Here is a 144,179-nt window from a genome sequence, read left to right as displayed (position 1 = left end):
AAAAAGCGTCAAATCATCTATCGTAAAAAAAAGAAAAAAAAAGCTTAAACTTTTATTGAATGTTAGTGATTCCTCATTATTATATATTTACTTTACAGAAATCATTGAATATTTTTTTACTTTTTATATTAAAAAAATAAGAAGAAAGTTTGTTGAGTTGGGTTCTATGTCCCTTGGGCTAGATGTAAGTAAGAAGGAGGTTTGTTAAGTTTTGCTTTCATCTCATCTTTCATGTATCCTACTCTACAAGTGGGATATTATAATTGTTTATTTTCAAAAATTTATTAGATATTTTTAATTTCATAAATATGTAAATATATTTTTATCAACTTTCTTTTATCAAATTCTCTTCATAAGAGTACTGAAGATGGTATTTTCATTCTCTTATCATTTAACAGACTCTGGTCGCAATGGCAGAAATTGCCAAACAACTTATTCACAAAAATCCTACCTTTGCCGAACCACAATCCCTCGACTATCATAGATATTTGGTCATATCTATAGGAACCGGTGAATGCAAACGTAAAACAAAATATTCAGCAAACAAGGCTTCAAAGTGGGGCGTATTTGGATGGTGGTTCAATGCCTGTGGCTCTACTCCCTTAGTTGATATTTTCACTCAAGCTAGTACCGACATGGTTGATTTCCATCTTTCTGTTGTCTTCAAAGGCCTTGATATCCAATCGAATTACCTACGCATCCAGGTTTGTAGAGTCGCTACACATCCAGGTTGTATATCATATAATCATATATCATATGATTATATGAAATAGTCATGTGTACAAAACTTGTTAGGAGAAACATAGAGTAGAAAGGAAGTAGATAAAATAATTAATTTGTGATAAAAAAATCATATAATCTTATATAATATACAATTTTTATTACCTTCTAATAATAAATGCATGGTTTTGATTAGAGTAAATTGCCTTTTTAGTCCCTGAGGTTTGGTCCAAATTTCCATTTTAGTCCAAATAGTTTTTTTCTCCTCTAGGTCCCTGACTTTTCCATTTTCTTGCCATTTTGATCACATTGTCTAACTCAGTCTAAAAATCTGGTTATAACCAGGGGTATTTTTGGCATAACTGTTGTGTAGTGATAACCAAGGGTAGTTTAAAACATAACTTATAAACCTCATAATAATTTAATGCCAAAAATAGCCTTGATTATAACCTGGTTTTTAGACTAAGTTAGGCAATGTGATCAAAATGGCAAGAAAAAGGAAAAGTCAGGGACCCAGAGGAGAAAAAAAACTATTTGGACTAAAATGACAATTTGGACAAAAACTCGGGGACTAAAATGGCAATTTACTCTTTTGATTACTCATAGTTATCACATTAATTATTTGTGGTTCTGGATTGAAACATAGGAGAATGCCTTAGAAAGAACATTGTCTTCACTGGACATATCTACGAAGGAAAATCTGGATTACTTGAGTGATGTTGGTAAACAGTTACTAGAAAAGCAAGTTTCAACAGTCAACTTGGAAACTGGCGATTTTGTCCCCTACAAGGATGAAACTAATGGACAAATGCTCATAGAGTATGTATTTGAATAAACCAGTATTTGATGAACTTTAATTATACGTATATTTCTAGTTGGTACATTACGGTAACTCGAATATTTTTCTTTGTGTAGATTTGCCAAGAAACTTATTAACGAGAAGTGCCTTCGTGATGGGTTACAGCCACCCTTCTCCATGGAGACAACTTGAAAAATTAGGCATTACATAAAGGATTTACAGTTTTAAGCAATGTTTATCATCTAGTGATAAACTGGTTATATGTTGCCACTATCTTACAGTGGTTATATGTTGCCACAACTTGAAAAAAATAGGCTAAGATTGCTAAATGAGACTTGACTACTCTGTGCTTTCCTAGAAATTGTATTGCATATTGGTTATATGTTACCACTATCTTAAAGAACTGTAAGATATCTTATCCCAAAAGTTGTTAAATTGTAGTTTACTGTAGTGTATTCTTTTCAGATTGGTGATTGAACCCCCCGTCCTATTAGTTTGCTGGACCGATCAGATAGTGTCCAAAAAAATTAAGAATTAATGCGTGTGTGTGTATATATAGTAACGGGATTCAAAGAAAACGGTAAAAAGTTTGAAAACGGTAAGAACAGATCTCAGGACGACACGTGTTCATGGCGTTAAATAATATACAGGGTATGATTCTCATTCCACGCTAATTTTTTAACATTACCTTATTTGTCAGCCCTTTTTTATTCCTTTTTGAACCAAAACTCCAAAATTTTCGTGTTAGCTGTTACCTCATCTCCAAGTCGACTTCTTAGTGGGATTACTCTGTGGACAGAGGTCCTATGGATGGCGCCAATGTCGAGTTCCTGAACTCCAGAATGAGGTCAACGAGGCTCGTCAACGCTATGATGGATCTCTCTTGTCAACCTACAAAACAAAAAACCGTTAGCCTCGTCACGGAGGACACCCCCCCCCCCGGGGGGATCCATGACCAAGCTACGGCGTGAGAATAAAAAAACTTGCCGGAGAAAATGGACTTTATTCCGACGAGTTACAGTCGTCGGAATATCCTTGGTGTGAATTCTAGGCTGAGAGTCTTAAATGTGATCCGGAGAATGTCCAGAGTTAATGTGGTGCCAGTGTGTATTGATTGTAACTGGAATTGAATGCTTACATTGGATGATCTTGAGCTTGTCTTATATAGCAGGGATGGCTTATCACTCCGATGAAGACCCCGATGCCATCTAACGGTATCCTGATACCTTTGGAAGTCTTAGACACGTGCCAAGTCCCTACTGGCGTGATTTCTTGAGCACTAAATGAAGGTTGCACCTCATCGTACTGATTCCGGTGATTGTATCTTTCTGGTTGTAGGCAACTAATGTCTCTGCAGAGGACAAGACCCGTTCTTTCCCGCTCTTTCTCTTGTTCCCTTTTATGAGAAGTAATAACAAATTCTGGGCCTGTTTAGAAACCCAACAAAAGAAGCCTAAGACGAGAAGCCCCAATCCAAAGGGACTCGTCGACACTATTCATGCTGAAAATGTTTGTCTCTAAACGTTATTGACCAACGATTGATGTGTTATTTTCAAAAATTTTCGGGTAATTAAAAATGAGGGCTAACAAAGTCAAGTTCTGAGAGGATTACAACTCCCAAGGCATAGGAAAGACCTTATGGCTTGAAATTTTGTAAAACTATGAGAAGATAAAGAATGATGTTAAAAGATTACGTTTTGTAAAAGAAATGTTTTCTACGAACAAAGTGTTTAAATTCTCGTCATGAAATATATATCCAACTTACAAGTTCTTTATTCAAGATAAAAAAAAAGAAATATTTTCTGCTTCGTTTTACTTAAAATATGGTACCAACCAATTGGTCGCACGATATAAAAAACGAAGTGACACTTTGTCTTTCATCTTTTGCAATGAACGTTAAGCGGTTGATCGATGTCTTGCATGTGGTGGATAACCAAATAAAAGAAACAAGAAAACCATCACAATTTTGTAGTCAAAAGTTTTCAAGATACCATATTAAAAAAGGTATATGTATTATCTATATCCGTAAACTATTATTCCATTACATGTCTCTGTCTTATTATCAGGGATTCAGGGGCGGATCTACCTTGAAGAGACCGGGTTGCAGGGAACCCAGCCGATTTCGAATTATTAGTAAAAACCTATATAGAAAATATAATGTAAACTGATAAATAAATTATAAACGGAACCCTTAACACAAAATTTGAAGTGTTAAATTGGTTCTGTGCTCTTTTTCTAATCGTTAAACTAAATTGAAGTTCGATTTCCATCCTGTGCAATTTCTCCTTTAACCTTTTAATTAGAACTGTTTTTAAAATTCAAAATCCATATCTAATAATAATCCTATGTCTGCACTTAGCAGATCCATATAATAATCTAGCAAGCACTAGCACTCCAATGGTAGGTGTGTTGTGTTTTAGGTGTTTGGTCTTGGGTTCCAGGTTGCATGGTGACAAAATTTTAGAAATAATAGTTTTTCAACGGTTTAACATTACACAACGTGCGTGTTAGGTTTTACCTTTTCTTTCCACTGAGACATGCTTATTTCTTTCCATTTTTTTTTATTTTGTTAAAAATCGGTCTTTTCCTCGCCGCGGAGCGCCCTACTAGTTAGGGTTAAAGTAAAAACAACCCACCTCTAACCTCTTCCATCGTTTATTCCTTCGCATCGCTCCGTGTTCCAAAACAAAAAAAAGGCCGACCCGAACTGTCAAACCGACTTGAAATTGTGGTTTATGTTCGGTCCTATGACATAGGAGCATTTAAAAAAGTGAACCCATTGGAAAAAATTTTTTGCATCCGTCACTTCTTATTGTTATGTTAACAATCAGAAGCAGAAGCATTTGAAGTATCAAACATATCACAATGAAGCTAAACCGAATTAGACACGATATCTTTTATCATTAATATTATAGCTTTCCAACACAATAGGTACATGTTATTTTGCCAATTGCTAATCAAATTCTTGGAAGTTGAAAGAAATAAATCTCGCTATAATATATTTTTTAAAAGAATATTATTACTTGTAATATGGGATAATATACATATTTTCAACTAAACAAAATCATAGAAAAGAGTATTCTCAGTGGGTACGAAACATTATAAAAACAATCTTGGAAGCACTGGCGAGATAATGGCGAAGATTGAGATTTCTTATGAGTAGTCGAAAACGTATATACCTAAAAAAATTATAAAACCGGGGGTCGAAAACGTATATACCTAAAAAATTTTATCCGAAAACTACATACCGGATACTATTGAGTAAAAAGTCCGGGAGTTGCCCCCCCCCCCCCCCCCCACATCTCTCTATGTTGCGGCCCTGCTTGTGGATAGATCTTGATGGCTTATAGTTCATGATCAATCTATGGACTTCATCATGCATGCCTTTAGTTGTACGTTGGGGTCGACTTCAAAGATATTTTCATCCTACTAGACCGTTCGTAGTGGGTGGTATTTTTTCAAAAAAAAAAGCAGTCAAATACACCCCAACACGCTATGGCCCCACCCCCTTGGGTGTTTTTGGGCGTGATTTTCGAAAAAAAGTTCTCCAGCGTGATTTAAAACAATCCAAAATTGCACAATGTTTGAGAATTGACCGTTTTCAAACGGTAAAATTCATTTAATAATTTAATTTAATTTTTTTAAATTCCCATTTAAATCTATAAATACCTGAAGGGGTATGGTCACAGATCTTGCGTCAGCACGACCGCGAGTGACCATTACCCTTATCAAAAACCCCCACAAGCAAGAACTTATCTGTGTCCGTGCGGGCATGCGCGAACACAGAGGTCGAATCCAATCTGTCAAATGATGGGAAAATAAAGATAGGCATAAGCGATGCGGCCTGGCACCGCATCCTATGAATATCTCCTTACCTGGTGTATGAAAATGGGTGTGCACATAGTGATACCGCATCCTGTGAACGTTTTCATCAATACAAGGGATCTGGACAACAGCAACAGTCACCACAAGTGGCGATGCGGCCTGGCACCGCATCACGCAAACTTAGCCAGAGTAAGAACACGGAAACAACAGTAGTTACCGCTGAGACTGACACCACAGAGCAAGTGGCACCACTGGCAGTCGCTTGTCAGTCCATACGTAAGCAACACACTGACACCGCAGTAGGACGTGGCTTCATCTCCACAGCCGACAAGCCTGACACACCTGCATAAGGGCGGCGCGTCGTCAGTCTGTCAACTCAACCACCCTCCTTCACTCCTCGGCTATAAATACCAACCCCAAACCAGGTTTGAGGTATCTCTTCATAACTCTCTCACTACTACTACTATCACACTTTGCTTCCCAAGCAAATTACTGATTCTTACGCCGAAGAGTGGTAACAAGGAGCACCCCCACCCCATCCTCCTTGTTACGAGTCACGGCTTGTTTCCTTGTGCAGGAGATCAACCAGCGGACGATCTAGCCAGCGATCCTCGGAAAGAAGGGATTAACCCTACTTGACGAGACCAGTGAATTAACCTCCTTTGGTTAACCACTGTTTCATCAATACCCCACTTTTCATCCAACTTTGTATAAAAAATCCCACTTTCTATCAAACCTTCTCTCTACTTCTTCCAACTTTTATAAACTTATTTTCCATGCATCCATTCCGACCCCCGTTTGGTGTTCTGTCAAGACCCGGGAACCCAAATACCACCCAACCGCAACAAAAGTTTAACTTTCATGACATGGACCTGAATGTGTTTTCGTATGTGGCTTACTTGAGCAGCTCTACTCCTTTCATGCCACCCACTTACGGCTTTGCCCAACCGAGCGCTTCGCAACCATCCCAAGAACAAGCCAAACCCGAGGTGGATACCGTGCTGGAGACACAACCCGAACCCGATCGCGAGACGTCCAAACGCGGTAGAAGGTCACATAAAAAAGGACACGAACCAACCTCGTCGTAAGCATACTTACGTTGTTTGGATGAAGGATAAGGAATACACGTTGGTTCGGGCGTGGGTCAATGTTTTGGAGGACCCCGATGTGGGTAAGTGTTATTTTTTTACTTATTTTTTTTCTACACGTTGAATTTTTTTTTAACGTATCACTTATTTTTTTTTTACTTTTTGTAGCAAACTTTCAAACCGGTCCATAATTTTGAGACAGGATTCGTGAGCTTTTTTATAGTACGTGGAGAAAAGGTGAACATCGTGACAAAGATTCCATTTCTAGCAAATGGACCGATATCAACAACAAGTGTCACGCCTTCCAAGAAGTTTATCAACGAAACTACGATAACCTGCCGAGCGGAGGAGGTGACGTCGATGTTTTAACGAGGGCTATGGATGAGTACGAGAAAACAAGAGGCGTTTTCACGTACTATAGATGTTGGGAGCTTCTAACAAAAAGTCCAAAGTGGGCTAGCGTACCGACCATGACGTCTAGTAGTAGACGTAAAGCTAAACAGTCGAAAACGTCATCCTCGGTTGACCCGGGAACACCAACTTCCGATGCGCGCACCGTCGATTTAAATGTTGTTGTGGACGATGAAAAGGAAGTTGAAGAGTTGGCCCGAACGCCCGGTAGAAGAAAAGATAAGCGAACCGGGAAAAAACCGGTGGAGTCGTCTTCCGATAATCTCGAGTTGAAGGAAGATTTCAAGGAGATTAACCGTCATCTCCAAGACATACGAGACCTCGGCCACAAGCGTTGGGAGATTATGAAAGAACGAGTCGCCGAAAACAAAAAGTTTAACAAGATGCAAGCGGCAAGGCAATTGGAAAAGGACATAGAGTTTTTGTCAAAACCGATCGATCACCTCCAAGGCGACGCGTTGATCCTTGTGCAAATGCACCGCCATAAACTTCGGGAAAAATACGGCCTTTAGATTATCATCTTTTTTTTTTTTAAGTTTATTTGTTTTTTAAGTTTAGTCGGTTTCCATTTTGTTTTTATTTTTAGTATTGTATTTTTTTTATTTAATGAAGTATTTTAACTTTTTAATTTAAAAAAATTTAATAATTGTGTAGTGATTGGAGGGGTATTATTGGGCATTATTCAACTACGTCTCTTTTGTAAAAACGCCCAATAATGACCCTTTGTTGACTGGACTGCTACATGGAAAAAAACGCCTAAGAGTGGAGGCATTATTGATAAAACCACTATGCATGTTCTTATAGTTAGCGTGAAGGACCTAAGTACCTTCTAGTGAGCTACCAATGATTTTAGATTATGATTTTTATGTAACATTATTTCGGGCAGCATTATTAGTAATGCTGATAAGGATTCCATTAATTCCTATAATTTCACCATCTTCGAAAAAGCATTCAATAATGGCTTCTCTTTTTTTCTTGCTTTTGATGTGTGTTACATGCAACATGATGAAATAGTTTTTGAGATGGTGGGGGATATTCCATGGTTTTTCCAACCGCCGAGGTGATCTCACTTCGCAGACCGTCATCCAGCAAGTCTGAATCTGAGGGTAAATCCGCTACCGTAGGGACATTGCGAACGAGCAAAACTTGAACCCGTCATCTCCGGATTAGAATGCGGGCTGGTGGCCATTGGACTGACACCCAATGGTTTAGTTTTTGAGATGATGACGTGATAAGTAAATGATTTCACTCTAGGAGAGTATTGATCAACACTATATATATATATATATATATATATATATATATAGAGAGAGAGAGAGAGAGAGAGAGAGAGAGAGAGAGAGAGAGAGAGGAAGCACCTTTAAATCTAGAGCCATCTCCGAGAAATCTAAAAAAATTAGGCCTCGGGTGACAAAAGAAAGTTGGCCAAAGACTTGAATTTGAGATCTTTACATCATCTTGAGATGGTTTTTTCACTCTACCAACAACATTTTTGCATAATAAATGGATGCATAAATTAAATATATAATTTAGCATATACATAAAAGTTTATAAAAACCATTCGGACCTTTTGAAAATTTGAGCCTCGGGCGACGGCACGGGTCGGCCGGCCCTGTTTAGATGCGAGAACCATAGGAAACCAATATCCACTCTAGATCTCTTATGTATAAGTGGTTGAGAATGATTATTTAAGTTTGATTTGCCTTATAGTGATTTTATTGATTAAGAAATAAATAGTATAAGAAGCGTATTTTAGAAAATTTGACTTGTGTAATATTTATGTCAACTTGTCAAACTTACAATAAAAAATCATAGACTAGATCACTCTTCATGTCAGTATTAATTACGTTTATCTATTAAAAAAATTAGTTATAACACATGATTTTTTATACAAAAAAATTACACTACATATATCAAAAGAAAACGTCTTCAGTCTCTCTGATCTTGATCTTCATTTTTTGTTCGTTGTCCTCGTCATTTGAACGTAAAAGTCCCAACACCTACAAAAATGAAAGAAAAAAAAAGAGCGTTTACATTCCACAAATGTTTGGAGGAGCTCGGGTCGGCGATCAAGGGCGTAAATAACATTTTTATCATGTGTAATAAAAAAAAAAACATTTTTTACATTCAACACACCGTGCGCGAATTTTTTTTACATTCGACAACGTACGAGAAACAATTTTTTAAATGTATGTAAAAACTAAACATTTACGTGTGCCGTTTTTACATACATTTGAAAAATATATTTACGAGTGATGTTTAGATGAGCTCGGACCGACGATTAAGGGCGTAAAGAACATTCTTTTTTCATTCGACACCGTGCGCAAAAAAAAAAATATTTTACATTCGACAACTTACGTAAAAACATTTTTCAAACATACGTAAAAACTATTTTACACCTTCCGTTTTTACCTACATTTGAAAATTAGATTTACGCATGAAGTTTAGAGGACCTTGGGTCGGCGATCATTTTTTTACGCACTTTGTCAAAACATTTTTTATTTATTGTTTTACATAGTGGTATTCTCATACTCAGTTCGTATAAATGTTTACGCACGTTGTCAAAACTTTTTTACGCATGTTGTCAAAACTTTTGTTACGCACGTTGTCGAATGTTTTTTTTTTTTTTTAAATTTATAGTGGAAAGTCATCAAACGTTAACTAATGAAATAGAAATTCTCAATAAAGATATAAGACAAATATAGCTTACATTTTATAAAGAATAATATGTCGCAATTAGGGGAAAATAGAGTAAAAAGTAATACATATTATTTTCGATAATTTTGTATTTTCTAATAAACATATAAAACAAATACAGCATGCATTTTATAAAGAACATTATGTCATAATTATGGAAAATAGAGCAAAAAGAAAAAGATATCATTTTCGATATTTTTGCATTTTCTAAATTACGTAATACTTTTGGTGTTTGAATTTAGAGTAAAATGCACGGATAGTCCCTGTGGTTTGGTGAAATTTCACCTTTAGTCCCCAACTTTTCAAAATTACACTCTTAGTCCATGTGGTTTGACAAGTTGTTACTCGGATAGTCCCCAAAGCGGATGGAGGTTAGTTTTTCTGGTTAAGTGGTGTGAAATGACAAGGACTATCCGAGTAACAACTTGTCAAACCACAGGGACTATCCGAATAACAACTTGTCAAACCACAGGGACTATCCGAGTAACCTTCATCCGCTTTAGGGACTATCCGAGTAACAACTTGTCAAACCACAGGGACTAAGAGTGTAATTCTGAAAAGTTGGGGACTAAAGGTGAAATTTTACCAAACCACAAGGACTATCCGTGCATTTTACTCTTGAATTTAAAAACCAATATATTTTTTTCCCAATTTTAAATATAAAAAGAATAAAAGAGATGAAATGAGAGAGATAATGATGATGTGATGTGTTTTAAAGATAAGAGAGAGGAGATGTAACATTGAGAGAAAAAGACTAAAATACCATTTTGAATTAAATTGATTATATATGATGTGTTAAATTCAAATATCAAAAGTATTACGTAATTTAGAAAATACAAAATATCGAAAATGGTATCTATTTTTTTGCTCTAATTTTCCTAATTATGACATAATGTTCTTTATAAAATGCAAGCTATATTTGTCTTTTATAATTTTTATATTTAAAATTGGGAAGAAAATATCTTAGGTTTTAAATTCAAACACCAAAAGTATTACGTAATTTATAAAATACTAAAATTTTGAAAATGATATCTATTTCTTTTTTTCTCTATTTTCCCTAATTATGACATAATGTTCTTTATAAAATACAAGCTATATTTGTCTTATATGTTTATTAGAAACTACAAAACTATCGAAAATGATATCTATTTCTTTTTACTCTATTTTCCCCTAACTTCTACATAATGTTCTTTATAAAATGCAAGCTATATTTGTCTTATATGGTTATTAAGAATTTCTATTTTATTCGTTAACGTCTGATGACTTTGCACTACAACTTTAAAAAAAAAAACATTCGACAACGTGCGTAAAAGAAGTTTTGACAACGTCCGTAAAAAAAGTTTGACAACGTGCACAAACATTTACACGAACAGAGTATGAGAACACCACTATGAAAAAAAAAATAATTTTTTTTGACAACGTGCGTAAAAAAGTTTTTTTCGCTCCTGATCGTCGGTTCGAGCTCCTCTAAACATCACACGTAAATCTATTTTTCAAACGTATGTAATCACGGCACACGTAAATGTTTAGTTTTTACATACATTTGAAAATTTGTTTCTTGTACGTTGTCGAATGTAAAAAAATTTTGTGCACGGTGTCGAATGAAAAAAAAAATATTTTTTTTTACATATGATGATAAAAAAAATTCACGCACGTTGTCAAAACCTTTTTTACGCACGTTGTCGAATGTTTTTTTTTTTAAAGTTGTAGTCCAAAGTCATCAAACGTTAACGAATAAAATAGAAATTCTCAATAAACATATAAGACAAATATAGCTTGCATTTTATAAAGAACATTAAGTTAGAATTAGGGAAAATGGAGGAAAAAGAAATAGATATCATTTTCGATAATTTTTTATTTTCTAATAAACATATAAGACAAATATAGCTTGCATTTTATAAAGAACCTTATTTCATAATTAGGGAAAACATAGCAAAACGAAATATATATCATTTTCGAAATTTTTGTATTTTCTAAATTACGTAATACTTTTGATGTTTGAATTTAAAACCTAAGATGTTTTTAATTTTGAATAAAAAGTATAAAAAAGATTAAAGGAGAGAGATATTATTATGTCAGACATATAAATGATGATGTGATGTGTTTTAGAGATAAAGATAAAGGATGGGAGAGAAAAAGACTAAAATACCCTTTTGAATTAAATTGATTATAGGTGATGTTTTAAAATTCTATTGGATGGGAGAAGTTCTCATGGTTAGTAGAACTAGGAATACAAAACACAACATGCTAATCAACATAAAACACCATAATGTTTGTCATTCCATAATCAGAGTCTTATCATCCAAAAGATAACACAAAACCCACATATATGATGTTTTAATAATCTGTATTATGTTATTTGTGGGTTTTTGTTGTGTACTATGGTTGACATTATGGTGTTTTATGACTCTTTATGCTTTTTAGTAAATTTTGGACTTTGTAGCCAACTTCCAGCCTATACACACACACACACACGCTAGTGGTTAGTGATGTAAGGATGTCATGGGAGGTTGTTGTACAACCTTACACAAATATAAGATTAGGTGATTCAAAAGGTTTAACCGTTTAGTTTAATAGTGTAATGAAAAGTCGCATTCCTACTGTGACAACTGCGCTTACAGTTATCACTAACCAATCCTAAACAATTTCGTAAGAAATAAAACCTTGTGTTTTATTTATTGGATTGTGTAATTATCCATGATATTTGCACAATATCAATCCTTGTTCAAATTCGAACTCTTAAACATTCTCTGGAAAGTTATATGTAAACTGTTACGTAAACGTAATTAGTTTAACATAACGTACGCTCCGGAACAATGACATAAGCTAAACATACCTTAAATATCTTTTACATAGCTTAGAAATAAGTTTTGAAGGGTTTGGTATGGCAAAAACAAGTTTATTCGATCACAGGGACTATTTGCGACAAACTGCGAAAGTTTGCCAAATCTCGTAGAGACGTACACTCCGGAACAGTGACATAAGATAAACATACCCTAAATACCCTTTACATAACTTAGAAATAAGTTACGAAGGGTTCGGTATGTGAAAATATGCTTATTTGGTCACAAGGATTAAAAGCATCAAAACTGCGAAAGATGCAAATTCGAGTATATTCTGCATTCAGACCATATACGCACATCCAAAAATTCTTGAAATCATTAAAATATTATATTTTAGTGATGGGAATAAAAAAAAACCATTCGTTGCGTAATTTAGATCGTTTTCGCGTTCGTTCGAACGTTCATCATAATTAACCGAAAAACGCGACCGCACGACCGAACGAACTGATATCCATGATATTTCCAAGCATATTTCAAGTCCCCTATGTTTTAACATACTTGTAAAGCCTTGAAATTTGGTTAAAGGGGGTTAAACGCGTCGAAAAACAAGTTTGGAGCATGTAGGGGCCTGTTTTGCCAAAAACTAAAACTTCTGTCTGGACTGGCTGGCGGGGCGCGACCCATATGGCTTTCTGGCTCGCGGCCCGTGAGAGCCTTCAGTTCACAGAACTTTCTTGGTTGTTTCCCAGCTGTTTCCTGTTTGTTTCTAACGTGGTTTTTGGATCTTGTGGGCTATTTTGTGTATCCTCCAAGACTTTAAATGGTGTCCACACACTTGGCATGATCACATGCTTCCTTGGTGGCCACACAAACACATGGCATGATCCTAATAATCCAAGAATATTATAAATACTGATGTGCGTTAAGTGTGTTTTATTTTAGGTGTATATTTTAAGCCTTTTTACACTTTTTTTAGCCAAGTTTTAAATTTATAAAACACGATATTTACTAACACTAAACACACCTATGGGCAAGTGCACCCATCGCGGACGTAGTATAGTGTTGCTAAGATACCGAGGTCGTCCAAGGACACAAGAGCTTTTAATACCGGTTTATCCTCAACGTCTAATAAAATCAAAAGTTAGAAAAATGGTTTTTAAATTAGAAAAATAAAACTAACTAAAATGATGAAAATAAAAATAAAAGTAAAAATAGATAGACAAGATGAATCACTTGGATCCGACTTGTGTGTAGTGTAACCTTTGATTATTTTCGCACTTTTGCACTTGTTTAAGAGATTATCTTAGTTATTGTAGTAGGCCCCTCTTTTGAAGGTGACGTTACCCTCAACCCAGTAGTTTGAGTCAGCAAGGATACAATCCTAAAGGGTCGGATTATTGAAAGATAATTAATTAAGTTATTAATGCACAATGTGGTAGGCCCCTCTTTTGAAGGTACGTTACCCTCAGCTAAGTAGTCTGAGTCAGCAGGGATACAGTCCTAAGTAGTCGGGTTAAAGTTTTAATAGTAGTTTAACTTATGAGGGGATCAAAGAGCTTGGACCCCCGCCATCCAATACCAGTGGGTATTGAAGGAGGTCCTACTAAACTTGACCCAGGTCCTTTGCAGGATCTATACACTGAACAATGGCAAGACTCTTACCAAACCGTTCCCTTAACCCCCGACCAGGTAGCCAACATACCTCCATATAGACCGTGGAGATATGAATGGTGAAAATCTTTTATTTTATATAGACAGTAAAATAATGCCAAAATACCATGGACAAACGATAAGGAAGAATCACCTTCAACATAAGAAACTAGTTATTAAAGTCATTAATACATAACCAATTAAAAAGTGCAAATGATTAAAAATAAAAAGTATTACACTAAACACTTATCTTCACAAAGTGATGTAAGAGACTTAGGCAAACATGTCCTTTGATTGTCAAGAACTCGTACGATCAATCTTGGATCCCGAGACGACTCACACACTCTATGATGGACAACGGATGATGGTGGTGGATGATGGTGTTGTGATGGTGGTGGGTGGTGGGTGAAGTGTGAGAGAGGTGGTGTGCCAAGGGATGAGTTGCAAGAGCTCTAAGCACTCCTATTTATAGGCTGAACAGAAGCTCGGGCACGGCCCCGTGTCCATTGGGCACGGCCCCGTGTCCATCCTCCTCTCTTTCTTCATTAAATGCAGTTTGTCTGCATTAGTTGACCACGCCCCCGTGTCCGCTAAGCACGACCTCGTGTGCAGAAGCATATTTGTACTATCAAGATTTGCCTGGATTCTGCGAATCTTATAGTTGACCACGGCCCGGTGGTGGGTAATAGAAGCTTCTACAACTTTGTTTTTTCTGCTGACACTTGGGCACGCCCCCGTGCTCATTGAGCACGGGGCGTGTTCAGTCTTCTGTTTTCTTGTTTTGCTTGGGAAGATGCTGTCGGGAGGCCGGGCATGCCACGTTTGTTCCTTTTCTTGTATTTATGTTAGATTTGACTGCCTTTTTGCTTCTTTTGTTTATTTGAGCTCATTTAATCCTGAAAATACAAAAGGAAGACAAAAACACACTTTTTCCAACATTAGTACTAAAAAAGGGTTAGTTTTATACCACAATTGATGTAATTTATATGTTGCATTTTGTGCACATCAAATGCCCCCACACTTGAATCTTTGCTTGTCCTCAAGGAAAGCTCCTTATAATGTGGCTTTTTCACTCCCAAATGGAATGGGTAGAAGAGAAGGTTTTTGGGCTTGTCATAGAGTGTCGGGATTTCCAAGATTCTTTCTTAAGTTTTATTGTTATTTATTTACAATTCTATTCGTCATGATTTATTAAAAACATTACATAAGATAAATTACTTATTAGGGCATAACATGCCTTTTTAAAATTTCGTTTATATACAAGTTCACATACCTCACGGGGAATCACTCAACACTCGGCCGAAGATGTATTTTAGTGAATCACTCGAGAGCGGCATGGAACTCACTCCTACCATAAGCTTGCCAAGCAATCAATCCTCCTCCTTTTTAACTATATACATTTGTAAATATCAAGAGGACTTTTGGGTGAAGGGTTAGGCTTGGGCTAAAGGTGGGTGGTTGGGTTAGTGGTTAGTAAAAGGGCAAAAGGCGTAAAAAGCATCGGTTTTTGAAAGACTCTTATTTTTGATAAACTTGTTTGTTTATTTGGTTTCATCATTGTAGATTTTTTTTTCAATGTAAGTCATAAGAAAAATCGAACTTTGTTACTAAAAGAAAGGGTTAAAATGAAAAAGGGTTTAGGTGGGTAAAAAGGGTGTTTGTTTTGGGTGAAGAAATGAAAAGGTTTAGGCTCAAAGGGGTTACCTATGGGGATTTTGGGTAGGTGGTAAAAAATGAAAAATAATGGTGTACAAGAAAACGGGTTAGTCCTAATGCCTCCATCATTTACTTACTCGGGTTTAAGTTGGTAAGGACCGGGAATGCATTGTCGTGGCAAGTTCTAGAGTTGTAAGAACCAAGCGGCTATTCACACAAGAAACAAAAGATGAGCAATTAGTTTAAAGATATGTATTTGTATGCTCAATAAAGGCTCAAAACTCACTTTTGTGGGAATGGGTTTTTTATGTGATCAAGTATATATAATCAAATTTTAACTAAGCTTATCATGCCGTTTCATAATTTTCTTATGTTGGTTCTTTTTATCACGACGCTATCGGTTGTAAATTTGTAAAAATATAAACTTGTTAGAACTTGAATATAACCAGCTGGGGTAGCCCAGTTGGCCACCGACACCCACCTCTTACCAAGAGGTACCGGGTTCGAACCTTGGGGCGAACAAAGTACCCTCAAAGGGTCGGCTCGGCAAGGGTATTTACTGCCAGGCTCAGGCTTGTCGGGTGGCGGCCTGGGAGGGGTTATCCCCTCCGCGGTCAGGGGTACCGTGCATTACCCCCCCCCCCCCCAAATTAAACCTAGACAAGTAAAAAAATGAAAATGAAAATTTTTGAAAAAATTTGGGGTGATTAGCGGTTCCAATAGAGTTTTGTGTAAGGCTTGTTAATTAAGACTTGTAAGATTCAAGGTTTTAGCATCCCCCCCCCCACACTTAAATTACACATTGTCCTCAATATGTCCCAAAAATAAGTTTTTAGGTTGATTGAATGTGTAAAAGGGTGTTAAAAAGCAAAATTTTGTGTAACTGGGCTCCTGGACATGGCCCCGTGATGACCGGGCATGGCCCCGTGTTCAGGTGCCAGTAACAAGAATTAGTAAAAAGAAACAGAAGGCTGGACACGAGGGCGTGTTCAGTGAGCACGCCCCGTGTCCAGTTACCTGAACTGGGCATTTTCTGCAGGTTGTGCAGCACGGGGCCGTGTTGGGCGGACACGGCCCGTGCTGAACTTGCTGTAATGAAGAAATTTTGTTGGGGAGCTCTGTTTTCGTGCATGAGGTGCTGTTTCTCAATTCCCTGGTCATCCTTCACCATCCCGAGTGTGCTTTATCCATTACAACATCATCCAAACACCAATTTAACTAAAACCATCATTCATTAAACCATAGAGAGAATTACATAATATTCCTAATAAGTTAATACTCTAGATAGATAGGTCAAATAAGAACATAAGAAGTCTAAACCAAGAAGTTCTAGCCTAAAATTTATTCTAATAGCAAAATTTCCGAAAAGATAATTCTCTCGGTTGGAAACGGCTTGAAGAACTTCCTCCTCCGGATTATGGGTTCCTTAAACGTCGGCGAGCCATTCCTCTATCTCCCTTGGGAGAAGGAAGGCGGGCTCGTTGGCATCGGTTTTAGGGGGTGTAACTTCCACCAGGACTTCTTGCAATTTTTCAACAGAGGGTTCCACGGGGATGTCATCCCATCCGGTGGGGTTGTTGACTCCTAATGCTAGGTTCCAATCCTCTTGAGGGAGAATTGATTCCATAGGAGGTGTTACAAGAATGTTTAACCTCTGGTGCAAGAGGTTAATCTCTTGAAGGACCGTAAGATAGTTTATACGGTCTATAAGGACCTCCTCCACCGAAGTCATCTCGTCAAGAGCTTCACGCAATGCCATTACGTAGCGTACGAGAGTTGCTTCAATTGAAGACCTTCTTTCCCTTCGACTGTTTCAGGAATGTGCAGAAGAAGTTCCACTGTTTTAACTTGACATTCTAAAACAAACCAAAGAAATAGTTTATTTTGATGAAACAGTATATTGGACACAGCCCCGTGCTCAATGAGCACGGCCCCGTGTTCACCTTTCTGCAGATTTTTGGAGCAAGGAAACTTGTAGTTTTAAATTATTTTTCCAACTTATGAAGCATTTTTGAGCAGAAATAACTTAAAACAATGTTATACAACTTATTTTTAACAAGATTCCTTGAACAAAACTCAACAAACATCACAATAAAGCTTGAAATCTTAAGCTTTAATGGAGGTTTTGGAGCAAGAAAGATGAAGAAGAAGGTAATAGATAAAAGAGAAAAGGACAAGATGGTTGTTAGAACCTTCTTTTAGCAAATACCTAGGATGGTATGTGAGAAGATTCCTCCCAAATCTCTGTCCAAATGTGCAGGATTCTTGGCTGCATTAATAGAAAACGACAGCATGCTGGACATGGCCCCGTGTCGGCTGGACACGGCCCCGTGTGCAGGCAAGATCCTGCCACACTTTGTCCATATTCTGACTGAAGTCAGAAAGGAATCTATTGGTGGACACGGGGGCGTGTTGACTGGGCACGGCCCCGTGTCGAAAGGCTGTTTATGAAGTTTGTCTATTTTTAAGGAATTTATCCGTATCGGGTGGTTCTTTACTAGACGGAACAACCCCAAAGTGCCTAAGATACCTTAATTGCTCTTGGTTTAGACGAGAACGCAAGAAGTTGTTGTTGAGGGTGATTCCTATGCTAAATGTAGGTGGACAAGTCCAACCATTTCCCGGGCTCTCGTTAAAGAAGGTGTATGCCGAATCGCTCAGGTCTATGTATGCATCGAACGAAGTCGATGGAGAGTCCTTCACGACACAATCGGCACAGGGAAGATTATCGCCCAAGTCTTCGCTAGAGTTGAAGGTAACGTCGGGAACAACGAAGTTGTTTTTATTTGAATGCGATTCCAATAATTCTTCTTGGTTATCGTCTTGAGATGAATTAAGGAAATCCATCTTAAGTTCTTTTAACCAATTAAGAACTAGATCTTCTAGTTGAAATAGTTCATCAAGGAGCATTTCTCCTAGAAGGTCTGGTTGGGCGCATTCGAGGGAGAGATAAGGATTATTTTTACTTTCGCCCCTCTTAAGGCTACAGGAAAATAAAGGGTCTATATAATGGGGCTTATAATTTAGAAAATAGCATTCTAATTCTTTATGAGGGCTACCACATATTTGACACCACGTACCATAGGAGTTCCGAAAGTAAAAAATATCATTATCACTCATGTTTGTGTCAGAAATTACCAACCGTTGGGATCTTACGAGTCTGTTTTCAGTAACTGAATCTTGGGCACGGGGGCGTGTTGAGTGGGCACGGCCCCGTGTTCAGCTTACTCTCTGACTTAAAACAGGATTGCCAGTTCCAAAGATTGGGCACGGGGCGTGTTCAGCGACCATGACTGTCACACCCCCAAATTTCCACCTAGGGCATGTCCCTAATGGAGATGCAACGATCCAACAAAGAGCCACCAATCATATCAAACACAAGTTATAATGTATTGAAATACCCAATTGAAAGAAATGCATCGTTTGAAAAGTTAAACCAAAACCAAAGTATTGAGCAGAAGCATAAATGTATAAGCGTATGAATGTATAAAAACCAAATCAATATAATTGTTTATTATGACCACAACCACTCCAGCAGCATCAGGCGGCAAGCTTCCAAGTTCCTTCAATAATTACCTACAAGCATGTAAACAAGTGTGTCAGACTACGCTGGTGAGTTCAAGGTTTGTGTTTGTTTACCAAGTTGTGTTACCGATCATGTGAGTAAAACAATTTACAAGACGATATGTTGTTTGTTGTTATGATGTTTGATGTTTCGATGTTGTTATTACTCGATTACCGAATGGCCATATGATATGTGATTGCCAACCCCAATGCCTCTATCAAAGCATTGGTCATGTTTTAAGGTAATTAGTTCACGCCCGTTCTCCTCGAACGTCGTGAGGGTGCCAAACCTAATAGCGCTATCAACTAATAACCCCCGTTGCCCTACAAGCAACGTGCCGGTAGATATTGTGGTCTTACAATGATAGAAAACTGAGTACGATAACCAACATCCCATTACACATGCATTCCCCCTCGGAACGTTACCCATTATCCCTTCCCTGGGATCCATGCTTGAGAAAGAGCAATGAACTCACCTTCGGTTTGCTCGGTAATGAAATTTACTAATTCCAGTTGATCTACCAACCACGTCCTAATCATGGTTATTACTCTAATCAGTTTCGTTTACTATTGACCGTGCGGTTATCAAATATATCACATAGCACGAATGGCACATAGCAAGCGAGTCCAATACAATTTCCACTTCAATCCAAGTTATCAAAACACAGTCACATACAACCCAGTAAATACAACCCATTAAAGTTTTTGTGCAACCAATATAATTCCCTAATCCCCGGCCCAAACCGATTTGATAATTCTAGACTACTTATACCCTAGCCCACAGTATGCCAACCTAATGGCCCAGTTCAAATATATATGACATGCCTAAGTTAAAATATATAATCAACAAGATTAGACTATTCATAACGCATCAGTAAAGTGTGGGTGATCGGAGCCCATGTTTAATCGATCCCAGTCCAATCCACCCGGTTAGTCTTACTTAGTCCCAAGGTCCCAAAGCAAAGCCCAAAATAATAACTTATTATTTTCTCTACTTGTTTGTGTAACCTAGCTAGCATACATGACCCAGTTCTAAATTCATTAAAGTGCATAGCCCCATTTAATAATGTTAATCGGCTGAACTTGATTCAAACAAATTAACAACGATTTAATAAAGTAAGATATTCACATGTGAGTGGTAAGATTTGCTTGGTTATATTAATATTCAATTGAAAATTAATTGGTCCAATAACATTGAAAGAAAGTGAAGTTTTTGGTCCAATCAATACATGGCAACCTACTGCTTAGTAATCATGTGCATGATCCTCATAAATCAATTTCCTATATTTGGTGTAGCCATGGAGATATAACATAATTATTATCCTTAGTTCATGTGTAATAAAGAAAATCATAAAACACTGATTTGGTAAATCCGTAATATATTCGCATTGAGTAAAGTGTCATCATGCTACATCCCTAACCTATACATATTAACTATCGTGCATGCTTGACAAGTATGTCTCAAAAACTGTTTTCATGTTGTTCATATAATCAGGCAACACATTTAATCAATCAATCACACCTAACTAATCTACAAACATCACTTCAGACGTACCCGAATACAAGAGATGAGAAGAAGGGATCGATGATGAAGACCTAGAGGCAGACGTAGATCCGTTTAAGAGAGGGGTTTCCTTTGCTTGTGCGTGATCTTGAGAGAGAGAGATAGGGTTTGTTTTAACTTATAACTTATAATTGGGATCATCCTAATACAATATGTATACTAACAATTTATGGGGCGGTTACCATGTAACTGAAGTGGGCTTAAGCCCATAACATAAGATCAAAATTTATGTTATTTAAAAGTGGCTACATGTAACAGTAGGCTACAAGTAAATACCCGCCCTCATTCAACATATAACGTTCGGGCCTGATATTCTATGTGGGCCAAATGAGAGAGGTCCAAATGGCCATGAATGTGCTAAGACCAACGATACCCCTAAAGGGTTCAAGTATGAATGATTTCACGCACAAGAACATTTAACGAATCAAACGCAAAGTTACACGTTGAAGGGTTGTGAAATTTATGCAATACTAACCTGAATATTCGGGTTGTCACATCATCCCCAACTTGAAAAGAAATTTCGTCCCGAAATTTGGCAAGTAAGCACGAAAGAGTGAAATGAGAAATCAAGATTGTTGCGAATTTTCCTCAGGTGTCACATCATCCCCAACTTGAAGAGGAATCTCGCCCCGAGATTCACCAATTTTGCTTGACTCTGCTTTGTCTTTGGGGAAGAGGTGAGGGTACTTTAGTTTCATCTGATCCTCGCGCTCCCACGTGAACTCCGGTCCACGTCTTGAGTTCCAACGAACCCTAACGATGGGAATACGACTGTGTTTACGCACTTTGACCTCACGGTCCATGATCTCGATGGGTTCTTCAACAAACTGTAACTTGTCGTCGATTTTTAACTCTTGAAAAGGTACCGCTAATGGGTCGTCAGCATAACACTTCTTCAACTGTGATACATGAAATACGTCGTGAACATTACCCAGCTCAGTAGGTAACTCCAACCTATAAGCCACCTTACCGATACGCTCAAGAACTTTAAACGGCCCAACATAACGTGGGTTTAGCTTGCCACGCTTCCCAAAGCGTACAACCCGTTTCCACGGTGAGACTTTCAGCATGACGCGGTCACTTATTTCGAACACTACTTCTTTGGCACGCTTGTCCGCATAGGCCTTCTGGCGGTCATGAGCAGCTGCCATACGTTCTCTGATTTTCACGATCATATCTGAAGTTTCGAGTACCATCTCAGGACCTGTGATCTGACTATCACCCACTTCAGCCCAGCAGAGAGGTGAACGACACTTCCTCCCGTACAGTGCCTCAAATGGTGCCGCTTTGATACTGGTGTGGTAGCTATTATTGTAGGAAAATTCCACCAGTGGCAAGTGCTTCTCCCATCCTTTCCCAAAATCAATAACGCATGCCCGCAGCATATCCTCTAGTGTCTGAATAGTGCGCTCACTCTGACCATCCGTTTGTGGATGATAAGCCGTGCTCATATCGAGACGTGAGCCGAATGACTTATGCATGGCCTGCCATAACTCTGAAGTAAAACGAGGATCTCGATCAGAAATAATAGAAGTCGGCACCCCGTGCCTAGAGACCACCTCTTTAAGGTACACTGCTGCGAGCTGCGAATACTTATCTGTCTCCTTGATTGCTAGGAAATGTGCTGACTTTGTGAGACGGTCGACAATCACCCATATAGTATCGTTCCCTGCCTGTGTTCTAGGTAACCCCGTAACAAAATCCATAGCGATCTGTTCCCATTTCCACATAGGTATCTCCGGCTGCTGAAGTGGTCCCGAAGGCTTCTGGTACTCTGCCTTGACCCTAGCACAGGTCAAACACTTACTCACGTAGGTGGCAATAATAGCTTTCATGTTCGGCCACCAATACAAAACCTTGAGGTCCTGGTACATCTTATCAGACCCTGGATGAATAGAATATCGTGACTTGTGTGCTTCGTCCATCACAAGTTCCCGAAGATCACCAAATGAAGGAACCCATATCCGTTCCATGAAGTAGTAGATATTGTCAGACCGTTGCTCGAACTTCTTCTTGTGTAGCCCTCGTAATCCTTCGGCTTCGATATTTTCCTCCTTTAACGCTTCAATCTGAGCTGAACGAATCCGGGCAGGTAAATCAGAGTGAATAGTAAGCTGTAGGGCACGAACACGCTTCTGTTTCGGTTCCTTGCGACTAAGGGCATCAGCTACAACATTAGCTTTACCCGGATGATACTTGATAGCACACTCATAATCATTAAAAAGCTCGACCCAACGGCGTTGCCGCATATTCAATTCCTTCTGGTCGAAGATATGTTGAAGGCTCCTGTGATCGGTATAGATGGTACACTTGGTACCGTACAGGTAATGCCTCCAAATCTTCAACGCAAAGACTACGGCTCCTAACTCCAGGTCGTGTGTCGTATAGTTCTTCTCGTGTACCTTCAACTGTCGAGAAGCATAAGCTATCACTTTGTCTCGCTGCATCAACACACAGCCGAGACCCTGAATAGACGCATCGCAATAAACAACAAAATCTTCAGTACCCTCTGGTAGCGATAAAATCGGCGCGCTGCACAACTTCTGCTTTAAGAGCTGAAAAGCTTCTTCCTGGTTCGATCCCCAAGAATAAACAACTTTCTTTTGAGTCAGGGCGGTGAGGGGTTGAGCAATCTTAGAAAAATCCCGAATAAACCGACGGTAATATCCCGCAAGACCAAGAAATTGACGTACCTCCGAAGGATTCTTTGGTGCCGCCCAATTTCGAATAGCATCGATCTTGGCAGGATCCACATGAATACCCATTTCGTTAATGATGTGCCCGAGAAAGTGTACTTCCCGAATCCAGAAGTCACACTTTGAAAACTTCGCGTACAACTGCTCCTTCCTCAGGAGCTCCAAAATAAGACGAAGATGGCGCTCGTGGTCTTCCTTGTTCTTGGAGTAGATCAATATGTCGTCAATGAAAACGATAACGAAGTCGTCAAGGTAAGGTTTGCACACGCGGTTCATGAGATCCATGAAGACCGCTGGTGCGTTAGTCATCCCAAATGTCATAACCAGAAATTCATAGTGGCCATACCGCGTTCGAAAAGCTGTTCGAGGCACATCCTCCTCTCTAACCCGTACCTGATGATATCCGGACCTCAAATCAATCTTGGAATAGAAACTTGACCCTTGCAGCTGGTCAAACAAGTCGTCAATGCGTGGCAGAGGATAACGATTCTTGATCGTCACCTTGTTGAGCTCGCGATAGTCGATGCACATACGAAAAGACCCGTCCTTCTTCTTCACAAATAATACAGGGGCTCCCCAAGGAGAAGAGCTAGGACGAATGAAACCCCTGTCTAGTAACTCTTGAAGTTGATTCGATAATTCTTGCAACTCTCCTGGTGCAAGACGGTATGGAGCACGAGCAATCGGTGCTGCTCCTGGCTGGAGTTCAATCTGAAATTCTACCTGGCGATGTGGAGGTAAACCAGGGAGCTCTTCAGGAGAAACATCAGGAAACTCTCGAACAACAGGAAGGTCTTCGAGTTTCCTCTCGTCAGTCTGAGAGTCAGTAACAAGGGCCAAAAGGGAAGGATAGCCCTTACGTAGACAACTTAGAGCCTTCATGGCTGAGATAATACCTACTGTAGCACCGCTAAGATGACCCTGAACCGATAAAGATTCACCACTAGCAAGGGGAATACGAACAACTTTCTCCTTGCAGAGAATTTCCGCCTGATATTTGGATAACCAATCCATTCCGACAACTACATCGAAGCTTCCGAGAGTGACAGGGAGTAGGTCAATGTCAAATACTTGACCTAAGAGATCTAATTTGCATCCCATGAGGACATGAGACGCTTCAATAGTTTTACCATTTGCTATTTCCACTACATGCTTAACAACAAGAGGTGTAGGACTCAATCCTAGACGACTACTGAACCCCGTGGACACGTAACTCCAATCGGCACCCGAATCAAATAAAACAGAAGCATAAATACCATTCACTGAGAACGTACCAGTAACTACATTGCCGTCGTTCCGAGCTTCACCAGCTCCAATAGTAAATCCACGCCCACGCGCCACGTTGCCCCCATTGTTCCCACCATTGCTCCCTGCGTTGTTACCACCTGTATTCTGTTTCAATTGTGGGCAATCCCGCTTCATATGCCCCTCAGCCCCACACTGATAACATCCTTTTCTAGACCCCTGACTCTGCTGAGATTGCTGCCCTTGCTGTCTCTGATTTGGCTGAGTCTGCTGCTGCTGCTGTTTTGGCTGAGGAGCCCTACAATCCTTGGCCTCATGGCCTACCTTGTCGCACCTGCGACAAACTCGAGCACACTGCCCATAATGATGAAACCCACATTTGCTACACTGAGGCTTCTTTCCCACATAAGAACTCTGATTTTGATTCACTGAGGATGTTTGGCTAAAACTGCGAGTACTGCCAATGTCTGTCTTCTTTTGGGGTTGAACCGAGTTGGACGCCTTGTCCATATCACCCCACTTACGTTTACTATCAGTGACAGGAGTAGTGGCTGTGGTGGTGGCAGCAGTAGCTTTAGAAACACGCGGTGGTAGTGAGTTGCTTTCCACCTCCTGATCTATAATCTTGTGAGTCAACCGGACAATCTGGGTTAAGTTATTGAGGTTTGCAGCAGTAACCAAACCCTTCACTCGTGGAGGTAACCCCTTGATGAATAACTCGATCCTTCGAGACATAGGTCGAGACAAATTCGGACACAAGTCAGCCAACTCATACGACCGCTTCACGTACGCTTCAACCTCAGATCCCACCAGTTTCAGATCGTAATACTCGTTCTCTAGTTTCTGTATCTCATCACGAGGACAGTATTCCTCCCTCATTAATTCCTTGAAGTCGTCCCAAGTAGTAGCGTTTGCTGCATCAATACCCAGCAGCTGAACCTGGGCATTCCACCAGGTTAAGGAACCATCCTCAAGCGTGCCTGTCGCATACTTCACGCGGTCCCCCACGGGACAGTTGCACATAGCGAACACTGACTCAGCTTTCTCGAACCACCTCAATAGTCCCACAGCCCCTTCCATCCCGCTGAAGGTCTGTGGCTTACAATCCATAAACATCTTGAACGTACAGGTAGGCTGGTTGTTCGGGTGCGCTGGGTGAAAGAAGATACAACACAGGAGTAAGAGTTGTGTACACGATACAGGATTAAAAGTATTTGGTACAGTTCATACCAGCTTGGTAGGCTGCAAGAGCCTCAGCCACACGTGTGTTTATCAGATTTGTTAACTCAGCCTGAGTCATGTTGATGCTACCACATCCGTGTCCTCGTCCACTGATGGTTCTATAATAGAAGAAGGGAACGAATTTAGGAGTCGAGAACGAGAAAAGTGTTCAGGTTTATCACGTTAGGGACGATTAACTACCATGTTCACACCCAAACAGGGAAGAACCCCTTTCACACGCGTTAAGCCTCATTGGGATTTGCATGCACCACGCGTTATTATTATGTGTGCACCCATGATAATAAGGCGGTTTGCATGCTCCTCTCGATGCTTCTTAACTTATGTTTGAAGTTTCTCCCACCCCAATCAACACAAAATATGCACTACCAACAAGATTAGGATTTACTAGATGCAAGTGTTATGTTACACTATCAATGTGTCATGATGCCTACCATGCCGTATCGTGTATGCTATAAATATAGTTACGTTTACTAGGCATATAATGCGTAAACTAATGAGGAACGAACCTTGCAATCTGAAGCTGAGTGTCATGGTCATCGTTTGGATCAATTCGGTTATAGTCTGGTTTTATGAAAACATTTTGAAACCGAGTTCTCTATAACCAGTGGCTCTGATACCAAACTGTCACACCCCCAAATTTCCACCTAGGGCATGTCCCTAATGGAGATGCAACGATCCAACAAAGAGCCACCAATCATATCAAACACAAGTTATAATGTATTGAAATACCCAATTGAAAGAAATGCATCGTTTGAAAAGTTAAACCAAAACCAAAGTATTGAGCAGAAGCATAAATGTATAAGCGTATGAATGTATAAAAACCAAATCAATATAATTGTTTATTATGACCACAACCACTCCAGCAGCATCAGACGGCAAGCTTCCAAGTTCCTTCAATAATTACCTACAAGCATGTAAACAAGTGTGTCAGACTACGCTGGTGAGTTCAAGGTTTGTGTTTGTTTACCAAGTTGTGTTACCGATCATGTGAGTAAAACAATTTACAAGACGATATGTTGTTTGTTGTTATGATGTTTGATGTTGTTATTACTCGATTACCGAATGGCCATATGATATGTGATTGCCAACCCCAATGCCTCTATCAAAGCATTGGTCATGTTTTAAGGTAATTAGTTCACGCCCGTTCTCCTCGAACGTCGTGAGGGTGCCAAACCTAATAGCGCTATCAACTAATAACCCCCGTTGCCCTACAAGCAACGTGCCGGTAGATATTGTGGTCTTACAATGATAGAAAACTGAGTACGATAACCAACATCCCATTACACATGCATTCCCCCTCGGAACGTTACCCATTATCCCTTCCCTGGGATCCATGCTTGAGAAAGAGCAATGAACTCACCTTCGGTTTGCTCGGTAATGAAATTTACTAATTCCAGTTGATCTACCAACCACGTCCTAATCATGGTTATTACTCTAATCAGTTTCGTTTACTATTGACCGTGCGGTTATCAAATATATCACATAGCACGAATGGCACATAGCAAGCGAGTCCAATACAATTTCCACTTCAATCCAAGTTATCAAAACACAGTCACATACAACCCAGTAAATACAACCCATTAAAGTTTTTGTGCAACCAATATAATTCCCTAATCCCCGGCCCAAACCGATTTGATAATTCTAGACTACTTATACCCGAGCCCACAGTATGCCAACCTAATGGCCCAGTTCAAATATATATGACATGCCTAAGTTAAAATATATAATCAACAAGATTAGACTATTCATAACGCATCAGTAAAGTGTGGGTGATCGGAGCCCATGTTTAATCGATCCCAGTCCAATCCACCCGGTTAGTCTTATTTAGTCCCAAGGTCCCAAAGCAAAGCCCAAAATAATAACTTATTATTTTCTCTACTTGTTTGTGTAACCTAGCTAGCATACATGACCCAGTTCTAAATTCATTAAAGTGCATAGCCCCATTTAATAATGTTAATCGGCTGAACTTGATTCAAACAAATTAACAACGATTTAATAAAGTAAGATATTCACATGTGAGTGGTAAGATTTGCTTGGTTATATTAATATTCAATTGAAAATTAATTGGTCCAATAACATTGAAAGAAAGTGAAGTTTTTGGTCCAATCAATACATGGCAACCTACTGCTTAGTAATCATGTGCATGATCCTCATAAATCAATTTCCTATATTTGGTGTAGCCATGGAGATATAACATAATTATTATCCTTAGTTCATGTGTAATAAAGAAAATCATAAAACACTGATTTGGTAAATCCGTAATATATTCGCATTGAGTAAAGTGTCATCATGCTACATCCCTAACCTATACATATTAACTATCGTGCATGCTTGACAAGTATGTCTCAAAAACTGTTTTCATGTTGTTCATATAATCAGGCAACACATTTAATCAATCAATCACACCTAACTAATCTACAAACATCACTTCAGACGTACCCGAATACAAGAGATGAGAAGAAGGGATCGATGATGAAGACCTAGAGGCAGACGTAGATCCGTTTAAGAGAGGGGTTTCCTTTGCTTGTGCGTGATCTTGAGAGAGAGAGATAGGGTTTGTTTTAACTTATAACTTATAATTGGGATCATCCTAATACAATATGTATACTAACAATTTATGGGGCGGTTACCATGTAACTGAAGTGGGCTTAAGCCCATAACATAAGATCAAAATTTATGTTATTTAAAAGTGGCTACATGTAACAGTAGGCTACAAGTAAATACCCGCCCTCATTCAGCATATAACGTTCGGGCCTGATATTCTATGTGGGCCAAATGAGAGAGGTCCAAATGGCCATGAATGTGCTAAGACCAACGATACCCCTAAAGGGTTCAAGTATGAATTATTTCACGCACAAGAACATTTAACGAATCAAACGCAAAGTTACACGTTGAAGGGTTGTGAAATTTATGCAATACTAACCTGAATATTCGGGTTGTCACAACGACCCGTGCTGAGTTCTGCAGAAGCTGAAAAATTAAGAAAATCCTAAAAAAATAAAAACAAAATAAAATAAAAAATGATTAGGCCGCTGATTCCTAACTTTCTTAAAATCCTTGTGTCCCCGGCAGCGGCGCCAAAAACTTGATGTGCGTGAAGTGTGTTATATTTTAGGTGTATATTTTAAGCCCTTTTACACTTTTTTAAGCCAAGTTTTAAATTTATAAAACACGATATTTACTAACACTAAACACACATTTAGGCAAGTGCACCCATCGCGGACGTAGTATAGTGTTGGTAAGATACCGAGGTCGTCCAAGGACACAAGAGCTTTTAATACCGGTTTATCCTCAATGTCTAATAAAATCAAAAGTTAGAAAAATGGTTTTTAAATTAGAAAAATAAAACTAACTAAAATGCTGAAAATAAAAATAAAAGTAAAAACAGATAGACAAGATGAATCACTTGGATCCGACTTGTGTGTAGTGTAACCTTTGATTATTTTCGCACTTTTGCACTTGTTTAAGAGATTATCTTAGTTATTTTAGTAGGCCCTCTTTTGAAGGTGACGTTACCCTCAACCCAGTAGTTTGAGTCAGCAAGGATACAATCCTAAAGGGTCAGATTATTGAAAGATAATTAATTAAGTTATTACTGCATAATGTGGTAGTCCCCTCTTTTGAATATGACGTTACCCTTGGCTAAGTAGTCCGAGTCAGCAGGGATACAGTCCTAAGTAGCCGGGTTAAAGTTCTAATAGTAGTTTAACTTATGAGGGGATCAAAGAGTTTGGACCCCCGCCATCCAATACCGGTGGGTATTGAAGGAGGTCCTACTAAATTTGACACAGGTCCTTTGCAGGATCTATACACTGAACAATGGTAAGACTCTTACCAAACCGTTCCCTTAACTCCCGACCAGGTAGCCAACATACCTCCATATAGACTGTGGAGATATGAATGGTGAAAATCTTTTATTTTATATAGACAGTAAAATAATGCCAAGACACCACGAACAAACGATAAGGAAGAATCACCTTCAACATAAGAAACTAGTTATTAAAGTCATTAATACATAACCAATTAAAAAGTGCAAAAGATTAAAAATAAAAAGTATTATACTAAACACTTGTCTTCACCAAGTGATGTAAGAGACTTAGGCAAACATGGCCTTTGATTGTCAAGAACTCCTACGATCAATCTTGGATCCCGAGACGACTCACACACTCTATGATGGACAATGGATGATGGTTGTGGATGATGGTGTTGTGATGGTGGTGGGTGAAGTGTGAGAGAGGTGGTGTGCTAAGGGATGAGTTGCAAGAGCTCCAAGCACTCCTATTTATAGGCTGAACAGAAGCTCGGGCACGGCCCCGTTACCATCCTCCTCTCTTTCTTTATTAAATGTAGTTTGTCTGCATTAGTTGACCACGCCCCCGTGTCTGCTGAGCACGACCCCGTGTGTAGAAGCATATTTGTACTATCAAGATTTGCCTGGATTCTATGAATCTTATAGTTGACCACGGCCCCGTGTCCGCTGGGCACGACCCCGTGGTGGGAAATAGAAGCTTCTACAACTTTGTCTTTTCTGCTGACACTTGGGCACGCCCCCGTGCTCATTGAGCATGGGGCATGTTCAGTCTTCTGTTTTCTTGTTTTGCTTGGGAAGATGCTGTCGGGAGGCCGGGCATGCCACGTTTGTTCCTTTTCTTGTATTTATGTTAGATTTGGCTGCCTTTTTGCTTCTTTTGTTTATTTGAGCTCATTTAATCCTGAAAATACAAAAGGAGACAAAAACATACTTTTTCCAACATTAGTACTAAAAAAGGGTTAGTTTTATGCCACAATTGATGTAATTTATATGTTGCATTTTGTACACATCAAATACCCCTCACATTTCATTCTTCCAACTTGCTCATTCCTTCTTTTCTTCATCTCTTGCTCTACTTGGAGGCTACCACTTTTTTGGAGGCTTCCTAATTGAGTTTTCTTCATCCTAGAACACAAGTGAGTGTTCTAACTAGTCTAGTTTAGTTATTTTTAGCTATTTCAAGCTAAAAGTCAAACAATGTTTGACTTTCGGCTTTGACCATTAATTGGTCATGAAAAAGTTCAATTGAACTTTGCAACGTGATCGTAATCACGATGGTTATAATCCCTAGCGATTATACCTACTGATTACCATGTTTACTAGTCGTAGTGATGAGTGAAATTTTCGGTCAAAATGCACGTTTATGTGCATTTTACGACGGAAATATTTTCGGGTATCAAAACACTTTGTTTTGATACCAAATCTGTTTTCCAACTTTGTTAAACGTGTTTTAACATGTTTAACTCGTCACTTCTTGTTTAATGCTTATTTAGGGTTATAAGTCAAGCGGTCTTAACCACCGATTAGACTTTCGAACCCGACCCGTTTGGTGGATCAATAGGATCTGACCAAACACATATTATGACCATAGTTGTACAGGGAATAACCTCCAGAGGTTATACCTTATGGTCACTTCGTTTGGTTAATTGTATGATAGGTAGTTTATATGCCTTAGGAAAATGACCAAAATGCCCTTTTTGCGCATAAATTTAATTTAAGCATATGTAACCTAAATTTTGACATTTAAACTGATATTGCAACATTATTAAACATATTTAGGCATATAAGACTTATCATAGGACTAGTTTGACCATCCGAACATGCTTTTGCGCGAACGACACGTTAAAGTAGCGTAAACTATCTTAACGAGTCGTAACGGGTCACAAGCACTTAGGATTGTCTTCTAATCAGAATGTTAGGTTTTGTTGGTGCATGTTTTGTGACAACAGCTTAGATTTGGTCTTTGGATATCTTGTAATTAGTTAAATGATAAACAGTTAGCGGGTTTAGCTTTGTAATAGTGAATTAAGAGTGATTGGGCCAAACCAAACCCACATATGGGGAGTGGTTTGCGAATTGGGCCTTGCCCAAGACCTAGCCCATATGCAAAGCTTTGTCTTATATAAACAAAGCTAAGCATTAGGGTTTAGGTTAATCTTCTAATCACCTTAATCACTTGGAGAGAATTCGTGAAAGACAACGGCTTGGACGAATTAGGATCTTGATTGATTATAATCGTTACGAAGATAATCAATAAAGATCGGGTTTGAAGGAATTTCTGTTTTCTACACTTTTCTGTGAAATCTGATCTAGAGGATTCTGCACTCTAGGTTGGATCGACGATTCTGTTACGATCCGCACGGTTACGGGGACCTACAATTGGTATCAGAGCATTAGGCTCTTGATTGGCTTGGTTCAGAATCGTTTTCTGCAGAAAATCGGAAGTTTTGGGCGTTTTTGGAGGCTGTCTTCGTGTTCTGCTGGTGTTTTCGGATAAACTGCTTACATTTCGGACCATTACTGATAGAAATCTTGCATTTCTAATCAATTTCGGACCAGAAACAAGCATTTCGGACCAGAATACTTGCATTTCGGATAGAAAACAAGCAATTACGGACCATTTCGGATCTACTTATTGCATTTCGGATCATCTGACTTGCATTTCGGATTTTCAGACCTGTATTTCGGATCATCAGGCTTGCATTCCGGATCAAAAACTTGCATTTCGGATTATATAGTCAATTTCAGATCAGAAGGTGTTTGATTTCGGACCAGAGAGTATCATTTCGGATCAGACTAGTGCATTTCGGACTAGAAGGTGGTCATTTCGGATCAATACTGACCATTTCGGATAAGCATAACCATTTCGAACCATTTCGGACCATTTCTGTTCATTTCGGAAAGGGTGGAATTTTTCTTGGCTTGCGTAAGAAAAATTTCACTGTTTCATGTTTAGAAAATTATCCGTAGCTCATCTCAGGAAACCGTTTGCACCGTTAGAATCCTTTGATTTTTAGGACAAAAAAAAGGTTTCGGACAAAATCCCGAAAAAGGTTTTCGACATTATATATCATTGGAATCGTAATCTCGAGACGAATCTAACGGTATAATTTGGGAAAAACAGATTTCGGACAAAATTTGTACGGTTTTACCAGTCTGCTTACGTTAAAATGTCGAACATGACTAAATTAAACAAACTCTTAAGGATGGAACATGAGGTTGGCACTACGAACAAACTACCAAAGATGATGAAGGTGGAAAACTACTTGACATGGAAGGATAGGTTTCAATCCTTCATTGAATATCAGGCCACTCGTATGTGGATCTGTATTGTTGACAGGTACACAAACCCAACACATGACTTTGAAGGCAGACCTCGTGTGACAGCTTATGTGAATATGCAAGAGAATGATAAGAAGATTTATGAGGCTGAAAAGAGAGCCTTGGCTGCTATTAAGATGTCCCTACCTGATAGCATCAAACATACCTTTAAGAAGTACACTACTTCAAAGGAAATGTGGGATGCACTAGAGAAGAGATATGAGGGAAATCCTGATGTCAAGAAGAACTAAGTTGATCTACTGAAAAGCAGTTTGCTGTGTTCAAGTACATAAAGAATGAGTCACTTGAAGACATCATCACTCGATACTACCATCTGATGTCAGAACTGGACAATTATGATGTAGATTGCTATACTGACATAGAGAAAAATGATAAGCTGCTTGATGCTCTTCCTGCTAAGTGGGATATCTACACTCTAATGATCAAAGGAGAAGCAGATTATGACACAAAGGAACTAGAAGAAGTTGTTGGAAAGCTAAGAGCTTATGAGCTCAGTATGAAGAAGAAGGACACTGGATATGATCAGGTTCAAGATCCAAGGATCTACAATGGGCTTACATCTTCTTCATCTGATGATGCGTCTAGCGACTCTGCTACTGCGTTTCTTTTGTGTGATAATGAGTAGGTAACTGTGAATGAGGATGGTGATGTGTGTTTTGTAGCTGCTTCAGGAGGATCAACAGGAGTTAAGAGACCATCAGCTTCTAAGCAAACAAGCAGTGCAAAGTCGATGCCTATGAGTGTGAAGTCTGCTGAAGAACACCTTGCTCTACTTGCTTCGTTTGTTGCTTCATATGAGAACTACATTCAGGGGAAGATATCTGATCCTGCTACTTTAGATGAAGATTATGATCAGATTGACCCTGATGATCTAGAAGAGATGGATTTACAATGGCAGATGGCCATGATTTCGAGACGTGTGAAGAGGTTCATGAACAGAACAGGAAGGAAGTTTGTGGGGAAAAGTGTTGGTTTTGACAAAGCCAAAGTCAGGTGCTTTAACTGTCAGAGTTATGGTCACTTTGCTAGGGAATGTCAGAAACAAAAGCATGAGAATTCAAGTCAGAGTTCAAACAATAGAAATGCATCAAACAACTCTAACTCAAGGGCGTTATCTCGACAGCAAGAGAGGGTTCATATGACTGGAGCATTCACTTGGAAAATGATGAGAATGTCACTCAGGCATTCATGGCAGAGATTGTGCCAGTTGATGATGGTGAAGCTACAGTAGATGGTGCTAAAATTGAGAAAAAGAGTAAAGCTGAGGAAGATAAGGCTGATCAGACAACAGATGCTGACAAAGAAAAGCCAAAGTCTGAGCATGAAAGAGAAGATGAAGAGAAAGATGAAATCATCAAAAGACTGGGAGCTCAACTTGCTGCTCTTATGGCCAACTCAGAAAAATCGACAGGGGAGGTAAGTAACTCTACTACTTTTGTTTGTTTAAAGTGTCGTGAATTACAGGGTGAAGTTGACAGGTTGTCAACTCAAAACAAAAGTCTGGTGAGCGAGATGTCTAACGTAAAAGAATCAAATTTCTTTGCTAAAAGAAATGAGTCATCATATTTAAAAAAGATAAAAGGCTATGAAGCTGAAATTGAAGTTTTAACATGTAAATTAAACGAAAAACTTCAAGTCATAGACCTAGCTCATGACATGATGGCTGAGAAAACAAAAGAGATTTCTGAAAAATGCAAAGAGTTGTCAGATGCACAACTCAAAATTGTTGAACTTGAAAAGAAATTGGGTTAATTCAGGGATTCTACTTTTGTTATGAAACACATGATGGGTGGGTGAAAGAAGAGTAATGACAAGAAGACTGTGGGATTCCAGGGCTTTAATGAAGTCCCACCTCCTCTTAGTCATGACTATTCTTTCTTACCTGATGAAGATGAGTTCACAGACTTTCTGTCAACATCACCAAGTAGTTTCACATCCAGTCAAGGTGATGTATTTGAAGATAATGATGCTAAGAAGGAAAATAACAGCAAACCTGTTTTGAAAAAGAAAAATACACCTTCTAAAAACAAAAATCAAACTCTAAAATCAAACTCTTGTTAAAAAGGTTAATTTTGTTCAAGGAAGTGAGATGAAAAATGAAACAGCTGTTATAGAAAATGAATCTAATGTAGAGTTTGCTAAAAACAAAAACCAAGAAAAATCTGAAACTAAGCAAACTGAACCTTCTAAGGCATCATCATCAAAACCAGAATCTAGTTTAAAGGCTTCAACTGAGAAGTCTTCGAAAAAGAGATCGTGCTTCAAATGTCACACAAAGGGACATGTAGCTAGCTGCTGTCCTAACAAAAAGATTGAAGCACAAGTTAGTGAGAAACAAAGAGGAAAATCACCAGAGAAGAAAGGTGATAGTGAGGAGAAAGTATCAAATTCTCCAAAGAAATCTGCTCCAAAGCAACAACAGGGTGTTGCTAGTTGTGTAGATAAGGCTGAAAAAGGAACTCCTCAAGTTCCTCGTTTTCAAAGAAATCAACCAAGATTTCAGCCTGAATCGACATCAAGCAAATATGAGAGACCTAGAAGTAGTTCACCAAGAATGAACAATCAAAATTCAAATAATTTCAGAAGTCAAGGTCAATATCAAAATCGATACCAAAATAATGGTGGTCGAACTTTTTATAACAATGGCTTTAGAAATTACAACAATCAAGCTTCTTGGAATCAAAACTCAAGGTTTCAAAGGTCACATAGTCTAAACACATATAGGAACCCTCAGGACCAGAGACCTTACAGAAATCAAACCCCATTTCCATCAACAGGTCCAAGATCCAAGACTCCAGTTAGGAGTGATGGATATTGGATGGATGTTCCTGTAGTTGGTGAATCTGGACGACCCAAGACCATCAAGGCTTGGGTCCCCCACTCTAACTAATTTTTGGTTGGTGTGTGCAGGAGCTACTAAGGAGGATTATCAACTTATGGTATGTTGATAGTGGCTGCTCTAGGCACATGACGGGGGATGCGAGGTTGTTTTTTGAATTTGAAGAATATGATGGTGGACATGTAAATTTTGCTGGTGCTAAAGGTGGTAGGATTACTGGAAGAGGAAAAGTGACGAATGGGAAGATCACTTTGGACAAAGTGAGCTATGTTGAGCAGCTGAAACACAATCTGATGAGCGTGTCACAAGTTTGCGACAAGGGTCACTCGGTCCATTTTACAAATACTGAGGCATTGGTGTTAAAACCGGGTTTGGTCATTCCGTTCGATTGGATAGTGATGCGTGCACCAAGGAAAAATGACACTTATGTCATGGACATGAGTGCCAAGGATCCAACTGCTGCGGTGGCGTGTTTACTGTCAAAAGCATCTGAAGCTGAATCTATGTTGTGGCATAGACGCATGTCTCATATTCACTACCGCAAAATGAATTACATCATTAAAAATGAGCTAGTGAAAGGAGTTCCATTGCTGAGGTTTCAAGTGGAAGATAAATGTCTTCCATGTCAAAAGGGAAAACAACACAAGAAACCTCACAAGTCTAAAACAGTAAATTCCATAGATGCCCCTTATGAACTACTTCACATGGATCTATTCGGTCCAGTGAATGTAAGGAGCATCGAGGAAAGTACTACTGTCTTGTTGCCACTGATGATTACTCACGTTATTCATGGGTTTTCTGTTTAGGTACAAAAGATGAGACAGCAGAGATGCTTATTAATCTTTTTACAAAATTGGAAAACGTTTATGATGCAAGGATCAAGAGGATAAGGAGTGATAATGGCACGGAGTTCAAGAATCATATTATGGATCTCTATTGTCTTCGAAAGGGAATTGAACATCAATATTCTGCTCCTTATACGCCTCAACAGAATGGAGTCGCTGAGAGGAAAAAACAGGACGTTGATTGAAGCCACTAGGACTATGCTTTCAGATTCAAAGCTACCGGTTCTTTTCTGGGGAGAAGCTGTGAATATAGCTTGCTACGTCCTAAACAAAGTTTTGACTGTTAAACGTTTTAACAAAACTTGTCATGAGTTGATGTTTAACGAAAAACCAAACCTAACAGGCTTTGAACCATTTGGATTACCCTGCACCATTGTGCGAAACAAAGATAAACAAAAATTCGGTGAGGTGGCAGACGAAGGCCACTTTCTAGGTTACGTGCCTGGCACACCGAATAAAAGGGTTTTTAATCTAAAAACTGGTAAAATTGAGGTTGTTTTTAATGTGGAAATTACTTCCTACAAAGCTCAACAATCAACGAGTGGTCCTGCTATATTATATGATTATGAAAGTGTTTTTAAATCATTTAATATTCCTGAGGTTTCTGATGCAGATGATTCTCAGTTGATTCAAACAGTGATTGGTGAAGACGTTGAAGGCGAGTTCATGCCTAGATTGAATGTTCATATGCCAGACGCTCCGAAAACTTCGCAAGGTGCTGCTGATCCTGATTCAAGCGATAGTGAACCTGAACCCAATCAGGGGGAGGATTTCATTAATCCGTTTGCAAATTAGAATATTCAGGGGGAGGTTGGATCAAACTTGGGTGATAATCTAGAAGTCGATGCTGTTGCTACTACACGAGCAAATAGAGATCATCCAGTTGACATGAGACTTGGAGATCCTACTGCAGGTGTTCAGACAAGAAGAAGCATTACAGCGAATTCTGGGTTATTTGTTTCGATTGAGAAGACTGGGATAGTGAATGAATGCTTGTATAGTTGCTTTATTTCCCAAGAGGAGCCGAAGAACATTCATATGGCTCTTGAAGACAATTCATGGGTTGAAGCTATGCAAGAGGAATTGGCCCAGTTTGCAAAGCTGAAGGTTTGGGAGTTAGTGGACCTTCCTAAAGGTGAAAGAGAGATTGGCACTAAATGGGTATTTAGGTGCAAGAAGGATGAAAGAGGTATTGTCACGTGCAACAAGGCTCGGTTAGTCGTCAAAGGTTTCCATCAGCAATAAGGGATTGATTACAATGAAGTGTTTGCACCAGTGGCAAGGTTGGAGGCAATTCGTTTGTTTCTGGCTTTTGCTTCATTCAAGGGCTTTAAAGTTTACCAACTAGACGTGAAGAGTGCATTTCTTTACGGGAAAGTCCAAGAAGTGGTGTATGTCTCACAACCAGATGGGTTCGTGGATCCAGACTATCCAGATCGAGTGTACAAACTTGATAAGGCTTTGTATGGGTTACATCAAGCTACCAGGGCATGGTACGAGACACTGTCTACACATCTGCTCAAGAATGGTTTTGAAAGAGGTCAGATTGACAGTACACTATTCATTAAGAGGAAGAAGGAAGATTTTCTGCTGGTACAGGTATACGTAGATGACATCATCTTTGGGTCATCAGATGAGAACATGTGTAAAGAATTTGAACAGGTAATGAAGAGCAAGTTCGAAATGAGTGCAATGGGTGAGCTGTCTTACTTTCTAGGATTACAAGTTGAACAGAAGGAGGATGGGATGTTTATTCATCAAACGAAGTATGTGTATGACATTTTGGATCGGTTCAAAATGAATGATTGCTCTACTTTCAACACACCCATTTGCGAAAACCACAATCTTGGCCCAGATCATGAAAGTACTGAAGATGTTGATCCTACTCAATACAGGGCGATGATTGGTTCTCCAATGTACTTGACTGCTTCAAGACCTGACGTCATGTTTGCCGTATGCTTGTGTGCCAGATATCAGGCGAATCCGAAAGAGTCACACATGAAAGCAGTGAAGCGTATTCTTCGTTACTTGAAGGGGAAACCTAAACTTGGGTTATGGTATCCAGCTGATAGTGATCTGAGGTTCGTTGTATACACTGATTCAGACTTTGGAAGATGCAAATCAAACAGAAAATCTACAACAGGTGGTTGTCAGTTCTTAGGAGGCAGGATCGTATCTTGGCAATGCAAGAAGCAATCCTGTGTGTCTACCTCTACGTGTGAAGCTGAATATATTGCTGCGGGTAGCTGTTGCTCTCAGGTTCTCTGGATTCAACAGCAGATGCGCGATTAAGGTTTGGATTTCACTCGTACTCCTATTATGATAGATAATAATGCCACTATATCAATCACAAACAATCCCGTAAAGCACAGTAGAATTAAACATATTGACATACATCATCACTTTATACGGGATTGTGCTGAAAAACGACTAATTGAATTACATCGAGTCGACACAGAAGATAACCTTGCTGATCTTTACACTAAAGCTTTTGATAGAGCTCGCTTTGAACACTTAGTCGAACTCAACGGGATGAGGAATCCTGAATAACTGGTTTTTCATAAGAATTTTGTAAATAGTTTACTGCTTTTTCAAAAATAAAAAATACAAAAACATTGAAAAATCAAAAACATAAAAAATAGAAAATAAAAAATGAGGTATCACTGTGTGAAAAAGAAGAAATGATAGTACATCAGCAAGTTAGACTGTCACACGCAAACTGAATTAAATTGTTTAAGTGTGATGGCAGCTTCATCATATGATATACCAGTAGGCAAAAAGCATGAAATAATCAACTTACCAAAGTGATGTAAACCTAAATGCACTAAGTATGAGTGGGGAACACATCAGTGGTGTATGGTTTAATGACCTTAATTCTTGCGTTGATAGATTGCCAAAATCTAAAGTTTTGGGTCTTTATACTGTATTTTCATCCGGGGATATCAGGGGTGTCCTTCTGCTGCATCCAGTTACATGCTGACCTAGACACACCCAGGATATCTTAAAAGAGCTAAAAATGCCAAAACCCTGAAAATGAAAAAGCTCTCATAAAGAGTCATTCAATAAGTGCAAAATGCACAATTCGTACCAAAAATGGTATCTGTCTTAGCCCTCATTAAGATATTTTGGTCTCTCTGTTGTACGGAAGTACTGACCTGTTCACCAATTATCTATCATTGAAAAACAAAACGGATGAACTCAGTATACTCACCTACTACGATGAATCTTTGTGCATACCTTGATCGCGAGGGTACATCCTGAAGTGGGACACGCTCGTATTTCAGTATAATAATATTACCTTAACGTATCATATGGTAATGGTACTTGAAATGTTCATGCATTTTGTTTAAATGGACAAACATACTGGTAATCGTCTTGAACTGCTTTTCACGAAAATTACCTAAAGAATTATCTAATGGTGTGAAACAGTTTGATTATGCTGATATGATCTTCTTACCGGTGATTCTCACAAAAATAGAGTGTTTATTGCTGTTTGTTATTTATTTGCTTTCAGAAAATGCAAAAATACAAAAATAGTGTCTTTTTCTGTTTAAATTCTTAATGTACGGAAAACTGTTATTCTTGGAGGAGTTGTTACCGATAGGGGAGACGGTGTTAGTAAGTGGGTTCAAAATTTTCAACTCAAGCAGGTTATAAAGTGTTTGTTAAAAAATTTGTGCGTGTCGGTGATAAATGGAAAGTGCTTAATCTGTTATACAGTTTAACTAATCTCTTGAACAATAATAATTTATTTAACTTATGTTGAAAAATTCTTATGGTTTGTCTAGATGTTTGTTTTATAGTATACAGATTGAAGCAGTGTGTTGCTGAGAAGTTGCTGTGAAGATGAGAGTTTGATTGGATGCATGATAGGACCTCCTTTCTACATTGCAGACAAAGTTGATGAGTTGAAGAGTTTGAAGAGTGCTATTCAAATGCTGAACTGGAGTTTACTCATGTGCTACTGTTTTGAAGATTTGGTGATTGGATGCATCAGCTTAGGGGGAGTCTGTTGCTGACAGAAGCTGTTAAAGCTGAAGCTGTCCAAAGACCAAAAGAGTGTGAGATTCTGAAGACTGAAGTTACCTTTGCGAGCTATTGTCAAGGGGGAGTTTGTTGGTGCATGTTTTGTGACAACAGCTTAGATTTGGTCTTTGGATATCTTGTAATTAGTTAAATGATAAACAGTTAGTGTTGGTGCATATTCTGTGACAACAGCTTAGATTTGGTCTTTGGATATCTTGTAATGAGTTAAACGATAAACAGTTAGCGGGTTTAGCTTTGTATTAGTGGGGTAATTGAGTTTGCGCAAAACTAAACCCAGATTGGGTGATGGTGTGACAACCCTCACTAAACCAGGTTTCCGTACGACTTAATTAATAATAATTTACTGCTTAATTACTGTGCTTACTTGAATTTATGGATAGACTGCTACTTGACTGTTGATACTTGTACATATCTGCATCATACCTTACATACTGTCACTACATTATTTTCATGATGCACAAAAACACAGTAGCACTATGAACGGATACCCTATTGAACATGCTGATAAAGCCAGCATCAGGCAAACACTGCCTCTAAAGGCCTGTATAAGCCAGAAATATTTTACTACACCCATAGTGTGTGTAGGGATACAAGGGTTGTAAAACTGCGTCTCTAGGAATAAGATACAATGATTGGATGTGCCTAAAACGTACTCTAAGCACAAAACACAGCACTTTATTTAACACACTAGCTTCTAGCTAACTAATAAAGTGCCAAAACATGAGGAAATATTCCTGACACTTTGCAGAACAAAATGTGTCACTAAAAGTATCATTAACGACGCTTAAAAGATTACTTAAGCACTTTAACGGATTACTATCCTACCGAACAACCGGACTATACCCGGAACATAAAAATATTGCCAGAAATATCATTAGTCTTTTTCTGAGCCAGTTAGGGTCCCTGATTACCCTAACACCCGTGATATAACGCAACACTTAACTAACGGAGTTAAACCCTAAAGTTAACCTACTTAACGTAACTAAGCTCCAACTACACACTTGAAATCGAACCAAGTGACCCCCCCCCCTTGGGCCGGTTTGGTCCTCTTGTAACTAGCTAGTACACATTTGATTATTAAATTAAGTTATGTCTAATATCTAGTAGACATAAAAACCATTGGATTTGGAACATGAGTTTGTCTATAAATACATGAGCTTAACACAAGAGATCTCACACCACACTTCACCAAAAATCACTCTCTCTTTCCCTCTCTTGGTTCTCGGCCGAAGACTCCCCACCACCATCCACCATTGTCGAGCTTTGATCAATCCATTCCAAGTATATACAAGCCTTACGGGTCACGTATTAGGAGCCTTGGAGCAAACGGAAGTGGAAGGACCTCATTACTTAGCTTTTATCCACCTCATTTTCGCCTAGAATCTTCCCTAGCCCCGAGCTAGAGGTATAATGTTTAAAACTCACTCTCGAACATATCTAAAGTGGTTAATATGATTTATAACGGTTAAAATGCGGAAACCCATCTTTTGGATCTTTAAAGTTTACTAAAACTTGAATTTTGTTGGATAAAAGATCATAACTTGTGTAAAAGTTGTAGTGTTTGAATATGGTGATTATTGAGGCCCGATCTACGTTGTGGTGGCTCGGATCATCGTTTAACCCGACTTTGTTAAGATCATAAATCTTGACATAAGCTTGTTTCTATCGGTACAAGGGTTAAAAGGTGAAACTCTACCACACGAAAGACATGAACTTGTGTAAAAGTAATTTTACTAGTAAAGTGGTGTTTAAAACTAGCGAAAATACGTATCTGCAAGTGGTATTTTCATAGAACCAAGTGTCGAGAAAATCATGTTTTATAAAAGTCGGATGACACACTAACAAATATGATTTTTACAAACTACAAGTGTATAAACACTTGTGAAACGAAAGATCCGACAAAGTAACAATTTTTATAAAAGTTGTCGGGAAGTTGTAAAGAATGATTTATTCTAAAAACGGGGTTTTTACAAGATTAAACTATTTCATACAAAGATCCACCAAATATAAGGGGATCTACACAATAGTTTTCGGAAAAACTACAAGTTCATGTAATAATGCGATTTACATACTAGTCGGCAAGTTTGATGTGTTGAAAACTAGTTTAATGCGTTGGAAATTGTTTGATTGAATCAAAAGGTTGTTGAAGTGATTTTTGTAAAAGAAAATGATACGCTTGAAAGTGTGGCCACCTCCAGTTACAGGGGAAACTCTGGCGAAATTTTTCTAAAATCTAACACTTAGAATTATTTACAAGTGTTAGAACTATTTTTGATATATTTTCAAATATATTTCGCCATGACTTTATTTACTAAATAATCGGAGGTGGGATTTTCACGAAACTAAACGTGATAAATATTTATTCGATAAATATATTTGTCACCACACTGTTTATGATTATTTTGTGAAAATATATAAATATTATTTTTAGAGTAAAAATAATATTTACAAACGTTGACGAACCCAAAATAATGCAAACGCTTACACGACAAACATATAAGTTACAACGGTAATTACTATTACCACCCGATTACTAAAACGTAACTTACGCATTAGGCGGAAATATTCATGAACGCGTATTTTGTCAACGTATTATTTTTGGAAATATTATGTGAAGTGAAAATATAGTATTTTTGAGAAAAATATTTATATTTTGGAATGAGAAGTAAAGATATATTAAGTGAGACTTAATATTATAAATTGAACGCACATGTATTAAATCACCCATCCTTGGGAAGGAAATTAAATTACCAAGTACATACAAGGAACGGTTGTCTAACTGTTTCCCCAAAAATGTAAACTATAAAGCCAAGGCACGGCCATCCGTCTAATAAAGTTAGCACATGTAGGTCGTTGCACAGCTGTCGGACATTTGGAGTACTTGGTATAGCGACGCACTGACTGTGAGTTCATGTCCCCCTTTTCTCTTAACTGTTTTCAGTTTTCTAAACTGCGGGGGTGAAATACATGTTACTATGTTTGCGAATATTTCTTATATGGTATGGTTAGCGTGAGGAGGGTTGTTATTTAGATCATGTGAACTGGGTAGGCGGAAACTTGAGGTCATTAATCCTCAGGGTAGGACCGAGGGGCAGGAGCGATAGATCTATTTCGGTGTAGCGAGCCCAGTCCCAGGCCCAGCGTAACGGACCTCGGGATGACTTTGTACCCGGCGTATAAATCTGCTAGATTTGAGCCTTCCTACTTGCATTTCACACATATCAATGGCCTTGCAAACCATTGGTGATCTCTTTTTCCTTATTTGCTACATACCAGGATTTTATACTTACAAAGGTTTTTACTTACTCACTACACATGAACTTGCTCAACAATTTTTGTTGATTTTTCCAACTTACATGTATTTCAGGTAATTAAGGATCTGGCATGGTATGATACGTTTTCACGCTGCGTATGAGAAATAAGGTCATCCAAAGTTTAGGGGTCGTGTCTCTTGCCTGGACGAGCCACCGCTCTTAAACTACGTCTGCTTTATGTTTGTGATTCTGAACAATGTTTTTATGAATTAGGTTGTAACTTCCGTTGCATGTGTCGGTACTTTAAAACAATGTTGTGGTACTTTTATTTCGAAACTTAATCAATGGATGATCTTGCATGGTTTTACTTTCATATAGCTTTGTTATGATTAAGCTATGGTATTAAGAAGTCACACCAAATTAACCATGCTTCCGCAAAGCCAGGGTGTGACAGATGGGGGGGCGAATTGGGCCTGTCCAATTCGCAGCCCAAGAGTGTTTAACCTAGCCCAGTTGTAACCCTTGTGTTATATAAACAAGGTTAGACATTGGGGTTTAGGTTAATCAGCCAAAACAGTTTGAGAGATAGAATTTCTTGAGAGCTTTAGGGTTTGGACGAAATTGAGTTTGTTAGGGTTTTAATTGATTGTAATTCGTGAAGATTGATAATCAATAGAAAACCCGGTTTGAAAGTGATTGCTGATTTCTGTTTCTACTCATTCTGCTATATTCTGATCAAGAGGATTCCGCACTCTTGATCGGATTGACAATTCTGTGAAGATCCATACATATCAAGGGGACCTACAATTGGTATCAGAGCATTAGGCTCTTGAAGAAGCTTGGTTCAGAATTGTTTGCTGCAGAAACAGGGAGAATTTTTGAAAATTTTGAAACCTGAAAAATTAGGGTTTCGAAATTTTCTTCTTGGTTTTGATAAAATTTTCGAATTTGTTGGCTATTTTGATCTTCTGGTTTGTTTGATTGCTGTTTTGCAGGTTTTAGGTTTGCAGGACTGTTTTTGGTTGATTGTTTTGGCTGAGAAACTTGAAGATTCGAAGACTGTTCTTCGTGTTCTTCATCAAGTTCATCAAGATTTTAGTAAAAACTTTGCTGATTTGCTGTTTCGATTTTGCAGGAAATTGTTACGAAATCTTGGAAAATCTCAGAAATTTGAAACAGATTAAGTTTCCATATTTTCTGGACCAGCGAATTTGCAGCATCAGCAAATTTAGCAAATTCGCTGACTGATCAGTGAATTTGAGACCCTATATCTCGGTGACCGGCGAACTTAAATCCAAAGGCGACTTTGGTAACCGTGTAATTTTCAGCGACTTTACAGTCGTCGTAATAGCGAATTTGACAGCAAAATTAACCAGCGAAATTGACTGATCAGCGAAGTTGAACTTTTCAGCGAAATAGACTAGCAAAATTAACCAGTTGACCAGCGAAATTAACAGCATACCCAGCGAATTTATCAGCATAATTAAGGGGTGGAATTTTTGTTGGCAAGCGTCGGAAAAATTTCAGTGTTTTGCAAATAGAATTTGATCCGTAGCTCGTTTGGCAGAACCGTTTGCGCCGTTAGATTGCTTGGATTTTTAGGACAAAAAAAAGACTCTGGAAAATCCCGAAATCGGTTTTTGACATTATATATCATTGGATTCGTCTTTTCGAGACGATTCTAAAGGTGTAATTTAGTAACCACTCTTTTCGGAGATATTTTGTACGGTTTTATCAGTCTGCAACGGTTAAAATGTCGAACATGAAGAGTTTGAATGCTCCTAAGATGATGAAGGTGGAGAATTATCTTACATGGAAGGACAGCTTCAAATCCTTCATTAAATCTCAGGATGCACGCATGTGGACATGTATTGAAGATGGGTACATAAACCTAGTACATGATTTTGAGGGCAGACCACGAGTAACAGCCTATGTGAACACGAAAGAAGATGATAAGAAAATGTATGAAGCTAAAAAGAGCGCATTGGCTGCAATTAAAATGTCGTTACCTGATAGCATCAAGCATACATTTACAAAGTACACAAATTCAAAGGATATGTGGGATGCATTACAAAAGCGATATCAGGGAAATGAGAGTGCCACTCAGGCATTCTTGGCAGAGATAGTGCCAGTAGATGTGGCTGAAACTACTATGAGTGATGCTGAATCTGAAGTGGAAAATGCTGAATCAAAAGTGGATGCTGAAGTAGAGAAAGAGAGTGAAGCTGAACAGGTTAGTGATGATCAAACTACAGAAGTTCATGAGAAAGAGGTACAATCTAATTCTGTGTGTTTGAGATGTCGTGAACTACAGGGTGAGGTTGACAGGTTGTCAATACAAAATCAAAGTCTGGTGAGTGAGATGTCTAGCATAAAAAAGTCAAACTTTTTTGCTAAAAGAAATGAATCTCTATACTTGAAGAAGATAAAAGGTTATGAAAGTGAAATCGAAGTGTTAACATGCAACTTAAACGAAAAACTTCAAGTAATAGACTTAGCTCACGAAATGATGGATGAGAAAATAAAAGAGATTTCTGAAAAATGCAAAGAGTTGCTCAGATGCACAACTCAAAATTATTGAAATTGAACAGAAATTAAGTCAATTCAGAGATTCGTCTTTTGTTATGAAACACATGATGCGTGGGTTAAAGAAAAGTAATGACAAGACCACTGTGGGCTTCCAGGGCTTTAATGAAGTCCCACCTCCTCTTAGTCATGACTATTCTTTCCTCCCTGATGAAGATGAGCTAGCAGACTATATGTCAACCGCACCAAGTAGTTTCGCATCCACATCAAGTCAAGGAGAGGGGTCTGAGAGTGATGATGCTAAGAAGAACAATAACAGGGAACATTTGAAAAAGCAAAATTCACCTCCAAAGGGCAAAATTCAAACTTTTGTTAAACAGATTAATTTTGTTCAAGGTAGTGATATGAAAAATGAAACCGCTGTTATTGAAAAAGAATCAAATGTAGAGTTTGCTAAAAATAAAAACAAAGAAATATCTAAATCAAAGCAAACTGAACAAAATTCTTCCAAAGCATCATCACCATCTGATAAGGGATCTACCTCAGAGACTCCAGCTAAGAAGTCTTTGAAAAGGAGATCGTGCTTCAGGTGTCACGTAAAGGGACATGTAGCTAGCTGCTGTCCTAACAAAAAGACTGAAGCACAAGTGAGTGAGAGAAAGAAAGAGAAGTCACCAGAGAAGAAAGGTGATAGTGAGGAGAAAGGTTTAAATTCTCCAAAGAAATCTGCTCCGAAGCAACCAGTGAATGTTGCTGTTGGTGTAGATAGGGCTGGAACCGGAACTCCATAAGTTCCAAGTTTTCAAAGAAATCAACAAAGATTTCAGCCTAGATCTTCACCAGGCAGATATCAGAGACCTAGAAGCAGTTCACCAAGAATGAACAATCAAAATACAAATAATTTCAGAAGTCAAGGTCAATATCAAAATCGATACCAAAATAATGGTGGTCGAAATTTTTATAACAATGGCTTTAGAAATTACAACAATAATGCTTCTTGGAGTCAAAATCAAAATTTTCAAAGGTCAAATAGTCCAAACACACATAGGAACCCTCAGGACCAAAGACCTAGTGGAAATCAAAATCAAATTCCAACAGGTCTACGATCCAAGACTCCAGTTAGGAGTAATGGATATTGGATGGATGTTCCGGTGGTTGGTGAATTTGGACGACCCAAGACCATCAAGGCTTGGGTCCCCCAATCTAACTAATTTTTGGTTGGTGTGTGCAGGAGCTGCTAAGGAGGATTATCAACTTGTGGTATGTTGATAGTGGCTGCTCTAGGCACATGACGGGGGATGCGAGGTTGTTGACTGAATTTGAAGATTATGATGGAGGACATGTGAATTTTGCGGGTGCTAAAGGTGGTAGAATTACTGGACGAGGAAAGGTGACCAATGGGAAGATCACACTGGACAAAGTGAATTATGTTGAGCAGCTTAAACACAATCTCATGAGCGTGTCACAAGTATGCGACGAGGGTCACTCGGTCCATTTTACCAAGAATGAAGCATTAGTGTTGAAACCAGGTTTGGAGATTCCGGACGATTGGATAGTGATGCGTGCACCAAGGAGAAATGACACTTATGTCATGGACATGGGTGCTAACGATCCAATTGCTGTGGTGGCGTGTTTACTATCAAAAGCATCTGAAGCTGAATCAATGTTGTGGCATAGACGCATGGCCCATATTCACTATCGAAAAATGAATTACCTTGTGAAAAATGAGCTAGTGAAAGGGGTTCCAATGTAGAGGTTTCAAGTGGAAGACAAATGTCTTCCATGTCAAAAGGGAAAACAACATAAGAAACCTCACAAGTCTAAAACAGTAAATTCCATAGATGCCCCTTACGAATTACTTTACATGGATTTATTCGGTCCAGTGAATGTGAGGAGCATAGGTGGAAAGTACTATTGTTTAGTTGTCACTGATGACTACTCACGTTATTCATGGGTTTTCTTTTTAGGTACAAAAGATGAGACGGCAGAAATGTTGATAGATCTTTTTACAAAATTGGAAAACGTCCATGATGCAAAGATCAAGATGATAAGGGGTGATAATGGCACGGAGTTCAAGAATCGTATTCTGGATCTCTACTGTCTTCGCAAGGGAATTGAACATCAATATTCTGCCCCTTATACGCCTCAACAGAATGGAGTAGCTGAGAGGAAAAACAGGACGTTGATTGAAGCCGCTAGGACAATGCTTTCAGATTCTAAGCTCCCAGTTCTTTTCTGGGGAGAAGCTGTGAATACAGCTTGCTATGTCCTAAACAAAGTTTTGACTTTTAAACGTTTTAACAAAACTTGTCATGAGTTAATGTTTAACAAGAAACCAAACTTACAAGACTTTGAACCATTTGGATTACCCTGCACCATTGTGCGTAATAAAGACAAACAAAAATTCGGTGAGGTGGCTGACGATGGCTACTTTCTAGGTTACGTGCCTGGCACACCAAATAAAAGGGTTTTTAATCTAAAAACTGGTAAAATTGAGGTTGTGTTTAATGTGGAAATTACTTCTTACAAACCTCAACAATCAACGAGTGGACCTGCTATATTATATGATTATGAAAGTGTTTTTAAATCATTTAATATTCCTGAGTTTTCCAATGCAGATGAGTCTCAGCTAATTCAAACAGTGATAAATGGAGATGATGAAGGCGAGTTCATGCCTATATCAAATGTTGATATGACAGATGCTTCGGAAACTTCCCATGCTGCTGCTGATACTGATTCAAGTGATAGTGAACCCGAACCCAATCAGGGGGAGGATTTCATTAATCCGTTTGCAAATCTGAACATTCAGGGGGAGGTTGGATCAAACCTGGGTGATAATCTAGAAGTCGATGCGGTTGCTACTACACGAGCAAATAGGGATCATCCAGTTGACATGATACTTGGAGATCCTACTGCAGGTGTTCAGACGAGAAGAAGCATAGCAGCGAATACTGGTTTATTTGTGTCGATTGAGAAGACTGGGATTGTGAACGAGTGCTTGTATAGTTGCTTTATTTCCCAAGAGGAGCCGAAGAACATTCATATGGCTCTTAAAGACAATTCATGGGTTGAAGCTATGCAAGAGGAATTGGCCCAGTTTGCTAAGTTGAAGGTTTGGGAGTTGGTTGATCTTCCTAAAGGTGAAAGAGAGATTGGCACTAAATGGGTGTTTAGGTGCAAGAAGGATGAAAGAGGTATAGTCACGCGAAACAAGGCTCGATTGGTTATCAAAGGTTTCAATCAGCAAGAAGGGATAGATTACAATGAGGTGTTTGCACCAGTGGCAAGGTTGGAGGCAATTCGTTTGTTTCTAGCTTTCGCAACTTTCAAGGGCTTCAAAGTTTACCAACTAGACGTGAAGAGTGCGTTTCTTTACGGGAAAGTCCAGGAAGTGGTGTATGTCTCACAATCAGATGGGTTCGTTGATCCAGATTATCCAGATCGGGTGTACAAACTTGATAAGGCTTTATATGGATTACATCAAGCTCCCAGGGCGTGGTACGAGACACTGTCTACACATCTGATCAAGAATGGTTTTGAAAGAGGTCAGATTGACAGTACACTATTCATCAAGAGGAAGAAGGAAGATTTTCTACTGGTACAGGTGTACGTGGATGACATCATCTTTGGGTCATCTGATGAAAGCATGTGTAAAGAGTTCGAGCAGGTGATGAAGAGCAAGTTCGAAATGAGTGCTATGGGTGAGCTGTCTTACTTTCTGGGATTACAAGTTGAATAGAAGGAGGATGGGATGTTTATTCATCAAACAAAGTATGTGTATGACATTTTGAGTCGGTTCAAAATGAATGATTGCTCTACTTCCAACACACCCATATGTGAAAATCACAATCTTGGCCCAGATCATGAAAGTACTGAAGACGTTGATCCTACTCAATACAGGGCAATGATTGGTTCTCTAATGTACTTGACTGCTTCAAGACCCGACATTATGTTTGCCGTATGCTTGTGTGCCAGATATCAGGCAAATCCAAAAGAGTCACACATGAAAGCAGTGAAGCGGATTCTTCGTTACTTGAAGGGGAAACCTAAACTTGGGTTGTGGTATCCAGCTGATAGTGATTTGACGTTTGTTGCTTACACTGATTCAGACTTTGGAGGATGCAAATCGAACAGAGAGTCTAGAACAGGTGGTTGTCAGTTCTTAGGAGGCAGGATTGTGTCTTGGCAATGCAAGAAGCAATCTTGTGTGTCTACCTCTACGTGTGAAGCTGAATATATTGCTGCTGGAAGCTGCTGCTCTCAGGTTCTCTGGATTCAACAGCAAATACAAATTGAAGCAGTATGATGCTGAGAAGTTGCTGTGAAGATGAGAGTTTGATTGGATGCATGGTAGAACCTCCTTTCTATATTGCAGAGAAGAGTGAAGAGTTTGAAGATTGCTTTGCAAATGCTAAACTGGAGTTTACTCTAGTGCTAACGTGTTGAAGATTTGGTGATTGGATGCATCAGCTTAGGGGGAGTCTGTTGCTGACAGAAGCTATTGAAGCTGAAGCTATCCAAAGACCAAAGACAGTACAAGATTACTTGAAGATTGCAAGAAGACTGAAGACAAAGTTTTGACTGAAGACAAAGTTTTTATGAAGCTATTGTCAAGGGGGAGTTTGTTGGTGCATATTCTGTGACAACAGCTTAGATTTGGTCTTTGGATATCTTGTAATTAGTTAAACGATAAACAGTTAGCGGGTTTAGCTTTGTATTAGTGGGGTAATTGAGTTTGGGCTAAACTAAACCCAGATTGGGTGATGGGGGGCGAATTGGGCCTGTCCAATTCGCAACCCAAGAGTGTTTAACCTAGCCCAGTTGTAACCCTTGTGTTATATAAACAAGGTTAGACATTAGGGTTTAGGTTAATCAGCCAAAACAGTTTGAGAGATAGAATTTCGTGAGAGCTTTAGGGTTTGGACGAAATTGAGTTTGTTAGGGTTTCGATTGATTGTAATTCGTGAAGATTGATAATCAATAGAAAACCCGGTTTGAAAGTGATTGCTGATTTCTGTTTCTACTCATTCTGCTATATTCTGATCAAGAGGATTCCGCACTCTTGATCGGATTGACAATTCTGTGAAGATCCATACACATCAAGGGGACCTACAGTTAGTGGGTCTAGCTTTGTAATAGTGAATTAAGAGTGATTGGGCCAAACCAAACCCACATATGGGGAGTGGTTTGCGAATTGGGCCTTGCCCAAGACCTAGCCCATATGCAAAGCTTTGTCCTATATAAACAAAGCTTAGCATTACGGTTTAGGTTAATCTTCTAATCACCTTAATCACTTGGAGAGAATTCGTGAAAGACAACGGCTTGGACGAATTAGGATCTTGATTGATTGTAATCGTTACGAAGATAATCAATAAAGATCGGGTTTGAAGGAATTTCTGTTTTCTACACTTTTCTGTGAAATCTGATCTAGAGGATTCTGCACTCTAGGTTGGATCGACGATTCTGTTACGATCCGCACAGTTACGGGGACCTACAGGTTTATTAAATCATTTATATGAGTTCCAACACTCATTTGATTTATGAAACCTCCTTCTATCCGATCCACCGGTTAGTGTCCCGACTTATTAACATAGTTATCGATACTAGGTGCCACTTGATTCCTTGATTCCCCAAGCTTTGTAGTTCACTTGATTCAAGGATACTTTGCAATCCCAAATGAGTACACATTCCCCACTTTTACTTTTTGCAAATATTTTGGGTGAAACACTTGTGCCTATATGTTACTTTCATGCTTTCATGCTTTTATGACATATACATGCTATGTTCATCTAGTACACATGTAGTACATGATTTCAATTATGTTTTGCTATGTATGTTGACTGAGCATTCTAGCACATTGATTTCAAGAATACATTTTGCGGCATATGTTGACTTAGTGTATGAGCACATTGATTTACATTATGTTTTGCGGCATATGTTGACTTAGCATATGAGCACATTGATTTTCATAGACATTTCTACTTCGTATGTTGACTGAGCATACTTATTACATGGTTATAAGACATTTTACATGACATGCTTACATTGACTATGGCATTTGGTATGCTTAACGGGACAAGAATACATTCATTAACATTGATCACGCCGCTCGTTAGTATGTAATGGTACCATAGGACTTGACAAATCCCGTTCCCCGCTTCCTAGGTTTGTTTGGAAGTAGGGAATGAAAAAATCCGAATACATTTTTGATAAACCTTTGACTTGATAAGGGTTTATCCGATAGTCTCAAGGCTTGAATGTATGCGATAAACAAAACCACATAAATGTTCATATCAAATAAAACATTGGTTTTCAAAACATAACTTTTGATTTAAACTTTTGTTTATTCAAAGACCTTGTTTTGTACATGACATTTGGTTATACATGATATTATACATATGGTTTGAGTAAAGACTTTTTATTCACCATACAAGACGTTGGTTGTTATCTGACATTTGATTATACAAGAGATGGTTTACACTTGACATTGGACATCGTTTACACATGACTTTTGCATTGGTTTAAACAAGACATTTTTGGTGGTTTATTGGTAAGTGATTTAAATAACGAGATGTGTGTAATGTGATAAAAGCATGGTGGATACGCCGCTGGTACTTCCTATATATAAGTGTTTTTATTACATTACATATCGTGGCGTTATTTAAACTGCTTCGACAAAGACAAGACATGATATTTTTATACAAGGCACAACATCTTTTACACAAGACATGATACTTTATTTCAAGACATGGCATATTTTACACAATTCATTTTCATTTGGTTATTTATTTAACCATGCATTATTTCTTTTAAATCATTTGATTTTTACATTGATTTTCATATGATTTTGCAAAAGAAAACATTTTTACAAAGGTTCATGGCTACTTTTTAGTTAAACATTTCTTTTAACAAAATCAAAGCCATGAATCCTCAATAACAAAACCTATGTTACTGACATGCATTTTTATGCTGACGTACCTATTTTCACATGTGTTTCAGGTGCTTATGTTTGACTTTGAGCATGCTTCACATAGGGTGGACTTGGGCCTTAGTGACTTTAAAACCTACAAGACAATTGTTGTGTTTTAATTGTATTCTCCAAAACAATGAAAACTATTAACTCAATAAAACAAAACTTTATGAGCCATGTGTTATGAAACAATTTATAACGTGACTCCCCAATGTTTTCCGCTGTGTGTTGTTGTATTACGCGATTGGGGTGTTACACCTACGTATTAGGCAATCAGGTAGTAAGCTAAAAGGATCCACAACCCAAAAATATAGAGGTAGCAAATTCACCTTATTTACTTGTGGATGGATTGATCCAGGTTATTATGATAACGCGTCAAGCTAGAAAAAGAATTTGCTTAATAGAAAACGGGTGATAGATTGTCTATAGTGGCTTTTTATACATAAAACCTATTAAAATTAATTTATTAATAAGACGGATTAGTTTTCAAATATTATATTTTTACACTCATTTCTAAAAAATTTCACACATTTTGGATATAGGTGTTTTGGTTTAACCTATGTTTTCTTAGCGGGTTGGGACTTGCGGCGGTGGAACCGAGTTATTCACAATAGATTTACGGCTTGTGTACTTTACGTTATTGTTTAGATTATATTTTTAGCCATTCTATATTCTGTGACTACACTTGTAGCTTAAATTACCGAATAACTCTATACAACTAAGAAAACTACAACTACATTATAAAAGTTTCACCCATCTGGCAAGAATAATAGACATGTGCAAAATGCAAAACCACTAAAGCATCTGAAAATAACATTTGACCTGTAACCATTAAGTGGCTTAAAGTAACCTTTAAAGACATTGTACAATTATAAATGTAACCTTTAAAGTTGAAATTGTACAATTATAAGGAAATTTATATAAATTTTGACTTTTAAATAATGTGAAATGTTATTCTTTAGGGACCTCTTGCTTTACAAAACGACCAAAGAGTGATCAAACACAAATGCTCTTGATTATTTAAAAGTATGTTTTCAATCAAAGAACTGAAAATGCGATAAAGATCCAGCTACATCCATTGTTATCCCAAAGGAATCAATAACAACTAAATACTGTAATGGTTATCAAAAATAACATTTTATTTGGTCCACCCATAAATCTTTAAACTTCTTATTAGTATCGCAGAAGTAAAGATACAAATGTAATGCAGACTACTATTTAGTGTAAACGTGAAGAGATTGAGCCTAAGTAAGTAGAAAGATGCACCAATGAGGAACAATCCTGCTGCAACCCATGGTTTTCTAAAAAAAACTTCATATTTAAAAAACTATATAGATATTAGCGAATCAATCAATAATAATATGAAAGAACAATAAACAATAATAATAAAATTAGGATATGTCATATGACCTGAGCTTGGAAGAATCAATGAAGACACCATCGGCAGAGCTCATGGTAGTAGCACAATCACCAATGGCGCAAAGAGCGTGAATGACTTCAGATGCGGTCTAGGCACTGTAGCAACATTATGAATATAATATTATGGCGATGCAGAATATGTAACATATACCCATAGATAAGTACTTCAAAATAATGATATAGTACTCCAAAATAATTATTGCAATCTTTGATAAATCTAATGTTGCACTAGTGATTGATCTGCATCTTATCTTTAGTCTTCCAATACTTCTAGGTATCCGGGCCTGCCCAGGCACTTTATTTTCCAGTTAAACTAATGCTTAGAAACAGGAAGCTGTTAACTATCACACATTTGTCATCCACATCACAATCATGAGAAATATACAACTCATTTTCCTACAAACAAACCAAAAGCATATTTTGTTTATTCTACACATAAAACTTACTACTTTCAAATCAACCAAATCCAAATTTTAAAAGATAAATGAAACACCTCTAAAGCGATGAAGGCTAGTGTCTGAAATCTGATTACAAAAACTAAAGTTCAAGGCCTAGATGTTCTCACGATCTTTAATATCAACCAAACTACAATCGGTAACAACTGAACCAGAAACGTCTGCTAGAAGCAAAGTTAATCCCTGTTACATAAACACAAGGATATTCGACCAAATCAATATCCTTAAAAACAAAAAGAATGGTCAATGAGTGCATGTCCAACTAAATGAATGTGATCTGGAAAGCGTTTACAACATATACCATTACTTGCATATGTGATCAGTTAGTTTAAAAATAATACAGAATGGGTACCTTGGATTTGGCCTGAATGGCCTCATATTAAACATGATAAGCTGCTATAGAGCTCGCCTCTGATTCAAAGTATTTATTACCACATAAGCCAAAGTATAGCTCTCACAATTTGTAGATAACAACAAACATTGTTCATTGTGTCATAACTTAGAAAGTAAATATTGTTCCTTCAAGCAATTATTTACTACTACATATTATAAATGGTTAACGATTAAGAGTAAGAGTAAGAAGCCTTGATTTGTAGACGAAAATCAAAGAAATAAAATCAACTAAAACTTCACATCCACCTAATCATACAAAACCACAACAGAAAAAAAAACTTGTTTATGAATCGAACCTCATGGATCGATGTAGCCTGTAATGTTGAAGAGGATGAGCTCCTAGTCATGGCCCAAGAAAAAAAAAGTGATTGAGAAGAAAGTGGTTGAAAGGGTAAGACAGGGATAGATTTGGGTGGGATACTCATTTTCAAGTTTTGGGTTTACTTCTTTGGGCTTTGTACGTTCAAATTGCAATACACTTTCTGGTTTATGGCGCACTGTGCGAGTAGAAAACATAATCCCCTTAGATTTACATTTTTTTCTTATCATTTACAATCCAAGGAAGTGCATACCATTGATTAGAAATTATCATTATATCAGTTAAAATCGCTTCCATTTTTGTAAAAGTCATAATTGTTATAAACCAGACATTTTAGGCCCAACCCATTACTTATGGGCTTTAGGGTTTGTAGTTATGTTTATCTATATATTGTAATGTTGAATAGAATGGAAAAAAAGAATTCAGTTTATCTCTATTTATCTTTGGTTATTATCACATTATCAGCACGATGCTCTTCCAAAACTATATAATCCTTTTGATTTTACGTTGGATACGCCCAAAAACCACCATGACAGCCACCGACGACAATTTTCAATTTCCTGTTTTAAAACTCTTGAAACTCATCTTCCGCCATGAAAATCTCGGATTCAGATTCCCTTTTGTATCAGTCAATGACCATGAAGATGGCAACAATTTCAAATTCTAAACCCTACAACAAATCGAAAGAAACAAAGAAACAACTACAAGTGAGTCCACAAAACAAAGCGAGATCTTGAAGTTAAAAGACCCGTTACACATCCGGTCCGCCGTTGGTCAAGACGTGCAAGTTCCCAGATTCTGTAGACCAGTGATTTTGTTGTGGATTCAGGTAAGTAACACAACCCATTCAAATTATATATATTATAAACTGTTTAAAATCGCTAGAATGTAAACTTGGAAAACCTAACATTCTCGAAATCGATGGGGGGAACCTTGGGATATCGAGAGAAACATATCCCCATTTCACATAGTCAACCGTCATGCGATTAAAGCGGCAACCGTTTCGGTTAATCGGTTACACGATAGAAGCAAATTTAGACTTCTAGTTAATTTTTTTTCACAAATCTGTTTTGTATAATTATCTTTTCTTATTTTTCTTTTCTTTTGATAACTAAGTCATTTAAATATATTATTATTATTATTATATATAAAAAACTCTTAATTTAAAATCGTCAATTTCGGTTTTAGATATGTTAATGATAGGCTGGCTTATTTGATTTGGGTCGGCCTAAGCCTCCTCAAATATTAAATAAAAAAAAAGACATGTTTACAATTGTACTATTTAAAATGTAAACTGTCAATTAACGACAATCATAATATAGTTACTTTACTTAGTTATGATTAGCATATATGTTTTTGCCTTTTGAAAAGTTAAATGTGCTAAACAAATTATTACAAATTTCAGTAGTAGCTCGTTACTAAACAACTACTCTTAGATAAACATTGTTATGCTTTAGTGATTTGATATTTCAGTTTGTTACAATGCAATGCATAGTCAACATAATTAATTGTATGGTTATTCTTATAATTGCTTGTTGTTGCTAAACAAATATTAATAGGCATTGATATAGTCATTAGAAAAGTGTCCTCACACGAAAATGATGAAAAATAGCTATTAAAATAATTAGCGGAGTTTAGCTTAAGTAATCTACTCTGATGCTAGTTACTTAAATTGATAGATAAGGAATCATATTAAGTTAGTGTTGATGCTCATTTATATTGAATTTCACATGAATCCTAAATCAATATTGAGAACCCGAAGTTCTCTCAAATGTATACAAAGTCCCATTTGTTTTAATAATGACTTTTTCAATGTTCAACCCAAACTTTAGTTCATCGCACTTGGCGTTTTTGGCTAACATGTAGTCTAGTAATGGAATTTTTTTTTACTACCACATGATTTCCCTACAAACAAAGGCTAATATCATATGATCATTCTCCTCCGCACATCCTTAAGTATTTTTAGAAAAAAAAATATAATACCTCACCATTGAGGATATACCGAACATAACGAGAAACCTCAAAGATATAATTGACCACCAGAAGTTGGCCGTCCTCTTAAAAGTTTGTTATAGAATGTCTCCAATCGCGAGTGTACAAAATTGAAGGTAGTTTATAAGTACAGTTCTAATATTTTTTTTTTGGATCGAAACAATGTGGAGAAAACGATACTTAAGAGATCATAACATGTCTTCAAATCACATAGCAAACTAAAAAGATCCTGCTTATATAACAATTAGATACGACTAAGTGGTGCTAACACATTCCTGGAAGCAAACGAGTCATTTTTTTATTACCGGTGGAGGAGAACTAGGATTATTTGGCACTGGTATTGATGCATAATTACAATAAGACATTATAAAACTCAGATGAATGCATACATTATACATTTGCATGTCTAGAAGCTCTAAAAGCGCTATCACAAATTTGGATATTTATTTTTCTAAGTTGTCTCCGGTCAGAGACACTTATAAATGCTATTTCATGTGTAAGTAGCATATAAAATGCTCTAGAAGAGCACCAACATCTTACCAATATATAACAAGTTTATCAATCATAGTTATATGTATACTCGGACTAATGCTTATCACATTGAAACTGAGGCATCCATACATGGTTACATGTGAGTTTTAGCCACTCACATGTAGCGTATACCTGGTGATATGGAATGTTGTTCTTTAACATGGTTCAAATATTTCTATTTGATAAGTAATTGTAACGACCATTGTTAGGCACGATGTGTAGTATGGTGAGAGATGTATATGATTGAGAAGGGATTTACCCGACAACCCTGGTAGCATAATGATGAGACGAATAATCAAAAGTGCAACCGGGCACCCTCTTAAAAACTTAAAAGTCTTGCTAACACAAGACCTATCATGTGCAGCATGCTCTCTGGGCAAACTTATTACTCGGCCCTCACAAACTAAGTTGTCACAAGAAAACCCCTCATTTTTGGAAAGAATCCAAGGGGATATATGTGGGCCAATACATCCTCTTTGTGGTCCATTCCGCTATTTCTTAGTCTTAATTGACGCCACATCGCGATGGTCACACTTGAGTCTTTTAGCTACCCGAAATGTAGCGTTTGCCCAACTGTTGGCCCAAATCATACAATTGAGAGCTCATTTCCCTGAAAATCCAATTAAAACCATACGAATGGATAATGCAGGAGAATTCACATCGCAAGCTTTTAACGATTATTGTAAGTCAATTGGGATAAAAGTTGAACATCCAGTAACTCATGTTCACACACAAAATGGTTTAGCTGAATTATTAATTAAACGACTACAAATAATCGCTAGACCTCTCCGGATGCGATGCAAATTGCCATCTTCTGCATGGGGGCATGCTATTTTACACGCTGCTGCACTAATTCGATTAAGACCAACTGCCGATCATGAATACTCCCCATTACAACTGGTCTTCGAAAGAGAACCAAATCTGTCCCACCTCAAAATATTTGGTTGTGCGGTATATGTACCGATATCGCCACCTCAACGTACCATAATGGGACCACAGAGAAGACTAGGTATTTACATTGGTTTTAACTCCTCGTCTATTATTAAATATTTAGAACCATTAACGGGTGACATGTTTACAACACGTTTTGCTGACTGTCAGTTTATTGAGACAGTATTCCCAGTCTTAGGGGGAGATAAGACTAAAGAAAGACTGGTAACACAAGAGTTAACATGGAATGCATCATTGTTATCAAATCTCGACCCCCGAAGTGGTCAATGTGAATATGAAGTCCAAAAGATCATACATTTGCAAAGAATAGCGAATGAATTACCAGATGCATTCACAGACACAAATAGAGTCACAAAGTCACATATACCAGCATCAAATGCGCCTGCTCGAATTGAAGTAATCCCAGAAGCGATTACCATACAAAGAAAGCGTGGGAGACCAACATGTTCCAAAGATAAGAACCCACGTAAACGAAAAGAGCAGAATAAATTTGTTGGTGGAAACTTAGTAAATGAAACCCCAGAAGAGGTAAAAGTCCTAGAAGAGACTAACATAATTCCGGAGGAAAATGAAATCCCAGAAGTCACACTGGTACTAAACAAAAACGAGATCTCTATAAATTATGTACAAAATAGTACAATATGGACCCGAAATGAAACACGTGTTGATGATATATTTGCATATGCTATACCAACAGATGTAATCAATGAAACTGATTAATGATTATGTACCTAAAACTCTAGAAGAGTGCATGCACAGAATTGATTGGCCAAAATGGCAAGAGGTCGTAAAGGCTGAGTTAGGTTCGCTTGAAAAGCGAAATGTTTTCGGACCTGTAGTCCGGATACCCATAGACGTCAAACTAGTTGGTTATAAATGGGTGTTTGCTATAAAAGAAACGAAAAGAATGAGATTGTATGATATAAGGCACGCCTTGTAGCCCAAGTGTTTTCCCAAATCCCAGGAGTTGATTATGAGGAAACGTATTCCCCTGTAGTGGATGCGATAACCCTTAGATTTCTAATTGGCCTTGCAATCTCAGAAGGACTTAATATGAGACTAATGGATGTCGTCACCACATACTTATACGGGACACTTGAAAATGACATCTACATGAAAATCCCTAAAGGATTAAAATTATCTAAAGCATTAAAATCAACACCTCGAGATATGTGTTCTATAAAGCTCCAGAGATCTTTATATGGTCTCAAACAATCTGGTCGTATGTGGTACAATCGACTTAGTGAATATCTCGAAAAAGAAGGATACAAGTCTGATGTAATCAGTCCATGTGTTTTTATAAAAAGAACACTCTCAAATTTCACTATAATAGCAGTCTATGTTGGTGATATCAACATCATCGGATCTCCTGAAGAGATAGAGAAAGATGCTCAGTTGTTAAAGAAGGAATTTGAAATGAAAGATCTTGGTATGACGAAATTATGCATCGGACTACAATTTGAGTATCTGTGCAATGGCACATTTGTCCATCAATCAAACTACATCCAGAAGATGTTAGTACGTTTCAATATGGATAAAGCACATCCGTTTAGCGTACCTATGGTTATCCGACCGCTAGATCCACACAAGGATCCTTATCGCCCTCAAGAAGAAGGCGAAGATGTACTTGGTCCAGAAGTACCGTACTTAAGCGCGATCGGTGCCCTTATGTGTCTCGAAAATAACACAAGAACTGACATTGCATATAAGTACATGTACTAGCGAGATACAGTTCGAATCCAACACGTAGACATTGGAATGGTGTAAAACATATATTCCGGTATATTTACGGGACACAAGACTTAGGTCTTTTCTATCAGAAAGATCAAAAGTCCCAGCTTATTGGGTATGCTAATGCCGGATATCTATCAGATCCTGACAAAGCAAAATCTCAGACATGTTATGTATTCACATACAGCGGCACAACAATTTCTTGGAAGTCAACTAAGCAAACACTTACAGCAACATCATCAAATCATGCTGAATTGATAGCACTATATGATGCTGGTCAAGAATGTGTGTGGTTGAGATCAATGATTAATCACATACAAGAAGCATGCGAATTAGAATAGATCAAGAAGGAGCCGACAATTATTTATGAAGACAATGCTGTTTGCATAGCTCAGATCAGAGAAGGTTACATCAAGGGTGATCGAACAAAGCACATCTCACCAAAGTTCTTCTCAACATATGACTTGCAGAAAGAAGGGGAAATTGATGTTCGCCAGATAAAGTCAAGTGAAAATTTAGCTGACCTGTTCACAAAATCTTTACCAAGAAGCAGTTTCGAGCAACTATCACACAAGATCGGTCTCCGCAGATTGAAAGATGTTTGTTGAATTCAGGGGGAGAATTATACACACTGTACTCTTTTTCCCTTAACTAAGTTTCGTCCCAATAGGTTTTCTTAGTAAGGTTTTTAAGGAGCAGTAAAACTGATCTAGTAGTATCAGTTTATTTATTCAGGTCATCAAGGACGTGAATTACAAGTTTTGTCCTTTATCTTTACACCAAATTTCAAGCGGTGTCCTTTGTCTTTAAAATTGATGAGTTTTGTACTTAATGTTTAAAGATCTTACAAATTATGTCCTTTAAGCCTAACCCTGTTAATTCTAACCATTAAATGAAGGGCAAGTTGGTCTTTTCACCCATTTATTTTACAAAACCATTTTAATAATAATTTTAATAAATGGAAACAAAATATAATTATTAAAAGGGAAATTGGCCTGTAATAATCTCACCTAGACCTTATTGGCCATTAATAATCCCACCTTAGAATATTCGGGGGGGGGGGGGGGGGGGATATTCCACGGTCCTCCCAACCGCCGAGGTGATCCCACCTCGCAGACCGCCACCCAGCAAGCCTAAGTCTGGGGGTAAATCCGCTACCGTAGGGGCATTGGGAACGAGCAAGACTCGAACCCGCCACCTCCGGGTTAGAATGCGGGCTGGTGGCCATTGGGCTGACACCCAATGGTTGCCACCTTAGAATATTCCCTCCACCAGTCCCACCTTTCACCTATTTTTCCTACAATGGTCCCCCGTTAAAAAAACTTAACGGAGTTAAGGCTTTTTCCAAATTACAAATAGATTTTTTAGGACTTTTGATTAGAACGACGATACGAGTCCATTGATGTAAAACTTGCCTCGAAACGATGCTCCAAACGATGAAAACGGCGCTTCAATTCGAGTGTTTAAATTTCCAATTAACCAAAATCAAGTCACTTGGAGCACCATTTCGAAGTGAGTTTTACATCAATGGACTCGTATCATCGTTCTGATCAAAAGCCCTAAAAAATCTGTCTGTAATTTTGAAAAAAGCTTAACTCTGTTAAGTTTTTTTAAGGGGGGACCATTGTAGGAAAAATAGGTGAAAGGTGGGACTGGTAGGGGAAATATTCTGAGATGGGATTATTAATGGCCAATAAGGTCTAGGTGGGATTATTACAGACCAATTTACCTTATTAAAAGTTATATACATAAGCGCACACACACTCTCTTTCTCCTCAATTAACATAAGAGCCTAGTTTCAGTCATCATCTTCCCCAAATATGAACCCTAATTTGCGCATCCTGTTTCACATCAAATTCAAGTTATATGACCGCAATTAACGAATAAAACCTTAGGTCTTTTGAATGGAAATGAAAACGAGTAGGATGGTGGCTTTCTTACCTAAAATCGGTGCACAGATTACAACGGTGGCTCGCCGGAAAAGGTTGCAGTGGAGGCAATGACAATAGAGGAGGGAGTGGTTTCGAATGAGGAGGAAACAGGTAGAATGGTGCCTTTCTTACAGGTTATATATAATTGCATGATTTACGATCGAGAACAAGCATATTAGTTGTTGTATGGTTAATATGAAAAGAGATTATCTAATGAACCTTAAATATGCAATTTCTTTTTTACAGCATGAAAAATAACCCCACAACTCTCATTCCACCAAAAAGCTTGCAGGTCTTAAATTTGAATCACATGCATCTTAAAAATCAAACCAACTAAATGGGGTGAACGTCTAAAACATTAACATAACTAATATGCTTGATCATGAAAAAGGGGCGTCTAGAGAGAGACACCACATATTTTTCAACTACTGGTTCATAGTTTCGGTAGAGTTCTTTGTTTTGTTAATGTTGGCACATGGTGGAGGTGATGAAAGGTTATGGCATGTAGTGCTGATGGGGGGTTGGTGGTGGCAGTTGGTGGTGACATATTTCATTTTGTTTTCATTTATTAAAATTATTAAAATGGTTGTGTTAAATAAATGGGTGAAAAGACTAACTTGCCCTTTACTTAATGGTTAGAATTAATTGGGTTTGGTTTAAAGGACATAACGTGTAAGATTTGTAAACATTAAATACAAAACTCATCAATTTTAAAAATAAAGGACATTGCTTGAAATTTGGTATAATGACAAACAACAAAACTTGTAATTCACTCTTGTTTTTATATTATAATTATCATCTTCGCTCCAATTTTTTTATTTAGTGGTGGAAACAGAAAAAAACAAATAGTTTCAACCGAGGCAAAGACAAGTTGGTTTATTTTTCTCGGGATAGAATATCTAGAGAAATCAGGCCAGATCAGAAAGTGTAAATTGCAACTAAAACGTTGACCATAACTAGCGCTTCACATCATCACCCAATCCCAATCCCATTCACACCTCTAGAATCTCTCATAACAACCAATGGTTGAGCTTGTGATATCTGCCTTCCTTGGTGTCCTCTTTGAGAAACTGGCTTCTGCAACTGTCAGAAACATTGCTCGCTACAAGGGAGTTGATTCTGAGATCAAGAAATGGCAGAGATGGTTGAAGCAAATCCAATGTGTGCTTTCTGATGCTTCTCACAAGGAGATAACCAACGATTCTGTGAAAGAATGGCTGAAAGATCTCCAGCATCTGGCTTATGACATAAATGACATCCTTGATGCTTTGGCAACCGAAGCTATGCACCGTGAGTTCACCCAAGACTCAGAAGCCTTCACCAGCAAGGTTAGAAAGCTAATTCCAAGCTGTTGCGCAAATTTCTCACAGACAACTAGTACTAATACTACTACTACGATGCATGACAAGTGATGACGGGGGTAGCCCGAGACGATAGAGTAAAGTAATACGGTGTCACACCCCCATTTCCACGTGTCACCGGTGGGCCCGGTGTGGGGTACAGTGACGTAGTTGGCATCGTCATAGACAATCAACACAATATAATAATGCACAGCGGAAGCAGAATAGAAACATTTCAACTTTCAAATAAAGTGTAATAATAAATATCACAGTAGTTGAAATGGATCCACAGGCGGATCAAATAAAAATAGAAATAAATAGTTCAACAGATAAATGTCGTCCGAGTTTGCGAGACTATTGTGGACGCTCTCTAGGAAACAGCCAGCCTATTTCCGTATAGTACCTGCACTTAATCTTTTGGGAAAAATACGTCAGTTTACACTGGTAAATACAAATCGACTGACTCATTTTGAAAATGATTGAAAATTTATTTAAATGCACAAGGCATAAATATTTTTATTAACTTGGGATAATCATATAATATGAACTTGTGAACGAATTACATGCACTTATATCTCTGGTGGCCCGGGATCTACTGTCCGGGCTAGAGATTTAATTGACACACCACATTAAAGAGTTATACACGACGGGTGTACGCCTACACCCCGTGCTCTGGTCGTGGCCATCTCGTAAGAAAATGCCAAGGATATCCGGGACACGGTCAATAACCCCCCAAAGCCTTTAAGTAAGACAAAACTGTTTAAACGAAGTCGCACAAGCTATTCAAGACTGTACACCAATAAGGCGCAGGACTTGTACGCCCGATCAAGCGGTATTTTAAATACCGTACCCCAAGCCCGTATAGGGAAAATAAGTCAAAATGTATTTACCTGAGCAAGTATAAGTCACAAACGATAAGTGTTGGTAGCTTTTACCGGGCTTCCTAATCTGGAACAAAGGTTTATAATTAACCTATTAGATTCCTAACGGCCTTTTATTTAAGCTTAAGCTTTGACCGGTTAGTTTTAGGAGTGATACGGTTTACGCACGATTAAGCGAAAGACCGGATAGAATGTGATTTAGACCCGACAAGTTTGAATACTTGTATAATATGGGTATACTAAATACATTCTGGATTTTGAAGTAAAAACGATATCGTTTGACCCGTTTTGGTCAATTTACGCAAACTTGTTACGTAAACCGAACCGAACGCGGAAAGGGCGATACGGGTAGACCAATGATTCAAATGCAAGTTCCCTGAGATAATATGCTTAAAATATGATATTATATCAGTAAGTTATGTTCTATATTGCCCGGGATAATTTTAAACTCAATTTATGCCTTAGAAGGGCATTTTGGTCATTTAAAAGATAATAAAAGGATAAAATTAGAAATCTGAGTTTCGGGTCTGATTCATACAGTAAATATACTTAATATAACATATTATATCAGTAGGGTATGACCCATATACCAAATTTATCAATTCAAACCAAACTATGCACCGTAGGGGCAATTTAGTAATTTCACAAGGGCTAAAAATACCAAAACTGGAAATCTGAGTTCATATACTTATACTTACTGTTTTTATATGAAAATATGCTAAACACATCAGTAGGTATAAGTCTTATATGTTAAAAACAAGTATAACGCTTTACTATGCGTTAAAACGCTAAAAATACGATTTAAGGGCGTTTTCGGGTTTTCACAATAAATCTGAGATTTTTATATTTCCAGAATACTTAAAATAATTTATTCATCATATAAAATCAGTAGAAAAAGGTTTCGGGTCAAAAGGGTGTGTAAAACTCATTTTATGGCTAAAACGGTCAAAACCGACATAAGCCGAAATGACTAGGTGATCTAGGATCCGTTCAGCCAAAAATTAATTAAAAATCATCAAAATTCCCAGAATATTATAATACGTCAGTTGGTAAAAAGTTTCGTATCAAAACGTGGCCAGAAACGGGTTCTACGCGAAAAGGACCGTTTATGTAAATTTATAATATAGTTTTACGCTAATGGCCATAACTCACAATCTGGACCACCAACTGATCCGAAATTTTCGGTGTAAGTTCATATATTAAAAATAAAGATTTCTATCCTTTCACTTTTCCAAAAATCCCGTTTTAAATCAAAAAGGGCAAAATAGTCAACTTTATGCATAAACCGGAAACATGCATTCGAATAGGCTAAGCATAGACTCAATCAAAGAAAATTCCAGAAAGTTTAACTAAAATAAAAATAGTCAAAAATGCTTTCCAATACAGATCTCGAACATGCATGTACGAATCCGAATCGATAGTCTACGAAATAATCGTTTTATAAGACTTTCGGTTCCGATTCGTGGCTATACTATAGATTGTCGAGTTGATGATGATTAAAACACATTCTTATATGTATTACAAGTTATTTTTAGTGATCAATCAGGTTGCATGTCATCTATATCCTTAATCATGTCATTTTTCACAAGAATCGCTTCTGTTGACTTTTTAGAAATAGGTTTGACTCGACATTTAGCATGCATGTAGTGGGAATCAGGTAGTGCCCTTTAGAGGGTTTGTTTCCCACATAAATACCAATCTATAACAAGTTTCAATTCGAGAAATGACTGAAAGAAATCCGTTAAATCAGAAAGTCAAAGGTTATGAACACCCAGTTTGACTTTTACTAATAATCACAACAAGAATGGATTAAAGAACGAATTGAAGGCTTACAAAGGTCCTAAAGATGTTTAGTGGACACTAGAAGTCGGCCTTGATGATCAGATTTCCTCCAGGAAGCTTGCCTTGAGAGTTCTTGAGAGCTCTTGTGAGAATGTGTTCTTGATCAATTGAAAATGTCCAAGAAAATGATCAATAATCTGATTTAAAGGTACAAATTCGAGGTTCCTGTAGTGGTAGGCATGCATGGCATGTTATTGGGCTAATTGGAGGCAAGTTACAACTGTAATGCACTCAAATTCGGACTCAAATCAACCAAAATACGATTTCTGGTCGCTGGGCAACCCACGCGGCCCGCTTGGGCTTTCCCAGGCGGGTCGCCTGACCCCTGGTTCAGCCAAACAACTTTCACACATTGGCAGCTTTGACCCCTGAACTTGTACGCGATGTTTCGGCTACTTTTCTCGACCCGTAAACCCCAAAACTTGGTTTTTAAGAACCTTAGGACTTTTACCAACATGGTAATGCCCTCGGATAACTTTGCGCTCAACCGAAAAGCCCTGAAATTCGACGTTGACGCTTTTAGTCCCTTAAGTACGGTTTTGGCCATAACTTTCTCATACGTTGACGAAACTTCATGAAATTTTTACCACATATTCTAGTGAGTATATTTTAGCTATACAAAGCTTCGGGTCTGCCAAAAGTTCACTCAGAGGTATAAATTTAACATGTTGACACTTTTGGCCCCTATAGTTTACAATACTTCACTTTTGTGCAATTTCCGCGTCGTATGATCCATGAACCATCCGTTAAAGGTTATAAACATTATGTGGGGTTATCATAGAGCCTATTTATCCATTGTTGACACTTTGGACCCTTACGTTCCATAGTTTTCACTGTTTATCACTTTTAGTCCCTCTAAAGTATGTTTTCACATAACGGAACCTTATGACACGTGTCAAGACATTATTGGACGAAATTTTTCGAGGTGTTACATCCTCACCCCCTTAAAAGAAATCTCGACCCCGAGATTTATTCAAACAAATGGGGATATTTATCTTTCATCGTGGATTCCACTTCCCACGTGTATTCGGGACCTCTACGGGCATCCCATTTGACCTTTACAATAGGCACGTGCTTCCTTCGAAGTTTCTTTACCTGTCGATCCTCAATCGACAAAGGTTTTTCAATAAACTTTAGACTTTCGTCTATGTGTATATCTGTATGCGGTATAACCAGTGAATCGTCAGCGAAACACTTCTTCAAATTACAGATGTGAAACACATTATGAATGGCACTAAGCTCTTCAGGCAAGTTTAACTTGTAAGCGACTGCCCCGACACGTTCGATTATCTCGAAAGGTCCTATGTATCTCGGGCTTAGCTTGCCTTTCTTTCCAAATCTCATTACACCTTTCCAAGGTGATACTTTAAGCAACACTTTTTCACCCACATCAAAGTGAAAATCTTTGCGCTTAGGATCCGCATAACTTTTCTGCCTATCCCTGGCAGCTTTCAAACGATCACGGATCTGAACGATCTTGTCTGTCGTCTCAAAGACGATATCTGGTCCAGACAACTGGACATCTCCAACTTCTGCCCAACAAATGGGCGATCTACACTTTCTACCGTATAGGGCCTCAAAAGGCGCAGCCTTTATGCTGGAATGGTAGCTATTGTTGTAGGAGAATTCAATCAGTGGTAAGTTCTTATCCCAACTACCACCTAAGTCGATCGCACATGCTCGAAGCATGTCTTCCAAAGTCTGAATAGTACGCTCACTCTGACCATCGGTCTGAGGATGGTAAGCCGTACTAAAATTCAAACGAGTGCCCAACGATTGTTGGAAACTCTTCCAAAAATGCGACGTATATCTAGTATCTCTATCAGAGATAATAGATATAGGTATACCATGTAGCGCTACTATCTTATCGACGTATAATTGTGCTAACATATCTGAGCTATACGTCTCCTTGATGGGTAGAAAATGAGCTGACTTAGTCAGTCTGTCTACTATGACCCATATGGTATCATTTCCCTTTTTCGTTTTCGGCAACTTGGTGATAAAATCCATTGTCACCATTTCCCATTTCCATTTGGGAATTTCAGGCTGTTGAAGCAAACCTGACGGCTTCTGATGCTCAGCCTTGACTTGCGCACAAGTCAAACATTTGGCCACATACTCGGCCACGGACTTTTTCAAACCAATCCACCAGTAGTTTGATTTCAAATCCTGGTACATCTTATCTGCTCCAGGATGAACGGAATATTTAGAGTTGTGGGCTTCCTGGAGGATAACATCCCGAAGTCCTCCATATACTGGAACCCATATTCGTCCGTTTAGGCGTAGCATTCCATCTTTGTCGTGGGATAACTGCTCCTCAGTTACTCCCAACTTTTCTGCAGGATAGTTAGCTTCCAGCACAGCTTCCTTCTGTGCAGCTAACACCCTTTCATTCAGACTATTCCTTATCTCAATGCGCTTGGCATTGATTCTAATTGGCTTCACCCTTTCCTTTCTACTTAAGGCGTCGGCAACCACATTTGCCTTGCCTGGATGGTATCGTATCTCGCAATCATAATCATTTAGAGTTTCCATCCATCGCCTTTGACGCATGTTCAATTCCTTCTGATTGAACAAGTGCTGAAGACTCTTGTGATCCGAATAAATGATACACTTGGTTCCATACAAGTAATGTCTCCATAGCTTCAATGCAAATACAACCGCACCCAATTCCAAATCGTGGGTGGTGTAGTTCTTCTCGTGCACCTTTAGTTGTCGAGAAGCGTAGGCAATGACTTTGCCTTTCTGCATGAGTACACAACCCATGCCAGTATGTGATGCATCACAATACACCACAAATTCATCTATACCATCGGGCAATGTCAATACTGGCGCATTGCTCAGCTTCTGCTTCAGAATGTCAAAGGATTCCTGCTGCTTAGGGCCCCAATCAAACTTAATCTTCTTACGGGTTAATGAGGTTAGGGGCGCAGCAATCCTTGAGAAGTTCTCGATGAATCTCCTATAATATCCTGCCAATCCGAGGAAACTACGAATCTCGGTAGGAGTCTTCGGCTCCTGCCAGTTCATGACTGCTTCTACTTTAGCGGGATCTACTTGGATACCACGCTCACTTACAACATGTCCAAGGAACTGGACTTCTCGAAGCCAAAATTCACACTTCGAGAATTTGGCATAAAGCTTCTCTTGATTCAAAAGTTTGAGAATACAACGAAGGTGTTTCTCATGATCAGCTTGGCTCTTCGAGTAGATAAGAATGTCATCAATAAAGACGATGACGAACTTATCTAAATAAGGTTTGCAGACGCGATTCATGAGATCCATGAACGCGGCTGGTGCGTTAGTGAGTCCAAACGGCATCACTAGGAACTCGTAATGTCCATAACGAGTCCTAAACGCGGTCTTGTGTACGTCTTCATCCTTGACCTTCAATTGATGATAACCTGACCTCAGGTCAATCTTGGAGAAGTAACTTGCTCCTTGCAATTGGTCGAACAGATCGTCGATCCTGGGTAACGGATACCGATTCTTGATAGTGACCTTATTAAGCTCACGGTAATCGATGCACAGACGCATCGAACCATCCTTCTTCTTAACGAACAAGATTGGCGCTCCCCAAGGAGACGAGCTAGGTCTAATAAAACCTTTGGCTAAAAGCTCATCCAACTGCGTCCTTAACTCCTTCATCTCCGTTGGTGCCAATCGGTATGGTGCTCTTGCTACAGGTGCTGCACCTGGTATGATATCTATCCGAAACTCTACTTGCCTATCCGGTGGCAACCCGGGTAGCTCTTCAGGAAATACTTCAGGATATTCCGAGATAACAGGAATATCTTCAATCTTCGGCTTCGGCTCATCTATGGTAACTTGTGCCATATAAATGACACATCCCTTTTGCATGCATCTGGATGCTTTGAGCATGGACACTTGCTCCGGCAATCCATGCTGGGTATCTCCTTGAATAGTAAGTGACTCACCAGACGGAGTCTTAACTATTACTTGCTTTCTATTGCACAGAATCTGGGCTTGGTTACTCGACAACCAATCCATGCCTATCACTATGTCGAATCCAGCTAACTTAAAGGGAAGCAAGGATAACGGGAAAGAATGATTCCTAATGGATATAACACATCCATCTAGAACAGTCGAGGCGGTTTCTAAGGTTCCATCGGCTAATTCCACCTCATATTTCACACTTAAGGTTTTAACAGGAAGGTTCAACAGTTTACAAAACTTATCATCTACAAACGACTTATCAGCCCCCGAATCAAACAAGACTCTAGCAAAAACATCGTTTACAAGAAACGTACCGGTAATGACGTTATCGTCAAGGACTGCTTCCTTTGCGTCCATTTTGAAGACTCTCGCATTAGTCTTCTTCCCTTCATCAGCCTTCTTTGCAAACTTTGGACAGTTGGGCCGAATGTGCCCTTTCTCGTTGCAACCAAAACACGTTGCATCCTTCATCTTCTTGCAATCCACAGCCTTATGATCTGTGGACTTGCAGATCCCACAACGTTTCTCGAAAGACTGGGATTTCGTTTCCAACCGACACCTCCCAAAGTGGTGCCTCCTGCAGATCTTGCATCTGGGTTTCTCACCCGACTGATGATCATTTTTCCTAGACCCCGACCCTTTCCTGTGGTTGTTGTTCCCTCTATGTCGCTTTTCAGATCTTCGTGAGGTGTCATCCTCACGTTTCCGTTTGTTCTCCTCAGAGCTCTTCATAGCTCTCAATCTAACCACGTCTTGAGTGAGGGAGAGGGATAGATCTGCTACGGATCTAAATGTAGTAGGTCTTGAAGCTTTGACGCTGGCTTTAATCTCCGGTGCCAGACCCCCAATGAATCGAGCAATCCTACGCGGCTCCGGGGTCACCAAGTAAGGCACTAAACGAGACAGCGTGTTGAACGTAGTAAGATACGCTTGACAATCGAGGTTCTTCATGACTAAGGATACAAAATCCGATTCAATTCGCTCGACCTCGTGCTGCGGACAGAAGTTCTCTTTAATCAGGGCCACAAACTGTTCCCATGACAAACCGTACAGTGTGGCCTTACCGGCAGCTTGTAGGAGTGACCTCCACCATGCTAACGCATCTCCTTTGAATGATTGGGACACGTACTTCACGACGTCCCTATCAGCACACCCGCTGATATCAACTACAGTGTCCATCTCGTCAATCCACGTCATGCAGTCGACAACTCCTTTTTCCCCAGTGAAATCTCTGGACTTGCAAGATACAAAATACTTGTACGTACAGGACCTGCTGTACGTGTCATGTTTCAGCTTAATCTCTTGCTTTGGGACGCTGCTGTGGTTGGAGGAATGATTATCATCCTCAGCTTTCTTCGGCTCACTCTTTTTAGATGGAGGCTTACTATGAGCCCCAGAATGAGTCTTAGCCTTGACATGCGTCACTGAGCGGGTTCTACTCTGAGTACCACTAGATTCTTTGAACTGCCTATCCATAGCCTTGGCGACAGCATTATCTATCAGTGCTTGCAATTCTGCACCGGTAACGTGAATCTTTGCATTATCTGAGCGTTCCCCAGAATGACTGTTGGTTTCTTCCGATTTGGCCATCGTAGCTTTAAGCTACAATAAAGGACAAGGTCTTATTTAGAACCTAACAGTATTATCGTCCTAGACGATTTATTAACCATGGTATCAAAAACCTTAGCAGTTAATTTAATAATTTCATTCAGGCTCTTATTAGCAATCAAGGAATGAAAATATATATATTGGCACCATAGGCCTAGTCACAAGGACAATCACTAAATTATAAATTTAGATTTTTATAGGATTATAAATTGTATAATTAAACAAATAATCCTTTACTAGACAGAGAGTCATAAACCACAACTGTCATTATATAACATAGTTATAACCCGTAGGTATCAAGTCATAAACAGACTTGTGTACAGATATAATCTGTAGATATTTCTTCACTAGGCAGGGAGTCATAGACCACAACTGCCACTATATGACATAGTCATAACCCGTAGGTATCAAGTCATTAATAGACTTGTATACAGATATAATCTGTAGATAATTCTTCACTAGGCAGGGAGTCATAGACCACAACTGCCACTATATGACATAGTCATAACCCGTAGGTATCAAGTCATTAATAGACTTGTATACAGATAAAATCTGTAGGTAACAAAAAAAAATGTGGCTTGTGTGATTTTACAGATCACGCTTGGCCAGGAATGTTAACATGTTCTCAGATGTTAACAGAGAGTTGAATCTTTTCAACCAGGTTTTACCATCAGGGCCAGGCCTGTTAATAAGGCATTCAGGCTAGGTTATACCTTACTAAGATTCTTATAAAATGGCAATTCAAATAAAAATTGATATTTTCCATTATTTTAATATTATTCATGCATATAAATAAAATGATAAATTCAAATTAACCATTTAAATTTCCAATAAAATACCAGTACATATTTGCCCTAAACGGGACTTGAAATAACATGGATAACATGAATAACAGGCCCGCGCAAGGGCTAGACAAGTACATCAATAACAAAATAAAATAAAACAAACCCACGCAGGGGTTAACAGGATAACATACCCGCGCAGGGGTAGAATAAGATAGATATACCCACGCAGGGGTAGAGTACTGGAATAAATGTCCACGCAGGGACATGAGTACATGAAATGATAATCGAAGGATTCAACGATCCTTCTTGCTCTTACCCTTGAGCAAATCAAATACCTTCTGGAACATGCCACGGTTGTGACGGCGATCATTTTGCATCTCCCGTCGCATGCTATCTATCCCATGCAGGATCTCCTGAACCTGCGGCGGCGACATCATAGGCGCCGGTGGTGGTGGCTGGTAGTACTGCGGCTGCGGCGGCTGGTAAGGCTGCGGCTGCGGTGGCTGTTGGTAACCCGGAGGGTAACCAAAAGTAGACTGCCCAGCAGTCCAAGTGTCTCCCAATGGATCACTGGGTGGGAGTGAGCTGTAGTTCACAGCTTGCCAATAAGGGTCTCCCGTGTAATCATAACCCTGAGGGAATACATGCTCAAACGGGTTGAACTGAGCGGCACTAGCATAAGCCGGAATCGGCTCTCCAAAATTCTGCGGCGGCAGAGGCGGGATCGGAACAGAAGTAACCTCCGATACGGGATGCTGAGACTCCCCTGTCTCAGACTCCCCGGGTAGAGACGTGTAGCGGCTGCTACTAACACGTGGAGGGGTGCTTATGCGAATCCCTCCGCGCGTAGACATGCGCGCATTCCTCCTTGGCCTCTGAGGTGGAGGAGGTAAAACTGGCGGCGGCGGTGGTGACGGAGTGATCACGTCACGCCACAGGGCCTCAGATAGGTCCTGCGGTAGAGGCGGCTGCTGCTGGAGCTGCTGATGCTGCGAGTGGTGCTGCGAGTGCACCGGCGAACCATGGAGTGATTGGAGCATCGGAGTACCATGGAGTGATTGAAGCATCGGAGAGTTGTGGCTAGGGGTGAAGTACCAATCATGCTGCTTAAACCTCTCCTGAAAGCTGTCCCCACCATTATAGGGTGATCCCCTAAATGGCGACCCATCCGGTATCTCAATCGGATGGTTAGGCGTACCTGATGGAGGTAGCGAGGGGTCCGAATCCTCGTCGACGTCCATCTCGTGACCACCAGAAAAGTGGTCCTCCTGTCCAAGTGGGTTATGGCCCACTGGCTCCTCCACATAAGCATTAGGGTTATACAAACCCTGGTAGGCTGGCGCTGGATACTGGTGCGGTGACTGCTGTAAAGGTATGTAGGATCCATGCGAACCATGGGGCCCATTCTCCGAGTGGGGCCCAAACGAGTGGGGTAAAGACGGTGAAGTGCTGGCGGACACCGAGTGTCTAGCAGGCTCGGCGAAAGACCTCCAAAAGTCGTTGGCGGCTGTGTTGTGCGTGGCGGATGGAGCTCGCCTATGTGAGGGCCCTGCCTCATGGTCATGGGATGTAGCAAATCCTCCTCGACCTCTCATTCTTGGCGGCATAGTGATCCTGTCAAAAGTCAAACAAGTTGCACAACAAAATATATAAGATAATGCAATAATAATTAAAAAATAAATTAAACGAAAAGTTGAACGTTCCTAAGTTCTTTGTCTAGACTCGAAAATCGAGGAATGTGCAATTGTGTAACTGAGATTAAACACAAAAGACTAGTGTTTAATTCACTCAGCGTTGGCTCTGATACCAACCTGTCACACCCCCATTTCCACGTGTCACCGGTGGGCCCGGTGTGGGGTACAGTGACGTAGTTGGCATCGTCATAGACAATCAACACAATATAATAATGCACAGCGGAAGCAGAATAGAAACATTTCAACTTTCAAATAAAGTGTAATAATAAATATCACAGTAGTTGAAATGGATCCACAGGCGGATCAAATAAAAATAGAAATAAATAGTTCAACAGATAAATGTCGTCCGAGTTTGCGAGACTATTGTGGACGCTCTCTAGGAAACAGCCAGCCTATTTCCGTATAGTACCTGCACTTAATCTTTTGGGAAAAATACGTCAGTTTACACTGGTAAATACAAATCGACTGACTCATTTTGAAAATGATTGAAAATTTATTTAAATGCACAAGGCATAAATATTTTTATTAACTTGGGATAATCATATAATATGAACTTGTGAACGAATTACATGCACTTATATCTCTGGTGGCCCGGGATCTACTGTCCGGGCTAGAGATTTAATTGACACACCACATTAAAGAGTTATACACGACGGGTGTACGCCTACACCCCGTGCTCTGGTCGTGGCCATCTCGTAAGAAAATGCCAAGGATATCCGGGACACGGTCAATAACCCCCCAAAGCCTTTAAGTAAGACAAAACTGTTTAAACGAAGTCGCACAAGCTATTCAAGACTGTACACCAATAAGGCGCAGGACTTGTACGCCCGATCAAGCGGTATTTTAAATACCGTACCCCAAGCCCGTATAGGGAAAATAAGTCAAAATGTATTTACCTGAGCAAGTATAAGTCACAAACGATAAGTGTTGGTAGCTTTTACCGGGCTTCCTAATCTGGAACAAAGGTTTATAATTAACCTATTAGATTCCTAACGGCCTTTTATTTAAGCTTAAGCTTTGACCGGTTAGTTTTAGGAGTGATACGGTTTACGCACGATTAAGCGAAAGACCGGATAGAATGTGATTTAGACCCGACAAGTTTGAATACTTGTATAATATGGGTATACTAAATACATTCTGGATTTTGAAGTAAAAACGATATCGTTTGACCCGTTTTGGTCAATTTACGCAAACTAGTTACGTAAACCGAACCGAACGCGGAAAGGGCGATACGGGTAGACCAATTATTCAAATGCAAGTTCCCTGAGATAATATGCTTAAAATATGATATTATATCAGTAAGTTATGTTCTATATTGCCCGGGATAATTTTAAACTCAATTTATGCCTTAGAAGGGCATTTTGGTCATTTAAAAGATAATAAAAGGATAAAATTAGAAATCTGAGTTTCGGGTCTGATTCATACAGTAAATATACTTAATATAACATATTATATCAGTAGGGTATGACCCATATACCAAATTTATCAATTCAAACCAAACTATGCACCGTAGGGGCAATTTAGTAATTTCACAAGGGCTAAAAATGCCAAAACTGGAAATCTGAGTTCATATACTTATACTTACTGTTTTTATATGAAAATATGCTAAACACATCAGTAGGTATAAGTCTTATATGTTAAAAACAAGTATAACGCTTTACTATGCGTTAAAACGCTAAAAATACGATTTAAGGGCGTTTTCGGGTTTTCACAATAAATCTGAGATTTTTATATTTCCAGAATACTTAAAATAATTTATTCATCATATAAAATCAGTAGAAAAAGGTTTCGGGTCAAAAGGGTGTGTAAAACTCATTTTATGGCTAAAACGGTCAAAACCGACATAAGCCGAAATGACTAGGTGATCTAGGATCCGTTCAGCCAAAAATTAATTAAAAATCATCAAAATTCCCAGAATATTATAATACGTCAGTTGGTAAAAAGTTTCGTATCAAAACGTGGCCAGAAACGGGTTCTACGCGAAAAGGACCGTTTATGTAAATTTATAATATAGTTTTACGCTAATGGCCATAACTCACAATCTGGACCACCAACTGATCCGAAATTTTCGGTGTAAGTTCATATATTAAAAATAAAGATTTCTATCCTTTCACTTTTCCAAAAATCCCGTTTTAAATCAAAAAGGGCAAAATAGTCAACTTTATGCATAAACCGGAAACATGCATTCGAATAGGCTAAGCATAGACTCAATCAAAGAAAATTCCAGAAAGTTTAACTAAAATAAAAATAGTCAAAAATGCTTTCCAATACAGATCTCGAACATGCATGTACGAATCCGAATCGATAGTCTACGAAATAATCGTTTTATAAGACTTTCGGTTCCGATTCGTGGCTATACTATAGATTGTCGAGTTGATGATGATTAAAACACATTCTTATATGTATTACAAGTTATTTTTAGTGATCAATCAGGTTGCATGTCATCTATATCCTTAATCATGTCATTTTTCACAAGAATCGCTTCTGTTGACTTTTTAGAAATAGGTTTGACTCGACATTTAGCATGCATGTAGTGGGAATCAGGTAGTGCCCTTTAGAGGGTTTGTTTCCCACATAAATACCAATCTATAACAAGTTTCAATTCGAGAAATGACTGAAAGAAATCCGTTAAATCAGAAAGTCAAAGGTTATGAACACCCAGTTTGACTTTTACTAATAATCACAACAAGAATGGATTAAAGAACGAATTGAAGGCTTACAAAGGTCCTAAAGATGTTTAGTGGACACTAGAAGTCGGCCTTGATGATCAGATTTCCTCCAGGAAGCTTGCCTTGAGAGTTCTTGAGAGCTCTTGTGAGAATGTGTTCTTGATCAATTGAAAATGTCCAAGAAAATGATCAATAATCTGATTTAAAGGTACAAATTCGAGGTTCCTGTAGTGGTAGGCATGCATGGCATGTTATTGGGCTAATTGGAGGCAAGTTACAACTGTAATGCACTCAAATTCGGACTCAAATCAACCAAAATACGATTTCTGGTCGCTGGGCAACCCACGCGGCCCGCTTGGGCTTTCCCAGGCGGGTCGCCTGACCCCTGGTTCAGCCAAACAACTTTCACACATTGGCAGCTTTGACCCCTGAACTTGTACGCGATGTTTCGGCTACTTTTCTCGACCCGTAAACCCCAAAACTTGGTTTTTAAGAACCTTAGGACTTTTACCAACATGGTAATGCCCTCGGATAACTTTGCGCTCAACCGAAAAGCCCTGAAATTCGACGTTGACGCTTTTAGTCCCTTAAGTACGGTTTTGGCCATAACTTTCTCATACGTTGACGAAACTTCATGAAATTTTTACCACATATTCTAGTGAGTATATTTTAGCTATACAAAGCTTCGGGTCTGCCAAAAGTTCACTCAGAGGTATAAATTTAACATGTTGACACTTTTGGCCCCTATAGTTTACAATACTTCACTTTTGTGCAATTTCCGCGTCGTATGATCCATGAACCATCCGTTAAAGGTTATAAACATTATGTGGGGTTATCATAGAGCCTATTTATCCATTGTTGACACTTTGGACCCTTACGTTCCATAGTTTTCACTGTTTATCACTTTTAGTCCCTCTAAAGTATGTTTTCACATAACGGAACCTTATGACACGTGTCAAGACATTATTGGACGAAATTTTTCGAGGTGTTACATACGGGAACAGTAAACAAGTCACATCCCCAAACAGTCTGACCAACCACAGCCGTAAAAGCAATGCAGGTCCACAGAGTACATGCTATTATCCAGGGGTCAAAAGGCTTCAACCCCCGAAAGGGTAAGCCCCTCGCTGCAAGCTAGTTCACTAGTCAAATGAATACTTCTTTGGGAGATGTCTTCTCCTATATAAGTGACACTTCATTTATCAAGAGAGGACATTCCGATCAGATTTGCTTCCTCAAACTCTGGTCCTTCACATCGTACACTTGCTTCACTCAAGTGTCTCTCACTCACATTCAAATTACACTTATTCTTTTTGTTCCTCAATCCTTTTCTGAACAACACTTCAGAATTGGATCTTCAAACAAGAAAAATAAACTAGTGAACCTCCTTCCACGTCTTGCAAACGTGGGGGGACCCCACGACCTACGTTAGGCAAGGTTAAACCCTTTAACCCTTCTGCCTAACCACCCTTGCTACTATCTTTGGTCTATTATTTGTTGTCTCAACGAGTTGGCGCCCACCGTGGGGCTACGCCGCTATTTCTCCTAAAAAAGACCTAGTAGTGTAGCTCTTCTCTCTTAAAGTTGCCATGTCCGAAAGTGGATCCCCGGGTGAAGTGAACCAGGTACCGAACACTTCAACTCCGGGTAGCAGCCAAGCTCATGTGGCTATTCCCACCTCTTTTTCAACTCCGGGGAGCACACCCGAGTTTCTCACCTTTAACACTCCAACTCCTTCTAGATCCGGAGTTCCTTCCCCCAACGTTGGTGTCACTGACACCCCCACACGTATTGAACTTACCCCCGAGGGAGTTGCTAATAATTTTATTGAGTTGAGGACTCTCCTCAACCAGTATGTGAACAAAGAAAAGGACAAGGGAGTGAGGATTCGTCTAGACTATGATGAACTTGAACCAACACTGTCTCCCAGACCTCCCATTCCACCTTTTACAACCAGGAATGAAGCTGGCCCCAGTAATCCTCCAAACCCCGTTGCATATTTGTTTACCATGACAAATCCTACAACATATCCCCTCTTTTCGTCTCAACCAGTTACAAGTGGTGCTCCTCTGGGCCATGAGCTGACTTTAGATCAGCTCCTACATTCCCAATATCAAGCTTTCCAGCCTCTACCGCCAATTCATGGGAACAAGCCCTGTCTGTGCTTCCATTGGCACGAAGTGCGGTAATGAGCGCCCCTCTTGGAGTTAGCTGCCCAATCACATCTGGAAGCCTCCAAGGTTTCAACCCTATGTCCCAGATGATGACCCAGATGATGGCCAGTTTCCCGTGGCAACACTTCATCAATCATGTGCTAGCCACTCAAGGGAACAACAATGGTAATAATAATATGGGTACAAGGGTCGAAGAAGACTTGGCCAAACCCTACAAGCCAAGTAACCTTTCATGCTTCTCACAGCAAATAGCCGATTATGATTTTCAAACAAAGATCAAGATGCCGTCCCACATCAGAACGTATGATGGGTCTGAGGACCCAGAGGACCATCTTCAGATCTTTATCGGTGCAGCAAGGATAGAGAAATGGTCAAACGCTGAATGTTGTCTAATGTTCATGCAAACCCTTATCGGATCTGCCAGGATCTGGTTCAACGATTTACCTGCTCGAAGCATTCGAAGCTTTGACGACCTTAGCAAGGGTTTTTTGGCCAACTTCTCTCAGCAGAGACGATATGTCAAAGATGCAACAGTCATTTTTCAAATAAAACAACGTGACAATGAAAGTCTTCGTGAATTTATTGAATGATACAAAAAGGAAGGTCTAACCTATGTAGGGGCAGATGAAAAATTGAGGGTAGCCGGTTTCATGAACGCTATCACTTCGAAATACCTCATAAGAGATTTCAACAAGTCCCTGCCTAAGACCTTGGAAGAAGCCCTTGAAAGGGCAGAAGCCCACATTCGAGGAGAGGAGGCGGTCGACATCAAAGAACAAAGGAAAAGAGGGTCTAGCTGGCGAAGTAATAGCCCAGTCAGAAAAAGAGGGAATTACAACTCCTATGACAGACGACAAAAGGGTTCAGACCATCGAAGGTCTGAAGGCCGGAACCCTCTAAACAGGGAGAAAGGCATTAGCTTCACACCTCTCACAAAGACTCCTCAAGAAATCCTTGCAACAGAAGAAGTTAAGCAGAACTTTAGGCCCCCTAGGCCTCTCCCCAAAAGCAGAAAAAATGAGAACTCCACACAGTTCTGCGAGTTTCATGAAGAAAAGGGTCACCACACCAACGATTGCTTCCAGCTCAAAAAAAGAATTGAAGAGGCTGTTAAGTCAGGAGAACTCGCCCATTTGGTAAAAGGGGTTTGAGACAAAATGGCTGAAGGCAAGGGAAAGGAAGTCAATATGGTGAACTCTGATGAAAAGGTTCCTCATAAAAGGCAGTGGTTGGAAGCTTGGGAGCTTCAATGTGTTTGCTTTCCCCCAACAGAAAAAGGCCCTCTTTCAAGCCCTCTCGTCGTGGAAGCTACCATTGGAACATTGGAAACACATAGGGCATACATAGACACTGGGGCGGCCACTGAAATCATGTTCGAAAAGTTCTTCAACCGCTTGAGTAATGAAGAACGTTCAAGGCTTCAACCCTCTGGAACCTCCATAAAAGGCATTGCTGATATACCCCTTAAGCCTTTAGGGCAACTGACGCTGGATGTTTGTTTCAGTGAAGGTCAGAAGAAAAGAATCCAGCCACTCACCTTTGTGGTTATCAACATACCTTCAAACTATGATGTGATCATAGGAAGACTGGGGCAATGTGCCTTCTTCATAGCCGTGTCTGTTGGTCATGGCACGGTAAATTCCCAACCGATAGGGGGATAGCAACCCTTCAACCCTCTCAAGAGGCCTACATGGTTGAAGGCGAAAGTCACAGAAGCGAAGAAGACAAGCAAAGGCTTATCATAAATCCTAAGTACCCTGAACAAAGAATAAGGGTCAACCCAAGCCTTTCACCAGAAACTCTCTCTTATTTGGAAAAGTTGTTGACACATTACAGCGATATCTTCGCTTGGTGTCCGGAAGATATGACAGGAATCCCTCGAAGTATTGCTGAACATGAGTGAAGAATACCACCCGATGTCAAACCTGTGGTCCAAAAGAAAAGAAGCTTAGCACCAGAAAGAAGCCTGGCTGCTTGTCAGGAGGTTGAGAAGCTCGTATCTGCTGACATTCTCCGAGAAGTCAAGTACCAATCATGGGTTGCAAACCCGGTTATGGTCAAGAAACCAGACAACTCTTGGAGAATGTGCATAGACTTCAAAGATCTCAACAAAGCTTGTCCTAAGGACTGCTATCCACTACCAGAAATTGACCTCAAGGTCGACTCGCTCACCGGTTACTCTTTCAAATGCTTTCTCGATGCTTACAAAAGGTATCATCAAATACTCATGAAAGAGGAAGACGGAGAAAAGACGGCGTTCCACACTGATAAAGGAATCTTCTGTTACAAGAAGATGCCCTTCGGACTAAAGAACGTCGGAGCAACCTACCAACGCTTGGTGGACAAGGCTTTTGCAGGTCAAATTTGCAAAAACATGGAAGCCTATGTCGACGACTTGGTGATCAAAAGCAAGATGGAGTATCAAATGCTTGATGACATCCAAGAAACTTTCAAAAATCTCAGAAAGGTTAACATGAAGCTTAACCCTGAAAAATGCTCATTTGGATTCGAAGAAGGAAAATTCCTGGGTCACATCATCGGAAAACAAAGCATCAAGGCCAACCCAAACAAAGTAAAAGCTGTCCTCGAAGCCAAGCCACCAAAAACCAAAAAAGAGGCTGAAAGCTTAAACGGGAAACTTGCTGCCTTGAAGCGTTTCACTTCCAAGCTGGCTGAAAGGTCCCTACCCTTCTACAAAACACTTAAAAATTGTTCTGATAAGAAGGATTTCAAGTGGACTGATGAGGCTGCGGAAGCCTTCAACCAGATGAAACAACACCTGGCTTCCTTGCCAGACATTGCAGCTCCAGAAACGGGAGAGTTGATTTCAGTCTATCTATCAGTTGCTAAAGAGGCTATAAGTGCAGTCCTCACAATCGAACGAAACACGGCTCAGGTACCTGTTTACTTCTTCAGCAAAACTTTAAAATTGGCTGAGACCAAATATCCTCCCCTTGAAAAACTTGCCCTAGCCCTGTTCAAACAGCTAGAAGGCTTAGGAGGTATTTCCAAGCACATCCTATACAAGTGGTCACTGACCAGCCTGTTAAAAATGTGCTCGAAAAACCTGATAACTCAGGAAGGTTGGCAAAATGGGCAGTGGAGCTAGGTGAGCACAACATCACCTATGTCCCACGAAAAGCTATTAAAGCCCAAGTCTTTGTTGACTTCCTTGTGGAAGTCCCAAACTAAACAATTGACGAAGTAAACACTACCACCACTAAACCCTTCAACCCTGAAGCTTAGAAGCTATTCATCGACGGAGCTTCAAGCGTTGAAGGGTCAGGGGCTAGGTTAGTTTTAATCAACCCAGAAGGTTTGGAATTCACATATGCTCTTCGTTTTGATTTTCAGACCACCAATAATGAGGCTGAATACGAGGCACTGATCGCCGGCTTAAGGCTGGCTAAAGAAATGAAAGTCCAAAAGCTTGAAGTGTTCACAGACTCATTACTAGTCTCGAGCCAAGTCAATGATAGCTATGTTGCCAAAGAACCCAATATGAGAAGATATAAGGAAAAATCCAAAGAGCTGATGAATACCTTCCAAGCATGCTGTATCAAACAAATTCCCAGATCCCAAAACAAAAAGGCTGATGCCTTAAGTAAGCTAGCATCTCTCACCTTTGCCCACCTCACCAAGAAAGTGTTGGTAGAAGTGTTGAAGGCTCCATCGATTGATGAATTGGAGGTCCAAGACGTAGTCACCGAAGAAGATCCAAACTGGATGACTCCCATCAAAAAGTTCCTTCAAAATGGTGAACTACCCAATGATCAAGTAGAAGTTGAAAGGGTTAAAATCAAAGCAAGACAATATGTGTTGCAAGGAGAAACCCTCTACAAAAAGGGTTACCTTGCCCCCTTGCTAAGATGTGTTGGTCCCGAGCAAAGTAAGTATTTTATCAAAGAAATTCACGAAGGCGTATGTGGAGCCCATTTTGGAGCAAGGTCGGTGGTTGCAAAACTCATGAACCTCAGATATTTTTGGCCCTCAATGCATCGTGACACCACCGAGCAATTGAAGAAATGTGATGCTTGTCAGATTCATGCACCGATCCCAAAAAGTCCCAAGCACGATCTTGTCCCAATAACCTCGGCATGGCCATTCCATAAGTGGGGAATGGACATTGTTGGACCATTCCCTCCAAGCAAAGGAGGAGTGAAATTCTTGCTAGTGGCAATAGACTATTTCACCAAATGGCCCGAGGTTAATCCCCTTGCAAAGATCACAGGCAAACAGGTCATTGACTTCGTTTGGGAAAACATCATCTGCCGCTATAGATTGCTGGGAGTGATTGTCACCGACAACGGAAAGCAATTCGCTGAAAAGCCTTTCAGCCTTTCGTGTAAAGAGTACAGGATCAACCAGATCTTCAGCTCAGTGGCTTACCCGCAATCAAATGGCCAGGTTGAAAGGGCAAATCAAAGCATAGTGGAAGGCATCAAGACAAGATTAGGAAGATACGAAAGCAATTGGCTCGAAGAATTGCCTAGTGTTCTATGGGCAATTAGAAGAACCGAAAAAACAAGCCACAAGAAAACACCTTATAGCTTGGTATTTGGATCAGAGGCCGTAATCCCTGCTGAAATAGGAGTTGTAACCCAACGAATTGTCAACATGGATCCCGAAACGAACCAAAAAGAGACCATGTTGAATTTACAACTCCTAGAGGAAGCCCGAGATCAAGCCGCAATTCAAGAAGCCTAATATAAGCAGCAAATGGAAGCCTACTACAACAAGAAGGTCAAGAATGAACGATTCAAGCCAGGGGACCTAATCCTCAGAAACAATGAAGCTAGCAAAAAGGAAAATCAAGGAAAGCTGGGCCCAAAATGGGAAGGTCCATACACCATCCTTGAAGCACACAAGGGTGGATCCTACAAGGTTGCAGATTCAGAAGGCAAAAGGCTTCCAAGGCATTGGAACGACAAAACCCTGAGAAGATTCCATGTTTAGACAGGAAAGTTTGGTTTGTATCAAAATGTATCTGGAACAACACTATGAAAACCAAGCAAGCGTTGTTTTATCAAACTTGTCTTTCTATCCTAAGGTCAGGTTGAGAACCTAGCAAAAAACTCCATGGCAAGGGCCATGTAAGGGGATGAGCTCCCAGGCCACATCGCTCAATAGGTTCAAGGGTTGAATGAACCTATATAAGGGGTGAGTTCCTAAATCAATACAACTCCATGAGACTTATTAAGCCAAAATAAAATTGTCTCATAGACAGGTCTGAACAACCTACACCAATCGTTCCTTAAGCCTTAGAAATATAATCAACAAACAGGCTTACGAAGTCGAATAAATCACAAAGAAATAATAAAGAGGATAGGTACTATGTCTTCTTGTTAAAAACACCAAGGCTAAGTGTCTGCAACACTGAACCCTTTAAGGTGTAAAAAACATAAAGACAAAGTAAACTCAACAAAGACAAAGTTAAAAGAGAATGAAAATTGTCCAAGGAAAAATACAAGCAAAAAGAAAATCCTTCAACAAAACATACAAACCAAATCAAGAGCTATCAAGGCTTGAAGCTACCCACATGACAGCTTGAATTATTGAAGGCTTCAACCCACCTATGATTAGCCAAAAGGCCTGAAGGGTTAAAGCCAACCAAACAAACTCAGCAAAACAGGCATAAACATAAAAACACAACACAAGTAACATAATTAACCATCATACCATAACAAAGAAAGTCATGAAAGACTTTCAAATAAAAGTTAAGGCAAGTCCTAGTAACTTGCAAAGTTAACTACTGTTCAAATGGCCATACAGGCCCAACACACCACCAACAGGAACCTTAAGGGTTCCTAGAAACCTAATATTGTTCAAAGTAACATTACAAACCATAAGTTGTTTTGCTAAGAAAGCTACGAATAATCATCAAATAGCAGAAGGCTTGGAGACACCAGAACCTTCAGCTTTGGCCTTTTTGGCTTTCTTGGACTTCTTAGCCTTTGCACCACCATCATCACCCACCGCTGAAGCCTCCAAGCCAACATCCTTCGAAGCATCCGGCACACTCGAGAGGGTATCATCACTATCTCTGGAATAGGATCTTTTCTTCGAAAGTGAGCCCAAGACTTCAGTACAAACCTTTTCATTAAGGCCCTCCGGTTTCAAGTCCTGTAAAACAGATAAAGGCTTACCAAAGCAAGAGGAAACCTGATGAACATAAGGATAGGTTAGCCTCTCCATCTGTTCAACTGAGCTTTTAAACATCAGAAGCGTCGGGACGAAACAAGGGGGACTTTTCCAGAGAATGCCCAGCTTCATGCAACTTGTAACCAGCAATAAGGCCTTGGTGTTTTCCCAAATTAAGCAACTTTGTATAAACATCCCCAAGAGCGGAGTTAAATTCGGTAGAATGAAGCAGGTAGGTGACAACCTGTTGAAAGCCCTGCTCAATCAACCACTGGTTATCACTAGTTGCACGGGAAACCAAAGCCTTCAGGCTCTCCTTTTCCTCATCAAAGGCTTTCTGAGCAACAGATAAAGCCTCCTTGTCCGCCTTTAGCTTCAACCTATCGGCCTCAAAACTCTTCTTAAAATCGCTCATCTCAATCTCTTGCTGCTTTGACAAGCCTTCAACCTTCTTCGACCAAGCTTCCTCCTTCTCAGCAAAACTGCTTATCTCCTTTCTCATCACTGCCATCGAAGACTTCATTTTGTCTTTCTTCTTGGAAAACTCTTCATACTCTTGCATCCTCTGACGAAAATGGGCAACGCCCTGAGGAAGCATGGCAGCAAGATTACAAGTGCTTAGAATCATACGAGACAGCATCACATCATCATCCATTTCGGAGATAGTCTTGTGAACCGAAGGAGGAGGAATATGACTCAAGGCATCTTCACAAACGGCAGCATCTTTAAAACTGTCGTCAATTTTCACCGACCAACATGGCACATAAACCGCATCCGGATCCAACCCTTCAACATCCATGCTCGAAGAACCCTGAACAGGAGCAGCAGCAACCTTCTTGGCCGAAACCTTTTTGCCATGAACAACTAACTTCTTCTCTTTTTCAGAACCCGCTTCAACACCTTGATCCCCAGACTCTTCGACATCATCACTCAACTCCACCGGTTCAGTAGAGGTGGATTGAGGAGCACCTTTCAAACGACGAGTAGATCGCCGGGTCGAAGTCTTGGGGACAAGAGGCTTAGAAAAACCCTTCACATTCGAAACGCTAACATACCCAGTACCTTCAAACCTTTGCTCAGCACCCTTAACCACAACATTCTCATCAGGGATAACAGGAACATCCCCAAAAGCCACATCCGAGGTATCGTTACTTTTAATGAAATCCGAGGCAGACATAACTGCAAGTAACAAACAGACAAAACATAAGACACAAATTAAGAAAAATACGAGAAAAGGGGAAAAGAAAATGCATACTCGTGCCATCTCTCATCAGAACTGGATCCCGATTAGCTTTTTCCCATAACTTACTAACCCCTAATAAGACTAGCAAATGCTCAGGAAAGGGACGAACCCTTGAAGGGCATTCCCGGATGGCTTTCAGAAAAGCATCATTCAAGTCAGACTCAGGGGGTTCCGGTTCATTGAGAACAGCATCCGGGTGCCTCCACACCATCTTAAATGGAACAATAGTATCGGAAACCCAGAAAAAACGATTTTTCCAAGTCCCAAGTGTTGTAACCATAGATGAAATAAGGCCAGAATCAACCTTGGATGCTTCAAAGGTAAACCAATCGCCATTTTTGGCCAAACGGAAAAAAAACGGCGAAAAAGCAATAACGAAGGATCATATCCGAGGGCACGGCACAAAACCTCAAAGTGTAAAACCCTAGCCATGCCCTTCGGATGAATCTGACCGAAGGAAACTCGGTAATACTCCAACAAGTTCAACACAAACAAGGAAAAAGGATAACGAAGGTTTGAAAACTCGAAATGACGACAATAAAGAGCAACAAAACCAGCCGGACATTTGTCAATCAATGCATCACACGCAGGGGCAGTAGGTTTAAATTAGTCCCAATACCATATTCCATACAAAACAACTCTACTTCTTCTTGGGTTAATCGGGAAAAGGATTTCGCTAAATCCTTAAGAGCACCCATTTTTTGCAAAGAAAATATGAAGATTGTAACGAAAATAAGAGAACCGGAACTAACCTTGAGAAAGGAGTTGCAGAGAAACTTGATGGAATAATGAAGAAAGCAAATAAGAAAATGTAAAGGTAATAAACTAATATAGGGGCAATAATGTAAAACAATACACCCTGCAAAACCGCCACCCTACGAACTGCTACACATAAATCAAATCAGTTGTCAGATATTCAAAATTCAAACACTAACTGTCGACAACCTTCCAAGCCTTCAAGCGTTGAACCCTTAAAACCTTCTGGGAATAAAATAAATGCTTAAAAAGTCAGAAGTCTTTGAGCTACTCCCAAAAACCTCTGACTTGGGGGGCTGATGACGGGGGTAGCCCGAGACCAAATAAAATGACCAAGTATGTAAACGCCCAAAAGGTTAAAAGGTTCAATGGTTGAAAAAGCTGAGAAGATAGATTAAAGTAATACGGGAACAGTAAACAAGTCACATCCCCAAACTGTCTCACCAACCACAGCCGTAAAAGCAATGCAGGTCCACAGAGTACATGCTATTATCCAGGGGTCAAAAGGCTTCAACCCCCGAAAGGGTAAGCCCCTCGCTGCAAGCTAGTTCACTAGTCAAATGAATACTTCTTTGGGAGATGTCTTCTCCTATATAAGTGACACTTTATTTATCAAGAGAGGACATTCCGATCAAATTTGCTTCCTCAAACTCTGGTCCTTCACATCGTGCACTTGCTTCACTCAAGTGGCTCTCACTCACATTCAAATTACACTTATTCTTTTTGTTCCTCAATCCTTTTCTGAACAACACATCAGAATTGGATCTTCAAACAAGAAAAATAAACTAGTGAACCTCCTTCCACGTCTTGCAAACGTGGGGGGACCCCACGACCTGCGTTAGGCAAGGTTAAACCCTTTAACCCTTCTGCCTAACCACCCTTGCTACTATCTTTGGTCTATTATTTGTTGTCTCAACAACAAGTTAGATAATATTGCTGCCAAATTAAAAGATCTAGTTGAGGAGAAAGTTACACTTGGTTTGAGTGTGGAATAGGAGATTAGGTCAAGAAATATAAATAGAAGATTACAAACCTCTGTGTTCGACGCATCTAGTATTATTGGACGACAAGCTGAGAAAGAGGCCTTGGTCTAAAAGTTATTGGGGGATGAACCAAGTGATCAAAACTTTAGCATTGTTCCAATAGTTGGTATGGGCGGGGTGGGTAAAACTACTCTTGCTAGACTTTTGTATGATGACAAAAAAGTAAAGGATCACTTTGAATTAAATGCATGGGTTTGTGTTTCAGATGAGTTTGATAGCTTTAATGCAAGTAAGGTTATCTTTCAATCAGTGACAGGGGTAAACAAAGAATTTGCAGATTTAAATCTGCTTCAAGTAGATCTTAGAGATCACCTTAGGGGGGAAATATTTCTATTGGTATTAGATGATATATGGATTGAAAATTATGAGGATTGGGTAACCCTAGTTGGCCCGTTGCATGCATGTGCTCCTGGAAGTAAAATCATCATAACAACACGCAAGGAGCAATTGCTCAAAAAGTTGGGTTACCGTCATCTTAACCATCGGCTGCAAACCTTGTCACCTGATGATGCTCTCTCTTTACTTGCTCTACATGCATTAGGTGTGAAAAACTTTGATTCACATTTGTCACTCAAAAAACACGGTGAAGGTATTGTGAAAAAATGTGATGGCTTGCCTTTAGCTTTGATAGCACTTGGGAGATTATTGAGGACAAAACAATTTGAAGAAGAGTATTGGAAGGAAGTGTTAAATAATGAGATATGGAGGTTACAAAATGGAGGTGGAATCATCCCAGCTCTTAGACTAAGCTACCATGATCTTTCTTCATGTTTGAAGCAACTGTTTATATATTGTTCCTTATTCCCCAAGGACTACATGTTTGAGAAGGAGGAACTCGTTCTATTATGGATGACAGAAGGGTTTTTGCACTAGTCAACTCCAAGCAACACAACAGAAGAACAATTGGGTCATGAATACTTTGACGAGTTGTTGTCAAGGTCATTTTTTCAACATGCACCTAATAGCGAATCATTGTTTGTGATGCATGACCTAATGAATGACTTGGCGACATCAATGGCTAGCTAGTTTTTTGTAAGGTTAGATAATGAGACGGAAAAGATTATTAAAAAGGAGAAGCTGGAGAAATATCGGCATATGTCATTTGTTCGTGAGGAGTATGTAGCTTACAAAAAGTTTGAGGCATTCACAAGAGCTAAAGGTTTGAGGACATTCTTGGCAACGTCTATTGGAGGGGTGGAAAGTTCCCGGAGTTTCTACTTATCGAATAAGATTATGGTTGACTTACTTCCTAAGTTACCATTATTAAGGGTTCTATGTTTGAGCCATTTCCAAATAAGTGAGGTACCCGAGTCCATTGGTACTATGAGGCACTTAAGGTATGTTAATCTATCTCAAACCAGTATAACACATTTACCTAAAAGTGTTTGCAGCCTCTATAATTTACAGACATTGATTGTATTTGGCTGTCATAAATTAGCTAAGTTGCCGAACAACTTCTTAAAGCTTAAAAAACTGCGGCATTTTGACATTAGGGATACACCGCTTTTGGATAAGATGCCGTTAGGGATTGGTGAGTTGAGAAGCCTACAAACTCTTTCAAAGATCATTATCGGATGTGAAAATGGATTTGAAATAGCCAAACTTAAAGACTTGAAGAATCTAAATGGGAAAATTTCCATTGTGGGTTTGGACAAAGTGAAGGATGCACTACATGCACGGGAGGCGAACTTTTCACAAAACAGGCTTAGTGAGTTTGAGGTTGTATGGAGTGATGTGGCGGAGGGCTCTGGAAATGAAATACTTGAAAAGGAGGTCTTTAATGAGCTTAAACCTAGTAATGATAGCCTAAAACAACTCAAAATTTGGTCATATGGGGGATTAGAGTTCCCAAATTGGGTTGGGGATCCCTCGTTTCTCCGGTTGAAACATGTGTCAATACGTGGTTGTAAAAAATGTGTATCTCTACCACCAGTTGGGCAGCTACATTCACTTAAGGGGTTGTTTATTGAAGGACTGAATGGATTGAAATTTCTGGGTTTGGAGTTACTTGGGACTGGTTCTGCATTTCCTTCACTTGAAATTCTAAGTTTTGAAAATATGTGTGGGTGGGAGAAATGGTCAACCAATTGTAGGGTTGTGTTTCCACGCCTGCTACAATTTCGTATAGAAGATTGTCCTAAGTTGATCGAAGTCTCACTAATACCATATCATTACCTCCTACCATACATAATACAATACCATTACCGATATTTTCACTTTATTACATGTATGTAAACATCATTTATACCATCCAATCAACATATTACATCATAAATTGACAACTATAACTAAACCATCAACCACTAGATATAACTAACCAAAAAACATGTATATGGGCCTACTTCTCCATTCAAAATCACAAACTTTTTGTACCAAAACACGTTATATCATGGTTATACCTAATGATGCACATGTGCATTTTAAATATTAGTAATGTAAAAAGTAGTGTATTACGAATAGTATTGTAAATTAAAGTGCAATTGTCTATTCCTGATAACGTATTATCGAATTTGTCGAAGTAATGATACATATGCACATGTGCATAGATATCTGTTATTCGAAAAAAAAAGTTTTTTTTTAAATGGTAAGGAAATATAGCGATTTTTTAAAAAAAATATTAAAAAAATTTTTTTTGAGTGCTTTTTTGATTTTTTTTTTAGAATTTATTTTGTGCTCACATTGGTTCTCGCAAGAAACTTACCCTATATATATATATATATGTATATATATATATATATATATATATATATATATATATATATATGTAAATCAAATATATACACAAAACAAATTGTTCATACGTGTACATGTGATTGAGGTTCACCGAACTTAAAAATATATATTTTGAAGAATATATATTTCACACAACAAACTTGCGCCGTGCGCGGCACGAAGACGCTATTGGACTCGGTCCACTTATACTTGTGCGAGACACAAGGACTTACATGGGCTAGACCCACATATACTCATGTGAAGCACGGAGACTCACAAAGGGCAAGGCCCGTTCGTACACATTATGAATGCAAGAATATATATATATATATATATATATATATATATATATATATATATATATATATATATATATATATATATATATATATATATATATATATATATATATATATATATATATATATATATGTTCATATTGTCATCGTCATCGTTAACTTGCGTCGTCACCATCACTATCTTCGTTATCGGATCCCTATTTTACGTATCGCCATTGTTGTTATTGTTACACCCACGTCATCCGACATCATCGATCACCATCACACGTTAACTCCATAGAACACCGCTATCTGGCGACCAGAGAGTGTCTCCGTCGGCGGCGGCCACCATAACGATCATCATTCTTATCTCTGTTTGAGTGGGTGTGTGTTGTCAAGTGGTGGTGGTCGTGGTGGTGCATAAAGACAAAGTGTTAATGGGTTTAATCAAGAGGGTTCAATGTGTTAACGTTGCGAGATTACCAATATACCATTTGACATAATGGTCAAACTAACGGATACTTGATAGAAAGAACGCAAACTGAAGTGAAATGGAAACCACAGAGACTCATGTCACACCCCGACCCGCAGCGGAATGGCACGGGGCATGATGATTGCACATAGGTTATGACACTATTATAAGTTAAAATATTTAAAGTCACCAAATTAAATTTGCCACACATTATCTTGGAAAACACTTAACATAATTCATACATTATTCCAAATATAAATAGTTATGAATAAAGGTCCAATGTATTACTAAAGCATATCCTACGTGTCTTTGTCTTTAACTCTACCTCCTACTTGTATACATGCATCATGCGTAAAAAGGTTTTTGGTCTACAAAATGTTGGTGAATAGATCTAGATTTTAACTAAAAGGGTTTGCTTAATCAGTTGACTTATTTTACTTCGAAAATGTTTTAAAAATAAATTTAACATGCAACTTCATATGTTGTAGAAACATCAATTATCACCACAATCATAACAACAATCAACAAAACATCACAATCACAATATAGCTACAATAGAAATAATAAGACTCAAAGACTATAACATGCATTAAACTCAAGCTTCGAGTAGCGAGTCTAATACTGGTGGCGATACTAGGCTACAACCCATAGCCGTGGGGAACCTAGTCAGTCAGGTGGATCCACGTGAAACCTGTGACACCAAGCGAGTAAACTCATAGTGTAAGTCCAGAAACACTATCGGATATCGCAACACCTAATCTAGTTGCGGAAAAACAAGAAAAGATGTAGAAGATGAAGAAACAAGTCGATTGTGATTGATCAATAAGTGCACACGGTTTCAAAGAGAACCGTCTGGTAAACACACAAAGTTTGCAATACAATCAACAATCAAAACAAGAACAAGGAACATCCTATTTATAAATTATAGGATGTCCTAATACGATGGGCCAAGCCCAACCCTATTCGACCAAGATCATATCAACCAAGCCCAATAATAATGTCTAATCAACCCAAAACTAGTAAACCAATACAAACGTAAACCTCAACAAGTTTATGCCCTGACAATATCCCCCTAGGTTTATGTTGTCTTGGTTGTTCATTCTCTACTTGCGCTTCTTCTTTTGCTTCTTCTGGAGATCAGGTAGCTTTCTTCCCACATATGGACCAAACAGTTAAGTTTCAACTCTTGAGCGTTGTCCTGACCATAGCTTAAACCACATAATCTGAGGAATCGAAGTTGTGAAGTTTTTAGCACAAACTTCATACTGAGGATCGCTCCTGATCTGTATTCTTCCCAGAGGCTTGAAGTCATTCTCTCCAAAGCGCATTAAATCTTTCGCGTCTGCCACCCTGTACTCTACATTTTCACACATGATCACTGCTTGACCAGTAATAGGATCATACATCTAAAATTGCAAATCCTTTAAACTATTATCGGGAAGCTCCTTCAACAATGGAACAGTCTTTGTTTATTTCGTTGGAGGCCAAATAATTGTCGTAAACGGCTTGTTAGTGGCAGGATCTAAGACATCTTCATGCTCCAAAAGAAACGATTCAGCCAACTTCATATCTTTGAAATTTACTTTAGCTTGTTGTTGCAACCTGTTAAAGAAATTCCATCCAATCTTGCAGTGGAGACTTGTGGTTTGATCATGATAAGGTGCTCGACTCAACTCCCTAAGATCTACTGCTGTCCAAGACTCAAATGCATCAGAGTGACTGTAGTACTCCACCGCTCCATTGCCCCTTTTCACCAGAAACATTCCCTTTTCCTCGTTGTATGCCCAGCTAACAATACCAGACCAGTTGCCATACACATCAAATCTATCTGTTTCAATAGTGACAACATACCTGTCTGGCTGGTCTTGAAAACCAAAATCCTTTTCACCACCCATATTTCTCATAATAACCTCCTTCTACTTCTTTTTATGATTTGTTGTTCGAGGAGGATTCTGAATATAACGATCAATTTCTTCCTCTCGCTCTTTATCCATCTGTGCCTTTTCTTCAGCAGTGAATTCTTTAGGAGGCTCAACAAAATCCTTCAAAAAAATTCCTTCTAGTTTCCGTTTAAGATCCATTACCACAGGTGTGAGAGATCCCAGATTTATTTCAAGTTCATGAATCTGCTGATTTTGTGAGTGATTTCTTCCATTAAGCTAGCAATCTAGACATCTTTGAAAATCTTATCTTCTTCAAGAGCAGTGACTCTTTTCATCAAAACAGCAACCTCATTATCTTCAAACAACTCTTCACTGTTAGGGCTACTTGACGCTTCTTGAGTCCTTTCTAGAATAGGCTCATTAGCTATTGCAGCTTCATTAGCAGCTTTCAGCACATCAGCATTAAACGGACCGCTGCTTGACCCTTCACCTGCCTTTAGAGCAGGCATATACATTGCCACTCTTGGATTCATTATAAAATGAACTATAACATCGCTTACAAGTGTTCCAGAAACTTGAATGGGTGGTCATTCAGAAATCACAGGCATTGTTGGTTCTTGGGTTGTTCTTGTTTCAACATCAATCTCACGACTGATCCTAGGATCTCTCCTGCTACGTTTCCTAGGATAAAGATCAGCAGTGGGATCTTCAGTTACATTTTCAGGCTCAGCAGAAATAGTCTCAACCTGTCAATGTGAGGAGGATTCACACTTGACGGTTGCTCAACATTTGGCACTTCTACTGTGAGGCTCTCAGTATTAACCTCTGTTTCAACATCACTGACATTCTCATTCACCTCTGCATCATCCATCATCCTCTCATCAAATGCATTATCTTCTTCACTTTCAACCTCCGTCAGATCGACATCTTTAATTGGTTCACTCAATCCAGGAGGAGCATCTATGATCTGAACATCATGCTCATCAGCTACAGTGGCATTTACCGGTGCCTGTACTTGTTCAACTACTTCATAAAACACACCAAACTTAACCAACGGCATTCTGTTTTGATAGGTTACTTGAACATCTGTTCTTGGCTTCTGATTCAGCATAGAGAAAACCATATGATTCATTATCTTCGTGTTGTAGATGCTCACAATTGGTTGCAGCTAAGGATACTTGACTTCTAAAATCATCTGTAGGAACCTTGGGAACTTGAACCAATATTTTTTGTGCATTGTCTTCACGTTCGCCATCATGTCATCAAACACACATTTTGAGTAGTTAAACTTCCAACCTTCAACAAGAGACACCAACCCTGAAGTTTGTCTAATTTTCTGTGTGTCGATTCCTCTCTTGTTCCCACTATTTAGTGACAATATTTAATGTGTTCATTATCCCATACTAATAATCAATATATCAGCAAACAGTTATACAAATTTCATGTTCTCTCAAACAATACAAATCCAACAACCTAGATTTATTGTGAGTTTCTAGACAACCTAACTTGGTTCGAGATAGTCTGCGATTAACCTTCAACATACGTTAAAATATTGTCAGTACAAAAATGTACCAGCGAGTATACAGGTTTGATATAGTATAAAGTAGATAAAAGCGCTGTGAATTTCCACATACATAAACGAGATACACAACATACACACTACAAGACAGATACTACCTGCTAAGTCACTCGATAACTGTGATTCGAGATCCCTAAAAGGGTGTGATTCCCTTAACTAAAACCCGTCGGCTGTGAGTCCAACAATAGTACCGTATTAGCTAAGGTGGGACGTCGCGAGTAAAAGTCCTAGCACATATGTATCAAGCATCACGTGTAAATTTGTACGACTGTAATTCCCATGTGATAATAGTTTAGAGTATAGACTGCGTTTTGATAAGTGCGTTTTAGATATGACGTATGTTACACCCCAAAGTGTGTTTAAAGCATTTAAAAAGGGGGTCAAGTATACTCACAGTGGGTGTCTAACAAGTAAACACAACTTGATTGGACTGATGAGTGCGCGTCTGGGTTAGCCTGAGTATAGAACAGTAGCATAAGCGTTGGACAGTGCGTAACAGCGTTTCGGATGAGTCAAGTGTCGAATGGAGAGTTGATCGGATGGGAATCCATTCGATCGGATGGTCATCCGAGCGGATGACCATTCGAACGGCTGGCCATTCGAATGAGTGCGTGCTTTATTGAGAGTTTTAGAAGGACAGTTTTCTTAAACAGATGGTCATTCGATCAGATGGTCATCCGATCGGATGGCCATTCGAGTAGGTGTTCTGTTGTTTGAAAATTGTGTTAAAAACTTTTGAAGTTTTCGTTGTAGTATTAAACAAGTCAACCGGTCGGATGGTCATCCGGACGGATGGCCATTCGATCGGATGGCTATTCGATCGAGAGTTTGGTAGTTTGACGTTTAGCTAAGTTGTTTTGAATAGGGAATAGTATGAAAGACAAGTCACCTGGTCAAATGGTCATTCGATCGGATGGTCATCCGATCGGATGATCATTCGAGTGGGTAACTTGTTGTTTTGTAAAATTTTCTAAGTTATAGTTTCGAGGGTTCACGGAGATGGCGGGACGACGTGTCAACAACGGAAACATACCAAGATCCGGCTCCCCCGATCGGATGGGAATCACCTCACTCGATCAGTTTCACTGTTCCCGACGAAGTTTCAGGTCTGACCCGTTAATCGGTCATCTTGTCACAACCCCAAAATCCACCCACGGAGTACCACCGCTTGGGAGCGTGACTGACCAGGATCAAGCCATCAATCATATCAAACATAGCATTTAATTTAAAGTAATTAACGTAAGTCACCATGACATGATCGATGCTTCAAAACCAAATACTGTTTTAAGTAGCGGAAGCAATGTAAAGTAAACCCAAATAAAGTTATAAGTTCAATAAAGTTCATGATCCATCTGCCCACAACGACCTGCTCCTTCCTTGTGCAAGCTCCTTAAATTACCTAAGGTCCTGCAAGGCATGCAGCAAATAATCAACAAACTAGTTGAGCGAGTTCACAGAAAGTAAGTTCATAATGTAATGCATAAGTATAGCTAGTGGGGGCTTCCCATACTAGTGTGTAATAAAGGTGGGGGCTTCCCATGTTCATCCTGGTTAATGAGGGCTTCTCATTAACGGTACTTACTAGACTAACTTCCGACCATGTGTTCTTCTTTACCGAGAACAGGAAAAGCGTACAGGGTCACGTAGGCTTTACGTGACGTGCCCTTCCCCGAGGACAGTGGTACGCGTGGGGGCTACGTAGGCTTTACGCAGCGTGGCCTTCCGACCTGGAAGCCAGTGAATGGTATTGGGTTACGTAGGCTTTACGTAACGTGTCCTTCCCGACCCGGGAGACATATGGCAAAAGATCTGGGTTACGTAGGCTTTACGTAACGTGTCCTGACTAACCTGAGGACGATGGTCTATAGTCTGGTATATGCGTAAGTACGAGTAATCATTCCAAATTCAGCATATCCAACCCAATTCCCAACCCGGGAATCCCATGCCTTGGCTGTGTGAACTCACCTTTGTTTGCTCGGCAGATACACAAGGAATATAAGTAGCAAGTAAATGGTCACTCACGTCCTATCATGGTTATTATACGAGTCAGGTTCGTATATAGCACGTATATAGTGATCACGTATAGACATGGCAAACATGTACGCACGTAAGCAGTTAAGACATAGCATGCGTGATTCAATTGTTCTAAGTCCAATCATACCCGGCCCAAAGACAATAGCAGCCCAATAACAAAACAGTCCAGATTCTCAATCGGCCCAAATAGCAAACACATATAGGTCCATTAATAAACAGTCCACAAATCAAATCATTGGGCTCAATAGATTGGGCCCGTAACAGTGAAGGCCCAACGGTGTGCGTGTGAAAGATGGTCTCGACTCGCAACGGGGTTACGAGTCGCAACGAGGATCTCGAGTCGTAACGGGGGTCTCGAGTCGTAACAAGCGGTCTCGGTTCATCCTGGTCTGGTTACGAGTCGTAATCTGACTCGCAACCGTGGTTGCGGTTCGTGCGGTTTGGTCTCGAGTGGGGTTCCGACTCGCAATCCGAGTCGCAACCGGACGTGTAACTGATTTCCATACTTTAGTCAATTAAATCCCGTGATTTCAGCTAACAGTTTGGTCAGTTTCGGCAACCAGATCAATTAACATAATTTTCAACAAATCATTAGCATGATATCGATCAAATAGGATAATTGCAACACAATTTCATAAGAACCCTAATTAATTCCATATGAACAACATTAACAATTCGCATGATCCGGTCCGATTACTAGCATACACATTAACTTAACAATTTAGCATAACATCCATACATGAACACACATCAGTCGATTAGCACACGTACAATCTAATATCATCATCCAAATTATCCGATTCACAACAAACATGAAGCCGATTACATTTATCAACATTCAACCCGATTCCTAACATATTATCTTGTAACCACTATTGTTCATCATACAATTCCAACTGGATAACATCAAGTAACACGTATAGCACAACAGAAATCACCAATCCAAAGGTAGTACACTAACCGATTACAAGTGAGGTGTGTGATCCGGGCAAGAGTGCTCCTTGGTGCCGTCGGGTTCAAGCAGCCGAGAGAGAGGTAGAGAGCAACGCTTCTAGGGTTTGTGTGTGAGTGCTTGATTTGCAAAAGTGGTAAAACAAAACCCCTAACTTGGTTTTGTGTGTGTTGCGAGTGGGGAGTGGGCCGAGCCCACTCGGTTGTCTAATGGACCCGAGGACAAGGAGTGGCCCAAAGGGCTTGTGCGAGTGGTGTTGTGCGGTTCAAGTTATGTAACCTTGTGCGGTTTGGCTCATTTACATACATACACATATTATATGCACAACACACGTAATAACAAAATCACATAATTATTCAATAAACAACGTTCTCATAACCACGTATCGTTACCCAAAGTGAGTCTAAAGTTCGAGTTGTCACATTATCCCCAACTAATTGGAAATTTCGTCCCGAAATTTGGTATGCACTTACTGAGGAAGCTAGGTAAACTGTACTGTTCACTGATTTTCCTGGGGTGTCACATCCTCCCCCCGTTGATCTGGAATTTCGTCCCGAAATTCCGAAGTAGTAGCTTCAGCCTCAGTAGTGGTTGCCTGGTTCCCGAATAACTGGGGGTACTTTTCTGTCATCCTGTCTTCGCGTTCCCAGGTGTACTCTGGACCACGTTTGGAGTTCCAACGAACTCGAACAAGAGGGATTCTCTTGTGTTTGAGGACCTTCACATCCCGGTCCGTGATTTCTACTGGCTCCTCGACGAACTGCAACCGCTCGTCGATAGTGAGTTCCTTAAAAGGAATGATGAGGTTTTCATCAGATAGGCACTTCTTTAAGTTTGATACATGAAAGACATTGTGAACTGCCCCGAGTTCAGCTGGTAGGTTTAACTTGTAGGCTACCTTGCCAATCTTTTCTATAATTTCAAATGGTCCGACGTACCGCGGATTCAGTTTACCCCGTTTGCCAAAACGAACCACACCCTTCCAGGGTGAAACTTTCAATAAAACCCGGTCCCCGACCTCGAATTCCAATGGCTTTCTACGCTTGTCCGCGTAGGCTTTCTGACGGTCGCGTGCTGCCGCCATGCGTTGTCGTATCTGTGCTATCTTTTCCGTGGCGTCCACTACAATCTCTGGACCCGTAATCTGACTATCCCCCACCTCTGCCCAACAGAGAGGTGACCGGCATTTACGCCCGTACAATGCCTCGAATGGAGCGGCTTGAATGCTGGTGTGATAACTGTTATTGTAAGAAAACTCCACCAAAGGGAGGTGCTTTTCCCAGCCGTTGCCGAAGTCGATGACGCATGCCCGAAGCATGTCTTCAAGCGTTTGAATCGTTCGCTCAGACTGCCCATCCGTCTGAGGGTGGTATGTTGTGCTCATGTCTAGTCGTGAGCCAAAGGATTTATGCATCGCTTTCCATAGTTCTGACGTGAATCGTGCGTCGCGATCCGAAATGATAGATGTGGGCACCCCGTGCCTCGAAACAACTTCTTTAAGATAGACGTCTGCAAGTGTGGAGAACTTGTCCGTTTCCTTAATCGGTAGGAAGTGTGCAGACTTGGTGAGTCGATCAACTATGACCCATATCGTATCGTTCCCACGCTGGGATCTAGGTAGGCCTGTAACGAAATCCATGGAAATTTCTTCCCATTTCCACTGAGGTATCTTAGGCTGTTGAAGTAGACCAGCTGGCTTCTGATATTCAACCTTGACTCTTGCACAGGTCAAGCATTTTCCAACATACGTAGCGATGTGGGCCTTCATACTAGGCCACCAATAAGTAGTACTGATGTCGTGGTACATTTTATCCGACCCTGGATGTACCGAATAGCGAGACTTGTGAGCTTCATCCATCACAAGTTCGCGTAGACCGCCATAAAGAGGGACCCAAATCCGGCCCGATACATAGTAAGCGCCATCTTCCTTCTGTTCCATTTGCTGTCGTGAGCCGCGTAAGGCTTCAGCCTTGACGTTTTCGGGCTTCAATGCTTCTATCTGAGCATTTCGTATCTGTGTAGGAAGGCTAGACTGAATCGTAAGCTGTAGCGCTCGCACGCGCCGTGGTAAAGTGTCCTTCCGACTGAGGGCGTCAGCCACCACATTGGCTTTGCCTGGATGGTACTTGATAGCGCATTCGTAGTCGTTAAGTAACTCGACCCATCGTCGTTGACGCATATTCAAATCCTTTTGCTTAAGGATATGCTCGAGACTCCTGTGATCGGTGTAAATCGTGCACCTGGTACCGTACAGGTAGTGTCGCCATATCTTAAGCGCGAAAACAACAGCTCCCAGCTCTAAATCGTGCGTCGTGTAGTTGCGTTCGTGAACCTTGAGTTGACGTGAGGCGTAAGCGATAACCTTGTCGCGCTGCATTAACACACATCCCAGTCCCCGAATGGATGCATCACAATAAACCACGAAGTCATCTGTGCCCTCTGGCAATGAGAGGATAGGTGCACTGCAAAGTCTATCCTTTAGGTGCTGAAAAGCAGTCTCCTGGGGCTCTCCCCAGCGATAGGTAACACCCTTCTGTGTCAGTAGCGTAAGTGGCTGAGCAATCTTCGAAAAGTCTCTAATAAATCGTCTGTAGTAACCTGCCAAACCCAAGAATTGGCGTATTTCCGTTGGCGTACGCGGTGCAGGCCAGTTCCTGATCGAATCTACCTTGGATGGATCGACATGGATCCCATCCTTGTTTACCACGTGGCCTAAGAAGTGGACTTCACGAAGCCAGAAGTCGCATTTAGAAAGTTTGGCGTACAACTGTTCCTTCCGAAGGAGTTCCAAAATCAGGCGAAGATGCTGCTCGTGTTCCTCCTGACTCTTGGAGTAAATCAGAATGTCGTCGATGAAAACAATGACGAACTTGTCGAGATAGGGTTTGCACACCCTGTTCATAAGATCCATAAATACAGCGGGCGCGTTCGTTAACCCAAACGGCATGACGAGAAACTCGTAGTGACCGTAACGAGTTCTGAAGGCTGTCTTGGAGACGTCCTCATCCCGGACTCTCAGCTGATGATACCCTGACCTTAAGTCTATCTTCGAATAGTAGCACGACCCTTGCAACTGGTCGAATAAGTCGTCGATGCGCGGAAGAGGATAACGGTTCTTCACCGTCACCTTGTTGAGTTCACGGTAGTCGATGCACATCCTGAACGTACCATCTTTCTTTTTCACGAAAAGCACTGGAGCTCCCCAAGGCGAAGAGCTTGGTCGTATGAAACCCTTTTCCAAGAGTTCTTGCAGCTGTTTTGACAATTCCTCCAATTCCGATGGAGCTAGACGATATGGTGCGCGAGCTATGGGTGCTGCTCCTGGAGCGAGCTCTATCTGAAATTCGACCTGACGATGAGGCGGTAAGCCAGGTAAGTCTTCAGGAAACACCTGAGGGTAATCACGTACAACTGGAATGTCTTCCAACTTCTTTTCCTTTGCTGAGGCGTCTGTAACAAGAGCCAAAATGGCTGTGTGACCCTTACGTAAGCATTTCTGAGCCTTCAAGAAAGAGATGATGCCAACCACTGCACCACTCTTGTCGCCTTGAACTTCTAGAGGTTCCTGACCCAAACGAGGAATGCGAATAACCTTTTCGCTGCATAAAATTTCTGCCTGGTGTTGGGATAACCAATCCATTCCAATCACGACGTCGAAGCTACCCAAAACTATGGGAATGAGATCAATGGAGAAGGCTTGACCAGCTAGGATAAGATTACAACCCTGAACTACGTGCGTGGCTTCTAAACTTTTACCGTTAGCTAACTCTACTACATGTTTGGTGGGTAAAAGTGTTGGTGCACGTTTTAGCAGTTGACACATTTTCACAGACATATAGCTTGTATCCGCACCCGAATCAAATAAAACAGTAACGTAAATATTGTCGAGGAGAAACTTACCCATAACAACGTTGGGATCGTTCACTGCGTCACCTCGACCTAGTACGAATGCACGACCACGAGCTTCATTGCCGTTGTTGTTGTTGTTTCCACCGTTGTTGTTGCCGTTGCCCTGGTTATTGTTGTTGCGGTTCTGGTTCAATTGAGGGCAATCGCGTTTGAAGTGACCTTCAGCCCCACACTGGAAACATCCCCGGTTTCCACGCTGTGGCTGCTGTTGCTGCTGCTGGTTCTGTGGAGCTGGTTGCTGAGGCTGCTGATTCTGATTCGCAGGCCGTGGACTCCTACAGTCTTTGGCCTCGTGACCCATCTTAAGACACCTTTGACAACGACCCTTGTTACATGGGCCGTGGTGATGCCTGTTGCAGTTGTGGCACCTGGGTTGACTACCCTGATATCTCCTCTGTCTGTGACTACCAGAGGATTGCTGACTGGGACTCTGATAGTGGTCAATCTTCTGCTGCTGAGCTTGTGACTGAACAGTCGCTGAACCTTTACTCGAATCTCCATCCCATTTTCTTTTACTGTCACCAGATGTAGCAGGAGTAACTGAGGTGGTGACATTAGCAGTAGCATTAACACGCTTGGGCAGTCTATTCTGATCCACTGCCTGATCGGTGATGCGATGAGCAAGACGCTGGATTTCCTGGATGTTTTCGAGATTAGCCGACGTCACGTGGCTCTGAATTTCTGGCGCCAATCCCTTGAGGTACAACTCAATGCGCTTGTATGGAGGGTCCACCATAGTTGGACACAGAACGGCCAGCTCATTAGACCGTTTAGTATACGCCTCGATTTCCGATCCAACCATTTTCAAGTTATAAAGCTCGTCTTCCAGCTTGTGTATGTCTTCCCGCGTGCAATACTCACGCTTGATGAGTTCCTTAAAATCGTTCCATGGGGTGGCGTTAGCAGCTGCCAACCCTAAGATCTGGACTTGGGCGTTCCACCAAGTCAGTGCTATCCCTTCCAAAGTACCGGTGGCAAACTTAACCTTGCGAGCCTCAGGGCACTCGCACATTTCAAAAACTGATTCTAGCTTCTCGAACCAGTGGAGGAGTCCAACCGCTCCTTCTGTGCCGCTGAAAGAGTTTGGACGACAGTCCATGAAGTTCTTGAAAGTGCAGACTGGCTGCTGCGCGTGTTGACCTATTGTGTACGAATAGGACGAAGTTAAATACGAGAGTTAATGTAGGATCTAAAGATCCTAGTGTGTGCCTATACTGCAGGATATACTACCTGCTTGAGCTGCTGCAACTGCCGCAGCAACTTGAGCTTGAACAAGAGCCTCTAGCTGGGCTTGTGTCATGTTGATTCGTCCAGACATGATCTTCATAGTAACAAGTAGCATACGTAAGAATGGTTCGCGAGTAGGGCGATGACAGAAAAGCGTAGGCATATAGGTGTTCTCATGTAATCAAAGCATGTGTATCTAAGCGTAATGCGAGCAAGGTTCTAAGCAGTTCTAGCAAACAGGCAATAAACATAAACCTTATTACCTAAGATGTCGAGTCTTGCACGTGGAGCGAAGCGTCGTTGTGGATCATTGAGAGCACTGTTCTGGTTATAGTCCGGTTTTAATAAAAACGTTTTCCCATATTAAAACCAAGTTCTCTATAACCAATGGCTCTGATACCAATCTGTCACACCCCCAAAATCCACCCACGGAGTACCACCGCTTGGGAGCGTGACTGACCAGGATCAAGCCATCAATCATATCAAACATAGCATTTAATTTAAAGTAATTAACGTAAGTCACCATGACATGATCGATGCTTCAAAACCAAATACTGTTTTAAGTAGCGGAAGCAATGTAAAGTAAACCCAAATAAAGTTATAAGTTCAATAAAGTTCATGATCCATCTGCCCACAACGACCTGCTCCTTCCTTGTGCAAGCTCCTTAAATTACCTAAGGTCCTGCAAGGCATGCAGCAAATAATCAACAAACTAGTTGAGCGAGTTCACAGAAAGTAAGTTCATAATGTAATGCATAAGTATAGCTAGTGGGGGCTTCCCATACTTGTGTGTAATAAAGGTGGGGGCTTCCCATGTTCATCCTGGTTAATGAGGGCTTCTCATTAACGATACTTACTAGACTAACTTCCGACCATGTGTTCTTCTTTACCGAGAACAGGAAAAGCGTACAGGGTCACGTAGGCTTTACGTGACGTGCCCTTCCCCGAGGACAGTGGTACGCGTGGGGGCTACGTAGGCTTTACGCAGCGTGGCCTTCCGACCTGGAAGCCAGTGAATGGTATTGGGTTACGTAGGCTTTACGTAACGTGTCCTTCCCGACCCGGGAGACATATGGCAAAAGATCTGGGTTACGTAGGCTTTACGTAACGTGTCCTGACTAACCTGAGGACGATGGTCTATAGTCTGGTATATGCGTAAGTACGAGTAATCATTCCAAATTCAGCATATCCAACCCAATTCCCAACCCGGGAATCCCATGCCTTGGCTGTGTGAACTCACCTTGGTTTGCTCGGCAGATACACAAGGAATATAAGTAGCAAGTAAATGGTCACTCACGTCCTATCATGGTTATTATACGAGTCAGGTTCGTATATAGCACGTATATAGTGATCACGTATAGACATGGCAAACATGTACGCACGTAAGCAGTTAAGACATAGCATGCGTGATTCAATTGTTCTAAGTCCAATCATACCCGGCCCAAAGACAATAGCAGCCCAATAACAAAACAGTCCAGATTCTCAATCGGCCCAAATAGCAAACACATATAGGTCCATTAATAAACAGTCCACAAATCAAATCATTGGGCTCAATAGATTGGGCCCGTAACAGTGAAGGCCCAACGGTGTGCGTGTGAAAGATGGTCTCGACTCGCAACGGGGTTACGAGTCGCAACGAGGATCTCGAGTCGTAACGGGGGTCTCGAGTCGTAACAAGCGGTCTCGGTTCATCCTGGTCTGGTTACGAGTCGTAATCTGACTCGCAACCGTGGTTGCGGTTCGTGCGGTTTGGTCTCGAGTGGGGTTCCGACTCGCAATCCGAGTCGCAACCGGACGTGTAACTGATTTCCATACTTTAGTCAATTAAATCCCGTGATTTCAGCTAACAGTTTGGTCAGTTTCGGCAACCAGATCAATTAACATAATTTTCAACAAATCATTAGCATGATATCGATCAAATAGGATAATTGCAACACAATTTCATAAGAACCCTAATTAATTCCATATGAACAACATTAACAATTCGCATGATCCGGTCCGATTACTAGCATACACATTAACTTAACAATTTAGCATAACATCCATACATGAACACACATCAGTCGATTAGCACACGTACAATCTAATATCATCATCCAAATTATCCGATTCACAACAAACATGAAGCCGATTACATTTATCAACATTCAACCCGATTCCTAACATATTATCTTGTAACCACTATTGTTCATCATACAATTCCAACCGGATAACATCAAGTAACACGTATAGCACAACAGAAATCACCAATCCAAAGGTAGTACACTAACCGATTACAAGTGAGGTGTGTGATCCGGGCAAGAGTGCTCCTTGGTGCCGTCGGGTTCAAGCAGCCGAGAGAGAGGTAGAGAGCAACGCTTCTAGGGTTTGTGTGTGAGTGCTTGATTTGCAAAAGTGGTAAAACAAAACCCCTAACTTGGTTTTGTGTGTGTTGCGAGTGGGGAGTGGGCCGAGCCCACTCGGTTGTCTAATGGACCCGAGGACAAGGAGTGGCCCAAAGGGCTTGTGCGAGTGGTGTTGTGCGGTTCAAGTTATGTAACCTTGTGCGGTTTGGCTCATTTACATACATACACATATTATATGCACAACACACGTAATAACAAAATCACATAATTATTCAATAAACAACGTTCTCATAACCACGTATCGTTACCCAAAGTGAGTCTAAAGTTCGAGTTGTCACACATCTCTCTGGTGGAAATTCGTTTTCAAGCCGGCTCTCCACTATAAAATGAGTAGAGAGTCTGAACGAGCTTAGATTCCATCGGGTTTGTATGAAAGTTGAAGAGAAGTTTGGAAACAGTCGAAATGCGTTGAGTTCTTGTTGAGATTTATGTAAAATAGTGTGGAAATCCTTTAGATCTGAACCATTCTTGATGAGGTGACGTCACACTACAGTTTGCATAAGAAACCGAGTGAAAACCACCTTCAAGATGTCCAAAACAGACGATTTCAAGAAGGAAATAATGATTTTTGTTGGAGAAAAAGATGTATAAGTGTGTGATGATGATGATTGTACAAGATTTGGGGAGAAATACTTACGGATAAGCCTTGAATCATGATGAAAAGTGATTGAAAGTGACTTGGGAGCGAGTTGGTCGGATGAGAGAACCAAAGTGTTGAAATGAGACACAATGGTCCTATTTACAGGCGAGGAGAAGTTAAGGCGGTGGAATGGATCAGATGGCTTCCGATCAAATGGTCATCCGAACGGATAGCCATCCGAGCGAATGATCATCCGGACGGAAGTCCATTCGATCGGATGTCCATTCGATCGGATGTCCATTCGGACAGCCTGATCTCGTTCGTTGGTTTTCCAACTTTCGTTTCGTTCGACGTGTTTTGTTGCGTTAAGCATCGTGGATACTTTAAGCGTTATAGCGAGATAAATAGTATCGTGATAGGTTGCGTTTCAGTGTGATAGATTGAGTTGCGCGTGCCAGCGAGTGCGCGTTTAGACATGTTTAATACCCAGATAATATTATTATTATTATTATATATAACAGGTCATAGCATAAGTAACTGCGTTTCGAGTTCGAGTTGCGTTTGCATCGCGTCACGACGAGCGAGGGGAGCAGCTTAAGTCCTCACGCGATGTCAGCGTTAGCGTTAGTGTAGTATGCGTTGTGATGTGCGATATAGCGTGTTGAAAGTATGAGATATAAGCGAAATAACATTGTAAGCGATATAGTTACATTATGATCCGAATCTCTGGTGCTAGGCGTAACGGGTGTAACGAGAGTAACAAGCACGAAAGTGCAGGTTGTTACAGTCTTCCATGCTTTAGGAAATTTCGTCCTGAAATTAATCCACAAGGAGGGCTGTGAGAATTGATACGAGAGCAAGTAGCGAGCATTGACATGAGGGAGTGGCGAATAAGCGTTGAGGTAAGCGAGGAGATCGATCGAAAATTGACGAGTGAGAACATCTCGGTAACATAGGGAGAACGTTGAGTAAGGCGATTCGTTTGACTAAGGGGATAGGGGTGAGTAAAATGTTTAGTTTGGCTAAAGGATGATAATTCACGAGTTAGCGATCTAGAAGCGTTTTGAGTTCTCGAAAAAGTTTATGGCGATGAGATTTTAAAGAAAAATTTGGTTTTAGGAAATTTTTGTATGGTGTGGCGTTGAACTTGAGTCGATGTTCACGCCAGCGTTGTCGAAAAGGTTTCGTTAGGTTATCAAAAGATCTTATGGGAAACATGATTTACGAAAAGTTTCTTATGACGTGGTGTTAACCTGAGTCGATTGTTAAACCAATGTTACAAGAAAGTTTTGTTTGTCTAAAAAGGGTTTTAATTAATAATTTCCAGAAAATTTCCATTTGTTCTTTAAAAAGTTTGTAAGAAAAATTTTGTTTTCACACAAAAGGTTTAAATAGTTCAAAAAGTTTTAATGAGCGTCGAGCCCCACATGGCACCTTTCCATGGAAGTTTGTTAATATGGCTAAAACACTTATATACAGGAAGTACCAGCGGCGTATCCACCATGTTTTAGCCATATTGCCTCTGTCCCGTGAAGCAATGTCATGTGTGTCGATATGATACGGATAGATTTTTGCGTCATCGGTCCCAGCGGTTAGTGGTTGGACCAAGTTCGGAAGGAAGATTGAGTAAACTGAGTGATGAAGTTGTTTTCGAACTCCGTTTAGCGATACAAGTGTGCGCGAATGAGTCAGCGATTGAAGCATTGAGGTAGCGATAAGCGATGAGTGGTAAGCGAAAAGCGAAAAGCGAAAAGCGGTAAGCGATCCGCGAACGGTGATACGCGATGAGTGATACGCGATAAGCGAAAACGAAAACCGAAAGGCGAAAAGCGAGCTATCAGCGATAAACGGTAAGCGACAAACGTTAGGCGACGAGCGTTAGGCGATAGGCAACGAGCAATAAGCGTAAATCGATCAGCGATAAGCGATGAGCGGAAAGCGAAAGGCGATAGGTGATAAGCAAACAGCAAACAACGATACATGATAAGCGATAAGCGATACGCGAGGAGCGATAAGCAATACGCGAACAGCAATGAACGATACACGATAAGCGAACAGCAATACGCGAATCAGCGAACATCGATGAGCGATAAGCGATGAGCGAACAACGATACGCGATAAGCGATAAGCGATACGCGATGCGCAATAAGCTAACAGCGAAAAGCGATAGGCGTCGAGGGGAAAAGCGATACGAGTGTCACATGCAAAAAATATCTGACTTTGTTATTATGAAAAATATTTCGTGTCAGAGTAACTTTGTACCGTAATATGCAGTTTGAGTGCGGTGGTAATATTTTACATATATGTTGATGGCATAGAGAACGTAAAAGAATACTTTTATTTGTAGTTGATAACTGAAAGAGACATCGTACATGATGAATTATACTTGCAAAAGGAAAATATCCTATTCCGTCATTAGGGGCGGAAGTCTACATATAACATTTTTTTTAATTGGGTAGTGTTCCAGCTGCGAGGGACTGTCGTGCCGTCGAGTTTGGATAGGCAGTATGCTCCTTTGCCTAAATCCTCTTGGACGATGTAAGGGCCTTCCCAGTTGGGCCCCAACTTGCCTGTGGGTTCCGCTCTACTTGCCTCGTTATCTCGCATGATGTAATCACCTTCCTTGAAAGTTTGTTTGGCCACGTGCTGATTGTAGTATTTTTCTAAGGCTTTTTTATATTTTGCTTCGCTTATGGTGGCCGCTTCATGCCTTTCTTCCAACAGATCCAAGCCTTCTCACATGAGCCTATCATTATCATCATTTGTTGTTAGGCGCCTTAGTGAGGGTAGCCCTACCTCTGCCAGTATCATTGCTTTTGCGCCATAAGTGAGGCTGAACAATGTTTCATTATTGCTTGTCTTGGGCATAGTTCGGTGTGCCTAAAGAACGTTTGGTAATTCTTCAACCCAAGAGCTTCCTTGATAACCCAACCATCTTTTGATTCCATCCAGTAGACTTCTGTTGGCTCTTTTTACTTAGCCATTTCCTTGTGGATGTGCGACCAACGTAAAAATTTGTTGGATCTGCAGTTCCGCGTACCATTCTTGCAGGACTTTGTCTGTGAACTGTGTTCCGTTATCGCTTACGAGGTACAGCAGGAGCCCAAATCGACAGACAATGTGTTCCCATAGAATTTTTTTGGCGTTCTCTGCAGTTATCTTGGCTAATGGTTTCGCCTCAATCCACTTTGTGAAATAGTTGATTGCCACAATTAGGTACTTCAGCTTCCCAGGGGCTAGCGGGAATGGTCCCACGATGTCTATCGCCCACTTTTGAAAAGGCGATGCGGCTGTCACTAGGATCAGGTTATTCTTAGGGCGTAGCGTTTGTGGTGCATATTTCTGACAACTACGATATTTTATGAGTTCCACTACCGCGTCTTCATGCATCCCGGGCCAATAATACCCAGCACTATGAATCTTTGCAACAATTTCCCGGGGACCAGAATGAATACTACATATACCGGCGTGTATTTCTTCGATCAGGTATGTGGCTTCCGCAGGTGACACACACTGCAATGAGGGTCCCAAGTATGATTTTCTGTATAGGACGCCGTCTTGTACCTCATATTGTAAGGCCTTTGTTTGTATCTTCTTAGAGTCACCCTTGGCGGATGGCAATTCACCTTTTGTAAGAAACTTCAAGATGGGAGTGTACCAATAGGGTTCCACTGCTGTGACCGCGGATACTTCTCGGTGCTCTATGGATGGCGACTGGAGCGTTTCAACTTTCACTTCTTTTCCCATTCCGGATGTAGCTAACTTGCTTAGGGCATCAGCTATCTTATTTTTTCCGCGGTGGACGTGGTTGAGCGTAACGCTATCGAACGAGGCGATGAGTTCCTTGTTTTTGGCCAAGTATTTCACCACTGTCTCGTCTTTAACTTCGTACGTTTCATTTACTTGATTATTGACCAACAGAGAGTCAACGTATGCCTCCACCCGTGTTGCCCCCATAGATGGTCCCATCCTTAGACCTTCCAGCAGCGCTTCGTACTTTGACTCGTTATTGGAGCATTCAAAGTCGAAACGCTGAGCATACTATAACTTAACTTCATCTGGGATAATTAACATAAGGCCCGCGCCTGCGCCTTTTTTGTTGAGGATTTATCTATATATAACTTCCAAGTTTGCTTGGAAGAACTGGATTCTGCAATGTCATCTATCTTTGGGTCTTGAATCATTTCCCCTTCAGGTATTTCTGCTAAGCCCTTTTATTTCTATTCGTTTCCTGTACTCGATATCCAGGGTCCCTAACTCAATTGCCCATTTTGCCAACCTCCCCGAAATTTCTAGTTTATGAAGGATCTGTTGTAGGGGATAGTTTGTAAGGATTTGTACCTGGTGACCCTGGAAGTACCTTATGAGACGCCTAGTGGTGTGAACAAGTGCCAGTACAAGTTTTTCTAGAGTTGGGTACCGGGTTTTGGGACCCGCCAGGACCCAGCCGATGTAGTATATTGGTGTTTGCTTCCCATTTCTCTCAACCATTAACACTGCGCTTACGGCGTTATGAGCCGTTGCTAAGTACATTTTCAGGATCTCTTTTGGATATGGTGCTGTCAACGTGCGTAACTTTTCGATGAAGCGATTCATGTCTTGAAAGGCTTCTTCTGCTTCGCTGGTCCATTTGAAGTTCTTTTTGTTTAGACAGTCTTTTAATGTCTTTATAAACGGTAAGGATCTTTCGGCGTGTCTCGCTAGAAATCCGTTTATAGTAACTAATCGCCCATTGAGCGCTTGTGCTTCCTTCAAGTTCCTGGGTGACGGCGTTCGTGCTATTACTTTCTCCGGGTTGGCTTTGAAACCATCCCGGGTGACTTCCACCCCTAGGAACTTTCCTTCTTCGACCCCCGAATGAACATTTTTTGGGATTCAATTTAATGTTGTATTCTCTTAGCTTACGGAAGGTCTCTTCAATGTCTTCTAATATCTGTTTCTCTTCCATGCTCGTGATGACCAGGTCATCGACATACACCTCCAAATTTTGGCCATCTTGCTTTTCGAAAGCCTTATCCATAAGTCGCTGATAGGTGGCCCGGCATTGCGCAGTCCGAAAGGCATCTTGGTGTAACAGAAAATGCCTATATCGGTGTGAAACACTGTTTTTTCTTCGTCCTCTCTTGACATTTTGATCTGATGGTAGACCTTGTAGGCATCCGGGAAGCACTTGTAGCTGAAAGGGACCAAGGAGTTGACTTTGAAATCCATTTCAGGCAGCGGATGGGCATCTTTTGGACAAGCCTTGTTTAAGTCCTTAAAATTGATGCACATCCGTCATGAGCCATCAGGTTTTTTTTACCATCACGGGGTTAGATACCCAGGTGTGATACTTTGTTTCTCATAAAATTCCTGCTTCGACCAACTTCCGTACTTCTTTAATTACGGCTTCTCTTCTTTCAGATGCCATACTTCGTTTTCCTTGCGCTACTGGTTGACACCTGGGAGCGTAGCTAACTTATGCTCCGCCTTGTCTCGAGGTATTCCTGTCATGTTCGAGTGTTCGAAAGCGAATATATCGGAGTTTCTCTTTAGCAATTGTTTCAAGTTGTTTTTAGTTTCGGGAGACAGAATATCCCCGATTATTACCGTTTGTTCAGGATGGCGTGTGCTTAGGACCCATCTTTCCGGACCGATTGCCTCGGTTGGGCCTTGGCGGCATCTTTTGGTGTCTAAAACCTCTCCTACCTTGTCTCGGTGGACGGTGGCTATGATCTTGGTGTGGGAAATTTCATAAATCCCCACGCAGCGGATACTATGGCGTCCAATTTTCCCAAGGTGTCCAGCGTGCTGTCGTTTTCTATAAATGCAGCAAGATTCCTACACATATGGACCATTCCAAAGACAGAGATTTGGTGGGATCTTCACACATACCATACTAGGTATATTCTAAAGAAGGTTCTCAACAACCATCTTGTCTTTTGTACTTTTGTCCATTGCCTTCTTCTTCATTTTTCCCTCAACACCTCCATTAAAGCTTAAAACCTCCATGTTTTCAAGCTTTATTGTGATATTTGTTAGATTTTTATTCAAGGAATCTTGTTAAAAATAAGTTTTACAACACTGTTTTAAGTTATTTCTGCTTAAAAATGCTTCAAAAGTCAGAAAAATAATTTAAATCTACAAGATTCCTTGTTCCAAAAATCAACAGAGAGGTAAACACGGGGCTGTGCTCAGTGAGCACAGGACCGTGTTCGAGGTACTGTTTCATTAAAATGAACTCTTTTCGGTTTATTTTCCTAGAATGTCAAGCCAAAACAGTGGAACCTCTTCAGCACATTCCAGAAACAGTCGAAGGGATGAAGGCCTTCAATCGAAGCACCTCTTGTACGCTATGTGATGGCACTACAAGAAGCTCTCGACGAAATGACATCCGTAGAAGAGGTCCTAATCGACCGTATAAATTATCTGACGGTGGGCCTGGAAAATGGTTTCCAAGAAATCAACCTCTTGCACCAGAGGTTGAACATTCTTGTGACACCTCCCATGGAACCAATCCTTCCACAAGAAGATTGGAACTTAGCACTTGGAATTAATAACCCCACCGGGTGGGATGACATCCCCGCGGAACCTCCTCTTGAAAATTTTCAAGAAGTTCTAGTGGAAGTTACACCCCCTAAAAATGATGATGCCAATGAGCCCCCCTTTCTTCTCCCTAGAGAGATAGAAGAATGGCTTAACGACGTGTGAGGGACCATACCCGGAGGAGAAGTTCGTCAAGCCTCATTCAACCGAGAAAATTATCTTTGTCGGAAATTTTGCTCTTAAAATAAACTATAGGCTAGGACTTCTTTGCGGTTTTAGATTTCTTGTGTTTCTTGACCTACTTATCTAAGTTTTAGTTTATGCTTTTATTAGGAACTTATTGTAATCCTCTCGTTAATGAATGACGGTTGTTTAATTATTAAATGGTGTTTGGATGATGTTGTAATGGATAAAACACACTCAGGATGGTGATGGATACTAAAGGAGACTTGAACCAACACCCCATGCACAAAAACAGAGCCTCCCGACATTTTTTCTTCGTTACAGCAAGTTCAGCACGGGCCGTGCTCAGCCAACACGCCCCGTGCTCAAGGGTCAGTAGAAAAACGCCTAGTTCAGGTAACTGGACACGAGGCGTGTTCGCTGAACACGCCCCCGTGCCCAGCCTTCTGTTACTTTCGGTTACTGGCAATATGAACATGGGGCCGTGCCCGGTCACCACGGCCCGTGTCCAGATGCCCAGTAACGTAAATTTTTTTTGTTTTAACACACCTTTTTACACATTCAATCAAACTAAAAACTTATTTTTGGGACACATTGAGGACAATGTGTAATTTAAGTGTGGGGGGATGCTAAAACCTTCAATTTTGCAAGTCCTAATTACAAGCCTTACACAAAACTCTATTGGAACCGCTAAACACCCCAAATTTTTTCAAAAACTTTTCGTTTTTTTTTTACTTATCTTGGTTTAAGTTGGGAATGACAAGTTCTAAAAGGGTTATATTTTTACAAATTTACAATCGATAGCGTCGTGATAAAAAGAACCAACATAAGAAAAGTATGAAACGACATGACAAATCTAGTTAAAATTTGTTTATATATACTTGATCACATTAAAAACTTACTCCCACAAAAAGTGAGTTTTGAGCCTTTATTGAGCATACAAATACACATCTTTAAACTAAATGCTCATCTTTTGTTTCTTGTTTGAATAGCCGCTTGGTTTCTTACGACTCTAGAACTTGCCATGACGATACATTCCTGGTCCTTACCAACTTAAACCCAAGTAAGTAAATGATGGAGGCATTAGGACTAACCTTTGTTCTTTCAACACCATTATTTTTCTTTTTTCATACCACCTACCCAAAATCCCCCTAATTAACCCCTTTGAGCCTAGACCTTTTTCATTTCTAAACCCACAAAACAAACACCCTTTACCACCAAAACCCCTTTTTCATTTTAAACCCTTTATTTTAGTAGAAAGCTCGGTCTTCATGTGACATCCCTTATCAAAACAAAAAAAATGAAGTCTAGCAATAAACAAACAAGTTCATCAAAAGAAACTTTGTTTGAAAAATACTTCGTTTGAATAAAAAGTCACAAAAACAAAAAGTTTTACGAAAACCGACGCTTTTTACGCTTTTCGCCCTTTTCTACTAACCACTAACCCAAAACCACCTACCTTTAACCCAAGCCTAACCCTTCCCTAAGTCCTCTTGATATTTACAAAGGTGTATAGTTAAAAAGGAGGAGGATTGATTGCTTGGCAAGCATATGGTAGAAGTAAGTTCCATGCCGGTCTCGAGTGTTTCACAAAAATACATCTTCGGCCGAGTGTTGAGTGATCTCCTGTGAGGTATGTGAACTTGTATATAAATGGAATTTTAAAGAGGCATGTTATGCCCAAATAAGTAATTTCTCTTATGAAACGTTCTAAATAAATCATAACGAATAGGATTGTAAATGACATAAAAATAAAACCTAATAAAGATCTTGGAATCCCGACACTCAAGACAAGCCCAAAACTTCTCTTCTACCCATTCCATTTGGGTGTGTAAGCCACATTAAAAAGAGTTTTGCTTGAGGACAAGCAAAGATTCAAGTGTGGGGGTATTTGATGTGAGTAAAATGCAACATATAAATTACATCAAATGAGGTATAAAACTAACCCTTTTTTAGTACTAATGTTGGAAAAAGTGTGCTTTTGTCTTCCTTTTGTATTTTCAGGATTAAATGAGCGCAAATGAACAAAAGAAGCAAAAATACAGCTAAATCTAACATAAATACAAGAAAAAGAATAAATGTGGCATGCCCGACCCCTCGACAGCATCTTCCCAAGCAAAAACACACCCCGTGCCCAGCGGACACGGGGGCGTGCCCAAGTGTCTGCAGAAAAGACAAAGTTCTAGAAGCTTCTATTTCCCAACACGGGGGCGTGCCCAGCTCAACACGGTCGTGGTCAACGCTAAGATTCGCAGAATCTGTCACACCCCCAAAATCCACACGCGGAGTATCACCGCCTGGAGGCGTGACATGACTAGAATCAAGCCACCAATCATATTGAACATGTAATTAATATCAAGTAAAATAAATGCAAACCAATCATTCAATACGATAGGTGTTCAAAACATAATTAAAGTATCAAGTGTAGCGGAAGCATAAGTATGAAAACCCAATGTATGTCATAGTTCAAATGTTTAAATGTTTTAACATGACATCCACGATCCATGCTCCACAACGACCTGCTCCTCCCTGTGCAAGCTCCATGTATCTAACGACCTGCAAGGCATGTAACAGAGGATCAACAACTAGTTGAGCGAGTTCACAGTTTATAGTTCAGTAATTGTAATAGTATAGTAGGCCTTGTATTCGTTCATTAAGTCATGTATCGTAATAGTTCATATCGCAGCCCTCTAGGCATGTATGCGAAGATTAGGGAAAGTTCTCAAGTATTCTAGACTAGGTATGTTTGTATCGCGGCCACCCTGGCATGTATGCGAAGTTTAGAGTATAGTTCGTGGCCTTCCTAGGCATGCGTGCGAAGATTAGTCATAATATCGCGGCCAACCCTGGCGTGTGTGCGAAGATCAGTTCAATTTAGTACCATTAGTCTAGTTGTATCTTATCAATAACCCGTCCTCACCCGAGGACCATATAACTAAGTTCCATGTGCTAGGTAAACACAAATAAATAATCCAACCCATTCCCACCCTGGGAACCCATGCCTTGGCTGTGTGAACTCACCTTGGTTTGCTCGGTAGGATTAAGGCACGTATTCCAAGTTAGTCAATTAGTTCCAAAGGGTTGTGTATGTGCGCCAGAGTGTTGGAACCGAGAGAGAGAGCCTCGGGGAAGAGGGTTGCCGTCGACCTGAAGGAGGAGGATTATTCTCGGTGCAAGCAGGTCGGCATCTTACGTATTATGAGGAATTAGGGTTTCTAACAATTGAAATATGCTAACAACTAAAGGGAACAGGTTATGTATCTCGCTAAGAAAAGGGAATTCGGGCTCTGGTTGGGCTAATATAACAGTTGGGCCAAATCTTGGGCTTTAAAGAAATGCACAAGCGGGTTAAATGTGGGGAAATCTAATCTAGCCCAAATGTGTAACTAGACGAAGCTCTCAACATTTATTTACTCTATTACGCACATACGAACACGCCATTGCAACATACGTAATCAAGCACATATAATACGTTTAAAGGTTTCATGTTTAATTAACAAGCACACATAAATATTTAGTGATGTACGAGTGTAACCCACTAAGTCTCGCATGATCGCCATATAGGAGCAATTGAACGTAAAGATACACGTCAAAGATTGTGGAGTTTAAGTAGTGTTAACCTCAAGTATTCGGGTTGTCACATCATCCCCAAGTTGGAAGAAATTTTGTCCCGAAATTTAGCACGTAGTTACTGAGGAAGCTAGTTAAGTTGCGTGGTTTTCCTGGTTTTCCTGGGGTGTCACATCATCCCCCTGTTGATTTGGAATTTCGTCCCGAAATTCCGCAGAACGATAGGAATGAGGTTGATAGAAAAGGTCTGATCAGGAAGAATATGATTGGAACCCTAAACTATGTGTGGCCTCTAGACTTTTACCGCTTGTTAGTCCTACTATGTGCTTGGTGTTCAAAAGTGTTAGGGTGCGATTAAGCATTTGAATAACTTTTAAAGACACGAAGCTAGTACCGGAACCCAATTCAAATAAAACAGTAACATAAAAGTCGTCAAGTAGGAACTCACCCTGACCGATCACGAAGACACGTCCCCTAGCACCATTGCCGTCGTTGTTACCCCCATTGTTATTTCCATTGCCTTGATTATTGTTGTTCTGATTCTGATTCAGCTGGGGGCAGTCTCTTTTGAAATGGTCTTCAGCACCACACTGAAAGCATCCCCTGTTGCCTCGCTGTTGCTGCTGCTGCTGGTTTTGTGGAGCTGGTGGTTGCGGTTGCTGGTTCTGATTTGCTGGCCGTGAGCTTCTACAATCTTTGGCCTCATGACCCATCTTGAGACATCTTTGACAGCGGCCCTTGCGACACTGACCACTGTGATGTCTGTTGCACCTGTTACACAGTGGGTGAATTCCCCGATATCCACCCTGCCCCTGACTACCTGATGATTGCTGACTCGGACTCTGGTAGTCATTAGTCTTGCGCTGCTGTGCTTGAGACTGAACAGAAACTGATCCCTTGCTGGAATCCCCCTCCCATTTTCTCTTGTTGTCATTGGGAGTAGCAGATTTAGTAACACCAGTAGTGGTAGCACTGATGCATTTTGGCAGCTTGTTCTGTTCCACTGCTTGATCGGTGAGTCGATGAGCAAGACACTGGATGTCTTGGATATTGTTAAGGTTAGCCGATGTCACGTGGCTCTGAATCTCTGGCGCAAGCCCCTTGAGATACAACTCAATGCGCTTAACTGGAGGGTCCACCATAGTTGGACACAAGATGGCCAGCTCGTTTGACCGTTTAGTGTATGCTTCGATTTCTGACCCCGTCATTTTCAGATGATACAGTTCCACCTCCAACTTTTGGATGTCATCACTCGTGCAGTATTCTCGTTTGATCAGTTCCTTGAAATCTTCCCAAGGTGTGGCGTTAGCAGCTGCCAACCCTAGGATCTGAACTTGCGCGTTCCACCAGGTTAGCGCAATCCCTTCCAACGTGCCAGTGGCGTACTTGACCCTGCGAGCCTCAGGGCATTCACACATTTCAAATACTGACTCTAGCTTCTCAAACCAATGGAGGAGTCCCACTGCCCCCTCGGTGCCACTGAAGGTGCTTGGACGACAGTCCATGAAGTTTTTGAATGTGCAAACAGGTTGTGGGGCGTTTTGACCTATTGTGCATAGAATAGGACAATATTAAATACAAGGTTGAGTTAGGATTGTAGGATTCAAAGATCCTAGTGTGTATCCCATCCGCAGGGTATACTACCTACTTGTGCAGCTGCAAGTGCCGTAGCTACTTGTTCAGCAATGAGAGCCGTCAACTAGGCTTGAGTCATGTTCACACGTCCAGACATGATCTTCATAGTACAAGTAAAACAAGTGAGTGGTTCGCGAGTAGTGCGATGACAGAAGAGAGTAAGCACGTAGATGTTCTCAAGCAATAGTGAATAGTAGGAAATGTAATCTAAGCATACCACGAGCAAAGTTCTATGTAATTCTAGCAAGTAGGCAATAAACATAAACCTTATTACCTAGGATGTCGAGTCTTGCACGTGGAGCGAAGCGTCGTTGTGGATCATTGAGAGCACTGTTCTGGTTATAGTCTGGTTTTAATAAAAACGTTTTCCTCATATTAAAACCAAGTTCACTATAACCAATGGCTCTGATACCAATCTGTCACACCCCCAAAATCCACACGCGGAGTATCACCGCCTGGAGGCGTGACATGACTAGAATCAAGCCACCAATCATATTGAACATGTAATTAATATCAAGTAAAATAAATGCAAACCAATCATTCAATACGATAGGTGTTCAAAACATAATTAAAGTATCAAGTGTAGCGGAAGCATAAGTATGAAAACCCAATGTATGTCATAGTTCAAATGTTTAAATGTTTTAACATGACATCCACGATCCATGCTCCACAACGACCTGCTCCTCCCTGTGCAAGCTCCATGTATCTAACGACCTGCAAGGCATGTAACAGAGGATCAACAACTAGTTGAGCGAGTTCACAGTTTATAGTTCAGTAATTGTAATAGTATAGTAGGCCTTGTATTCGTTCATTAAGTCATGTATCGTAATAGTTCATATCGCAGCCCTCTAGGCATGTATGCGAAGATTAGGGAAAGTTCTCAAGTATTCTAGACTAGGTATGTTTGTATCGCGGCCACCCTCGCATGTATGCGAAGTTTAGAGTATAGTTCGTGGCCTTCCTAGGCATGCGTGCGAAGATTAGTCATAATATCGCGGCCAACCCTGGCGTGTGTGCGAAGATCAGTAGTTCAATTTAGTACCATTAGTCTAGTTGTATCTTATCAATAACCCGTCCTCACCCGAGGACCATATAACTAAGTTCCATGTGCTAGGTAAACACAAATAAATAATCCAACCCATTCCCACCCTGGGAACCCATGCCTTGGCTGTGTAAACTCACCTTGGTTTGCTCGGTAGGATTAAGGCACGTATTCCAAGTTAGTCAATTAGTTCCAAAGGGTTGTGTATGTGCGCCGGAGTGTTGGAACCGAGAGAGAGAGCCTCGGGGAAGAGGGTTGCCGTCGACCTGAAGGAGGAGGATTATTCTCGGTGCAAGCAGGTCGGCATCTTACGTATTATGAGGAATTAGGGTTTCTAACAATTGAAATATGCTAACAATTAAAGGGAACAGGTTATGTATCTCGCTAAGAAAAGGGAATTCGGGCTCTGGTTGGGCTAATATAACAGTTGGGCCAAATCTTGGGCTTTAAAGAAATGCACAAGCGGGTTAAATGTGGGGAAATCTAATCTAGCCCAAATGTGTAACTAGACGAAGCTCTCAACATTTATTTACTCTATTACGCACATACGAACACGCCATTGCAACATACGTAATCAAGCACATATAATACGTTTAAAGGTTTCATGTTTAATTAACAAGCACACATAAATATTTAGTGATGTACGAGTGTAACCCACTAAGTCTCGCATGATCGCCATATAGGAGCAATTGAACGTAAAGATACACGTCAAAGATTGTGGAGTTTAAGTAGTGTTAACCTCAAGTATTCGGGTTGTCACATCATCCCCAAGTTGAAAGAAATTTCGTCCCGAAATTTAGCACGTAGTTACTGAGGAAGCTAGTTAAGTTGCGTGGTTTTCCTGGTTTTCCTGGGGTGTCACAGAATCCAAGCAAATCTTGATAGTACAGATACGCTTCTGCACACGGGGCCGTGCCCAGCGGACACGGGGGCGTGGTCAACTAATGCTGACAAACTGCAATTAATGAAGAAAGAGAAAGTGGATGGACACGGGGCCGTGCCCAATGGACATGGGGCCGTGTCCGGGCTTCTGTGCAGGCTATAAATAGAGGTGCTTGGTTCACTTCAAAGGCATCCCTTGGCAAACCACCTCTCTCCCACTTCACCTACACTCCACCACCATCACAACACCCACATCCACCACCATCATCCGTCATCCATCATAGAGTGTGTGTAGTAGTCTCGGGAACCAAGATTGATAGTAAGAGTTGTTGACAATCAAAGGCCATGTTTGCCTAAGTCTTTTACATCACTTGGTGAAGACAAGCATTTAGTGTAATACTTTTGTTTTTTAATCTTTTCGCACTTTTTATTTGGTTTTGTATTAATGACTTTAATAACTAGTTTCTTATGTTGAAGGTGAAACTTCCTTATCATTTGTCCGTGGTGTCTTGGCGTTATTTTATTGTCTATATAAAATAAAAGATTTACACCATTCATATCTCTACAGTCTATATAGAGATATGTTGGCTACCTGGTCGGGGGTTAAGGGAATGGTTTGGTAAGGTTCTTGCCTTGTTCAGTGTATAGATCCTGCAAGGACCTGTGTCAAGCTTACTAGGACCTCCTTCAATACCCACTGGTATTGGATGGCGGGGGTGCGAATGGCTTGATCCCCTCATATGTAAACTACTATTAATACATTAACCCGGCTACTTGGGATTGTATCCTTGCTGACTCAAACCACTTAGCCGAGGGTAACGTCCCCTTCAAAAGAGGGGCCTACCACATTACGCATTAATAACTTAATTAATTATCTTTCAATAATCCAACCCTTTAGGATTGTATCCTTGCTGACTCAAACTACTGGGTTGAGGGTAACGTCACCTTCAAAAGAGGGGTCTACTACTACAACTAAGATAATCTCTTAAAAAGAGCAAAAGTGCGGAAAACATCAAAGGTTACACTAAAGGCGAGTCGGATCCAAGTGATTCATCTTGTCTACCTGGTTTTATTTTATTTTTATTTTCAGCATCTTTAGTTTTTATTTTCATGTTTAAAACCTTTTTCTAAATTTTTGATTTGATTAGACGTTGAGGATAAACCGGTATTAAAAGTTCTTGTGTCCTTGGACGACCTTGGTATCTTACCAACGCTATACTGCGCTCACAATGGGTGCACTTGCCCATATGTGTGTTTAGTGTTAGTAGAATATCGTGTTTTATAAATTTAAAACTTGACTAAAGTGTTAAAAAGGGCTAAAAAATATACAAAAAAACCTATCACGCACTACGCACATCATTGAGCTTTAAGTTTTTGGAAGCGAGGATCTCAGCAGGTGTTTTGCTCAGATTAGGATAGTCGGACCTTGGTCTTGAAGGTGGTTCGTTCCTTGAAAAGAGCTTCTAGAACTGTCGTACCACGAGTCCGACCGGTCATTCTTTTGGAACCTATCCCCCCTGTTTTTACCTTTCGCGTTCCGCTGTTCCCTATCCTCTTAGTTCTTATGTGCTTCCTTTTTCCTGTTCGCAGCATGGCTTGTAGTTACTGTTTTCTCTTGGGTCACGTATACCTTGGCGATTCTTAAGATCTCGTCTATTGTAGAGGGTACACCGTCCCTTCCGTACAACATTCTCAGTAATTCATCGTCATTGACCCCCTGTAGAAAAGCACCACAAGCCAGGTCGTTGGTGATTCCTGGGATAGCCAGGATTTCTTTATTGAACCTTACTATGAAACTCTCCACTGTTTCGTTTTCTTGACGGCGGATGTGAAGAAGTTCCTTTCTTTCTTTTGTGTGGCGTCCCTGCTGACTGAACTGCAATTGAAACATGGATACGAGATCCTCAAAGCTGTCAATTTCCCCAACAAATAGGCCGTCCCACCAAACACACGCTGCTCTTACCAGCGTCTGAACGAACATCTTACACCAAAGAGGCATTGACGAGCATGCTACTTCCCCATCACTTTTGAACAAGTTTAAATGATCGTCCAAGTCACTTGTCCCATCATATTTACCAACCGTTTGAGGCATCTTTGGTTTCTCCTTAATCAGGGCTTCAGCAATTCTGCTTGTAAACTTTGACTTAAACGTAGCGTCTGTCGGCTTATAAGGCTTGGTGAGATCAACATCTTCCACATTTATGGGTTGTATGTGTTAATACGCCCCGTCCAGACTACTCCTCTGACCTGCTGGAGTCTGGGATGTTGTAGGGATTGGCAGAGTGCTCGCACCCTCGCTAGGCGTAAGGCGGGGTCTTGAAGTGTTTCCTCTGTTGTAAACAGGCTCCGCTATAGGCGGGGCCTGACCATATGTCTGTTGTGGGGTAGGGAATGACCACCAAGGCGGCATGAAAGCCGCGTATGGTGACTGTTGAGTATAACTCTGTGCTGTCATCTGGGGAGAATAAGCTTAATTAGGATATGACGGCATATACCCGTAAGGGGGTGAATAGTAGTAGCCCGGAAAGTAAGACTAGTTCCCAGGCGTGACTGGGGCATTCAAAACTCCTGTCAGCATGATCACCGGCTGATGGGGTGGTGTCGATAGTGCTGCTGTGAGTGCTGCCGAATACAATGGTGGCATCGAGTAGGTGAGGGACAACTGATAGTACTATGCCGTATTCATCTGCTGGGTGGCGTTTCCTTGGGCTGCAGACGTAATCACTGGCCTTGTGCCGTGACGTGTGGTTTGTGCAGGTGTGGATGATACTGGGGCAGAAGTGGCGGAGGTCACCGCAGTTGACACCGCCTATCTCTGTTGCCATGCAGTGTATGAAAGAGAGTGTTCAGACACCGACCCGTAGGTGATGGCCGGGATTTCCTGAAAACCAGGTGGGATTTCTGCTTCGAATTCTAGGTCAAAAGACCTGGTTATTGCTGGTGATGCAGGAGTTGTAGCAGCTGTAGAGATTGTCATGGACGGCGGGTGGCTGGAGGTCACCGCCGGATTTGGTGTTGTTATGGCCGTGTTCTGACCGCTTGCCATCGGGTACAAGTTGTCTGGTGCTACCGTAGGTCCCACAGATGACGCCAATGAAGAAACACTGACCTGAACGGTTAGGCTCCGGCAAATACTTCAACTCTTAGCGATCCGAACAATTGGCTGCAAAACAGAACACCATTAGGACTCGTTACAGGAATGGGGTTATTCCTGTAACCACCGTCCGGTGTGAGAATAAATCTCGGTAATTTGGGAGTAAGAAAGTATAGAGAGGGAGAAAGTTCGTAAGAGTAGAATGTCTATACCTTTAACGTTTACCTCTATGTATAGTATATGATTTGGGTTTCCTGTATGTTAGGAGTAAATCCAGTGAGTTATGGATTTGCATGATCTTCCCTGAATATTGGAGATTTAGTTGCCTAGTTTATCCATGCAAAATAGAATATTCTAGAATAAACGTGAATATAATTGATTATTTATAATAAAATAATAGGTGATGACTGGGTCGGGTCAGCCGGTCCGGGTCATACCACGTCAAAAATCAATAATAATCTACCTGAAAATGCAATCCAATCATCATCCATGGTTGCTCATCAAGAACACTGAACAGTTGTTAGTAATCTGACATCAAATCATTCATAGAGGGGTTGGGAATCTTTATATAAAATAGAACAAAACATGAAACGCAAGAACAAACCAATTATATATATTAGCTACTCATACGTTCACAACACTCGTAATGAACTGCAAATTTACAATCTAAACACTTAAAGATCATACTATACTGGAGATTATACGGCTGATATCTGTAATAACAATCATTGCTGGCACATTCACCATCGTCTTCAATCCCTTGAACAAATGAAAGGGGGTGTGGATGCACTTCAATATTGTTATATGTGCCCCCAAACTTCACATTTACAAACTTATAAACGCCTCCACTATATCGGTCATATGTTTCATACTGAAGTATTGACGGAGCACAAGTTGTATGGATAGACTGCATACAATCACGACAGTGATAGAATGGACGCTCAGGATTAAGTTCTCGCTCGCAAACTTCACAAAAATAGTCACTCTTATGGTTCTCAATGGGAAAGTAACTCAGCTTCATTGGATGCTTGTCACACTTGTTCATAGTTGTCTCCGGTATAAACAAAGCACACTTGGTGTGTAGATGAAAATCATTACAAGTATGGCAACTGAATGAAAAGTTATTCCCAGACTCAGTATATTTGCATATACGACATAGAAAACCACTTTGATAAACCCGAGAAAGGACATGATTTGGGTGAGAAGTATGAGTGATTTCTTTAGGTAAGAAGGCACACTCAACGTCAATGATGAAGTCTACGCATTCCATACAACAATAGACAAATCCATTACAAGGTAAGCTGCAAATATTACAAGAAAATACCCCAAAAAACTGACGAGGGGCTTTTGAATGGAGAATCAGGGTATGTTGTTGGTGAGCAGGGTGGTCTATCAGTTCAGCAGGTAGCCGGGAGCACCACTCGTGGAGCACAAAGTTGCAATGCTCCTCCTCCTCATTGGCACACACGTAAATTGGCCAACTCGTAATTGGTCTCACACACCCGTCACACAAAAGTTGAATCCTCTTCATTGGGTCATGATAGGATATTGGTTTTATTCTAGAAGAGGTGGGGGTTGTGATATCACCATCCACCAGAGTTAGTGGATGTTGATGACTAATATCACGTGTTTTGTAGGCACTTGATCCATCTTTCTTGAAAAACAAGTGTTTTAGTAGGCTAAAAGATGGATCGGGAAATGGTAGACGAAGAAGATTAGGATGTTCAGCATCTTCATAGTTTTTTATGATTTTACCTGTACCTGTGAGAAATAACATGTGATCGTAAATGAAAAACCACCAAAATATATAGAAAAAACTATAAGCATATTATGTACGTAGATCTACCTGGAGATGTAAGGATGGACATGAAGGGCTCGTTTCTTGATGTTGCACAATTCAGATGCGTATAGTATCTGCATTTTTCGCATTTATATATCCAAAGATACTCCTTAGAAAATGCTTGACGACATACTCTACACAGTGGGTAAAACTTGGATTCTTGCTCCTCTTTCGGAAAGGTATAAGAAAGGTCGAGTGGATGAATATGAGAGAAAAAATCATTTGTATAATGTTGGATTCGTAACTTTTTCGGTTGGAAAGCACAGTGACTATGAATGAATGGGCCAATACACTGGGGACAATGATAGAAGACCCCTTTATGTTCCATACCACATGCGTCACACTCATATAAAAGTTTTTTAGGGATGCGAACTAGGGGGTGTTCATGGCTAGGATGATAGATGATATTCTTTTGTTGCCTTTTTATAGCACATTTTACATCAACATCAAAGTCACATTGTGGACAATGATAATAAAGGTCGCCAGGCCCATAAGAACAACGACATATATTACATATCCACTGATCGTAATTCCTCTCTTCGTAATTCCTCTCTCCGAGGAAGTAAACAGGATGAACATGACAAATGTCTTTGTACTTTTCTGGAAGCTCTTCACAAAAATTATGGATAGAGTACCCACATTGACAACATGTGTAGTAATACCTATGGAACCAGTTGATTTCTTCTTCACATCGAGAACACAGACATTTGAAGTCTTGTTTTGTAAGGAATTCATCCTCGTTCGATTCCTCGTCTTCTTCTTCGCGCTCTTTTTCATGTTGCAGTTGTTCCGACCACAAATCTATAAGATTTAATGGATGTTCGTGTTCAGTAATCATTCTTTTTCTTCTTTTAAGTAATAAGTGTTTTAGAAAATGAGATGGGTATTAGGAACACAACACCAGTGGAAGGTGTGAAGGGGTGAGTTATAAAAAGGATTATACATAAAAGCTAGCATTTATAGCATAGGTTTTGCAATTGAAAAAACTTTGTGGAATGATGCAACACCATACGTTCTTATCATCATTCTCAAGTTTATGGTATCTATGCGTTACTAAAAGCTAAAAAGCGATATAAATAACTTTAAAGCTTTTACTTTGTATATAAAAATGCTGGATAGAAATGTATGACATGTTATTTAAAATAGATTTTTAGGAGTATTTATTCAACAAGTGTAAGACATAGTTCTCTAACCTAATCTTCTTATAAGTTTGTGTGTTATCATAACACATTTTGGCGGATTATAGATCCACGTCAGAAGGCACGCGGTGTTCACCACCACACAGTAGGGCAGGTGTAGGTGTGTGTGATTGAAGAGAGGGCGAGTCACGGCGTTGGGAGAAAGGGTAGAAGAAAGGTAATGAATGTTGTCTATAAATTTGGAATAAGAGGAGAGGAGATTAATTGAAAGTCGTAAAAATTAAACGCATAACACTTTAAAACGGTAATAATACCTTTCGCAATTAAAAACATTAAAATTAATTTTTAACACTTATCAATCCTGAGTGAGAAAAAAGTGCAATTACATGTTGCCTACGTGCATGGGCGAAGGATAGTAGGGGTGGGAGGGGGCGGCCGACCCCCCGAACTTTTCGCTCAGTAGTGGAGAATATGTAGTTTTCGTATAGATATTTTTGGGTATATACGTTTTTGACCCTCCGGTTTAATAGAAATCTTTGGGTATATACGTTTTCGACCCCCGTTAGGAAATCTCAAGCTTCGCCACTGCCTACGTGACAACACTTTTTCCTCACCCAAGTCTCCAACCAAACCCTCGCAAGTAACACAACCTAAACAAGTATTTGTTTTTATTTCTTGGATTACCGATACTAATTAAAGCAAGTTTTTTTTAACAACATATTTCTTCTAACACCTTAATTCCACATTAACTCTACACTTGCAAATATTTAAACTTACCATATCACATTTTAACACCTTAATTAGACCACTTGGTCATAGATTATTTAAAGCAAGGTATATATGCTTTTGCTTTGTGTGTAAACTCCCGCCTCTCCCTCTTTTATATATTATAGATTATAAGTAAATTATAAAATTTAAAGCAAGGTACTTATGCTTTTGCTTTTCTTTGTAATGTATTATATATAAATTATAGTATTTAAAGCAAGGTGCTTATGCTTTTGCTTTTATTTATAATGTTTAATTAGAAAAAAGAAGCATGATTCAAGTCATGGCAAAGAATGTCGTGAAAATATGAGATTGCCTTAATGCTTTCTTCTTGTATACTACTCATTAATCCTTTTCTTTATAGTTATTCAAAGAAAAGAAATGCTTATTCTTTATAAAATGTATCCAATTTCTCTTTTGCAAATAGATGTTTATTGTAAATGATCCCGGAGTATGTTAACAGATATTGATGTTTAAACATCACATAATCAAACATTCACAAGAACAAGACAACGGTTAACTCCATCTTTCAAAAAATAAAATAACACTATAAGATAACATTGAAGTAAATTAGAAAATGTATATATTAGCTTAAAGATACAATAATTTAAACCTCAGAATAGGTTGAAATCTAACAAATCCTAAAGAAAAAAAGACCATATTATCCTCTCAACTAATGTTATGCTCTAACGTTTCCCCTTAGTTGTTAAACATCAGTATCAACAACATTTGGGGTGCAAAAAAAAACCTTTGGAACTAATAATTAAAACAAATAATAGAAAAAACATACTTTAAACTAATACCAAATTTGTCGCAACCCCCGACCCCTACCTCGGGAGCGGGAGCCGCGAACCAGTCAAGTGATATCGGTGTTATTAATTTGGCAGCGGAAATGAGACATCAGGATCATAGTTAGGAAATAAATTTCAGAGTTTCAAAACACCAAACTTTTATATTAAACAAATGGGATAAAACCCATATTTCATTCATAATATCTTTATCTTTGTAGGGATAAATATTTTTAAAACGCGTTTCAGGTAAGTTAATGTGAAAGCTATTAGAAGCCAGCTATGAAGCACTGAAGGCTTAAAGAAATTGGCTATAAAGTTACCTAAATAAAAGTTTATGTGTCCCTATTTGCTGAACACATAAACTTTTATTTAGGTAACTTTATAGCCAATTTCTTTAAGCCTTCAGTGCTCCATAGCTGGCTTCTAATAGTTTTCACATTAACTTACCTGAAACGCGTTTTAAAAATATTTATCAGCAAGAAATACTGGCGAGTACATTTCAGTTTATAAAAATAAACTTTTATAACTTTACAGTATCAAGAGCGATTACAATGTTTATATCTACCCAATTACTCATTCAGTATTTGTCACGTTGGCAGTTACAATGACCGTTGTCATACTACTATTGGCTAACTCTTTGTCCAATAGTAACACTTGATTAGTAGTGTATACAAAACCCCACATACCGGTAGTAATTGTAGAATACAAAGACTTAATCACTGTAAGTATAACCGAAAACATTTAGGGTTTTTGCAAAGCATTTTAAATATGATAGCTCACAATTTGCTCCCTGCAGGATTTATTTATCTTGATAGAGCTTCCATTTGTCGTCTCCACCAAACAGTCTTGTTGAAGTTTAGTTAATGGTTGATTGAGAAGTTTGCAAAATAAAGTATTGATAAAACTTTGGTTTACACCAGAGTCAAATAATACTTTAGCATAAACATCATTAACTAAAAACGTACAGACAATCACATCCGGAATCATCTTGGCTTCTTCAGCAGTCAGAACAAATACTGTGGCATTCTTCTTGGGTCCTTCTGTTGTCTTTGCCTTGTTAGTTGTCGCTAGAGCTGGTTTCAGACAGTTCGGTTTAATATGACCAGCTTCTCTATAGTTGTAGCATATTCTAATGTTAGCTTTCTTCCTGCAGTCTTCTTCCTTATGTCTAGATATTTTGCAGAAGTTGCAGTATATCGTGCATTTCCCTGAGTGTTTCCTCTTACAATACTTGCAGTTGGGTGAAGAGGAAGAACCTATTCCTTTTCCATGATAGGAATTACCATAACGTAGTTCCTGGGTAATCTTTTGAGCTAGGTTCTTTTTCTGGTTTTCTTCTTGTGTACGTACCAATTCATCTGTCAGGGTGTTAGCAAGTTCCACTGCTTCTTCTATGGATTGTGGTCTAGCTGCCTTGACTACATGTCTGATCTCACTGATTAATACCCAGATGTAACGGGAGATTAACACCGATTTTGGTGAGGCTAGTGTTGGTACTATCCTAGCATATTCAAAGAATATGGTAGTATAGTCCCTACAATCTACCCCAATCATTCTATGGTTTAGGAACTTATTGGCAATCTGCTCTTTTACATGAGGAGGACAGAACTTTCTTTCAACTATCTCCTTAAAGTTGTTCCATTCCATGTTATAAACCCTGTCACTTCCTCTGGACTGAAGAATGGTATTCCACCACTCTAAAGCTGCATTCTTAAAGAGATTAGAAGCAAACATGATCTTATATTCATCTGCACATTTACTTATCTTTAATACTGCTTCTGTCTTGTCTATCCAGCGCAAGGCTGAAATGGCTCCTTCATTGCATGAGAATTCTATCGGTTTACAGGCTAAGAATTGTTTATAAGAACAAGTGAACAACCATATGAGATGGTTCTTCTTCTTTTTTTTGGTATTGGAGCTTGAATAAGTGGTCCGTGATTTCCATTCACACTGTGAATTGGTTCAGTGGGTGCACGTTTACTACCTATTAATGAATTATTTTCTGCCTTTTTAATAGTGTTGATAATATATGGCATGGCATCTATGATTCCTTGAGCTACTATGTGTTCGATGGCACTTCTATCCACTTGGTTCCCATTATTATTGTTATTCTGGATTTCTTGATTTACTTCGTTTGACATCTGAATTGTGAAAATTATCAGGCATTAATATCACAGAATTAAACAAACAAATACTCAAGCATATTTAACCAAAAACGTCGATCATGGCGACTTTACTCTTTTCATACATGCATCTATTACAAGCTATGACTGAAATTTAAAAATTAGTAACTATGCATTGATGTATAGGTGGTATATATATTACTTTTTCTTAGTTTATATATATATATATATATATATATATATATATATGGGAAGGATATATAGAAAACTTATTTGTGTTAAGAAAACCTAGGAAACCCAATCTATAACCATTGATCAAGATCATCCAATGGCTCATAAATTTTGAATCCTTTTTTAATTAAATTAAATAGAATGATGAGGTCAACAAAAGTACTTGAAGGGCATATAGGTAAAATCAACTATAATATTAGTACATTATATATATTATATTAATAGTGATTTGACATGCATGAAAGGAGATGAAAGAAGGCACACGAATATCAATGAGAAGTAATCATAACCCTAACCTCATTTCAAACATTTCAAAAGTTTCAACCAAAATTCATCTCGTTCTCTCTCAAAAACATTCCATCTTCCCAAAACCCACCGGAGAATATAATATGACCGGAGAAGAAAGTCTCGATGGAGAAGAATAAAAAGGTAATCGTAAAACAAAATAAAAAGAAGGTGCGACGGTGAATCGAAATCCCTAGATATGAGATCAACATTTCAGTTGTTATCGTCCGGTAAAAGTCGCCGGAAATGGAAGAAAGCAAGAACCAAGTGCAGAAGCAAGTAAGTTTCATTCGGTTTTTTATCAGTAGGTGTTTTGATCGGTGATGATTTTTGTTTTTTTTCCGATCGGTAGGTGTTTTGATCGGATAAATGTTGGGTTTTCTATTTTTGTCCGATCGATCGGTGTTTTGGTCTGATCGGTGTGTGGTTTGATCAGTGGTGATTTTTGTTTTGAATGAGACTAGAAAGTGTTAATGTTGGTTTTTATGTTTTTTTTCCAATCGGTAGGTGTTTTTTGGTAGAAACTGTCTCGGGTTAATGTTGGTTGAATGAGACTAGGAAGTGTTAGTTATTTTGAGCAGAAACTGTCTCGGATTATTTATGATTATTATTTTTTTGGATTGCCAACTTGCCAACTGCACGTTAAAACTATTGATTTGTAACAATAATTTGGTGGTTCGGTCGTGTATGGGATTGATTTGTAACAATAATTTGGTGGTTCAGCCGTGTATGGGTAGGTTAAAGTTACGTGGCGGGAACAACGGCGAGTTCAAGAGGTAGGTGTTTTATCAAAATTAGGTAACATGTGTTAAACCTACCTTGTTTTTATCGAAAACAAATTAGGTAAACCTGACTTATTAGGGTTCGATGTGTTAAACATCTGTAAACATATTATCGTAACATGTGTTAAACCCATCTTATTTTTATCAAATTAGGTAGCATGTGTTAAACCTGTCTTATATTTTTATCAAAAGCATATTAGGTAACATGTGTTAGACCTGCCTTGTTTTTTTGTCAAAAACAAACTAGGTAAACCTCTGCTATTAGGGTACAAGTCTAAGGGCTCAAAAGCATATAAATATATTAGTGTAACATGTGTTAAACCTGTCTGATATTAGGGTACAAGTCAACGGACTCAAAAGCATATAAACATATTAGCGTAACATGTGTTAAACCTTCTTATTAAGGTACCATGTGTTAAACCTCCCTGATTAGGTAAACATATTAGTGTAACACGTGTTAAACCTGTCTCATTTTTATCAAATGATGTAACATGTCTTAAACCTGTCTTATTACTATGTGTTAAACCTCTCCTATTAGGTAAACATGTTAGTGTAACATGTGTTACACCTGTCTTATTTTTATCAAATTATGTAACATGTGTTAAACCTGTATTATTTTTATCAGATTAGTTAACATGTGTTAAGCTCTCATATTTTTTTCCAAGTTATCTAACAAGTGTTAAACTTGTCTTGTTTTTATAAAAATAGGTAACATATGTTAAACCTGACTTTATTTTATCAAAAACATATTAGGTAACCTGTTTTATTTTTATGAAATTAAGTAACATGTGTTAAACTTGTTTTATTTGCAGCAACAAAGAGAGTAACAAGATCGCAAACTGGTAAGATACCGAAAAAGCGAAAGAAAGTAGACGAAGAAACGGACGATGAATGGGATGAAGAAAGAGAAGAAGCTGAAGGGGAGGTCGTGTGTAGGTTGAGGAAAAAGTCGAAGCGTGATAATTGGCCAGGGATTAGAACGAGATTATCACCAATCCAACTGGCCCGATGCATTAAGGTGTTGTCGTTCGAACAAAGAATGGCAGTAAAAGAAATGGGATTTGGTTTTTGTAACTATCGTAGTCACCACGAACTTTGTTTATTTTAAATTATGGCCATAATCCAAAATACAATATGACCATTCTGGTCTTCTCTGTAATATGTTGTAACTATTGTAGTCACCACGAATTTTGTTTATTTTAAACAGTTATGGTGGGAAATGTATTTGGTTACCACTTATCAGTTAACATGTGTTATTAGTTAACATGTTTTATTCATTACCAATTGTAAGAAAAGTAGTAGACGAGCATTGGGTGGTGAACACACTGTTTCAATTGTAACATGTGATACTCATTAACAAGTGTAATTTGTGTTACACAGGATGAAGTAGAAAACAAGGTACATACCTTTACTGTTACTTGAAAACAATAAGCAATTGTAACATGTGTTACACATCTTACGTAAGTATATGCATTACATGGTGGAACATGTAAAGTAACATGTGTTACATACGATGTAGTGAATAAAAAACAAGGCACATATATAGTGAATAACATACATATAGATGTAACACGAGTATATGCACCACAAAGGCATACGCATGTTACATGTATGTATGAAACACACTTGGTATATATAAAACACTTAGTATATGTAACGTGTATACATCCAAACATACTAGTACATGTGATTTGTAACACACGTTACAAAAGTATATGCAACACATGGGCATCATTTTCATCTAATATGATCGAAGTAATCACATAAAAGTAGTGTGTAACACAAGTAATACATGATGGTTTGATTGGTAACCGAATTGGTTACAGGGGTGCACCCTTTTAAAAAAAACAAAAACAGGTCGTTAAACATAAAACATGGTGAAGGTAACATACAAAAGTGGTATCATACACAAGAATATACATATCTAGTAAAACAAGTTATGGGCAACCATGCCATTGTCAAATTACAACCAAAATACATGTTGAAACACGAGCGGGATATTGTTTATGTTTCACATGAAACGTACATACGTTAAACTAAGTAACGAAGAACATACTGAGCTTCACCAATCAACTTCCAAAAAGTAGCTTACCTAAACAAAAACAACCATTGGAAAATGCGTGTTACACACGTAACACATGTTACAACTACCTATTGTTTTGAAGTAACAATGAAAAGAGATATATTTACTGTTACTTCAAAACAATAAACAATTGTAACATGTGTTACACATCTTAGGAAATATTGTAATATAAGAGCTACATGTGTAACACATGTTACAACTGCCTATTGTTTTGAAGTAACAATGAAGCAATCTTTTTTCACAACATTATGCAGATACATGTAAGAATGCCTATTGCTACTTCAAAACAATAGATAATTCTAACATCTTTAACACATCTTAGAAGGCCCACATGTAAAGGTGTAAGAAATGTAAAAAATGCAGATCTGTAACACATGTTACAAATGCTTATTGTTTTGAAGTAACAGTAAAGATATCTTTTTTCACAACCATTTATCTTAATAGTTAGATGTGTAACACATGTAATACGCCTAACATTTTTTAGGAGACATTGTAAGACAAGAGCTACATATGTAACACATGTTACAACTGCCTAGTGTTTTGAAATAAGAATAAATGAATCTTTTTAAAATGCCTATCGTTACTTCAAAACAATGGACAATTTTAACATGTGTAACACATCTTAGAGGGTGGGCGGTTAGCACAAAATCATGTTACATGTCGGGGGCAACACATGTAACAAGTGTCAGAACTCAAAATAAAATGCATATTCTTATCCGAACCCTTATCATTATCCAGATACATGTCACAATGCCTGTTGTTATTTGAAAAAGATAGACAATTTTAAGATGTGTAACACATGTTACAACTACCTATTGTTTTGAAGTAACAATGAAAAAAGATATCTTTACTGTTACTTCAAAACAATAAGCAATTGTAGCATGTGTTACACATATTAGGAAAGATTGTAATATAAGAGCTACATGTGTAACACATGTTACAACTGCCTATTCTTATTTGGAAAACTTTGTCATAAGGGCTACATTTTGTAACACATGTTACATGTGTAATGTGTACGTGTTACGTTGATCAATGCATATGAGACTTGTAAACAATGCATATTTTTTTTAAAATACAAACGTAAAAGTTATTTTTATTGCAGTGCTAACACGTTTATTGGAGTGCTAACACATGTTACAATGTTACGAATGAATATTTTTCAAAAATATTTATGGTTTCATGCTGCCAAAAAGGTTAAAGATAACCTTCATGAACATCAGGTCCGGTTAGCGGGAATTTCCCTCTGTCGTTAGCTCGTGCGCGTAGCGGTGATTCCTCGTCATACTCATCACTCCACATATCTGAAAATCGAGTTTACACCGGTAATTAGAAAAACAAGAATAATGTATTTTTTTAGAATAAAAAAAGCTTTTAAATCTAAATGTTAAAACCTTCTTCATTTGGTGAAAACATCTGAAAGTGAGACTGTTGAAGTTCTACCTCTGGCTGCATGTTCTTATCTCTAATATGTCCAACACCTGATTATACAATAAATCATAAACTTGTATAGTAATGGGTTTCAAACACCAACAAAACAAAAAGAAAATACAAATTGGTTGCTTGGGTGTGCAAGATATTAAAAAATGTGAAAAAACTTCAAATAAGTTAAACAAAAGGATCCAAAATAAATCATCTAATCCGCAACACCAACAAACATGTAAATGGCAGGGTGTTCATGATTGACTCATAAAAAATGAAGAACAGGAATCAAAAGAAGATGATTACCAAGAAAAGAAGATGAATGACTCCTAAAAAAAGAAGAACAAGAACAACAAAAAAAAAAAAAAACATGATTGTCTTCTAAAAAAAAAGAGAACCAATTTTTGATTCATTCACATACCTGAAGAACCTGATGCCTGCTGGAAGTAAACCGACGGTGATTCATCGCCGATGAAGTTGTTCCGGAATACATGGCTAGGAGAATGAGCCTGAAAATCGGCCATGAAAGATGGAAGAAAGCAATGGAGTTAGGGGTTTTGAAGAAGAAAAGAATGGAGGATGAAGAAGGAAGAAAGAAATGGAAGTTCTGTATATATTTTTTGGTTTAAAAAGGTGATGAGTTGATGGGTAATAAATGTGACTTGATGGGATGGGGAAGAGGGTGAAGTGATGGCTTGAACAAATGACCAATTTGCCCTTTTAACATGTGTTTTAAAAATATGATGTGGATCAATCTTGTCCACACAATTCAGGTTTCCCAAGTTTTATAGATTAAATGGGTTTTCCATAGATACTTACATTATATATATATATATATATGTATGTATATATATATATTTATATATGTGTGTGTGTATATAGGGTGGGAGTTGGCTACAAAGTCCATTTTTCCAACAAAGTGTACAAAGTCATAAAACACCACAATTTCAGCCATAAAATACACTCAATCTCCACAAATAACAAAGTGAAGATTACTAAAACGTCATATTTGTGGGTTTTGTGTTGTGTTTTGGATGATAAGGCTTTAATTTTCGAATGACTAACATTAGTGTGTTTTATGATGATCATCATGTTGTGTTTTATATTAATCGTTCTACGATGGTGTGTTTGAAGTTTTTAAGGAATATTAAGGTTCGGATATTGTGTTTTAGTGATCTTCACTCTGTTATTTGTGGGTTTTGAGTGTGTTTTATGGTTAAAATTGTGGTGTTTTCTAACTTTGTACACTTTGTAGGAAAAATGGACTTTGTATCCGAACCTCACCCTATATATATATATATATAGGATTAGGTTCAAATGTGAACAACTTCTTCAAAGTGAACTGTGTGAACTGATCTGGGCCTTGATTTTTATGATCTTGAGATTTAAATGAGTGGCATGATGGTAATTATGTGGTTAATTTTTTCCATTTAATTAAACATAAAAAAGGGTATATGTGTATAAATCATGTTCTCTCTCACAAATCAAGTAATCAACATATAACCTTATCCTCTTCATTTTGTCAAAACCCTACCCTGAAAACTCCCAGCCGACACCCCTGCTCTCTCCCCCGTTCTCTTCTCCGGCTCCGGCAACCGGAGCAACGCCGGGCACCTTCATCACCTCGATATCCGGCCGCACCCCCACACACCCAAACCACCACTGATTGATCCATTTTTTGTCTCTCCATCTAGATGATGAAACAGAGTGCTGCCGATGATGAAGTAAACGCCGAAATCAGGCTTCGATTGTGGTTTATCAGATCCGAATCGAAGAAAAAATGGATCGTTTTCCAGATCCACCAATATGTTGTTGACACCGGAGGTGCTGAAGCTTGAAATTATTAGATCTGTAAGAATTTGAAACTCTCTTAAACCTATACGTATAGTAGAATCTATGATTCTCTGTGTGTGACGTCATTGCTGGTGGAAATATAAATAATATTTAAAGTTAACGCTTATTGAGATTTGAGAGAGACCGGTTAAGAATTATAAAATCCAAAAAATCGGAATGTGTAGTTTGTTGATATGCATGATTGTTGGTGCATATGTATGTCGACTTCGTCTTGTATCGAGTCTTGTAATAGGTTTGATAGATCAGGACACGTAATACGAAAGAAACGGGAAATTGAGCTGAACCAGCAGGTTCACACGAAGTGGCTGCCCTATATATGTGTCTTGAGATTTCATTTGTAAGATTCTGATTCCGATAGCGAAGCTCTGCTGAAGGTTCGCCAAGGCTGTAATACGTTGTTATATCAATACAATCGACAGTTAAACTACTTGTAAGTGTAAATCAAGCTGAATGAAGATCAAGTCAATGAATTCCGCCTCTGATTTGGTCCAGAACTCTTCTGATTGTCTCGTTTGATCGATTCAACGATCCTAACAAGTGGTATCAGAGCTCAGGAGGAAGAGTTCTTATCATTTCAGCTTGTTTTCACCAAAACTTCTGATTTCTACTCATTTCTTCTTACTTTTTACAATTTTTCATCAAAATCAGAAGGTTTTCACGGATAAAATGACCTGATTTTCACATATAACACGTAAAACACTATTTTTAATCAATCCTTGAAAAAATCAGACCTAAAATCAATCTAAATCTTGATAAAATTGTCCAGACCGCATGAAAATTTGATCAGTTCGTTCAAGAATGTATCAGGTCGCGTGAAAATACTTCCAGTTCACACGAAGCAGAACCAGGTCGGGTGAAAGTTGATCAGTTCGCACGAGTTGACTTTACCAGGTCGCTTGGAAAGTTCATCACTTCGCATGGTTTGGAATCAAACCAGTTCGCACAGTTTGGAATTAAATCAGTTCACACGAGTTGACTTACATCAGTTCGCACGAGTTGACTTACATCAGTTCGCACGAGTTGACTTACTTCAATTCGCACGAGTTGTTCAGGTCGCATCAAACCCAGATCGCACTAAAATCAGATCGAGTGAATTCCAGTTCATACAGAGTGTCAGATCGTGTGAGTTGTCTAGCTAGTTTAAACCTCAGTTCGTTTGAAATTCTGACTTTATGAATTTTTAAAACCGAAACATGGAAAACGAATTCTACAACGCATTTACTACACCGATCACTATGGCTCAGAACGTGAACTTAGAAAATGAAATGGGTACCATACAAAAACCGCCTAAGCTCATGAGTATCGAGGAGTATAATGGTTGGGAGGAACGCTTTGAAAATTGGGTTCAAGCAAATCACTTAGACGCGTGGGAATGTGTTGAAGAACGGTACGTTAGACCGATTGATGAATACGGAGAGATTGTGGCTATTAAAGATTTATATGACAAAGAAAGAAAGAAATACAAAAGTGAAAAGATGATGATCAGTATTTTGCAACAAGCCATTAAGGAAGACATCTTGATCTTATTGCAACACAACAGAACTGCTCACTCAATGTGGAAAGCACTAAAAATGAAGTTTGTTGGAAGTCAAGATATGATCAAGAACAAAAAATCGTTTTTAAAGAAAGAATTTGATCTATTTCATGGGTTAAAAACTGAAAACACCAAAATGATTATAGAAAGATATTTCAATTTGGTGGTTAACATGAAGCGTTTGGATATCAAGAAAGATAGAGAAGAATGGGTTGAAAAATTGGCTGATGCATTACCACAAGATGTTTGGGGCACTTATCTCATGATTTTAAAGAACAATGGTGAATTTGCGAATCTATCGCTGGGCAAGTTTATTGAAAAACTTGAGGTTCAAGAGATGGAACAACGGAAGATGGAGAAAATGAAGAATTCTAATGGTGATCAAGACATTTGTTTGTATTACAAAGGGAGTACTAGTGATAAAACCAACATTGCACCAAAGATCGAAACTGCTTTTAACGCAAAAAGTTCTTCTGGAGGGTCATCTCAAGGGTCAAACAACAAGATTGGATTCTCTTCATATCCATCATTTGATCCAAATTTTTCATCAACCAATAATGGCAAAGTACTACAATGCAACATTGCATTAAATCTTGAAAATGGTTAAAATTTCTCGAAAGATGTCACACTTGTGTCACTACGAACACCAAAAAAATGCAAATCTAATGAAATATTGTGTTTCATACTTGGGATTTGTATAAATATGTGTATCTTTTGCACATATCAATTCTTGTTCGATTTCGAGCTTTAAATCGCTTGTTGGAAGGTTAGCGCACTGGTGCGTAAAAGAAATCAGTTTAACGCGACAAACACTCCGGGATAGTGAAATAGGCTTAACGTACCTTAAATAACCTTTACATAACTTAGAAATAAGTTTTGGAAGGTTTGGTACGGCAAAAACAAGTTTATTCGATCGCAGGGACTATTTGCGTCAAACTGCGAAACTATACCGATTCGTAAGGTAACGTACAGTCCGGAACTTGATCATAAGCTAAACATACCGCACATAACCTAAACATAGCTCAGAAGTAAGCTTTGAGTGGTTCGGTGTGCGAAAATATGCTTACATGATCTTACAGGGACTAAAAGTGTCAAAATCGGCGTAAGTTTGCATTTCCGCGCATGTCTTACGTTCTGGCCACATCTGGACATCCAAAATTTTTGTACACACTAAAATATTTTTATTTTAGTGATCGACATGCAAAAACATCATTCGTTTCGCAATTTGGATCGTTTTCGCGCCTGTTACGATTTCCGTCGTAATTAGCCGAACAACGCAACCGTACAGCCAAACGAACCAACATCCGACATATTTTTGAGCATGTTTCAAGTTCCCCATACTTTAACTTCATTATGGAGCTTAAAAATGGGCTTGACGGGTGTTAGAAGTGCCAATACGCGATGAAACAAGCTCAGGGGCCAAAACTGTCAAGTTATGAAAGTTGCTGGTCTGCAGGTGGCTTGCGGACCGTATGCCAATGTCCTTACGGTCTGTAAGGCAGGCCCAGCGACTAGAATTCATTTTCAGCAATCTGTCTTATTTTTGGGGGCTGTTTGTGCAAATTTTTGGTGTGTTGAGCAAGTTTAAGTGTTCTCCAAGGTCTCTAATCAGATCCTAACACATGTGTGGCTATGATTCAATCCTTGTTGGCCACACAAACACATGTCTTGATCTTGTTCTTCACCAACTAGTATAAATAGCCATGGCCCTTCACTCATTTCCTTGCTCATTTCCTTCTTATCTCCTTTCTAATCTGAATTGGGAGCTCTCTCAACTGATTGGAAGCTTTTTCTTTGTAGAAAAGATAGCAAGGACCCTTAGTGAGCATTCTTTCATTCTTTTATTGTTTACTAGTTTAAAAAGTCAAACAGTGTTTGACTTTCAGTTTGACCAGTCAATGGTCAACGCAAAGTTCGGTTGAACTTTGCAACGTGATTGTAATCACGATGGTTATAATCCTTAGCGATTATACCTATTGATTACCACGTTAACTAGGTGTAGTGACGAGTCAAAGTTTCAGTCAAAATGCGTTTTAGCATGCATTTTGCAAGGGAACTACTTTTAGGTATCAAAAAACTTTGTTTTGATACCAAATCAGTAGGTTAAACATGTTTTGACATGTTTAACTCGTCATTGTTAGTTTAGTGCTTGTTTAGGGTCGTAAGTTAAGCAGTCTAAACAACCGCTTAGACTTTCGAACCCGACCCGTTTGGTCGATCTTTAGGATCCGTCCAAGCTTAGTTAGTGATCATAGTTGCATAGGGAATAACCTCTGAGGTTATACCTTATGATCACATAGGATTGGTTAGTCGTATGCTAGTTAGCTTGTATGCCCATAGGAAATGACCAAAATGCCCTTTTGAAGCTAAAATCCGTATTTTGCATATATGATCAACTTTTTGACATATAATCTGATTTAGTAACATGTTTAGGCATAATTGGGCATGTAAGACTTGACATAGCACATAGATGACCATCCGACCATAGTTTTACGCAAACGACGCATTATAGTTGCTTATACTACCGTAATGGGTCGAAACGGGTCGAAAGCACTTAGGTAGACATTCAAATCAGAATGTTAGCTCTATTAAATCATGCCATATGAGTTCAAATACTTATTTAATTTATAGAACACCATTCTATCTATCTTCCGATTTAGGATCCGATTGTTTAACATAGTGATTCCATACTAGGTGCCACTTGATTCCTTGATTTCCCGAGCTTTGTTAGGACACTTAATCAAGGATACTGGCAATCTCAAGTGAGTATATAGTCCCCTCTTTTACTGTTTTCAAATGTTTTGGGGTGAAACATATGTGCCTATTTGTTATTTTCATGATTTTACACTATATGATTACACATGCTTAGTACATATTCTTTTGACAAATTAAACGATCACCTATGGTTTAAACACTGATTTTCAAAACTTATAAAACTAATTGTTGGATTGTACCTATTTTTATACATTCACCCAACCGATTGGTAGTACGATATAGCGCTATAGGACTAGACACCCCATTCCTGTTTTATGGAATATCAGAAACCAAATTTTAACCAAACAGAAATTGCCTTTGTGGTATTTCTATAGTCTCCAATGTGTAGTTTGATACACTAAGGCTTGATTGAATACCAATTCACACTTTCTTTGTATATGTTGATATATTAGAAAAGTACAGTTTGATGTGCTCTCAAATGTGATCTACCAAAGGATATTTTGATATACTATATACAAAATCCAACATGTGTTTTAACATACTACTTTGTTATTTACCAAAGCATAGTTTGATATGCTACTGTTTACCAAAGTATAGATTGATATACTACCGCCTTTGATATTTCATAAACTAAAGTATATTTTGATATACTACCAAAGCATAGTTGATATGCTAATTTCAAACCAAAGCATAATTGATATGCTATTTTCAAACCAAAGCATAACTTAATATGCTATTTTCTAACCAAAGTATAATTTGATATACTACCGATACTTTTATTCTTAAACCAAAGTATACTTGAGATATACTTCCAAATATATTATTTTAACTACCAAAGTATATTTCGATATACTATCTATTTAACTATTTCAAAACTAAAGTATACTTTGTTATACTATTTATACAAACTTTTCAAAACCAAAGTATGTTTTTGTCTATACTATAAACCTTTTTCCAAAACGACACGTTTCAGAAACAAAAACTTTTACATTGGATTCATGGCTATTTTGAAAACATAAAACCTTTTCTTGCATTTATCCAAAGCCATGAATCTAATACACAAAATCCTATGTTACTCACAGGCATTTTTATGCTGATGTACCTATTTTCATATATGTTTCAGGTATTTCTATGTGATGATTGTTGATGCATGCTAAACATAGGATGGACTCGTGCCTTAGCAACTTTAAAACTGAGAAACAATTATTTGTATTTATCTGAGTTGTACTAAAACAATGAGTTCAATAATTCAATAAAACAAAATACTTAAATCCATGGTTGTGAAACAATGATTCTGTTACAACACTCACCGACGTTTCTGCCACGTTTTGTTGTTTTACGTGGTTGGGGTGTGACATAAAAGTTGGTATCAGAGCCAATGGTTATAGGGAATTAGGTTATTAGTAATGCTTTGACCTAGACTATAACCTTCCTAGGACCCTAACACAAGTTATCTTGTGTTTAGTCTTAAAAAATACACTTCACCTATCCTTAGGTGATTAACAAAAACAAAACACAATTCATTCTCTCGAGTCAAAAATTTTTTTTTTTCAAAACAACACAAGAAGTCATCTATCCTTAGATGATTTGTTTTTAGGCTTTTAAGCCTTTGGTATTTTTCAAAATCTCATCAAAGTTTGGATCTAAATAATGTGAGCACGTGCAAACTGGAAGAGTGACTGTCTGTACCCTGAGTTTTCTGTCTAAGGCTAGAGTGTTCGTACAAATCCGTAGTATCGGACCAGTCACTCTTACCTGGGAACTCTTGGGGTGAGTGTTCACTTATAGGCGAGCATGTCTTCAGTGATACATTATATTGACCTATTTACTTTGATTTGTCACGGTGTCGTTTGTTTGTTTTAAATAACGAACAAATGATCACAATCCTTATGCCTTGTTGATATTCTTAACATCCAGTTTTGAATATCCAATAACATCTCACTCGTTTTCCTTCATGCTTCTTTGCTCTTTTAGAATATGCATCCTCAACGTGATCAAGCTTAGGATGCCGCCATGGCAGCCTTAATCACTCAGCAAATCGCTGCTGTACTCCCGAACTTTATCACCCAGATAAATCAGGCAAACAATAACAATAACAATGTTCAGTGCAACTTTAAGACTTTCAATTCAGCTAAGCCACTCACATTTACTGGGTCTGAAGGGGCCACTGGGCTCCTACAGTGGTTCGAGAGTCTCGAAAGCAGGTTTCGTCATGTACAATGCCCAA

At 39.5% G+C, this 144,179-nt stretch overlaps 4 protein-coding genes across 4 annotated transcripts in view; 2 read left to right on the top strand and 2 right to left on the bottom strand.

The window, feature by feature from the left end:
• Positions 1 to 1,964, top strand: part of LOC110877623 (patatin-like protein 2) — a 5,594-nt gene extending 3,630 nt beyond the window's left edge. The window contains exons 5-7 of the mRNA XM_022125780.2: positions 399 to 704; positions 1,367 to 1,539; positions 1,636 to 1,964. Of these exons, the coding sequence (XP_021981472.1) occupies positions 399 to 704; positions 1,367 to 1,539; positions 1,636 to 1,711 (555 nt within the window). The 3' untranslated portion in view covers positions 1,712 to 1,964. The remainder of the gene's footprint in view (positions 1 to 398; positions 705 to 1,366; positions 1,540 to 1,635) is intronic.
• Positions 1,965 to 64,119: 62,155 nt separating this feature from the next.
• On the top strand, positions 64,120 to 114,536 carry LOC118481887 (putative disease resistance protein RGA3). The gene is made up of 2 exons (XM_035977209.1): positions 64,120 to 64,624; positions 114,410 to 114,536. Exons 1-2 carry the CDS (start codon positions 64,319 to 64,321, stop codon positions 114,425 to 114,427), a joined length of 324 nt encoding a protein of 107 aa, XP_035833102.1. The 5' UTR covers positions 64,120 to 64,318; the 3' UTR covers positions 114,428 to 114,536.
• Positions 114,537 to 124,980: 10,444 nt separating this feature from the next.
• LOC110877558 lies at positions 124,981 to 127,148 on the bottom strand. The gene is made up of 2 exons (XM_022125712.2): positions 126,238 to 127,148; positions 124,981 to 126,152 (listed from the first exon to the last, which is right to left on the bottom strand). Exons 1-2 carry the CDS (start codon positions 127,067 to 127,069, stop codon positions 125,008 to 125,010), a joined length of 1,977 nt encoding a protein of 658 aa, XP_021981404.1. The 5' UTR covers positions 127,070 to 127,148; the 3' UTR covers positions 124,981 to 125,007.
• Positions 127,149 to 134,270: 7,122 nt separating this feature from the next.
• On the bottom strand, positions 134,271 to 136,439 carry LOC110874284. Its single transcript, XM_022123056.2, has 4 exons — positions 136,271 to 136,439; positions 135,822 to 135,908; positions 135,636 to 135,731; positions 134,271 to 134,439 (listed from the first exon to the last, which is right to left on the bottom strand). Exons 1-4 carry the CDS (start codon positions 136,371 to 136,373, stop codon positions 134,417 to 134,419), a joined length of 309 nt encoding a protein of 102 aa, XP_021978748.1. The 5' UTR covers positions 136,374 to 136,439; the 3' UTR covers positions 134,271 to 134,416.
• Positions 136,440 to 144,179: the final 7,740 nt, after the last annotated feature.

Source organism: Helianthus annuus, chromosome 9, assembly GCF_002127325.2.
Source record: "Helianthus annuus cultivar XRQ/B chromosome 9, HanXRQr2.0-SUNRISE, whole genome shotgun sequence".
NCBI lineage: Eukaryota > Viridiplantae > Streptophyta > Magnoliopsida > Asterales > Asteraceae > Helianthus > Helianthus annuus.
This window is presented reverse-complemented; position numbering and strand designations above follow the sequence as displayed.

Coding starts and splice junctions, on each gene's coding strand:
- LOC110877558 (XM_022125712.2), bottom strand. CDS start 127,069: ATGATTACTGAACACGAACATCCATTAAATCTTATAGATTTGTGGTCG. Junction 126,153..126,237: donor GTCCATCCTTACATCTCCAG/GTAGATCTACGT, acceptor TATTTCTCACAG/GTACAGGTAAAATCATAAAA.
- LOC110874284 (XM_022123056.2), bottom strand. CDS start 136,373: ATGGCCGATTTTCAGGCTCATTCTCCTAGCCATGTATTCCGGAACAAC. Junction 135,909..136,270: donor GCAGGCATCAGGTTCTTCAG/GTATGTGAATGA, acceptor TTGTATAATCAG/GTGTTGGACATATTAGAGAT. Junction 135,732..135,821: donor GTTTTCACCAAATGAAGAAG/GTTTTAACATTT, acceptor CTCGATTTTCAG/ATATGTGGAGTGATGAGTAT.
- LOC118481887 (XM_035977209.1), top strand. CDS start 64,319: ATGGTTGAGCTTGTGATATCTGCCTTCCTTGGTGTCCTCTTTGAGAAA.